General features: G+C 42.7%; 2 protein-coding genes and 1 pseudogene across 4 annotated transcripts in view; 1 reads left to right on the forward strand and 2 right to left on the reverse strand.

Annotated features, from left to right (window-relative positions):
- Positions 1-10,940: 10,940 nt before the first annotated feature.
- Positions 10,941-84,428, reverse strand: ISM1 (isthmin 1). 3 transcript variants are annotated; one of them, XM_059406528.1, is made up of 6 exons: positions 84,353-84,428; positions 36,769-37,008; positions 27,607-27,871; positions 19,893-20,036; positions 15,103-15,192; positions 10,941-11,561 (listed from the first exon to the last, which is right to left on the reverse strand). In XM_059406528.1, exons 2-6 carry the CDS (start codon positions 36,994-36,996, stop codon positions 11,044-11,046), a joined length of 1,245 nt encoding a protein of 414 aa, XP_059262511.1. In that variant the 5' UTR covers positions 36,997-37,008; positions 84,353-84,428; the 3' UTR covers positions 10,941-11,043. The 3 variants fall into 3 exon arrangements, with proteins under 3 accessions (XP_059262511.1, XP_059262508.1, XP_059262509.1); XM_059406525.1 differs by lacking the exon at positions 84,353-84,428 and adding an exon at positions 82,474-82,698; XM_059406526.1 differs by lacking the exon at positions 84,353-84,428 and adding an exon at positions 82,249-82,330.
- Positions 84,429-94,261: 9,833 nt separating this feature from the next.
- LOC132022845 (U4 spliceosomal RNA) lies at positions 94,262-94,332 on the forward strand (annotated as a pseudogene).
- Positions 94,333-127,474: 33,142 nt separating this feature from the next.
- Positions 127,475-144,179, reverse strand: part of SPTLC3 (serine palmitoyltransferase long chain base subunit 3) — a 136,822-nt gene continuing 120,117 nt past the window's right edge. Inside the window, exons 10-12 of the mRNA XM_059406529.1 lie at positions 139,652-139,787; positions 134,585-134,714; positions 127,475-131,119 (exon numbers count right to left, since the gene is read on the reverse strand). Of these exons, the coding sequence (XP_059262512.1) occupies positions 131,006-131,119; positions 134,585-134,714; positions 139,652-139,787 (380 nt within the window). The 3' untranslated portion in view covers positions 127,475-131,005. The remainder of the gene's footprint in view (positions 131,120-134,584; positions 134,715-139,651; positions 139,788-144,179) is intronic.

Below are 144,179 nucleotides of genomic sequence, written 5' to 3' on the forward strand. Positions count from 1 at the left end.
CATATTCTACTATCCTTTCCATGGATTTATCTTAGTTCTGGGAAAATAGACAAGATGCTGTGGTTTTTCCAGGGCCCATGACCCCTCAGCCTTTGCTGAGGGTGTGTGTGTGGGGGGGGAGGTTCTCACTGCAGGGCATGGTTAATGGGGCCAGGGGTCCGAGTTATTGGTCACTTCCCATGGGAAGGGAAGCTCGGGCCCTATGCTCTGCAGCTGCACCTGCGCATGTCTCCCCACCCCCACCCTCTGCCCCTGACTTTGGAGTTCAGGGTCACCCCCTCGAAGCAGGTTAGGCAGATCTTCTAGCCTTCAGTCTATAGGTGGGGTCTTCAGAATTGTCAGGGCTCTCTTCCCTCCCTGCTCACCAGCAGAGTTTGCACAGTTTCTGTGGGCCCTGGGCTGCTCAGAGAGCTCCCTTCCTTTGACCAGACTTCAGACACACCATTGCCAGGTACCCTGAGACAACAAGATGCCATACCCCTCTAGGGGCCTCTGTTGTGTCTGGTGTGTGTGTGTGTGTGTGTGTGTGTGTGTGTGTGTGTGTGATGGGGAGGGGTTACTTTTTTTCCTGTGGCCACAACTTAACCCTGTCATATCTCCAGGTGTCATAGTAATCTTAGAGTTCTGAAAACCAACCCTGTCTTTTTTTTGGACAGATAAATAGGCTAGAGTGTGGGATATTTTTTTCCCCCAGATTTCCATTTCACCATCCTTCTCTTTTCTTCTATCTCTTCTCTAAGCTGTGCCTTGCTGAGTGACTGCACTCTGTTAGGATTAAGCGGGGCTCACTCCTCAACCCTTAGCCCCTGGAGACCCAGACAGGATGTGGGTCAGTGACCCCTGGTCAGTGACCCCTGGTGCATCTGAGCTCTGCCTTCTATAACTTCCAGTTTCTGACTAGAAGCAGAAACACCTGGCATGCCAGGCCCACATCTGGTTCATCCAGCTGAAGCCAGAAGTTGCTCATAGTCTAGCTGTTCTTACTCTGTTTGGTTTTCGGCATTTCAATTTTTCAGGGGAGCGGACAGTGGGAGAATTCCGTGCAGATGAATACTGAGTCATCGGTGACGGCAGTGAGATAGACCCTCTTAGAAGGACCAGTGGGAACAAGAGCCCGACTTCAGTTTGGAAGGTGCTCCGATGAGAATCAAAGCTTACTCCCTCACACCCCTCCCAGATGCTGGTTTCATGTAGGAAAGGTGGGGGCAGAGGGGCCAGAAGTAAGCAGACAAGCTGCCTGCACGTCTGATGTCCAAACAGTGAAAGAGGACATGTGGATTTGAGGACAGCCATCCCCAGGTTTAAATATGGATCTACTACTTGAGTGATCGTGGGCAAGTCTTTCTACTACCTGAGACTTGGGGTCCTCACCTGGGAGATTTTAAAAAAGGTGACTGAGATGATTTCTGGATCCAATGTCTAGCCCAAAGGAGATGCTCAGTAAGCGGGCATTTTAGCCTGAGATGGGAGTTAGTGGCCCCAGAAGGGACAAGTTTTGGGCCGTCTTCAGCTCTTCCCCCAGATCTGGAGGCAGGACCGCAGGGGTGGGTGGCAGGAGCTATGGCTTAACAAGGCTGTGGGATGGGCTTCAGGCCTCCTGTTCAGTAGATGCTGGATTTGGGACCATGTTCCCAGTGCAGGGCTCTGTCTATCCCAAGGGCTCTGTCTTATCCCAAGAAAGAAAGGAAGACTGAATCTGGGGAGAGGCAGCGTGTGTGTTTCTCTTGGGAGAACCAAGGCGGCTGCTAGCTGGAGTGGCTTCACTGCCTGGAAGTTGGTGAATACACATGTCCCACCTTCAGCATTACCATCAACAGCCAATGGAGGCCTGCCCGTCATCCTCTGTGTGTGAACTCATGTATACCCAGGGGCGTCAGACTCATGACCCTGTAGGATGCCATCCAACCTCACTACGTTTATTTTTTCTTTCTGGTTTTTTGAATTTTTAGTCCTTAGTTTAAAATATATCACATATACAGAAAATAAGGTAACAATTGTTCATTACCCAGTGCTCAGATTTAACCAGGATTAATATCTTGTAGTATACTTTGGGTTTCCTTTTTTTAAAAAAAATAAATAACACCTTACTTCTAATGTTTTCCACCTTTTCCACCCACTCACTGTCATCCATCCCCAGAAGTGACAGTGACCTTGAAGTTGGTGGTTAGCCTTCCCGTGCATAATTTAGTACTATTACCTGTGTTGGTGTCCAGACACAATATTCTATTGTTTTGTGAGTTTTTAAATTATTGACAATGTGTAATACTTTACAGATCCATTTGAAATTTACTTTTTTGCATATTACATGTTTATGACACATCTGTGACAGTATGCATAGCTTTGGATCAGATTTTAACACCTGGACGGTATTCTATCTTTTTTTTTTTTTTTTTGACGGTATTCTATCTTATTAACGCATGGTTTATGTGTCCATTCCACTGTTGGTAGACAAGTTGTTTCCAATTTTTGATGATATAAAGAAAGCCATCAGGAGTGAAATTGGTGACTTCTGCTATTGGTGACACAGTATCCACTGTACTAGGTATAGTCAAGTTATCCCCCAAGTTTATATCCCCATAAGCAGTGGCAATAAGAATTTCTGTTTTGGGGGGCACTGGGTGGCTCAGTTGTTAAGTGTCTGCCCTGAGCTCGGGTCATGATCCCAGAGTCCTGGGATTGAGCCCTATTTAGGCTCCTTGCTGGGCAGGAAGCCTGCTTCTCCCTCTCCCCCTCCTCTTGCTTGTGTTGCCTCTTTTGCTGTCTCTCTGTCAAATAAGTAAATAAATAATATTAAAACAAAAGAATTTCTGTTTTTTCACCATCTTGCCAATGCTTGATATATCAGATTTTTTTTCTTCTAAATGAAATGTAGCAACTCTGACTTACTACTTACAACTGCTGTCATTAATCACATCCTCATCTGGTCCCGTGGTACCTATCACATTGTATTATAGCTGTTTGACGTAGTCACCCACTGAGCTATTCATTTATGACAGGGTTCCTGTCTGTTCCTATTTGTGTCTCCAGGATCCAGCATGGTGAATTGTGACAAGCACAGAGTAAGGGCTTGGTGTACCTCTATCGACTTAAATCTAAAGAAGAAGAATATCGAAGAATGGTTAGTGTAGGGGCAGAACCAAGATTGATCAAAGATTCAGAACCTTCAACCACTCCTGGATAGAATGTCAACCAGTATAATTACTTTGGAAAGCTGTTGGGCAGCATCTGCTAAAGCTATTCACGCCCTAGGACCTGTTAATTCCACTTCCAATGGAAATGTTTGCAGACAAGCATGAAAAAATACACCCTGGACCATTCACGGCAGCACTGTTTTTAAAAATTCCAAACAGGCAACCCCTCCAAATTGTAGAAAAGGCAAATAGAGACGTGCAGACTAGACAGTGATGAGAATGAATGACCGATAACTGCACACAGCAGTATGGAAGACTTTCACAATACAATGTAGAACAAAAGATGCCAGACCTCAGGGAGCACATGCGGTAGGATTCCGCCGACGTTCGAAATCAGGAAAAATCAATCTCAGGTCATGACACTGACTACTTTTGGCAAAAAGTGGTTCCGAGCTGGAAGGTGGCGCGGGAGTGACGGGAATGTTTTAGTTATTTTCTGTTGAGGTAACATTTACATATGATGAAATTCAATTTTTTTCCCTAAGGGTCCAATCCAATGGGTTTTGACAAATGCAGCAAGTTGTGGAGCCACCACCATAATCGAGACATAGAACATTTCATACCGGGGAGCTCCCTCCCAAACTTTCTGTTCTCTTTCTTGATGTTGCTCATGAATATGTTCGCTTTGTGAAAATTCACCGAGCCACAAAGATTATGATACATGTACATTTTTCCGATTGTATGCTATGTATCAGTCAAAAGTTTGAAGGGTATTATTTATTTGTTTGTTTGCTTGTTTATTACAGAGTATTAAAAAAAAAAAGGGAAGACTGTCCCCAAAGCCCAGCAGCTGGCTACAAGATGGCTGGTTGTGTGGCAAAAGGAACAAATCAGGAGCAGTGGGGAAGGCGACCAGAATGGCACGGTGTAGAAATCTTGGAGAAGAGAAAACAGAATGAGTTTGCTTTTATCTCAAGCTTTGGTTTAGGGTTGTGGGTCTCTCTGGTCTTCCTCCGTGTAAAGACCTCACCTTAGTTAGGGCGCCTGGGTGGCTTAGTGGGTTAAGCCGCTGCCTTCGGCTCAGGTCATGATCTCAGGGTCCTGGGATTGAGTCCCACGTTAGGCTCCGAGCAGGGAGCCTGCTTCCCTCTCTCTCTCTCTGCCTGCCTCTCCATCTACTTGTGATTTCTCTCTGTCAAATAAATACATAAAATCTTTAAAAAAAAAAAAAAAAAAAAGACCTCACCTTAGTTATATTGACAACAGGGGCAATGAGTTACTTTAGAAGTTCCAAGGAGGATTTTGTCCCGGGAAATCCTGGCTTTTCTCTTTGCCTTCCCCCGCCTCCTTGTGCATTTGCTAAGCTCTCCAAAGATAAAACAAAACCCAACCCAAGCTGGGTGTAGAAGGGAGCGAAGGAGGACAGAGCTAGACAAAGCGAAACCGCATGTCTACTGCTGTGAAACTTGGAAGCGGTGCTTGTTAAGGTCTGTTACTGCTCCCTTTCACTCAGGATTTAAAGGTGTGCTTCATTTAGACCATTCCCTTCCATGGCGAATAAACCTAATATGTAGCCACAACCTTTGTGAAAAATAAACTTAGCTACATAGAAAAAAATTCCTTTTTTCTTTTTTAAAAGTCAGGCTTGAAATTTTTATATCCTTTGAGTCATGTTCTTGAAGCAACTGGCTGGTTAATTCAAGAAATGTTACTTTCCCAATTCAAACATGACATTTTGAAAATCATCCATGAATTACATGCCTCAAGAATGAAAGGCTTTTCTGTGCCATTTAGAAGTTATTTTATTTTATTTTTTATTTTGAGAGCGATCATGAATATCTGTAAGGGCATATTTATTAGTCCCGGAACAGATAGAAAATTAGCAAAGTCATAAAATTCTTACCCAGCTTTGCTTTTGCAGCTGTGTCTCAATCCACCAATACCCCTGCTGCTAAAATGGTTGAGGATGATGTTCTTTTTGCCTTTCCAGGCAAGGTACTGATCTTTGTATGTTGGCTTTCTAACCCCCTACATGGAGATGGAGGTAGGAAAAAATATATATCAAAAACAAAAACCGAAAAACCGAAACTGTCTCTAAGCTTTGTTCTTCCGGTGCAACAAAGAGTTGCTAGTCCTATAAATTTGTTTCCTAAGAAGTCTTACCTTCTGATCCCAGAAAGTGCCCCTCTTCTCCTAATCCCGTATGGTAAACCAACACTAAGCCTCAGAAAAGCAACAGGCTGTAAGCTTTCCGTCTTAATTTATACTACTGTGTTCGGGATCTGTACACATGGATGTATGTTCCTGGGTATACCCACCCAGTAATTACCATGGCAAGCCTTTAATTAGTCTGAAATAGTGCAGGCATAATGGTGACAACCCACACATTTTTCCATTGGAAATTGTAAGTGGATGACAAAGGGAGAACCCCATCCTCTTCCCTCCCCACACATAACTTCCTGTGAAGCTTTTTCATGATTTTGTATGTCAGGTCGGAATCCCTGCTCATGGGGGTACTGATCAGTGTCAGTCGATTAGAACAGGGCTACTCAACGGGTGGGCTGTGGAGCAGTGCTGGTTGGGAGTCAGCAAGGAGATCAATTAAAAAACGAGGAGAAGGTATTCAGCAATTTTTAGAGGGATCTGGCAGGGTCATTCTTCTGTCTGTTGAATCTAATTATAAAAACTGGGGACTTATCACTTTGTTTTGTAAAAGCTTGAAAATCTGGTAGAGTGCCAATCTCTGGTTCGAATGAGATTGGATTTTCTTTCTTGGTAAAGCTATCACCAACAGCAAAACCTCCTCTCCACGAGAGCATGATGAAAATAAGAGTGAGCTTATATTTGAATGGCCACTCACTAAGTATCAAAGCATAAACTTATGTCTTGGTTTGGGACTCCCGTGGAAGAAAATCCAGAGAGAATGATCTGAGTAGATAGCACACTGGAGAGATGATCCCAGTGAGCCACAGAAGGGGAGTGGCGGAAGAAACATGGGGATAGAAAGGAAGCCAATAAATGGCGTGTTAGCAAGCAAGTTACCTCTGTGGGTGCCTGGAGCTCAGCCCCTCTGGGAGCTCCGAGGAAAGTGCAAAATAGGCTTCAGAATTGCCCTAGTGGAGGGTGAGGAGGCTGGGACATTCATCCACACAGCTCCTTTCAGTCAGCTGTTAAATGTTCCTGAGGGGGACTGTGAACTCCCTGGTACTTCACTCTGTTCCTTGTGCAAGCCAAGGGGCCCCACTGCCCAGAGAAAGTGATGAAGCTAAGGCTTGTCGCAACTTCCAGTTGAGAATTGGGCTGGTGGACACAGATGTTTAGGAAGTGTGGTAAGTGCCAAGCGGGGTACGACAATGAGTAGGTAAGACAGGTGGCCTTATCCAGTTGATAGCTAGTAAACCGACGTCTAGTTTAGCACTATAAAACAATGTGGAAGATGGTGAGGGGCTGGGAAACCCCTCTCTTCTTTGGTCACCTACTTTGGGCCCATCCAGAGTCCCTTGCGCTGGCTCTCATAACCAGGTGGTCTACCTCCGTGGCAGACACTGGCTGAGTGCTCACATAGCCTATCTTGGCTTCCCACACCCCCAATCCCTCAACTAAACTCTATTTCCCCATCATCCTCGTAGAAGAGTGTGGCATGGAACAGAGCCCCAGAGAAGGAGTGGACATGATGTATAGTACATCTCTGCTTGACCTAACCTTTATGCTCATCCTGACCGCTCTCAACTCTTTAAGCAGGCTGGAATAGAAATGACTCCCAGGTCGTCTTAGAGAGTCCCAGCTTGAAGGTGGCCATGCCACATCATGGAAGGAGTCTGGACCCCTGGGTCATTACTTAGAGGAGAGACACTTGGCCAGAAACAAATCCTAGGTTTTACAGTGTTAAGTCGCTGTGATTTTGAGAATTATTACAGCAACTAAGTATTGCAACAAATAATGCAACATACGTGTGTGATCAAATAATTTGTTTCTCTTTATATCACTTAAATCATTATCTCAATACTTATTTATTTTTCAGCTGTCTGCCCTCCAACAGGAAGACACGGATTTGTATACTGTCATATCTCCACGTCCGCTTACAGAATGACAGAGCTGTGCAGAATATGTGGAAATAAAGCCAGGCCCTCTGCGCCCAATATGAGACACTGTAAGGGTTGATGTAGGGACATTTGGCAGATCTGAACAATCTGGGTGAGTTAGAGAAAAACAAACAAACAAAAACCAAACTGATCCTGTGAGTGTCGGGAAGACTTGGGAGAAAGGCGTAGAACAAAGAGGAAGGTTACGAATGTTGGCTTGGTGGTTAGAAAGGACTGGCTTCAACCAGCTCTGCCATTTATGGAGCATTATGAGTTTGGGCAAGTTCGTTAACCTTGTTGGGCTTCTTTTTCCTCATCTGTAAAATGAATGTGATGTACTCTGCCTGCCTCCCATGGTGAAGGGAAGAGCACCGAGTCACAAAGTGTGAGCTCAGGAAAGAGTGGCAAGGATAGTACTATTCATTGATCCCTGATGTTAGTGAGGCTGGAGAACTCTAACCTCCTGGCTGCTGAGCTACCCAGGGAGAAACACTGCGAAGACTATAATCATGGTGGACGGTTGTACTGGGGCCAAAGAGAAAGCTCCGTGTGTCCAAGTCCTCTTCCTCAACTTTCCCATGTGCGGCCACTAGAGGGCCTTGGGCATCTCTGTTCTCTCCTATTGGCTCACTCAACGCGGGGGTCCCAAGAGGCCCAGTGCATTACTAGAAAAGGAGCTCTTTTCTTCAGGGAGAATCGAAAGAGCAAAAATTTGATGAGAGGCTTTTGTGGAGTACTTGCTGAGGGGTCATAGGTGCTAAAGGTGAGGGTGCAGGCTCTGCATTCTGCTACAGGCGAAATTGGCCCTTGAGCATGTGATCTATTTGCAAGAAGGGAATTCCTTGGGGTTACCCTGGGCCTGGCTTGAGACCCTGTGCTGAAAATAAGATGAGATTGCATTGTCTTATCAGATACCCAAACAGAGGGGTTCTGGTTTTCTGAGCACCACTCACTGGCTTCAGGACTGAAAGCTAACTTATCCTGATAGAGGCAAACCATAGTTCAGCAAATTTCCAGAGGTGTGGCACTAACCTGGTCAGGTATGGGAGACTAGGGATGTATTCAGTAGGCAAAGAGCCCAGGGGCTCTCCCCTGCCCCCAATCCACCTCATCTTCCAACTTTCATATTACTAGGTCAGCAAGGTTTGAGACGAAAAAGGCAAAGAGCCTGTTGAAAATATTGCTTATATCAGTCATTCTCACTTTAGCAGGAAAGAGCTCTGTTCCTTGATAAATCCTTAATAAAGATACCTTAGATATAACTCCAAAACTTACCAGTCTTATTCCTCTGCTCATCACTTTAAATATACTGGCCTTCAGAAAAACCCAAGCTTATTCTTAGTTCCTTGTTTTTATTCTTACTTTTTTCTAACCCATCCACTTCCCCCTCCTGTTCCCTGCTTTATGAAATACCAATCTTCCATTAGTTCCAATAGGTACTTCCTTGATTCCTGCCTGTTTTCCCATAGTACTTTGCACTTACCCTTAAAAAAACATTTATCAGAGGGTGTTATCGCACATTTTTCCCCCTCTCTCTCATCACTCAATTTATCTTCTCATGTGCTTCATCTCATCACTGCTTGAATATCTGTCCCAACAGGGACTCACCACCTCAAAGGCAATGCAATCTGTTGCAACCAACTATCTTTGCAAAAATAGTTTTCTTATTATTAGTAACCAAATCTGCTTCCCTGATACATAGATGTATTCATTCTCTCCCTATCAGTTCATTTGCTTAAAACCCCTTTAGATGTTGATAAGGCTTCTCATGTCCTAATTGGAAATGTCTTAAATATAGATATTCTGAGAAGGGAAATACAGGGGTAATTCATTCTAAAGTGTAAATGATTGATAAGAACTTTTCCAAAAGAACAGATTTTATTAGGGGAACTTAAGAGTGGGATCAAGAATACCCAAGACACCACCAGGACTTCAACAATTTGATATAGTAGAAAGAGCATTAGGCTAGGAAATGAAAGATAGGTCCAGTGTGATACATTTTTTCCCCTGGGTTTTGGTTTTCTTATCTGGAAAAAGAATAATCTGCATGATGAATAGTTCTGCTTACTTCTATCATTGCACAATTTTGTCTGGAAGCAAAAATCTGGACCGTCCTTTCTTCTTCTTTTTCTTTATTTTATTTTATTTTATTTTTTGAAAGGCATAGATGGGGGGAAGGTAGCGGAGGGGCAGAGAAAGGGGGAGAAAGAGAACCTTAGGCAGGCTTCAAGCCCAGCACGGAGCCTGACATGGGGCTCGATCTCATGACCCTGAGATCACGATCTGCGCCAAAATTGAGTTGGATGCTTAACCAACTGAACCACCCAGACATCCCTCCTCTGGACTGTCTTATGCCTTTGCTCTAGTCTGTTTTTCTTAGTTCTTTCTTAGCTCTGAGTGGGCAAAAACTTACCTGTGTGTCAGTGAGTTCAGCCTCCTGAGGACTGGCCTGACATTCTTGGTGCCAAAGGTGTCGTGAGTTATACCACCCACCATCAAGTCAATCAATGAGCCTTTTATTCCCACCTGGTCTGAACCTCCCTCTCTCCTGCCTCGACGCCCTGGGCTTGTTCTTTACAGTATTTGCATCATAAATATTTTCAGGTAACACATTTATTGAGGGTAACTCATTTTATTATGATTTTATGATATATTCTCTTTTCCTGGAGTTTTGCAAGTAAAGATTGCATAAGAACAAACTCTTTGTTTGTTCTAAGTTCCACACTACATAACCAGGTCATATTACAATTGCTTGATGCACAAGACTCAATGACTCAATAAATACTTTACAAAAATAACGTAGTTTTTTTCCCCTTTCTTAAAACATAAAAAATTAGAAATTTTATAGATTTGATTCCCCCTACTCTTTTTATATGTATTTACTGGTAATATACTGGTGGAGAAAAAAAATTGTTACGACAGTATTAGAATAAAATAGATGAAATGAGGTCCATGTTCTTTTCCCATCTATTTTGCTTTTGTTTTTCCTTCTGCAAAAGTGCTATTACCTATATTTATGTCTGACCTTCCCCCACCTTCTGAACCTCCCACTAAGGCATGAGCAGCACTTCTGCCACTCTGTAGCCTTTTAGTAGAATTAGAGCATTATGCTAACATTGGCCTTTTAGTTTAAAGCCTATTTAAAACCAGTCCTCAGATTTGCCCCTAAAATCCCCATGTGCCCTCCTCCTTCTATCCAATCTTAGGCAAGGATATTCTGGAAGTCAAGACTCCAGCAGGGTGCCTCAGGACTAAAGAACATTTGGTTTAAGGTGGGATTTTCTTGTTTTTCAGACACTTCCGTTGAGTTATTAAGTTTAAAAGAAAAAATTACTCCCAAATCCCCTTCTCTTCCACCTCCTTGAGCCCCTGTCTGAACTCTCACAGAAGTGATTAAACAGTTTCACAACTCCAGCGAAAAGGTTATGCTTAAGTCACATTCATATTAAATAAGTTATATATAAAAACTGCTTATAACGTTTACAACCCCGTCTTTCCCTCTTTGCTCCTCCAGGAAACGCAGGATCTGGGTGTGCACTGAATCCCACCCACGATGGCTTCCAGGTTCTTCTTCTGGCTCCTTTGTCCCCATCCTCCTGCCAACATCACCCCTCGGAGGAATTCCAAGGAGCTCTGTGGGCATTTCGAATGGCAAGGTGGCTTCAGACAGCCGTCACCCGGGGCAGGTGCGCACCCCTAGGGTGATTTATGAAACATACCCTCGTAGTGTATACAAATATCTACGGATGTGGATAAGTCCGGCCCCACCCTGCCCCGGCGGCAGATCCGCGCACTGCGTTTGTGTCACAAATACCGGAGGGGACATCTCCTTAGTACTCCCTGGCCTCTTGGAACTGCTTGATGTAATCTTCGTCTGAGGGGCTCTCAGTGCACTTCTGTCCGTTGTTGGGAGGCCTGGCCTCGTTGTACCTGCTCCAGTCGCCCTTGCAGATAATCCAGGGGAGGACGTCCACCTTGTAGTGGAGCTCGGCTGAGAACTCGGTGCTGATGAGGTTGGGGGTCCCCGCGCCTTTGCCCCTGGTGATGAGCTGCATGTTGTCGCCATAGCAACAGTGCTGGGCGGCCAGCGTGGTGCTCTCCAGGGACAGCATGGAGCGAATGCAGTACCGGGCCGTGGGCTTGTAGATCTCCAGCTTCTCCTTGGGCCCACTGGCGTCCTTCCAGCGGAAGTCCTTGCGCTTGATGCGGTCGAAGATGTCCGCCGTGCTGTAGGCCACCTCGGTGGGGTAGGAGCAGGGGCAGCTGGGCAGGTCGTTGATGACCTTGTGCATGTACTTCTTTAAGAACTCACTTTTGCAGCCCATCCAACGCTCGCAGCTGTCAGTGTCTGAGAAAGACCAGAGAATCCCTCTCACCATATGCAACAGGGGTGGCAGATTCACTGACCTCAACCCCTCCCCTCCCAGGGGGAATCCCTGCGGTCCCCTGGAACCACCAGCCCTCACTTTGGTCATGCTCACCCCTCTTGGCCTTGGGAAATTTATTTGCAAGGCAACCTCCTCCCCATGTATACCATGAAAAATTTCAGACACAGAAAAGTAGAGAGATGAAATTCCAGCAGTGACTCCCTGTCTGCCATCACCTAGATTTAACCATTACAATTGCTCCGTCTGTCTTATTTCTTGAAAATATATGATATGATTGTCCCTGAATTTTAGGAGGCATCTGAGGAAGAAAGGGAGGTTGTGGGATAACTCTGCTAACACCTATAACAAAATGAACACTAATTCAGGGGGCAATTTTGAATCTCCTCTTTAAGTTTCAGGTAACAAGGTGGAAAGTGCCTCAAAGGAGAACTGGTAGTCCCTGGTTTTATTTGTGCCACTCACTGACTGGATTAAGCTAGAGCTGGTGGCCTCATCTCTTAACCACAGGCACCAAAGAGTGACAATCATTGTAAGCAAATTCATATGATGATATGTCTTAAAGAGGAAGGGGAGGTGGCCCCTGCTTTTAGGGAACTTAACAGTAAGGCCCAGAGGCCATTGCCCTCTAGGCTTCCAGCAAGAACCTGCCCCTGGAAGTTGTCGTATTTGGGCTTTGTAGTATTAAAATATGTCGGCTTCATTGTCAATTAATTAATTAATCATTGAACTCATTTAAGACTGAGGTGGTTCTAGTTTGTTAATGTGGATTCCTGGCTTTATTTGGAAAACCAAGATATGTTTGTGTGGGTCCTGCCCTGCCCATGGGAACGACTGGCCCCAGGAACAGGCCACTTGCGTATGCCAAGGTTGAACACAACAAAATTTGCTGGGGTTTTCTGGGACTGGGGAACACGTTTGGTGTCACTGGAACGGAAGCTATAGGGCAGGAAGTCTGTTGGTGTCAGATCGCAGGACTCTTCTGTGCAGTTTAGGCTTGTTCCGAGGGCACTGGGGAACTACTGAAAGTTTTGGAGTGACAGCTACTAGCTGAGTAAGAAGGAAGAGGAAGAAGATCTGAGGAAGAAGATACATTCAGTGCTGCTATCTGTTGCCAGAGTCTGAGTGGGAAAGGACCAAACAGGAGGGATCAAGCGAGCTCAGAGAGTAGGGCCGCTGGGCCTGAGTGGGCTTGAGGGAAAGGAGAGACATTAGGAGTGACTCCCTGCTCCGACCCAGATTCCTGGGAGGCTGGTGGTGCCATAAGAAGGAATCAAGTGGCCAGGATAGGGGCGGGGTTGGGGGCAGGTTGGAGGAGGGCACAGGCTTCTCTCAGTAGAATGAAGAAGAGAGAGAGGGGGCATCTCTCAAGCACTCAGAAAGGCCTGGCCTAAGAGGAAGAGCGTGGGATCTTGTGTTCAGTTGTCTGCGATCAAAATCTAGCTCTACCGTCTACTAGCACACGCCCTTGTGCAGGTATAGTCTCCCTCCCTGTGCCTCAGTATCCTTCACTCCAAACTGGGGATGAAAAGGATGCCCATCTCTTAAGGCAGAGTGAAGATTAAGCTGGAGGAATGCAGGGAGCCTGCAGGCCCAGGGTCCTGCCAGAGGGGATGTGCCAAGGCTCACTTTGGGCCTGAGCTCTAAGATTCCAGCCCTGTGAGCCCCCGACTGAACAGCAGTGAGAGAATGCAGGCTCCCTCCTGGGAAATGTGTGTCTGCAAAGCCAGGGCAGGCCTCCTTCATTGGACAGGGTGTTCAGAAGCAATATTCAGTGAGGCCCTAGAAAATGGCTTGGTTATCATAATTCATGTACCCACAGAACAAACACTGACTTATTTTTATCTGTCAAACTTGGTAGGTGTTCAGTGTGATGGTCATGTTCTAAATGCTCTGCCAATATGAACTCATTTAATTCTACAGTAACTCCATAAGGGGGCCCTGTGACCTCCTACCATTGACAGATCGGCTAACTGAGGTGCTACCAGGTTTGGCAAATGACCTTGTGCAGATAGATCAAGCTGTATCCCACCTCAGTGAGGCATCTTCTGTTTGGTCTTCTCTCTTCCCATTCCATGTTTTCCCTCCCCCTGGAAGGTTGTCCTTGTGGACTCTATCGGTGGACCCCTAGATCCCTGACTGCTCTTTGGGTTGAGCCAAAGCGCGGACCTGGTCAGAGACCAGGGCGAGAGAGGAGAGTGAGACAATGTATTTGTCCCTGTGGTTCCTCCTTCACCGTTGCAGGTTGGCTACACCCTTCTGCGAACCCAGAATGGTGGTGGGTAGTAGCCCTCTGCACACAGCTACCCTTGTCCCTTCAGGCCAAGGGGCGGTTAGGGCCCCCCATTGTTCTGTCCAACCCCTTCTTGGTGTCCAATCTACCCTGCTCATCAGACCCTCATTGAATGCTCCTCAATTACCTGATTCCAGTGTGTCGTGTTTGTTCCTGCCCAGAACCTGACTGACACCCATCCCTACTCATCTCTGTGTGTCTTTAGTCCCACCTCAGGTGTGGCTTTGTCCAACTGGACCTATCCTCCGCAAAAAAGCAAGCAGCTGCCTGTCTGTAGGGTATACAATAGGAAGAGACCCGAGAAGCTCTCTGCCCTCAAGAGACAACTTTTGTTGCTCTACCACTTAGTGTAAATTTCCTGCATTTAGTCTCTAATTTCTTTCAGGGGTGTGTGTGGTGGTGGTGGGGGGGGGGGGGGTAGTAAAAGCATTGTGTTTGCAGAAGGCTCCTGCTAAAGGTAGTTTGTGTGTGTGAAGGACTGAAGTGGAAGCCCTGGGTCACAGAGAATTTCAAACTGCCTCCTGTTTGGCCGAGGTCGACAAAGTTTCGGGTGGCACGCGGTAATGTGGCATTAGGAGTCTCACCTCTCTGCAATACAGAATTGCATCCCGAAGCACATGAAGCTATTTTTAAAAAGGAAGTTTTCGCCTTGCACCTAGCTGTCACTTGTCATTTGGCTTGGTTCATGCAGACTGTGTTTGGCCTAGCGCTTTTGAGCAGATGAGTAGCAGAGTATGCCAAAGGTTTACGAAAAAATACATGTGGTAGAGGGAGGCAGGCATAATACGGAGAAAGCTCCTTTTCTCTCCTTCCTTCCTTTTGCTACAGAACCAAGACCAGCATTTCCTCACTTTTTGGGGACACTCTATGAAGGCTGTCAGAAGGGGCGTGAGGCCCCCCTGGAGACTGAATCCATACTGAGGGGAGAGCTGTCCCACTCCTGTCCCACTTATTGTGGAAGCTGGGCGGCAAGCAAGGCAGACACAGAGGGCGCTCTGTCCGGCCCAGCCTGCCGCAGGAGGCCTGGGACGGCTCTCTCTTGCTTAGAGTATATTTGGTGAGCGAGAAATTCGCTGGGAGTACTGGACCCCTAAGAGGAAAATGAAACACTTAAATGGATCCTAGGACGGGATGGCACTGCAAAAGCAAAAGGAATTTCCAAAATATTAAATCAATATTTGGATAAAAAATGGGGACAAAGGTCTCCTTACCGACTTCAAACAGTTTGGTGGCATTAAACTCCTCGCTTCCCGCCAGCAGACTCACTTCGGTGGCGGCTGTCCTGAAGGTGTCTTCAATTCCTAAACACAGACAGGAGCTCATTTTTCCCTAGTTATATGGAAAAAGTTACCCCCCACCTCCCGAGCAAATCAAGAAACAAATACACCTGAACAAAGCCTTTTTTGTATTCATGACTACTCATGGGCAGGAACTTGCCAGCAGAGGAAAGAGTAAAAAGCAGGTAGTAGAGCATAAAATATATTAAAACCCCAGATACCATTTGCAGCATGAAATCAGATCCAAATGTGCCTGAATGGGTCTTAAGGAACTCATTCACTAGGCCCAGAATGGGGTTTGAGGCAGTAAGGGACACATGTCCATCTGCAAGTCTACCTGTCTGGCGGTGTCTGGGCGACAAACTGGATTAGAAGCAGGGGTTAATATTTTGTCTAGTGGTCCATACCAGTTTTAAGGAATGACTGACAGAGTTCAGATCGTTACTAGCCTGTAACCCTGATCAAGCCACTTAAACCTTCAAGTGCCTCAGCTTTCACATCTGTAAAATGGGGAGATATAAGCACCCTGCCTCATAGAGTTAAATGCACTCAAGGAATCATGTGTAAAGAAAGAACTTACAGAAGTAAGTGGTAAGTGTTAGCTGATAATTTTCCCAGGATTACTTTGAGGATATAGTAGTCCCGATATAAAGAGCAGATATATCTCACCTTCTAGGATGTCCAGCACAGCCCATGATGCTTCAAAGAGAGTAAGCCGGGCTTGTCATTACTGGCTTGGAGGGGCTGAATCCAGTTTGTCTCATACTTCCCAGTTCCCCTTTCCTTCCCCAAACTACCACTCCCATCCAGCCTTCCCTTACAAACAGGCATGCTGTGTTAGCTGAGACATCTGAGGAGGCTGGAACATGGAACATGGTAGTCTATGTTGGTGGAGAGCCTTAGTGGCCTGGGAGGCATGACTTGATTTCTTTAAGAGGCGCTCTCTGGCTTTACATGAAGCTCCTTGAACTTATTTATAGGGTTGACCTAGGGGACAGACTTTTACAGTGTAATCACTGCCAGGCCAGGGACACTGCCTGCTCCATGACTCTTTCCAGTAATGCCGAGAATCAACAAAACAAATAAAGAAAGAGATCCTGTTTTGTTTTGTTTTTTTTTTTTTAAAAAAAAAAAAAAAAAAAAAAGTCCTTCATGTTCAAAGGAGCCCTGAAAAAGACTGGGAGGCCCAGGAACTGAGAGGCAGAAAGGATGGAAGAAGGGCAGGGTCAGAAGAGAAGAAAATGCAGGAGCAGGCCTGCTGGGCACGTTGCTCTAGGTGGTGAGAGAAAACAAGAAGGCAACATTCAAAATGGTGGCAGAGAAATATTCAGAATGGCGGTCGCCAGTGGGTAGACTTGGATCTGGTATCAGTTCAGAAAAAGAAAACAGCAGCAAGCCCCCAAGCCCAGACACTAAATGCTGTCTGTATCCATGAGTGGCTGAACCCCATATCCTTCCTCCTGGTGGCAATGGACCAGATTTTTGTTTTTTGTTTTAAACTTTTTTTTTAAGATTTTATTTATTTATTTGACAGAGAGAGAGATCACAAATAGGCAGAGAGACAGACAAGAGAGAGAGATGAGGAGAAGCAGGCTCCCTGCTGAGCAGAGAGCCCAATGCGGGACTCGATCCCAGGCCCCTGGGATCATGACCTGAGCCGAAGGCAGAGGCTTAACCCACTGAGCCACCCAGGCGCCTCGGTAATGGACCAGTTTAATCATTAAGAATATGGATCTTGGAATCAGACCGCCTGAATTCAGATTTAAGACTGACCTCTTGCTGTTTGTGTGACTCATGCAAGTTAACCCTGTGCCTGTTTCTACAGCTGTCGAGTGGGCACAATAATAAACATCCACTTCATGAGGCTATTGCAGGAACTAAATGAAATAAGGTACATGAAGGCCTCAGAAATCTGCTTGATACTTAAGTCCTCAAAAATATCCTATTCTCCATCATCTTCATTATCATCTTTTCTTCTTCTTCATACTGTCTTTCTCTTCCTTCTTCATTGTTTTCTTGTCTTCTTTCTCATCTCTCATATTATTATTATTTATGGGTTTATTTCCATCTACCTAAATCCTATCACGTCAGACATCCAACTCAACTTCATTACGATTAACATGAGAAAGATCTGGAAAATCATCTTGATGGTTGCTCCACTTCCTGAAATCCACCCACATGGCTGACATAGAGCCAAAATTTAACAAATTTGTTAAATTTTGGCCCCATTTTCTATATATGCTGCTTTGCTAACATATGCATGCCTAATCTGATCCTTCCTCTCTACCCCCAGAAACCCTCTGCTCTTTCACTTTTTTTTTTTTTTTTAAAGATTTCACTTATTTATTTGAGAGAGAGAGCCCAAGAAGGGGAGAGGGTCAGAGGGAGAAGCAGATTCCCCACTGAGCAGGGAGCCCGACGCAGGACTCGATTCTGAGACTCCAGGATCATGATCTGAGCTGAAGGCAGTCACTCAACTGACTGAGCCACCCAGGTGCCCACCTCCACTTCTTTTTTGTTTCAAATATCAGCTTTATGGTCTAACGACTGAGTTGTAGGAGTAGAAAGAGGAAGTCTGGGGGCATCCGGTTGGCTCAGTCTGTTATGCGCCATACTCCTGATTTTGGCTCAGGTCATGATCTGAGGGTTGTGAGATTGAGCCCCTGAATCAGGTTCTGTGTTGAGTGTGGAGCTTCTTGAGATTCTCTTTTTCCCCCTCTGCCACATTCCACTCACTTGTATTCTCTCTCTCAATCTTAAAATAAAATAAAATAAAATAAAATAAAATAAAAAAGTAAAAAAAAAAATAAAAGGAAGTCTGTATCAACCTCAACACCCAAACAACAAATAATCCAAGTCAAGAAATGGGTGGGAGACATGAACAGACACTTCTCCAAAGAAGACATACACATGGCCAACAGACACATGAAAAAATGCTCCATATCACTTGGCATCAGGAAACCACAAATCAAAACCATAATGAGATACCACCTTATACCAGTCAGAATGGCTAAAATTAATAAGACAGGAAACAACAAATGTTGGCAAGGATGTAGAGAAAGGGGAACCTTCTTACATGGTTGGTGGGAATGCAAGCTGGTACAACCACTCTGGAAAGCAGTACAGAGTTTCCTCAAGGAGTTAAAAATAGAGCTACCTTATGACCCAGCAAACGCACTACTGGGTATTTACCCCAAAGATACAGATGTAGTGAAAAGAAGGGGCACCTGCACTCCAATGTTCATAGCAGCACTGTCCACAATAGCCGAACTGTGGAAGGAGCCCAGATGTCCTTCAACAGATGAGTGGATAAAGGAGATGTGGTATATATATATATATATAATGAAACATTACTCAGCCAACTGAGGACTGTTGGAGGGGTGGTGCTGGGGGGATGGGGTAACTGGGTGATGGGCATTAAGGAAGGCACATGAAGTGATGAGCACTGGGTATTATATGCAACTAATGAATGACTAAACACTACATCAGAAACTAATAATGTACTATACGTTGGCTAACTGAATTTAAATTAAAAAAAAGAAAGAAAAAGGAAGTTTGGCCGTGTGGGGATCAAACTTTCTGTCTCTGAACTATCTTTCAGATGAGGCCATTCAGAATGTGCTGTTTGTTAGAAGAATCTGAGATCTTATTTTAAGCTGGTGTTCTACCTGGTAATGGGAACACATGTAAATGCAAAACCACAGGCCAGGAGTTGGTAAATTGCTTTGTAAAGGGTCAGAGAATAAATATTTTAGGCCTTGTGAGTCACATGTGGTTTTGGTTGCATATTTCTTCCCCCTCCTCCTTTGTCTTTTCCTTCTCCTTTTCCATTTTCTTGACCCTCTAAAAATGTGTATGCCATAGAACAACAGGGCACACTTTGCTACCCAATTGCTCCAGACACAATTATTTTTTACCCCTAATACGGCCTCTCACCAAGTTTACAATTAGTTTAGTTTTCAAAACCCTGACAATGCAGTTTATTTTTTTTTATTTCATTTTTTGCTTCTGAATCTCTGGATTTTAATGCATTTGCCCAGAGTAGGCAATGCAGTTTAAAGTAATAATTAACTGGTGGCCCTGGGGGGCTCGAGGTGTTAAGGGATTGACTCTTATTTTCAGTGCCGGTCAGCATCTCAGAGTCCTAGGACTGACCCCAGCAGGGAGTCTGCTTTAGGATTCTCTGTCTCCCTCTGCCCCTCCCTCTCTCTCTCTCTCTCTCTCTCTCTCTCTCAAGTAAATAAATAAATCTTTTAAAAAAAATAAAAGTAATAAGCAACTGCCAAGGGTCCTCGGTTTCCTCCCACAGATCCTTCAGTAACTCTCGCTGACAGAGCTACCTGTGAGGTTTTCCCGTAAGCATCCTGAAGCCTCTCATCCTGGCTTCCTTATCAGACTATGAATGCCTCTCAGCATGTGTCTCTTCAAGGCAAAACAAATCGCGCATCAAAGGCCCAAGTTAACCAGAGTCCCTCCTTGAAATTGCACAAGTATGCTGTGGCACTAAGCTCTACATCATGACTACTGCAATTGTGCCGAAGACTCAGGAAACCCATCCTTTTGCATCCATTCAGCTCATTACTCATCTCTTACTGTTTCAGTCTGGTCAGAATCCTTGTTAGGGAAATGGCTGTCCTTTAAAAAGTGATTTTCTTTAAGGTTTAAATATAAATGAAAAACTCTTGCTTGAACTTAGAGCCACTCCCCTGCATAAATAAACCCACCTGGGCAGTTTGGACGGTCACATGTCCTAGATTCTGTCGCGGTACATGCATAGCCACAAGACCTGGTCCGTTTCTGGTTGCCGTTCCCACAGGTGACACTGCAGACAGACCAGAGACTCCAGTCGCCCTCGCCATCTGTGGAATCTGGAAGGGAGCCAGGGATATGGTCACCAGCCGCTGCCCAAAGAGTCCCCAAATCCCCCTTGTCAAGCAGTCTTCCAGTTGTCTTATTCCATCGTTCTCGCCATTGGAGGGGACCAGATGCCAGCTGGAGTCAAAAGGCTTGCGGCTCCGGAGTTCATTTTAGGGATTAGCTTGGTGAGAGCAGGGACTCTGTCTGAGGTTTTGAGTACCGTGGTGGTCAGCACGTTGCTGGGGCCTGACCCTTAGAAGGTTCCCAGTAAGTGCCTACTGAGAATGCATGCATTTGTAGAGTATGGGATCATGCAATACTATGTTATGTAGTTTCCAAAGATAACCACCATCACTTCCTTCCCTCCCCATACATACATTCATTGAGAGAGCAAGAGTGAGGGAGCGAGCAAGAGAGTCTATTTCCCCTTCCCTAAAATCTGAGCTGACTTCCGCCCTAGGAGCCAGGCAGCTTCCAACATTCACTCTGGGCAATCCGGTCGCTGTGAAAGAAGCTGAGGCTAAACTTGTATATTATGGGTCGCAAGATATTATACATGTGAGTGAAGCCTTGTTGAACCTTCAAGCCCTTTCTAGTAGACAGCTGAATAGATGCATGAGGAGCATAGCAACTGCTTTGTGGGGCCCGATCTCCTGAGCCAAAGAATCATGAGAGATAATAAACTGGTGTTATCTTAAGTCACTGAGTTTTGGGATGGTTTGTTACACAGCAGTAGATAACCACTACATAATGGTAAAGCTAGAAATGACCCTTCAAGGTCATCATTTAATATCTATCCAATGAATATTTATTGGATAGCCCCTATTATATGCCAGGCTTAATTCTAGGTATATGGGAAATACCATTAAATAAAACTTCCAAGATTTTTGTCCTGATGGAACTAATATTTTAGTAAGAAGAGTCACGCAATAATTAAACAAAAAATGAGTAAGTTATACAGTACATTAGAAGCCAATAAATGGTATGGAAAAAAGGAGAAGCAGACCAAGTGAGGCAGGGGGTGGGGGGGCTTGGGAGTGTGAGGGGTGTGAGGAAGGTCGGTATATTATCAAGACTAGTTTCTCTTTTTAAAAGTAAAGAAACTAAGTCCTAGTGTGACTGGTGGTTGGGGGTGGGAGGACTTATCCAACGTAGTAAGGGTAACAGAAAGGAAAGCTGGGGTCCCAGTGCCGAGTCTTTGATCTCTACAGCATGACTGTCTCTGCAGCATCTCTACTCTGTAGTAATTTTCTCCTGGTTTATCCAGATCTTCCTACAGCCTTGAGGCCTCTGCCAGTGCCAAGCTTGGGGCAAGAGGCATGTGCTCTGTTGGAAAGGGGTCCTCTTGGTTTGTAACAGGTCGTGGTGATCCTTATTATGTAAGCCCAGCAGGAATGTAGTCCATACATGTTTCTACCTGCAGTGTGGGCTCTGTGCCAGCCTTCCAGGCTGTTGTTAACATGGCGCTCACTCAGAACACTCCTTAGGCAAACACAGAGCTGCTGAGTCTCCTCAGTCCATTAAACAGAGTTGGTGGGGGGGTAGTGGTTGTTCATGGTTGTGTCCTCAGCCCTAAACCAGAGCAGAGAGTTTGCCCACACCTTGACTGCCCCCAGGGCCCCTGTCCATCTCTTCTCTTTCCCCAGAAGGAATCTTTTTCTATTTTGATCTTCTTTTAAGAAATGGTTTTCCAGCAACACAGCCAAGCCAGATGTTTGAAACGACTGCCTCATGTGAAGGAGTTGGGCCTGTTTGCCCAGTGTGAGTGTCTTCATCTCTCCCATCTCTTAGTAGGCATCAACAGGTAGAACTGGAGAGGCAAGCTACTTCCAGGGGGAGAAGCACTGGGTGCTCCCTCTAAGACCTCTGTGGTCTGGTGCCTCTTGGTCATCTCCCCAAGAATGTCAGAGAGATGCCTGGAACAACTGTGACATCACACTGTCGTCAGGAAGAACATTCAGGTGCAATGGGTAACAGACATACATGAACACACTCAACCACGTCCTACACATACCACCAAGACTAGCTTTGTTGAAGGGAACAGCAACAACAAAAAGTCACAAATAAAGATTGTAATGTCATTAGACTCATAAGGGGGGCGATGGGCCAGTCAGAATATGTTTACCGAGTACATAGGTAGAGTTCCTGTCACTTTTATGGTGGGTACATAATGCAGTGATGCCAAATGGTGTTCCTGTTTGGCTTAGCAGAAGCAATAGGACTGCAACCATTTAGAAATCTCTTGCAACCTTTCCTTCCTGTGGCAGTAATATGGAGAGAGAGTTTTTGGAAATGTCCTTGAATTTTGAGATTTCAGCATTAACCTGCCATGAGGCTTCTACTGGAATCTTTGCACAAAGTAATTTCTTGTCTTGGTTTCTTGGAACTAAATTACTGAATGTTAATAGTGTGTCAGATTACGTGAAAAATGACTTCTATAATTCCTCTCCTCGTATCTACCCTGTGGTTACTGTCCTCTGCTGACCCCAGCCTGGGCCCTGTGACTTGCCATGGCCAATGGAAAAATAGCAAATATGATGCAAACAAGAGGCTGGAAATGTGTTTGTGCATTAGTGTTTGCCCTCTTGCTGTAGAGAACTCATCCAATACTATGGGAAAAGCTGGGGCTGGCTACCTGGAAGGTGAGGGACAGCTGGAGATAGACCCTAGCCAGCCACCTGTCCAGCTGCGGCCCCATTGCTGAGGGAAGCCATCCTAGACCTCCAGCCCCAGTCAGTCCAGCCCAGAGCTGAAGAAAAGTCCAGGAAAATTGCAGATTCTTAAGAGAGAACCCATTTGTTCTTTTAAGCCACTACATTTTGGGGGTGGTTTCTTGAGCAGCAAAAGTTAACTGTTAAAAATATACCATAAAATTCTCCCTAAAATATGCTTTCTAGATGGCTCGTGGACTCTGGAACAATGAAGGGCTTATTATTCCAATAAGTGGCTTTCTTCAGGCTTTTATTTTAAATGCTCCCAAAGCCCTTTATTTTCCAAACTTAAAATGTGGTCCCCCCAAATCAGGCACCAAACAGTTCCGTCACCACGTGGCTGGTCATTTCTGTTAGGCTAGTGACGAAGGGCTAAGCGTGCATGTCAGCTCACCACCCTGAAGGCTCCATACGCATGCCCCAGGAAAGACCCTCCTCTTGGGGAATCTCTATTTGTTTAATGTGTGCGAAGGACAGAAGACTTTGAGGGCAGTGTTCCTTTCTGCTCTAATAAAACAATTCTGTTCTCATTTGCTCACCTGCCAGGGAACATGGCTCAGAGCAGAAAATGAATGTGAGCAGCGGTAATTGCTGAGGTGACAACAACGACAGTAAAAAGCAGTCCTTGTGACATCAAAGAGCTCAGTGAGGGAAGAATACAATGCAGTGTACTGGACTGAGAGCTGGGTTTCAGCCATGTCGTTTGAAATTTTAAGGTAGTGATTAAGCAGTTTGAGCGCACTAGAGACCTGTGGGTCGGTTAGCATCTGGGCAACTGGGGTGATTTGGTCTTGACTGGGTCACGGGCAAGCCTCCACTGCTAATCTTAGAGGAGAATGGCTACCAATTACTGAGGGTCTGCTTTAACCAGCTTCTCTGTCTAAACATAATGATTAAGCTCTGATAATAATCCTGTGGGTAGGTGGAAACATCCTTTTTTCATGGATAAGGAAACTGAGGCTCAGAGAGGTTAAGGGTCTTCCTAACATCACGCAGCTCAGACCTGGCAGAGCTGGGACGAGAGGTGAGGTCTCTCTGCTTCTGCCCTATGCTCCTTTATACCCTGGTACCCCTGCAGCTTTAATTCTGGCCCACATTGGCCTCTCTTTTTTAAGACACCCACTCATGTGGCCATAATTCAACATTACAAAGAAAAAGCCTTGACAAAAATCAGTAGGAACTCTATTAACAGAGGCCTCTGACCAGTCAGAGAATTGTAAGGAACAGAGTCCCAAACCCAGGTTACCGTAAGCAATTGCCTATCTGGTTTCATTTTGCAGGTTATTCAGAACAGTTCTGGGAATAGTATACCGCTATTTGACAGAAAAATATTTCTCTGGACTCTTCCTTTGTCCCTGATGATACCTTAAGTATCTCTACAGAAGGCATTTCAAGTGGAGCATCTCAAATACAGTCCAAAGCAGAGCCATTGTGTTCCCACAGTCAGCAATAGGTCTAACCAGCTTCCGTTGTGTGTTTTATAACATATTCTAAAGATGCCATTCTAGTCTATTTTTTTTTCCTACCTGGTTTTTTTTGAAGTACTCTTTGGCCACCAACATTTAAAGTCTGACTAAAGATGCTACCTTTAAAAATCTGAAATCAACATCCTCCACAAAGACCAGTTCCTGTGGCAGGTTTAGCATGCCTGAGAAAAGCCAGCACACCCTTGCAGTGGGTCTGGAACCCCAGGAAGTTTGCGCTGCCGGAACCCTGCCTTTCCAGGCCTTCTCTCCCTGGATCCTTCACAGCACCAGACCTAGGGACAAATACTTAGAAATTGTTTAATAGTTTCTCATTGATTGCAAAAAAGAGTATTCAGCTTTTCTGATGCTACAGAGAATTCTGGAAACCACATGATCCTTGTGAACCCGTCAGAGAAGCAGCCATTCCTTCACTCACAGGGCCTGCTGCTAAGCATTTGCCACACAGAGTCGTGCTATTCAAAGTGTGGTCCGAAGACCAGCAGTGCCGGCCTCAGCCACTGGATCAGAAGCTACACTAGAAAAGACCTCCAGGTGATTTGCATTCATGTTAAAATCTGAGAAGGATTCCTTTAGGGGTATTATAAGGGACAAGATTTTCTTGATAAAGTAGCTGTCCTGGGATCTACTCCAATGATGAGGGAGTTACTAAGAGATAGTCCCAAACCATAAAAGATGGGAGTTTCTCCATGGCCCTGAGCTGCAGTCAGATCCAGATGCAAGACTTCCACAGGGATTCTAGGCCTAGAAAGTTATGGTAAAGGTAGCTGAGGCAGCCACAGTCATGGTCCCAGTAGAACTGAATTCTATCCTCAAGATAGAAATGGACGATGTTCTTCATGTTCATGAATTCACCAGAGTGTATTCTGTAAGGGCTTTAGATGCAAAAGTTGTTTCTAGTCATGGTCTGCAAACTCTGGTGAGCCTGAGAATCATCAGAGGACGCTGGTTGCAAAAAGAAAGAAACAAAAAAGCAAAGAAAGACCGGCTCCAGGTCTCACTCCTGGACATTCTAGTTCAGCAGAAGGATAGCAGTGTCTCTTAAGCTGGGCTTCACGCCCACTTAAGAGCATACTCACAGAGCTCTTAAAACCTGATGCTTGGGCTGTACCCGCCAGAGATCCCAATTTAACTGAACTGAAGCCTGGGCATTGGGATCTAAAAAATTGCTCAGGTGAGTATAAGGAACGAGCAAGACTGAGGACCGTCACTCTGGAATAGTGGGCTCAGGGCACCAGAGCCCCCTGGAGGGCTTGTTCTAAGACAGATTTGGGGGATCCAGCCCAGAGTGGCTGGTTCAATAGGCCTGGGGTTGGGGCCTGAAAATTTGCATTCCTATCACAGTCTCGGGCCATGTCGATGCGGCTGATTTGGGGTTCACATCTTGAGGACTATTAGTATAAAGGGAAGGGGCTGAGGCCAGGATTGGTAGCTCTTAATTATGTAGTCAGGGATTCTGATGGGGAGGGTCTGAGCTCTAGTCTTCAAAACAATGTCCCCTGTGTTCTGGGCAAATAATTAAGTCAGAAACTTGTGACATGTTGGCCTGGCACCCAGGGATCCTCTGCGTTTCCCTTGCTTAACACCATAGGACTTTCCTCTCATTTCTGTCTTCCCAGTTAAGCATGCATTTCCACAATCACTCTGCTGTCATAAAGGATATGATTATTTTTGTTCCCCAGAGAGGCAGGATAAAAAAGTGGTTAGGAGAACAGACTCTGGGCTCAGACTGCCTGAGAGGTATCAGACTTGCCTCAAGGTCAAGTTGCTTCGCTTCTCTAGGCTTCAGTTTTCCCATCTGTAAAATGGGGTATCTGCCTCAGAGAGCTGATTAAATAAGTTAATATATGTGAGATGCCATGAAGAGGGACTAGTGCTTGGGAAGCGCTATATAAATGTTGGTAATTATCCCTAGTTCTTTTCTCTTGGAAAATAGGTAAACTCTTACTTCTTCTGGAAAAGGGGAGGTTTTACAAGCCTCCTAGCTAGGAGTGTCGGAGTTCCCTTTCTGCTTCCCTAGCCTGTGATGTGTATTTCTACCCTGGCAGTGTTTTCCTCTATCACTCAACTTTTCTCCCTTGTCCATGGACAAGTGAGATCCCCTTTAAGGAAGACCAGTGTCTTTCTAATTTTTGGATTCCCGGAGCCTAGCATGGTGCCAGCCATAAGACATGCTTTTAGAAAAAGGTCTCCCTGTTTTGGAAGTTGCTTAGTATTGTCTATTAGTGGCAGAAATGACTCTCTAGCACAGAGCTGGTCTTTTTACTGAGAGATGGAGGTAAGGGGGAGAGTATAATGGTGCGAGACAGGTCATTCCCGTCATATAACCATTGTTCCTAAGACTGCTGGTGGTGAAGCCACAAGAACACTGTCATGATGGAGGCATACATATGACCTCAAATATTCTTATAACACAAGGCAGGCTTCCCGATTTCCCATGAAGCCTTGCCAGGTTTCTTCCTTCTTGCACAACCAGGATGTGTTTCCCAGCTTCCTTTGCATCTTGGTGGGGGCTATATCACTGGTGCCATCAACAGAGTCTGAGTGGATGTGGTGTGTACCATTTCCAGCCCGAGATGGTTAAGAGCATGTGTGCCTTTTCCAGGCTCTACCTGTCTGTCTCCTTGGCTGCCAACCAGATGTAGAGCATTCAGTGCATAACTCAGGCCCTGGAAGTTGGTGGAACTCTAAGAGGGAAGGAGCCTGGATCCCTGAATGATGGATTGGAGTTGAGTTTCCCCCACTCTGTCTCCCATCCCAACTGAAAAACAGTTTTTATTATTTAACTCACTGATTTGTAAGGTGCTTGTTACCTTCCCTCCCCTCCTCTAAAAACTTGGGAAACTAGAAATCCCAACTTGGCATCTTGAAATTTATTGTCTTGAAGCCTTCCATTGACAGCCTTCCATTAAGCACACGTTCCTGTGGGTTCCCAAGGGCTGCTCTACTGCCCATGTCAAAGTAACATGGGTGCCTGCTCAAAAGAAGGAGCTGGACACCTATCTTTGGACTAAATTGATTTTCAGTATGAATTTTTACACTAAAATACATCAGGAAGTAGATTTGGTGATTTCCTCATTTTTAGAAATAAAACTAAAGCTTCAGGGGGGGTGTGTGAGGCAGAACCTCAAATATCCCTAACTAAAAAAAAAAAATTCTCTCCTAGGATAATTGATATGATTTAAAAATTATAGTCTTTCCAGAAAAATGTGGCTGCTGGTGCCTTCTTGGGGCTTCTGTGGAACAAAGTCTTTATGAGGTATGCCTCATAGAAGACCCAAAACCACGTACTGTAAACTGGGTTTTGCTTGGCTCCATGTCCATTAGATCTCAACATCCTCATTTATTCTCCCCACCAATTTTATATCACTGGGTGGTAAACTCACCATATTCTGGCTGCTCTTTGGTTTCAAAAGTCCGGTGGCCTGGGGCTGGACGGTCCCACCCCCTGGGGGGGTTGAGGAAGTTGCTGTCATCTGAGGTACTCTCGTACTTATAGTCTTGGTCCCCGCTGTTGGCCCTCGTCAAGGACAAGGACCTCTGCCACCAGGCCCTCCAGTCGGGGGATGGGACTGACCAGCTGGGCTTATTCTCTGGATGCTGATCCTTATCTGCTTCAGAGTCAGGACCGTCCACCACCTCTATGGTGACCTGAAGAATTCAGAACAGGCCAGAGTCAATGAGGAGTCTATATCCTCCAAACTAGGTACCCTCGGAAGAAATAGGAGAGCAGAGAAAAATGATGGATGCGTCTCTCATGGAGGAATGCTGAGACTACATGGTGATACAGGATGGAAAAAGCCCAGAGATGGCACAATGGGCCCCATGACCAAATAGGACTGATGTACATGGGCCTCAGGCTGGAAGGATACTGGGGTTCCTGATTTACCAATGATTATGTAGCTGGGAAGTCTTCAATTCAAGCAGTAAACATGTACTATATGTGTCCCTGAAGTAACACAAGAGTAATTATAATAAAACCAAACACTTATTGAGCACTAAGTCTGTACTAGGCACTGTTGTAAATGGTCTACATATATTAATTTATTATATGTATTATATGTATAAAGTTGGTACTGTTAATTGGCCCCTATGGTTGACTCTCTGCAAAGATGGCCCCAGTAATTCATCCCATCCTTGCAGGTGTGTGCTACCTCTCCCATTAAGAAGGGATTTCCTCTCTCTTTCATTCTGGCCCGGTCTTGTGACTTACTTTGTGCAATAGAATATGGTAGGAGTGACACCATGACAAGGCTTATGAGGTCTTACAGCTTCCATTCTCATTCTATGGGAATGTTCCCACCACTAGGGGTAAGGAAGCCTTAAACATAGAGACCAGGTGAACAGAGAGGCCACCTGGTGGAGAACTGAGGTACCTCAGGCAAGTGGCCTGCTCCAGGGCCCGAGTCATGTGAGCTGGGACCACCTTGGATGCTTTAGCCTAGCTGGGTTACCAAAGCTAATACCATGTGGACCAGAGACCAGCTCTACTGGTGGAGCCCTGTTCAAATTCCTAACCTCCACAACCATGAGCAATCCAATGGTCATGGCTTCAAGCTGTTAAGTTTTGGTAGCTGGGCAGCAACAGGTTAGCTTTTCACAGAGAAGTGAACAATCTGCCTAAGGTCACACAGCTGGTAAGTGGCAGATGTGGATGCCTAGCTCCAGAGCCCATGTTCTTAACAACTGCCATACGGCCTCTCAAAAAGCCACAGAAATACCATCCCCTCATGCAAGCAAGGGCCATGAAGGCCACAGGGGCTGACGGGGGCTGGTGCCACCAATGTGTGGAGGTGTGAGCACAAGGTCCTCAAGGTCCACAGCTGTGACTTTCACTCATCCCATATCCGGACCCCATGAGCACACTCCTCAACCGACCCTCAGGGTCAGAACAGAGAATTCCAAAGCCAAGGTTAGAACTTGCTTTCAGATTTACAGAGCTTCGTTTTGAAGTCACGGGGCTGGAAGAGTGCAGTTTCTTGGCTCCGAGAGACAATCAATGCTGAGAAACTTGTTTAAAAAAATATAATACGAGACTCAGTGGGTTCCTTTGGCCATCACATAGCCCTTGCAACACCCCCTGGATGAGTTGTGTGCAAATGAATCAGAAACACGTGCTCTGAGTAATCAGCGCAAGCTGTACTGGGCAGATGCGTTTCCAGTTTTGCCCTAAGCCGACATCTGAGAGAGTTGCTGGGATGCTCTGCCAAGTTGCACCAGGCTGTGCCCATCCCTGAGACCAATAGCCCCTTCCTTGTGGGCTAGGAACAGGGAGACTGGAATTCTCCTTGCTTTGCCCTTCCAAGGAAGTTGCTGGGCCAATGCTGGGCCTGGGCTGTGGCCTTGTGTAGTCCATATGCAAGGTCAAGATACTGCCATCCGTCCCAGAAAGTCCCCGGGCTGCAGCCAGTCACGTGAATCTTTTTTCTGGTGTGGGATGCCTAGTAGGGCATCCCTGGCTTTATTCCCCACCACCACAATTCTCCCCTCTTGTAAGCATCCCTTGCGTATTTATAAATAATCATGGAACTTTTAGTAATCTTTCAAAAAAGAGAAAAAGGAATCATTGGTCTTGATTCACTGCCATTTGTTGGAATGGCTGGTTGCTGGAGAGTGGCTGGGACCCCCACACAGCTCTGGAAGGACAAGTGTTGCAGGAGTGTGCAGCTGGGTGGTGACAGGGCAATACTGAGCCTTTGGAGACATAATCTTTCTCCTCCGCAGTCCGGTCTCCCTCTGCCTACAGATGGAACAACTGAGAGGCAGCAACCATCTGTAAGGCTATTAAGGGTCTCGGAGGCGAGACGCTGCCAAAGCCAGGCAAGCCTGCAATTATGGTAATGAAATCAGTCTCTGGGTAGAAGATAAGGGGAACATGCCCAACAGTTTTGGTATTCCATTTGTATTCAGACTGGAGTCAAAGGGATTGCCTAAGCAAGACGTGCCCTACAATTTCTCCAAGCCGGGAATAAAAACAATTTCATGTTTTAAGCTATTACCGTCAATACGATTTCTTTTTCCAAAACCGTTGCTCGGATCCAAACAAAATAGACTTGTTGCCTGGCCAGGCAAGGAGTAGCAAAATACTAATTTACTCCAAAAACTATATCGATGACTAAATCTCAACAGCTCAGAGGTTTTTTTTTTTCCCCCTTTAATTTCTGGCCACTGCCCCAATTGAATTAAACACAAAACAAAACAAAACCCGCCAAAAACAAAAAAACACACAAACCTTAGAATCCACCTTAATTCCCTACAATTAATAATGTGGAAATCTTATACTGATATCAAAAGAAGAACTCTAATCCTGAACCTGAAGTTTTATAGGCATCCAATTAAAGAAACTTAATGAGCATGATCAGTGGCTTCTTGGAAGGCGGGGATTAGTTTTATAGGTCCTGTTGCTCTCATTCTGTTTACATGTTCGTTAGCATCAAAGAATGGGTTGATAAAGATGCCTTAAACAATAATCGATGTGATGAGCTGAAGGTGTGGGAGTGAATACAGCAGATTTCCAAGCCGATAAAGATGCTAGACCTTACCATCTTTTCTCTTCCTTCATACACATAACTAAGGTGTCTCAGCATATTTATTTCTTCTGGACTTTTCCATACCATGAATCAAGATAGCACAAGCAAAAGAATGCTTTCAAAAGACCCGAGTCCAACTTCTGGCAGGATCTTCTCAGTGCCAAAAAAAAAAAAAAAAAAAAAGAGAGAGAGAGAGAGAGAGAGAGAGCGAGAAAGAGAGTCCAAAATAGGTGCCAATTGGGGGGAATTCTGTCCAAAATTGGAAATGAGAATAAGATCCTATGAAGTGTTACTAGCTTCCTTCCTTCTCTTGATAGTTAAGACATTTCTTAGAAACAAACTCCTTACACTTAATCTGAAAAGTCTACCAGTTAATCAACTAATGACTTAGAGAAAACAGAAGTCTTAACCTTCTCAGCTCAGGAGAATCTTCTAGAATCTTTTAGCTTGGCCCTCTAAGCCTCGAAAGCTATGGTGACTAGGAAGGCATGGGTCAGTATTTCCCAGACAGGAATGTGAGCCCTAAGGTGAAGTGATTTCCTCAGGAGCGCAGAGCACCCAGGGACAAGAAAACAACCTCCAGCGAAAGGCCAAGATTACGCTCCCCCTTCCTTCCTTGACAATTGCTGCAGAAAGATAATCCCCTCCTCTCAGACTCACTGATGCCCCAGAAACAACTATGGCAACCCAGCTGACGGAGGTTAGTGCTCTGGGACTCGCAGCGTGCTGGCCCAGACATTCTTGCTTGTTCTCCACAAGTTATATTTGAAATTTAAGCACAGAAACCGGCGTGGAGAATTTACGTTCCTGAGGTGAAGAGAGCAAGGAAGACACAGAGCTGTCCCAACACAAGTTCTTGTGATTCCCCATTATTTTATACACGTTTCCTCTGTCATCTCAATCCATGGTCATCACCAACCTGCACCTACTTGTTTGGGGAAGCTTCCCATATACCTGTCCCTCTTGCTAGGGGCTTCACATGGATGCTCTTACTTCATCCTCACCACAACCCCCGCTTCTGTTGCTGTATTGTAGGACAGAGGTACTCATGTATAGTATTACCATCCCCATTTTACAGACAAGGAAACTGAGGCATAGAGAGGTCCAGTAACTTGCAGGAAGCTGTCTATCATGGCCAAGCCCTCAGGACATTTGATCCCAAGCATAGGTCAGTGGGCTCTGTTGTTCATATTCTGGACAATATACCCCCGTAAGAATCTCCACCATATAGGCTTGTCCCCAGAGTTGTGTGTGAGGTCATGTTTTGGGCACAAAGACTCCCTGGTTCTTGGTTGGTCACAGTTGCCATTCTGAAAGTATTTTAGAGAGAAAGGAGAAAGGGAATAAAAAGTACAAGCACATACATTTGTAGGCCTGGGGCCAAGCCATCTGATTGTATCTTGTGGCCCTCCAGAGGCTGGTGGCCATGTAAATAAGTCTGTGCAAGGGGAAAAAAAAGATCTCTAGGTGACTATTTTAAGTCTCCCTCAGTGGGAAAAGAAGAAATCGGTATATTGGTTGAAATAAATCCTGATCTCGATCCAGGAAAGAAATAATTGGTTGTGAACAGCTACTGTGGTAAGGAATTGATGGAGAAAGCCTAATAATGAGTTTATTTTAGAGACTTTTGTCTTTGTTATCTGACCATCAGCTGCAGACGGAAAACCCAGCCAACAAGTCTCAAGTTCGAGTCTAACTTTTCCTGGGAGAATTTCCTTTCTTTTCTGAATGACTGATTTATTTATTTTTAATGAAATCCGACTTCTACTATTGTTTCAAATTTAATACGGAGATTGGGTTCAGGACTTTGAGGCTGTGTCTTTCTAACTTGTGCCTTGTCTTTTCCCCACTCGGCTTCCACGGCCCTAAGCGGGTCCTGCCTGGCTTAGAGGGAAGGGGGGTTTAAAAAAGCACCCCCCCAAGCTGGGCTTTTTAAAGCACTTCCCTTCCCCAAAGTTAAGAGGTCTAAGAGGGAGGTGACCCCTTGCCCGGGCTTGGCAGTGTCACGTTGGAAAGGTATGGGTTATTTGGCGGGAGGGACAGCAGACCCCAGACCCAGAGCGTGGGAAACTCTTTCAGACACTGGAGGGGATGGGGTGGGGGTGTTCAGAGAGAACGTATTAAATTCCTGTTCAGCTCCCCAGCTTCAGTGAAGGACAGCTAGGTGGGGGCAAGGGGCAGGTTGCCAAGGGATGGGGGGAGACAAGGCCAGGGGCCCTGGCAGTGGAAGCCCCGTCACCTGTCTTCGCTCTGCTCCCCAGGGAGAGAAAATGCTTTCACGGCCCCGGAGGATCACTGGAGCTGTCTGCTTGGCTGAACCGCCCCGTGTCAAACGAGTGCATTTCAACAAAAGAGCAGTGCTGTAAGGAAGGGGTAAGGGCTGCCAAAACAGAACCCATCACCCCCTTTTAGAAAGCACCTCATCTTTTAAAGGACCACCAGGGAACTGGTTTACTCAAGTGCATTGGTGCATGGGGCTGTGGCGGCCAGTGCTGTGTGTGTGTGTGTGTGTGTGTGTGTGTGCGCTTGTATGTAAGCATGCGTTCTTGTGTACGCACACTCACACACACTCACACACTGGCCTAGGCTGTGGCTCTCAGGGAGAGCAGCTGCTTCCTTCTTTCTCTGAACATCTTTCCAAGTGACTTTTGTGGTCTTGCAGAAAGAGAAGGCCAGAAACACAGCTCAATTTTCTTTTCTTTAGGGCCAACAGATCATAAGATCAATAAAACCTAGGCTGCTCCTGCCCCTCTCAATGGCCTGCGGGAGGCTAAATGGCCATGGGGATTGTGCAGAGCAGGAGTGGAGTGGCTTGTCTAGACAGTGGGCAGAAAGGTGGTCGTACCTTAGACTTCATGGGCTTTGCACGATATTCTGATATTTGCAGCTATGGGGAAACCTAAGCTCTTGGGAGCTATGGGGATCTTTGCTGTCCAAAGGCCAACTCAGGAAAGGAACGAGGACATCCAGGAGCGCCCCTGTTCTCTTCCCGCCCTGTGCTCCAAGGTCTCCCTTTCTGAACCTGTACCTGAAGGTGAACTTTTGGTTCCCGTGCTGGGCAGGTGAGGTGGGGTGGTGGTTAGACAGAGTGAGAACAAAGCACTGACTGTTACTTTGCCCCTGTTGTAAGTCTATGTAAACATGTCTCAGAGGGGACACGGCAAAGAATTTCCACTTGTATCATCTCCGCAGTCATGCCTTACTGACAGTGCACAGGGAAGCTGCCTTCGATAAAAGTCCAAGAGGCTTTGCCAGACTTTCGTGTGGGACCTTCTCATAACTCACCTCCATTTAATTTCTGCCCTTTTGGCTCATTCTAGTTCTCTCCATATCCACCAACTCCAACAGCCCCTTGCTCTCAGGAAGCCAGGTGGAACTGTTCCAGAGCATTCTTTACTTCCCATCCAGCTAAACCACACAGATGAGGATGATTTAAAATGACCTGGAACCCTGGGTGCTCTACTGACCTCATGCACAGATTGATCCATTGTGTGGGCTGTAGAAGGCCCAGACTTTACGGGTGCCCTGCCCTTTTTGGAAAAGGAATCTGGGTTTCTTAGGTCTGAGGATCTCAACCACTGTTCTTTCCTGACATTTAGGTCTATATTTTAAAAAGGCCCAAGTGAGGTCTGGGGATTCCTAGGCTCACAGAATTATCTGGGAGAGAGACAGGGGATTCTGAGAAATTCTGCTCCAAATTTGGTTCTTAGGTAGAGCCCTGTGTACTTAGTAACTTTCCAATGAGAGGACACTCCCTGCAACCTTCAGTTCCCCTGCATCCAGGCATTTTCTTGTAACTTTACATAAGAAATTCCTTTTTTTTTTAAAGGTTGTATTTATTTATTTGACAGTGAGAGAGAGAGAGAGAACACAAGCAGGGGGAGCAACAGGCAGAAGGAGAAGGAGAGGGAAAAGCAGGCTCCCCACAGAGCAGAGAGCCTCATGCGGGACTCGATCCCAGAACCCTGAGATCATGACCTGAGCTGAAGGCAGACGCTTAATGATTGAACCACCCAGGAGTCCCTACATTCTTAAATCTACTACTTTAATAGCTCAATACTCAGCATTAAATCCCACAGTGACATTTCCCACCTGTGGGGGAAAAATGTGAGCCAGAGCAAGCCTAAAATTGCTTTGGACATGGCCTAAGCTCCCTTGGAGTGAAAGTGGCCTGGTCCCAAAACCATATAATCTATAAAGAAGGGGGGAAAAATCACTTCCTGCAGGTAAAGACCCAAGGGGGAGCACTGTCGAGTAACAGTAAGGAGAGGTCTGCACCTTTTTTTGCCAGTCCGCACCTCCCCCAAGTGGATCCTTTGTTCTTTAGCAGAGAGCCATGTAACCACTTCCTGGAGAAAGAACAGTGGAGTGAAAGGCCTGTTTTTCCATTTAATCAATTAGAACAATGCAAGACTCTCTGGAAATGTTAACAGGTGCATGCAGTGATTTCTGCGCAAGGGTCGTCAAAAAGTGACTTCTGGAACATTTTTCATATCTAGATCCTTACCAGTATCCTGTTCTATTTCTTCCTGTCTATTCATACCTGTTCACAATGGAACAGAGCATTTTCCCCTCCTCTGTCTCCATGTTCCCTTTGGCACTGTCTTGGGTGGTAGCCGGGACCTTCATATCTATGTCATTCTTGGATGGAGAAGGTCATACATTTCTTACCTTCTCATAACCCTAACACAGTATTTTATACACAGTAGGGGCTGGTCAACATTCTAACTGGGGCGTATTCTCAGTGACATTTGTTAGCCGCTATGACACTGGCGTGATGAGCAGAACTCTGACCAACAAAATCTGATCTGGAAGGTGTCATGCAGAGAATGTTAGTCTTGAGAGAGGGAGAGTTAACTTAATTAAGGATCAACTGCTCTGAGGTCAGGTTCAGGAACTTTTGGCCTTGTAAGCTAATTGGAATTTGAAGCAGAGAGGAAGAATGAGAAAATGCTGCCCTTCCCCAAATGCAAAGAATGGAGAAGAAAGTTCAAGGTGGACAGGAGCTACCATAGAGATGAGATTGCCTTGTTGACTAGTCCTCTTCCTTGGCTATCATGGGCACCATCTCTGGGAAGACACAGAGGGAAGTACAAGCAAAATTCAAAATCAAGAGTTTGTCTGTGAAACATGGATTGATAGGGTGAGTATTCTCAGGACGACCAGGAGCCTAGATTTGAACTTCAACCACCATTTACTAGCCATGTAACCTTGGGCAAACCAAATAGGAACTTCTTAAGTACCTGCTGCATTACTGATTATGGAAAAAGGATGTGGGCTTCATCTCCTTCATGAGGGTGTTTGGAGTCAAACCAGATCAACATTTGCTTTGTAAAGCATATCTATTTCAGCATAGAGGAGGGCTGTTATTTTTAATCCCAGGTACCCTTTTCCCTAACCACCTATTTCCTTCAGCTTCATTCCAGCCCATCTTAGCGGTACAGACTCATGTCTCCCCCAGCTACTTCTGTTCTCACGTCCCTTCCTCTCACCCAACTTTCTGAATCAGACTTTTACATTTTAGAGCAATGAAGTGTTGTCACCTCCTGAAGGAATTGCTGGTGTCCAGGGCAAGCTAAGTGGGATTTGAGAGTGTGCCTTCCCCAGTACCTCTGAAATCATACTGTACTTTGCCAAGTGAGCTTCCATGTTAAATTGGCCCTTCTCTATAGCTACCCTATTTTGTTAATTTCAGGGCATATAATTTTGTTTTGTGTGGGCATATCAACATCTCTGAGAGTAGGATGTATTGTAATCATTGCATTACATTGCATTACATTGCATTCAGTGTCATACTTGAATTATCAGTGTTTTCTTTCTTTAGTAGTGCATCAAATAATGGTGCATCTCCCAATGAAGGCTGTCACACAGATGCAATAAAACACTCGTCCTACAGAGATAATCTGATTGTCAACCAGAATCATAAGGGGCTAAGAATACAAGTGCGGTAAGGCAGTGGTTGCTTTGACATCAGATCAGGACACAAAGAAATAGGTTCTTTCAACTCTCAAGCATTACCTGGATATTTGGATTCTGCCCATTGATGTCAGCTTTGGAAAGATCTGGAAAGTTTGGGAGATCAAGGAGAAAGGATCTGGGGCCATCTCTTTGCAGTGAAGGGTGCCCAGGCTCTTGCCGGAATCGCTGTCTGGGGAAGGGCTGGTGTGCAGCCTGGTGGTCCAGATGTTCCCCGGCTGCTTCTTTGGAGAAAGGAAAGCTCGTTTCTGATGCAGAGTCACTTTCCATGTGGAGGTTATTCTAAAACAAATAAACAAGCAAAGGAACAAATAAACAGGAGGCACGTGATTTGAGAATACCCCCTCCCTTAACAGTCCATTAAATTCAAGAGCAAAGACAATGCTAGTGGCTGGAATTAAACCAGGATGGTATTCCCAATTCATCTTCATTTCCCTTGGTTTAATTACTCCATCTTCAAAAAGCCAAACCATCAGGGAACTTTTCCCAGCCTGCTGCTCTGGAATTTTCTGAGAGCTAAAGTGTTATGGGATATTTATTAAACATTGAAGCACATCAACACAAAAGTGCTATTTTGAAGGAGAATGGGTATTCATTCAGAACTGGAATCAGAGGATGATTTCCTTTTCATAGCTTCAATTAATTAATCACTCTGGCATTAGTTACAGCCTCAATGTCCAGAGTTTGTTTCTGTGGTGCATGTCATGGAACAAAAGATCTGACCAAACTGGATAAAATGTTCGAGCCAAATCATTGACTATAACCAACCAACCATCCATCCATCCATCCATCCATCCATCCATCGGGTCAACAAGTGTCAACCACATTCTAGGCATAGGAGATAGAGCCACGGACAAGACCTGGGCCCTATTCTCTTAATACTTACAACTAATTGAGGGAACAAAATAATAAATATGACAAAATCAGATCAGAAATTGGTGACCGGTAAGAAGAAAGAACATGATGGAGAATGGCCAGGGACGACCTTAGACAGGTTGCTGGGAAAACCTCTTTGGAAAGGCAAGACCTGAACACCTGCTGCAACCTCGGGAGGAACATTTTCACAGAAGAAACAGCAAGTAAGACAGTCCTGAGCTGGGGATGAATTTGGTCCCTTCATGGGATGGAAAGAAGGCCATTGAGACCGGTATGGAGTGAAGGAGGGAAGATAATATGTGATGAAGGAAAAGACGGGGATAGCCAAAGAAAGAGTGACAAGAAGGCATTTTGAAATTTAATGCCTTTATTCTGAAAAGTTCAAGTCTGTTGTTTTTCCCAGCTAGTAAAAAATGTCTCTATTTAGTTGTCATTCGGGGAAAAATTTTGTAGTGATTGAAGAGTGTAGAAGTTGCTGGACTTCTTTCCCAAACCAGCCCTTCTCCTCCTCTTGTTCTCCCTGGACCTCTCTTTGGAGCTTTCCTCCATCCCTTCAGGGATGGCATTTTCATGTTTACTGGAGAAGGGAGATGTAGAGATAGAATTTCACCAGCGTTTGGGTCAGTGGTTAATGCTCTTGTTATTCTTGGGCATGTTTCAGGGTTTCGGAGTGTATATTCTAGCACACTGTCTCCACATGCACTCCCTGCCCCCACCGCGGTGCCTCTGACCCAGCCAAAGGGTTACATCTAGTATCAAAACACTCCTGACTCCAAGTACCAAAGGTCAAGAATGGCCAGAGAATGAAACACATGCAGTAGATAAATATCTTCTTAGTTAATCTGAAGGCATGGATCTTTCCTATATCCTTTAAACAGAAATGCTGAGGAACAAAAGTGCTGGTGCAGAGACCACCTCCGCTGAAGATGCCAAGAGGGCAAGGGACCACCAGTCTGCACACCAACCCTTCCTCAGCGATTCCAGCAAGAGGCTGGGGCACCCTTCCTGGCAAGTGCAAGACAAAGATAGCCTGTCTGCTCTTTCCTCTTTAAAGCATGCAGTTAGAGAGTTACACGGCGGGGAGAAGCTGAATGTTCGTCATCGTGTTTTTGCTTGCCCTTGGTTTTTGCTAAAGAAATGTGGCCAAGGGCAGTGCCTTTGTTCACCTTTCCAGCCACCTCTCTGCCATGGTTTTTGTCTCCTGGCACATCCTCGTAAAGGGAGTTGCCCTGGCATTCCCTGGGCATTGCTCAACGCAATGAGGGCCAAATGTATTATGCTGAGACTGAGCCCAGCACAGGGAGGGGGGAGGGGAGGAGAGCAGGGGAAGGAGAGAGAGAGAGAAAGGAACATGCTAAATCTTCTCTCAACCTAAGAGTTCTGTCTATCATAGTCCAAGGGGAGAGAACTGAAGGCAATTGCTGTCTTCTTCTTCTTGCTGGATCCCCAACTTTAAAACATCTCCAGCAGCATTAGTGAGCATAGTTGGATTCTCATGGAGAACTTCTTGCAGAGAAATTTGTGAGTGCAACTCTCGGAAGGGGACCAAGGCTTGCTTGCCAATTGCTTCAGGGATTTCCTGCAAATCCAACCCTAACTTCGTTGTAGTAACTGGGACACAATGCTTAACTGGGTTAAAATGGAGTTCTCCTTCCTTTACCTGTGGTGACATAAACTTTCTACTCTTAAAACTCACATTTTAGGAGAAGAGATAGGAAATGTTATTTGGCATTTTGTTTAGATGGCTGAAAAACCAAAGACAATCTGATTGGTTTCTTGGTCTGACTCTGGAATTTCTCAGTAGGAGATTGACCACCACGGAGTGATCCTGGCTTAGCCATGAACCAAGAAAACCCATTAAACTCTCTGTGGCTCAACAATCCTCCATGTGAAACAGCAGATAATAAGGAGAGTCCCATGTTGTCCCAGCAGGATGGTCAAGACAACTCAGTTGGGTTATCTCTACACATAAAAAAAAGAGAGAGAGAGAGAGAGAGAGAGAGAAGTGTAGAGTTAGGGCAATCAGCTGGTCAGCTCAGGCCACAAGCTGCTCTGCCGGGAATAGACTGGGGCTAAAGTATGTTTTGGCTTGAGTTCTGCACACAATTGTGGCATTTCTCCATCTTTTCCCAATCCCCCCCACCCATGTCCCAAACAAGCTTTGGGTTCACAAAGCATTTGGAAGATGGGAAGTAATAAAGAAACACTAATCACAATCTCTGAATATCTGAATTCCTCTTGCATCTTTATCAAAACATATTTAACTGGAAACCTTGGCTCCCTGCAGTGGCATGGCCCCAAATTTCCAGAAACTGGACACCCTAGGATAGGGGAAGGATGTCTTACAACATCTCATATAAAATGAAACTCCACTTTATTCAACCAATAACAAGATCTGGGAGTAGCCATTATTTTGAAATCTCGATTTTACATCTTGGGTGATAGGCAGCAGACAGGATCTGCTAACAATGAAGGAGAAAGCCTTTTCTTAATCTTTCTCTCGGAGCACACGGCTCATCTTCCTTGCAGAGAATCCCCCTCACCCCCCCCACCCCAGGTCTTGGTTGATGGCCATCCCTCCATCTAGATCAACGAGTTCACCCGCCGAGTGTCCTATTTAAGTTATGCTACCAGAGTGAAGATTCTCAGGAAGGGTGGGTCGCAAAACGAAGATCTTCCAATAGTTTGCGTTTTGTTCAGAAAAGTAAATGCCCCTTCTGGAAGGCACTCTTTTGGGAAAGTCCAGGAGCTGAAGACAGGAAACCTCACCATATTTTCTGAGGTGCTGCACAATTCATTTTGTCTCAATTCACATGACATGAGGAGGTCGGCTTAGCTTGAGAAAGCATTTCTTCACCCACCATGTGTGTTTGAGGGGATCATCAATCAGTGCTGCAGCTCTGGCCGCACTGTTCTCTCTGGAGTTGGGATTACCAATAAAAAGAGGAGCCGAAGCACTAACACTGTTCTATGGTTTACATACAAACTCTGCTCAACAGCTGAGGCAGGCATCTACAGTGGCCGAATGATTGAGCTACTGCTTAACACTCCCCATCCTTGTGCGTACAGCCTGTCCCGTCCCTCTGTTATTTTACTACTGTTTTTATCTAAAATGGGGGGGGGGAGGTAATAATAAAATGTTAGCAACAATGATAAGATAGTAAAATGGGATGGGGCACCTGGGTGGCTCAGGTCATGATCTCAGGGTCCTACGATGGAGCCCCGCACTGGGCTCTCTGCCTACTTGGGATCTCTCTTTCTCTGTCAAATAAATAAATAAAATCTTTTAAAAAAATAATAAAGTGGGAACCGTGTATTTTGCCTTAGATGGGAGTATTGTGGCAGATATTGCAAATATGCCTACCCAAAATGCAAAAATGCCTACCCAATTCTATTCCCCTATTTTATTTAATTATTTTTACTCGGTATTTGTTTCAGGTGGCAAGGTAGTGGGCTAAAACTACATTTCCCAGCATCCACTGCAGCTGGGAGCGACCACGTGATGCAGTTCCACCCAATGAGATGCACGTAGACGATGCTGGATGGGACCCCTGAGTGGGAGGTGGTCAGTTTACCTTTTGGCCTTTCTCTCTCCTACTTTCTCTCACCTGGAGTACAGATACCAGGGCTTCAAGTGAAACGAGGCTGCTGGCATGCGTGAGGTTGAAGGCTAGTCTCTAAAGCTGACTGAACGGAAGGATAGGGGAGCCTGGGTCTGGGATGGCATGGTAGAGCCGTCATAGGAATCCTGGACGGGTGACCTCAGAACTTCTTTTACCGAAACCCCAAGTATTAATGTTACCGTTGACAACGCTGCAGCACGAGTGGCAATATTCCCTGTTGTGACTCTAATATTAGAGCTGTGACTACCAATGGAAAGGGAAACGCCCTGTTCAGTGAAGTGACTCAAAGCTGGGCGCTCTGTTCTGGGCAATGAACACAACCCACAGGGCAGGGCAGTTAGTGAGTCAATCATGGCAGACTCGACAGCGGCAGTCAGGTTACATATGCAGCTCTGCCATCTCTGCCCACCCCCAGACCTTTACAGAGTCTTCTCATTGTTTCAGCATCTATGTATTATATTTCTCAAATGTATTACTCCCTGTATAATGTAACATTCCTTTTATTTGTTTAAAACGCTATCATTAAATTTCAAGGAGTTTGCTCTCACTCAAGGAAACCAGAGCTCCTTGGACAAATGGCCGGCTGACTGCAGAGCTTGGGCAGGGAAGTAAGTATACGTGAGTTTGGGATACTTTGATGCACTGGAAGATGGGGACGCTTTAGTGGTGAATGGTGTCCTCTGAAAAGAACACAGGAGCCAGCATGAAGGGTCCTCACTGCACAAAGATTAAACAATTTGGGTGTCAAAACAAAGTTTGTCATTCACAATGCACATAGAATCTATGTAAATCCATGAACTTAGGATGATACTCACAAAAGAAAGCACGAAAAACTATTACAACCATTTGAGGTAGAGATTATAAAACTCCTTACTTGAAACCTTGGTGTTAAAGAAAAAGTTTGCCTGAAGAAATGATGTTTGAGCCGAGACTGTAGAGGCAAGCAAAAGTGAAGTGGGTGAAGCAGGTGCAGAGCACAGAGCAGAGGGGGAGGTGGGTTAGCAGACACCGCAATCCTGGCAAAGCAAATGGGTACAGACTCCCCGGCGCGTGGAGGGGCCTGGCAGAGAGACCCAAAGGGCATCCAAGCTGCCAAGGGACCACTCTACAGTCTCAGTAAGACATTGCGGAATTAAAGAATATAAATGTCAGGTCCAGCACAGAGATCTCAACCCCTTAGCCTTTGGTCTGAAAGCTTTCTGTTATAGTGCTGTGATTTTCCGCCAGGCCACCACTTCCCTGGTGGCATTTTCTGGGTCATTTGGAGGCTTCTGAAGCTATGTGGTGCCGGGATCTGCTCCCTCCTCCCAACTCTCAGCAGCTGGTCCTGAATGCCCCTGGGAAAGTTCTACCAACATGAACGGAGAAGAAAAAATGTCTCTCATCTGTAGACTGGGGACAGTTTCTAAGATGATAAGCCCAGATGCTTTATCATTTGTGTCCTTTCTTCCCAGGACATCACTCCCCCAACCACTGCCTCTGGCCATGGCATGGCAGGAGCCGCTCATTCTGGCCATCCTCGTGATGAACAAGGCTTGTCACAGCCACAACAAGGTCAAAGTGGTCACAACATTCAGAGTTTCCAGCTGGCTATTTGGCACAGGCAGAGGGAGAGGGACACAGAGCAAATGAGGGTGTTCAGCTCAAGGGGAGGCAATCAAGGAGTGGAAATGGGGGATGGGTCCACCTTTGGGAAAAGCCTGCTAAGCATTATTGTCCCAGTCTGTAAATAGGCACCTGCCCTATCCTGCAAACATCTCCCAAAGGCTGGTATGTGGGAGGAAAAATGGCTTATCTGACCATTTCCAGAACTTCCAGAAGAGGCACAAATTGGTGGCTGGCTAGGAGAGTTTTAGTGCTTTTTTTTTTTTTTTCCCTCCTTTAAAAGGCTGTGGTAACCATTCCCAGATTAACACAACCAGGCAGACTTCTTGGAGGCAGACGGGATGGCAAATTTCTGGAGGGCAAAGCACACGCATATCTGCGATCTCAAAGCCCACACCCTCCAATTCCACAAGCTCAGGGGGCACCCAATAAGTACCAGTTGATGATAATGATGGCTACGGGCCTAGTTAGATTTCATTTTAATTAGGCTCAGGCTACAGGCCTCATTACCCCTACTGTGGCTTTTATGTGGGATTCTGAAGAAAAAAACAATCTAGGCATCGTCTATTGAAGATATTAAAGAAGATATTATTAGCAATGCTTTTGGTCTCATAGACTTTGAACAACAAACAACAGAGATTATAATTAATGTCGCTGCAGCCTCTCTCCTGAAAACATACTAACAATATAGCTAATTAGCAATATGTCCTCATTTGGGGCTGGACATCTGCATATTATTATCGACAATGCTTGTTTCCTTTTTCCAGATTAAAGGAAGCCATACTGCACCCAGGCACATGGCCATGCTCCTTTCACATGAAAACACTCCGTTTTTCTTCTACCCACGATAAACATACTCAGAGCTTTATCTGCACTAGGCATCGATTTTTGTCTGGAACGCTTCCACGCATCTAAAAATAAGTTCAAGAATGCCACTGGTGGTATTTCAAAGGGAAGAGCAAAAGTTCCCTGTTTGGGGAGATAAAAGAAAAAAAAAGGGCACCGTGATTATCGTTACACATGATTGGGGAGCAAGCGCTTCTAGGAAGAGAAAACCAGAATAAGCAGAACGAGTTTCAGGCAGCGAAGTAGGCTTTCTCAGGGGGGTGCACGTGCTCTTAGGGCTCGGGCAGACCATTGTAGGGGTGGCAGGAGGGGGTGATGGAGGGTCATTCTGTGAAGCACCGGGAAAAAGTCAGCAGGACCCACGGGTAAAGATGCAGATGACCAGGCTGACCACCTTTCTGCTCTCTCTCTGTTCGGGTGTGATGGTCATCGCTCCCCTTCAGGCAGCAGGAGCAGAGACAACATCAGTGGCTTTCTTTAACAGCAAGCATGAAAAGGGAACTTCCTGGCAAAGGGGAAAGGGCCAGCAGTCTGCTTCATTCTTGGCTGTGGCAGCCTGCAGATGACCCTGGGAGCGAGTGACACAGGTACACCACGTTTCAAGAATGCAGGGGTATAGCATCTCGGTTGGGAATGGAGCCTTCTGTTGAAAGCCTGACGAATGGCTGAGGAATCTTACGTTACAGGGGCAGAATGTATCGCAAGAATGTTTATTTTAGGGCTTGGGAATGACCCCGCCGATGATTTCAGGCGAGGCTTTAGAAAGCATGAAGAACAGTCAACTAGTTGCATTTGAGCAATGGTTCCACGGGGGATGGGGCCAGCCACCCACCCCTGTGCTTCTTCCTTAATGGAAGGCTCTTGGGGCTGGCTGGTAAAATGGATGTCAACACCCCACTGGCTTGTCTCCGATACTTGTATAAACAGCTTTGATCTTGGAAATGTGTGTGTTATTTGTGATTTTTCAAGTTGTGTTTTCTCCATTGCTGGCCAAGAAAACAGAGTGGGAACTATCCAGGACCCATTCCCTTTATGTCCTGTGAGGCTAAAGAATGAATAGAAGTGAAACACAAATTATTCTTTCAAGTCTAAGAAAACATGTAAGAAGTAGAGCTCAAGGATTTGAAGCCAATTTGCCCAAAAGAAACCTACACCCATCATCTAAAACATCTCTGCGAATGTAGGGGATGGAGAAACTATATTTTCCAGAACCTTCCTCAGAGGGAATGGTGGAACTATGTAGAAGGCCCACTTTGATGAGTCCCTTTTGGTGTGAGACAAAACCTACTTAAGGCTAAGATAACGGGAGGTTTTATCTGCTGAGAGAGCTGTCGCAATTTGAGGGCAGAGCTAACCTTCTCAGAGCTGCAGAGAACAGGCCAAAGGTGGCCACCAGGGGGCCCTTTGGCCACGTGGGGGCTTAGCTTCCCCTCTGTGTCAAATTTTGAGCAAATTTTTCATAAGTCTGGATTACTGAGGGGTTTTCAAGTTGTGATTTCTCCATTTGTAGCAAAGAAAACAGAGTGGGAAGTGTCCAGGGCCCATGTCCCAGCACCCTATTTGAAGAGGCACCAAATTATTAACGTGCCTAAATGGCCCAACTATCTAAGTCGTCCCTTGACCAAAGTGGGAGGTTGTCAACCAGGACAAGAAGATGCGTGGAACGGGGAGCTTCCAAGGCCCAGGTCAAGGCTGGTGTTCTGCTGTTGAGAGACAGAACCAATGTTAAGAAGCCAGCCTGGGGTTGGAGTGACCCTGGGGACCCTTGCTAGATTATTATTTTAAGCAAGATGGGTTTCTTTTAACACCCAAAGTCAAGACCCTTCGCTGAACCCTACCATAGATCTCTGCTCCAAGTACCTCCAAAATAGGTTTTAAAGGGAATTGGAACTTTACCTCAAAATCCTGGAAAAGGGTTCATGGTATTATGGGAGGAGCCTGGGCCTGGAGGTACGAAGCCTGGTTCTGTGTCCTAGCATTGCCTCTATCTGGTTTTGTAAGCTTAGGCAGGTCACTGTACCTTTGTGCCTGTGGTTTGCAAAAATGTCTGCAAATACTTTCTTAATATCCAGGCCTTGGGTAGCTGCTTCCCACACTGTTGTTGTGCGTGGCCACGTGATTTACTTTGGCCAATGAAAAGTGCTTGTGTATTGGGGCTTGTCTATTTTTGTTACTCTTTGTAATCCCAAAACCACCGTGTGAAGAGGCCTGGGCTAAACTGATGATGAGATACATGTGGAATGGAGACAATCCACCCCAATCAGCCAGCCAATGACCAGCCACTCAGATGGAGACTATCCTAGACCACCCAGCCCTAGGTGAGTCAACCCACAGACTCATGAAAAAGCATCACTGTTTGCAGTTTTAGGCTAATGAATTCAGAGTGGCTTGTTATACAGCAAAAGCTAATAATTTAGGGCCTCAGTTATTTCTTCAACAAAGTGGGCATGGTAAGGTAGGGTGGAAACTCCAACAAAACAAAACAAAACAAAACAAAACCAAAACAAAAAACACAATCCTCCGTCTATCCAGTTCTGACATCGTTGGAATGGAACCCTCAAGAGACACTAGTTCTGGAGAAAAGAATTTTCCAACAATGTAAAACAAACAAACAAACAAACAAACATGTTATACCAAGTGCTTGAAAACATCAAATTGACATGGGCAGATGAAACAAAAACCTGATGGTTTCAAATATCTAAAATGTAACTACTATCTCCAGTTGCTAGAACACCTTCACCTTCTCCACCTGCTGAAGCCAAGCCTGGTGAAATCTGTTGGAAAACAACCCCCTGCCTACTGCTTCCGTCAATTACGTGTGCGGCTTTGTTAACGGGCCTAATGCCAGTTTTTCAAAGATTTGGACCTGAGATTTAACAGTTCTCCCCTCTCACTTTCATGATGCACCTGTATAGCTCTGTGGGCTGCCAGAAACTAGCAAATGTCCATTTATTAGGGAACCCCTACTGACACTATAAAACAATTACAGAGCTATCATAGACCAACTGCAGCCTGAGGTGCAGAGAAAGCTGCACGCCATCAGGACTGGCTCCCTTTCCCACCTGCCCATACAGATTGTTCTTATTTGGGCTGCTGGTCTGTTCTCCCAGGGAAACTGTTTGATCCCTAGGCGGAGAGCTGGCAGACCAGGCGATTGTGGTCCCTCGGCTTAGCTTGGCTAAACTTTCTCTATAAATGGTTGGGGTGTTTGTTCCTTTCGTGGATTTGCTCAAGAACACTTGCTGGGCACCTACTTTGTGCCCGGTACTCTTTGGGCGGTGAGGCAATTCAGTAGCCCATCGCTTGTGAAGGACAAATTATCCAAAGCTTGGAAATAAAGCAAGAGGATGTCTGCAGGTCTCTTGGTTCCTATCAGGGCTCAGTAAGAAGATCTAATTCTCTAGGCCAAGGTAGCTTTGTTTCACCTATTATTTACTACTGACTAGGGCCCAGACTGAATATTACATGGTAACTTGTACATTTTCACCCTGTAGAAATACAAATAGGTATTTTTGTTTGTTTGTTTGGGGTTTTTTTTTTTTTTTTTGGCCCGGTAGAAAGAACTCATTAAAAATTCTCATCATGGGGTGCCTGGGTGGCTGAGTGGGTTAGACCACTGCCTTCAGCTCAGGTTGTGATCTTAGGTCCTGGGATTGAGCCCCACATTGGGCTCTCTGCTCAGCAGGGAGCCTGCTTCCCTTCCTCTCTCTGTCTGCCTCTCTGCCTACTTGTGATCTCTGTCTGTCAAATAAATAAGTGAAATCTTCAAAAAAAAAAAAAAGTTCTCATCATAAGAAAAAAAACTATAACTATGTGAGGTGACGGATATTAACCAAACTTATTGTGGTGATCATTTCACAATATAACCATATATCAAATCATTGTGTTGTGCACTTTCAACTTATGCAATGTTATATGGCAATTGTGTATAAATAAGACTAGCAAAAAAAAAAAAGGAAACAATAACTGAAAGCTGAAAGCTTATTGATTTATTGCCCTATGGGACATTAACCAGTTTTATTTCTAATTTACAAATTTACATCCTTATGATTTTCTTAAGGAATGTTTTAAATATGTTTTCCTCAAGTCCTCTGACCTGGCCTTAGCAACTGACTTCCCTTATTAATTAGTTAAATTAATTTTTGACATGTATTCCTTTCATATTTGTATTGGACTCATGTTTTTAACATTATAAAAACCATATTCAGACAGTCTTATTTCTTCAAGGACTCTAGACTCTATTGGGGAAGTTAAGAAATGCTTATGCACACGCACGGAAATGCAAAGTGGAAGTGGAAAATTCCTTAGGAGTGGAAGCTTTCAATGTGAGGAAGTAAAAGGATCCAGACTCTTACTAAACACTTCAACTCACCATGTATTGACCCTTTTACATCACCATATTATGTTCTTTTACTATCTCTGAAAGACCCATACGGGTCCCATGCAGCAGGAAGCTGAAATGAGTATGGAGAAGCATGGTTTGTGACCAGGACTTCTCTTGGGATTTCTCCTCTGAGGAAGGGCCAGGGACAGAGCGGAGGTGGGGGTGGAGGGTTGGGAGGTGGAGGGGGGTGGGGAGATGGGGATGGGGTGGGGGTGGAAGTTCACGTGCCAATGGGCACCCACACTAATTTCAACCATTTTATTACCTCCCTGCACCCATAAAATTTCCTACTCTGACCCTAGAGAAAGAAGGCAACACCCAATATTGTTCTTGATAAAGACAATTCTCTCAGTAGAATTCACTCAGGGAGGTGAGGTTCAGGAAAAGAGGACAGCAAGGTTCTCAGCTTTCTTTCAGGGGACAGTCATGAAGGGGGCGGTTTGCAACAGAGAACATGCTTCCAGGTTTACTGCCCTCTCCAGTATAAACACCATGATGTATCAGTCTGAATCTGGGCAGGAAATGGATGGCACTGAGATACTGGGTGGCCAGGGAGAGCTTAATATAGGAACAATTTACAGATGTCTGATCAAAGACACTGGAAACCGCCAATGATACTGCAGTACCCAGGGCCAGTAAACCCAGGGTGATCTTATAGCCTCAGGCCTGAAGAGGTGAGGAAAGAGAGAGGTCACCATTATCCAAAGTAGGAGGAAGAGCGTTGTGTGTGGGTGTGTGGGGGCCGACGGGGCTTGCTAAATACGGCCATTTCCCTCTCCTCTTCCCCTCATCCGCTGCCCCAGAGCAAGGGAGCCTGTTGCTGTAATACACGCAGCTCAAGGACCCGAGGCCTAAATTGGGATGGAGGAGGGCAAACCTGGGTCTACAGATAGACGAGAACATATAGGGCACACGGGACATGTCTGGGAAAACCAGGTGATCACTTGTACCAGGCATTGGATGTTAAACTGAATCTTCACAACATCCATTTGAAGTAGCCATGAGTACCCGAATTCCAGAGATGAGGAAGGGGAGTCAGAAAGGTCCCTAGCTGGTAAGTAGGTTCCACAGCCCTGTCCCTCCCACTGACGTTCTGCTGTCCTAATTCTGCAACCCCCTTCCCCAGAAGGTGCTCTGGAGACTAAGAGGCTCTGCAGCCCCTTGAAGTCCCCATCCCCCCCCACTGAGGCTTGTCCAGGGGTAACGAGGGGTAGGGGTTCCCAGGGGGCTGGCTCACAGATGACCTACAGCACACTATTGATTTCATCCTCAACTCGGCTCCCCCACTTTGTTTGGTGGGGTGTCCTGGACTCCTTTTCTTAGGAAAACTCATACTAGCCCATTGCTCTTTGACTTGGGCAGTCTGATTTTATACATTAAGAGATATGTAATATATACTTATAAATATATATTATGTATAACTTGTATTTCTAAACATGTTAAATATTACATATAAAATTTATATTTATAAATTAAAAATATATTTATAAATATATACATTGATATATAAATAATATTTTATGTATAATATAAACATAATATTTATATTTATATATAATATATTTATATATTTATAAAATAAGATTTATATTTATAAAGAAATATACATATAAATACACACACACATATATACATACACATACACTGCACAAGTTGAGAAAGAATGGGCTAGTATGAGTTTTCCTAGGAAAATAAGTCCAGGACTCCCCCTACTAAACAAAGTATATATTTAAATATGTATATATATTCATATATAAAATTATATGTATATATATATATATATATATAGAGAGAGAGAGAGAGAGAGAGAGAGAGAGGAGATAAAGTAAGAATGGAAGGCACATGGGGCTCCTGGGTGTCTCAGTCGGTGAAGCATCTGACTCTTGGTTTTGGCTCAGGTCACCACTTCAGGGTTGTGGGATCTGCCTCCCATGTCAGGTTGTGCACTCAGTGGATAGTCAACTTAAGGTTCTCTCACTCTCCCTCCGACCCTCCCCCTTTGCTCTCCTCTCTAAAAAAAAAAAAAAAAAAAAGAGAGAGAGAGAGAGAGAATGGAATGTGCATGGTACTTTATGCAAACATTGTGGCAGCTCTTAAGGGGGCCAGATGAAGCAAAGAACAGACAAAACAGGTCACCAAGAGCCCAGCCTCAAACATGTGTTGCATTGGATATTAGTGTCTGGTGCCACTGTATTCTTCCTCCTGCCTGCTAAACATTTAGGATGAACTTTGAACGTGGCAGGGGCCCCATGACTGGCCATCCACAGTAGAACGTCTAAGGAAAATGCAGGCATAAAACAGTCACAGAACGAAACACGACAGAAGCAAGAAGAATGAACCGAGTACAGCCATACCTAAGAACATGGATGAAGCTCACAAACATGGTAGCAAGCAAGTCAGATACCAAATACACAAAGCATACGATTGTACTTATAGAAAGCTAAAATGCAGGCAGAATGGACTGGTGCTGTTAGAAGTTAGGACAGCTAGTGACCAGAAGGGAGTCCATGCTTTTTGGGGGGATGGGCTATGCTCTACTTCTTGGTCTGGGAGTTGGTCACGCAGTATGTTCACTTTGTGAAAATTGATTGAGATGTGCTCCCGATGTGTGATCTGTGCTCCCTCTGGTGTGTAGGTGACTTAGATGCAAAACTTACATAACCACCAAAAAGCCAAAAGAAAAGAAGACAGAGAAGGAATCATGGGAGAAATTGCCATTGGCAAGATCAAGGATATTTTTTAAAGATGCAGCGCTTCTGTATTATTGCTATTTTCTGAATAATAAAGGGTACAGGAAAATCCAGCTTTTGCAAAAAGAGGGACTTTGCCTTGCCAGCAAAGTCTTCCTCTTAACACTTCCCTGTGGCTCAGTTTTCTCACCTGTGAAATGGGGAGCATCTCTGTGGTAAACACGGGTCTTTTCTCCCCTTCGTGACTCCTTTTCCTCATTAACCTTTCTAGTATCACAGGTATCTATCTTTTCTCTCGATGGTTCCTGCTCAGGCTCAGCTCCTATCTTCCCTAGTTGTAAGCACTCCTCCTCCTCTGCCGCCTTTTCAGCAATGCCTTCTCTGTGCTAGCCTTGTCCAAACAGTCAACTCAGGGCCTCCCAAAGCTCCCCACCAGCTGGGTACAAGCTTTCTGCCTCAACTGTATGGATGAGAAAATGGAGTGGAGAATGTCACCAAAGTCACTTGGCTCATAAAGGGTCCAGCTGGGGCTTACGCACCTGTGAACCCAGCTGAAGGTGTTAATGCTGGATGGTGGACACAGGAGATGGCAGCCTGCTGTTGGCTGAAGCCACGGGGAAGGACATTAACCACCCCGGTGCATAAGGAGACGGATCAGGACACGGAGAGAGAACCTAGAACCTAGAACCAGGCTGCAGCCTCTCCAAAGATGCCTACCCTTCAGAAACAAGGGAGTGGTCTGTCCTTTAGTCTTTTGAATTTTAAAGCCATTTTATCTCCCCAAGCCCCTCTTAACACAGTCTGTCCTGAGAATCATCACACCAGACCTTCCTGGCAAGAGTGGGGCACAAGACAGGTCTGGGGATTTGGCTCCCTGTGTTGATGGAACATGATCCTGGGGATCCTTGGGGAGGAGGTGGCATGTAAAAGGGCTTCTAGCCTGGGCCTAGCGTATGGGATTTCAAACTCCCAGCCTGGGGCTCTTCCTATTCAATTGGCTGCTTCTGTGGCATTGCTCTTGTCCAACACAGTTTTCCATGACAGAATCACAAAAAGTTAGCCTTTTCCTTTAAAACTGCCGTCTTACCAAAAAAATCTGGAAAGAGCCTCTGAATAAGTGGATGGAGGGGTTAGATGGACGGATGAATGAACAGGATGGATTTCAAAGCCCCATAGGCGTGGGCATAGCTGAATCACCCTACCTCCTTGAGAATATGTTATGGTCCTGGGATGTTGGGGGAATGAACAGAGGCTCTGGCAGAGGTGGGGAAAGTTTTCCCTGCCTCAGTTCCTGATTTGGTCTCCACTTGCGAGGCGACCCCGAGTTCTGCCCAACATGACACGGCAGAGGCCCATGCCTCCCAGTGACATCACGAGGAGTGCCTGGCTTTACTCTCTGCCCCAAAAGAGAATCTAGACACGGCACTGGAGGGACCAAGGGGGACAGCCACCTGGGCATGACAGAGCCACCATGCAATACCCAGTGAGTGTAGCAAGCAACGTGGGGCAGGAGGGGCTTGGGAAACAGGGATAGAAAGAAGACTGAAGGAGTCTTCAGAGGGGTAGGAGCCCAAGTATTTTGTTCTCCCGCATTCAGTTCTGATTCTGGACAATTTCAGAATCTACTTGCTTCTCTTCAATGTCAAATAAGAAGATGATACATAAGTATGTCTACATATGCACTGATTTGCAGATATACATATTTATTTTTTTAATATTTAATTTTTTAAAGATTTTATTTATTTATTTATTTGACAGACAGAGATCACAAGTAGGCAGAGAGGCAGGCAGAGAGAGAGGGGCTCGATCCCAGGACCCTGAGATCATGACCTGAGACGATGGCAGAGGCTTAACCCACTGATCTACCCAGGCGCCCCAGATACACATATTTATAAGTACGGTTACGTAAGCATATACACGTGTTCACCAAGCTCACGGAAAGCCGATAATAAGCTGAGTTATCACTTTAACTTACTTGTTCTCAAAGTGTGGTCCCAGGGTTAGCATTACTCATTAACATGAAAAATGCTGAGTCTCAGGCGCCACCCTGCAGAATCAGCCTCTGGTGGGCTGGGGGGTGGGTAGCAGCTTATGTTTTAACTGGCCCTTCCAGTAATTTGGACGCAGGCTGACATCTGAGATCCTTGGCTCTCACCAGGAGAATATGAGGAACAGGTGGCTGAGTAGTAGTTATGGAACTATTATGCTGACGGTCACTTTAGCAAAGGAAAGACTCTCAGGAAATGAAGGCCTCTCAAATGGCTGGTGTATTTTTCCTGGGGAAATGTAATCAGGTGAATAGCCAATGAGCCCCAAGGCACCCAGTCCAGCTTGGGGAGACCCTCTGAGCTGTCACCCACTCTTCAGGGTTTTGTCCCCCAAACCCCCAGGGATGACACCCAGTGCAGAGCTCCTCACTCTCCTGGTCGCTGGGTCTCCTGGGTCGGTGAAGAAGCTGCTGTTGAGTCAGGTGACATTAGAAGCCAATACAGGGGTGAAAAGATAGGACCTTGAGGGTGGAGAGTGTCCTGGAAGATTTGACTCGCTTCCCACATATCCCCAGCATCAGTATGTTCTAGCCTTGTCCTGCTTGCTTAGGTAGCACATGTCCCGAATGGGGCAGCACAGGGTTTCTAACGGACATCCTCTTCACTGCGTCTTTATCTCTGAATAAGCTATACGGGTCCATGGGGAGGGACAGGCTTGGGCCCTGACTGGCTACTAGATCAACTTTTCCAGCTCAGAGGGCTGGCAGACTCAACAAGGCCCATGAAGGGGCCCTCAGGAAGGCCAAAGAGAAATTATCCATCAGTATATGAAAGATGAGGGAAGACAGAGGAAAGAATTAGATCAAGAATTTCCTTCAGGTGCCCCAAATGCCAAGGGCCTATTACCGTGGTTTGGGGGTGGCCCCTCTTCAAACCAGAGAGCTCCCCTTTGCCCTAAAAGGGTCACACAACACACCCAACAGCTCGGATAAATCCCAAACTGTCCGACAGCTAACCTGCGATTTTCCAGGAAATTGCAGAAGGACTCAGGTATGAAGTTGGAGAAGCAAATCTATCTGTTCCCATCCTATCCTCAGGAGTCACCATGAAAACCCAAAGTGCCCCATTTCAAAGGGAATCACCCCTGAGGAGCATTCCTTTACCAGCAACCCTGCACACTTAAGGATATTAAGGAATAAGGATATTCCTCCAGGGAGACCTTCTGGAACATAGAAGCCTGATGGATAAATCCAACCCAAGAGGACGCTGTCTTCAGACAACCTCCACAGGCCCCCACCAGAAAGGGCTCATGCAGCAACAAGAGATTTGCTCTCCTCCAGCAAATTTTAACCTCATTCTGTGAAAATGCCATTTGTTGGCTTCAGCTCGGACTCTCACCTTCACTCTCCAAGTCTGCAGATGGAAAGACTGGTTTTTAGGTAGAGCAAAATCCATTTTTAACCAAGTTGTGAGTAGTCAGTCACTAAAAGGCCCACATGCTCGCCCTCCCCAGCAGTCAAAAGAAAAGGCAGACAGTACACAGAAACTTGTCCCACAACTTCTGAATGACTTTCAACACCTGACTTTTGAAAGCAGACCCTAGAAGGTCAGAAGATAGACTTTGTGACAAGTGGATCTGTTCATAATCTGACCAAAGGAAATCAGTTTCTTGCTTTTCAGAAGACAAAGAAAGCATCTTATGACCCCTCTCTCCCGCACACCACGGCTGGTTCCCTCACTCCCTGGCTGGGATCTCGGGTCTCAAGCCCAGCTAACAGAAGATCCCGTTCCCTGGAATTCCTGCCCCTCCCCGAGGGAACTGCTTCTGTCCCAGGTCTTGAACAAAGATTCCACGACGCATGTTTGATCTGTTCACGCTCCATTTTCATTAGTCCTTCACACTCTCCATCACTTGGAAAAATACAAACAGCATGGTTCAGTTTTAAGGTTAAGAACTGACAGTCTCCATAAACATTTTTACAATGGAAGCTGACTTATCCACTGCCAGGATTCGGTGTCTGCGGGAGGGGGTGAGGTGGGATGAAGGCACAGTGGGTAGTAGAAGCCTTCAGCGTCCGAACGAGAGAACAAGAACTGTGCATTAAGTGGGTGAAAGGGGCCCTTGTGAATTTGCTGGCAAAGAACTGGGTTATCCATCTCTGCATCATTAAGGCATCTTGGGGAGGGACGGGGAAACCCGAGGTGCAGGATACCCCAGGTATACATTCCTGACTTCCAGAAAATACAAAGCAATCAGCAGTCTTGAGTTGGGACACTATCATGCCATGAATATTAAAAGTGACCTAGGAAGAGCTTCTAAAATCATTCTCAGGATGTCTGAAGAAGAGAGACAGGGGATAATATAGACGGAGGCGAGGAAGACCCAGAACTTAATCCACTCTCCACCCTAAACCACCTCAAGTACTTAAGAGCTGAAATCGTCTGATGAGAGCTGGAATTCACTTCAAATGGCATGTAGGCAGATGAACTTCAGGACTTTTATTCATTTACTCACTCAACATGTAATTATTGAGAGCCAATGACTCGATCCCAAGCACTGGGAATACAATGATGAAAAGACAGACACCATTCTTGCTTTCAGGGAGTTTCCAGTTTCTAGCAGGGTTCCCAAACTTTGCTGCACCTCCCAGTGCCCAGGTCATACCCCAAACCGTTTAAATCAGGGTGTCAGGAATGGGACTCGGGTACCTGTACTTTTCAAAGATCTTGGGGTTTCCGTGGTGTCACCAAATTTGGGAATCACTTAGGATTCTTAGCTGTGCTGCCACGATTTGCCTGATCTACGAACACCAAAACGTTGACTATCTCTCGTTCCAGCAGCCCCTGCTCTGCTTTCTGAAGCTCCATGTGTCCACAGGACTTCATCCTAATAATGTCTTCCAAACAAGTGCAAAATTCTGTGTCGCTCCCAGGGGAGTTTCTGGACTTCAAGTACAGCCACATTTTTAAACACTGGTAGGAATACCTCCTATTCCAAACCCTAAATCAGAACACATTAGCCAGTACCTAATCTGATAATGGTATACAGTATATGAGACCCAGGCCATCCCAGAAACTCTAAGTCTCCGGCTGCCATATCTACAAGGTCATTTCATGGCATAAATCCTGGGAGTAGATTCCCAGCAGGTTTAAATCACCCGATGTCTTTGTTAAGGTAGAAAAGGAGAACTTGCTTGATAAGCCCTTACCCTCTGTTCTCTCTGAGCTTTTTTATATCCAGTTCCCCTTCAAACGATCAATGGAAATCCATTATAGACTTTCTTGGACCTGCTCCTGGATTTTCATCAATTTAGAAAGGAAACATTACATTAAGTCTTTTTCTGGAAGGCCCCAGGAATGTTCAAAAATGAGAATAAAAGAAAAGAAAAAGGAAAAAGGAGCCTGCTTTGAAGTTGCAATGAATGTGCCAGAAGAAACAAAACAAAACAAAACCAAACTACAAAACAAGACACAAAACACCCAAAACCCAAACGATGGATCCTGAGAAAAATGTTGCAGAAGAAGGACTTCCCCTGCTTCCCGTTGTGCATTCTTAAGGGTGAAGTGGTCCCCACTCCAACCGCCAGAGCCTGCCAGTTGGCCAATGCAGCGGCATTCCACTAGAGAGATTAAAACCAACTTTATGATTGTGGTGCAAATAATAAACAGCCTGGCAGGGTTTCCTTCCAAAATGAAAGCTCATTTATTTTCCGAGGTGTATAATTTGGTTGTAAATGTTTCCTTTGGGCCAAAACATCCCAGATTGGGTTTTTGCCTGGAACGCATCACTGCTTTGCTGGAGAAGAATGGACTCCGTGTGGTCCTAACTCATCCCTCCACTCAGGGCATGAAGGGGCTCAAGTTGGCCTGCTCATGCTTCCCGTCTGGAGGCAGCAGTCTACTGGGCAGAACCAGAGGTGAGGAGGCAGGAGGCCCCGGGGCCCGGACTGGCTGCCCCACCTCTGAAGTCCTGGTCCACCTGTGAGGTGGACAGCTTCGCTGCTGGCTGTCACTCATGCCTGTTTCTGCACCTCTGGATGGTGGCAAGAATGGAAGATTAGGAGCCCTGTTCCCCACAAGTGTTGGCTTTTCTTCCAGGTCTTTGTGTCCTCATTTTATTTATCTTTTCAAAAATCATCCTACAAAAATCCACCCAGCAATGACTAATATTTGGAGAAAGGCAAAGTCAGATTCTTTCCAGGGCTCGTGGGCTGACCACACGTACTTGGGGCCAGAATTTGGCTCGTGGTGCATAGCCAGTTGCACCCAAATGCAAACAGCTTTCTCTTCCTATATAAGCAGCTTCAGAAATAACAGCCTCTTTCTACCAGTTTCGTGCTATCACCTCTCTTCCTTACATCATCTACTTTCACCCTGTCTCCCGGTCGTATCTTCTTAGAAAATTCAAAGCCAGTGCTATGCTTTGTAGATAAAAAGATATTTACTGCACTTCCCCCACCACTGTCCCAAACATCTTGTGGGATCAGAGGAAAGGCATCAAAGCCATCATACGACATAAATTCCTTCAGGATCTCTGAAGTTGTCACTCTCACACAGGGTTCGGAGTACAGGAAGGGGGAAGACGTGTGCTGAAAAGAGCAACAAAATTAGTGCAGTTTGTCCTAGGGGACATGAGAGGAACGCGGTAGAAATTCGTGTTAAGGAACCTGGCTCAAGTGGCGAAGTTCAGTGGTCTCACGTATTATGAAGTCACCTGCTGGGAAATGATGAAGCAAGCTTTGGCTAAACCTAAGACCCTTCTGAGACTGACCCTGAAGCACGATGTCAGGCAAAATGTTACATAAAAAGAGCTTCCTACGAAGTGCAGACACCTCACTGCTAAGATGAATGGCCCACCAACTTGGCAAAATTATATCAAATTTTCTAGTAGAACCTGGCCTGAGTCAGATCATGCACACCAGCCACAGGCAGGTCACACTCAGCTTTTTGGATAATCACCTGCTGCTGGACATCAGGCTGCTAATTCAAGTGGAGAAACAAGAAATGTTTTTAAAGGAGAATCAAGGGATTAAGTGCTAGCCTTCTGACAATCCAAGCACAAAGAAACATAGTAATATGAATGGGGCATGACAGTTTTAGCCTCCAGGAACCCTGTAGCTAATTCCTTCAGCACTTTTTGCTGCTGCCAGCAACTGCATGGCCCACCTGGCACCTGGGAAATCAGGTTCATATGGTCTTTGGAAACCATAATACTGATGCGGTATGGACAAGCCATAGAGAAAATTCTGTCTTTCCTCTGTATCAGACTCACCAAAGCAAGGGATTCCGAAAGGACTGCTGCATGAACGTCACGTTTGCACTGTGGTTAGAGGGGCTTTATTCTACGACACATGCATCATACAGAGACAAAGGAGAAACCAAGATCTGACTTTTTGAAAACTCTAATTCTTTCCTACTTCCCTACCTTATGTCAATACATCTGAGCCTCTGGGGCTATAAGTCACTTCCTGTCATGGTCAAGTTACATCTCCTTTATGAAGCTTTCAAGACTTTTCACAGTTCCCAGGTGCAAACATGACTTGTCTGAAAATCATTTTGAATTCAGAATATTGCCTACAGAGGCCTGGACAGTGGGTTTTGAGAGATAATTACCCTTCATGCCTGAGTCTCTCTTTTACGTCACTCTTCCTCTTCTGAGGTTCACGCGCGCGCGCGCACACACACACACACACACACACACACCATATACAACACTTTCCTGACAGAAATGCCCCTGGTTCCAATGAAGGCATCTGGTGAAAGTGTCCTGGGTCACTAGAAACCTCTTGACCTGCGAGGCTACAAGCTCCATGATAACTTACTTCATCAGATGGTTAGAAGTGAGTCAGGGGACAGCAACACACAGACACAAGGTAACATTTAATAGCAGGATGTTTCCTGATGCTACTTTTTTTGGGTAAGCTGGAAAGGTTAATTCACAAAGGAACAGAAAACTGCAGATTCAGGCCCCCCTTCTGCCCCCGACGGTCTTTTATTTATTTATTTAAAAAAAAAAAATCTCTGTATCTCTGTTCTACTCCCTTTTTTACCCTGGGATGGTTAAAAAAAAAAAAAAAAAGATCAAAAGAGTGGAACATTTATTACAATGCAGGGGTTGTTGAGTGACTATGAATCACTCCACTAGAAAATCAGGTTAAGTTCAGCAGGTTTACATTTAAAAGAAAAATACAAGGTATGAGTGGAGAAGCCCAAATTAGTCACTCCCTAGTCAGGGTGTTGGAACTCGAGAAACTAATGGGGGCTCTGTCATTGTCAGCTGTCGGCCAGGAGGTCAATTTTCTGGACTCCGTTTTCAAATCTCTACAATGAATGAAGGAATAGCCACTCGTCTTCCCAGGTCTAGTGAAGGCATTTTGGGAAGCACTAACTAACGGAGCACATTTCACTGAGCATGCGCCGTATATATGCAGGGCTTTACACCACATGTACCATGGGGTATAAAAGAGAAGCGCTACCATCTCTGCTCCCAAAACCCTTTCGCTGTTTTGGCAGGCGGGCGGGGGAGGGGGTAGTGGGGATGTCTCACACCCTCCGATAATTATGTATGAGGAACGATGGAATCCTCACTTAGTGGATGCACAATGCTACGAGGGTTCAGAAATGGCCCGTTTCCACCTTGACAGTTCATAGGAAAAAACAGTTTCATGATTCGTCCAGAATTTTCGCAGATGGAAAATGGGAGCAAGGCAGTATTAGCCAAGTGAATGGTCTGAGCAGAGACGCAAAAGAGCATGGGGAGGGCACGAGGAGGAATAGGAGTCCAATTTGGCTGCAAATACAGACTATAAAGCAAAGGGCGAGAAAAGTTGATTAGTTCCAGATACCTCCAGATTCCTCGATACCTGTTCTGAGACAAGTAATAGGAAGGGACTCTGGAGGTTCTTAAGCAAGACAGGACAATCATTTTTAAGGAACTTAATGTATTCTATTTTGAATAGACAAGAGAAACCGGAATTAAAAGTAAGGCTAGAGATCTAGGGAAGTGAGGACCCAGTTCACCATGCCTGACAGGGAAGGGGAATGGTCCCCCAGGACAAATCAGAATGGGCAGGGACCCATTTACACGTGGAGCCAAGTACAGAAGGCAGCTTCAGAAGGGTCCTCAATGGTCGCTCTCCTGCAATTCACACTTTCTTGCAATCCCCTTCCTTTGAGTGTGGGATGGAGGAAGGAACTTGCTTCTAACAAACAAGATATGACCAAAGTGACGGGACGTCACAGAGATTAGGTTACAAAGACCATGGATTTCGTCTTGCTCACGCTCTCTTCCTGGCTTTACTCATTTGCTTACTCTGAGGAAGCGAGTTGCCATATTTGAGCTGCCCGATGGACAGGCCCCCATGGCAAGGAGTGCTGGGCGCCCTCTGCTAACAGGCCCGAAGAACCCGAATCTTGCCAGGAAGAAAGCCAGAAACCTGGAAGCCAGTCCTCCCCCAGCCATGCCTTGATATTGTCCTGTCTGATAAACTCGATTGCAACCCAAGCTGTATCCAAATCTCTGACCCACAGAAAATGTGAGATAATAAATTGTCCTTTTTAAAGCCACTAAGTTTTGGAACAAGAGATAACTTGTTATGATATATAATACATCTGTCACATACATATAATATGTACATATTATAGTGTATAATACAGGGAGCAAGATACTTAACTGGCATGGAAATGGTGGGGACAACTGCTCTTTGAGATTAAAATCCCAGCCTCATGGCCCAAAGTTGTGCATACTCTTTTTTTCTAGGCTTTGTTGATTTTAAAACTTTTCATAAAAAGAAACCTCTCCACCACCCCCTTCTTTCACTGTTTCCTAGAGCTGATTAAAGAAACATGACTTGATTTTCAATTTCAAGCAACTCAGGGGGGCATTCCAATAGAAAAACCGGCAGGAAATTAATGCCATACACTCCAGACAAGGCAGATGCTTCTAAATCTGACATTTAGGTAAAACACACCTTTCCTTTTGCCTTCTTTTGATTTTGCACTGGTAGTTTTTTTTTTTTTTTTAGGAGCCTGGGAAGGGGAAATTATTCTCTCAATATAAAAGGCTGTCACCGCACAAATGCATTAGTGCCACCAAAACACTCAAATGATAGTTCACAAAAAACTCGGCCAAGGGATGTTGAAGAAACCGAATTATTCCCTCGCTTATGTTTGAATTACTGTAGTATCTGACAAAGCGAATATCATTCCTGTGAACTATGTAATAAACTTCCATGTTAGACCTTCTAAATGTGTGTGTGTGTGTGTTTATGAAATGTGATTACTTGTAATTAAATTCTTTTCACTGGTGTTCTTGTGAGAAAAACAAATTATAAAACTGCCTTACCACAAAGCTTGCAGGACATAAGGACATAAAATGTCCAAACAAGTAACCACATTCTGTTTTTATTAGTTAAGGCTGTATGCTCCTCCCCCCCCCCCCCCCCCCGCCAATAATGACATCTTCCAGAGTAGTGGGAAACAGAGACTCTGTACTTGAACTTGACACCTTGGTGAGACCTGTGGTCATCACAGTGGTGAGGGACTGCTACTTGCAAATTGGTTCTAGATGAGCTGTTCTGAGTCAGTTCTCCTGCTCATGCACACTTTTCATTCAAAAACAAAACAAAACAAAACAAACCCCAAAACCAAAACAAACAAACAAAAATACTATGAGTTCTGCATTTAGTACAAGATTGAGGTATATTTTCTTTCTGTGTCAGTTTACTTCTCCTGTCCGTATGTGAAGGGGCAGACAGCATGCAGTGTGGGTTTGTCCATGGCTGTGACCTTTCTCTTTCTCTCTCTGTCTCTCTCTCTTTCTCTCCCCTACAGGTGGGTCAGCACCTTCTCCACTGCAGCTGGGTAACAAAGGAACATTCCCTTCTGCAAATATCATGAGCACTGAGGCTCATCTCCATTCCACTAAAGGAAACACATTATCTGAAAAAGTAAACACATCATCTGTGAAAGTAAGTCCATCTTCCTTTCAAACATCGATTCCAGGGAAACAGTACCTGCTACTCTAACTGCAGAAATACTGTGAATTCTAAGTCCTGTATTCCTAAACAATGGGTTATAGCAACTTCTACCCAAACTATGTTTTGCTGATTGGTAGCCAGATACATATTCATGGTGCAAAGAGATGCTTAGAGGTGATGAATATGGCTTGAAACTGGGGGCATCCTTTATTTCTTCCTTAGGTTTTGGTGCTGGGGAAGGACTCAGTTTTTTCTTGACTACATGTCCTACATTCTGTGAAGTGATGGGTTTCATGAATTAATGATCAGTTGTCAGTCATGCAATGAGACACAGCTAAAGAGGAGGCAGGAAGAAGACAAAAAGCTGAGAGCACAGGCTCAAGTGTGGTACCCAGAAGTGGATACCGGTAGTCCTGGAAGCAAAAGTAATTTCTATCCCTCATCTGATGCCCTTACATCAAATTAATCAGAGGAACAAGAGCCCAGAGGCCACCATTGAGATTAGAGTGTCACCTCCAGTAAAGAGAAGCTCAAAACCATTCCCATCATGGTTTCTCTAGGTTATCCATGACCATAGGCTCTCCATCCCACACTGCTTTGAAGATCTCTTAAATGGACTCAACCTGACCCTGCCACCCTTCCAAGCCCTCCTTCTAGGACTTTCATTCTATGATAAACCATCTCTTCTAATTTTCAACTTCTTCTCTGACTATTCCTTCAACCTTCTCCTAGATCTTCATGGTTCCCATAGCTGCTTCCTGACCATTTTTCCCCCTGCTTTCTGAAAAAACAAAACCAAAAATGCATAAGCATTTCAAGATGATGACTATCCCAGCTGCTATGTGGTGCCTCTAATCATTCTTCATTTGTTGAAAATGTAACCTTCCGGCTCAGTCTTCTTCACCAATCTCATCTGTCATCCTATTTGGTAATTTCAACATCTATGTAAATGGCTGTCCCAGCTCCTTGACTTCCCACCATCAATACTTTCCTCTACTGCATCTCAGCTCCACTCTGCCCTAGACCTTCTGTCAGCAAATCTACACAAAGATGCTTTCTGTCCTATTAGCTCATTTCCCTAGATTAACTCACTGAGATCTCTGGTCCTCTGCCATTATCTCACCATCCTGTAGCTTTCTCTTTAATTTTCCTTCTTATTTAGCACATGTTCCTTCGTATAACCATTTCTTTGTAACTCCCCTCAACACTCCTTGCCTCCTTCTCTCCCTATGATCTATTTTACCGGCAAAACTTCCGTTCTGATTGAATCCAGTGATCCAACTTGTCTATGTTAGAAGCCAAGCAGATGGACAATGTGAAAAATAAAATAGCCCAACCTGAAAACCTACTCTGTTTTCCATGTTCTTAAACCTCAAATAAGTACTCAGCACTGTTCCAAAATCAATGGCCCTTCCCTCACAATCTTGTCTTCTCTGGCATCCAAGACGATTATTTCACATCTGCTCCATCCAAATCTCCTACTCTTCCTCATTGTTCTCACTGCATATTGCATTGAAGGAAGAGGAGCCATCCATGGTTAATTCTTCATGACAGTTGTATAGTTGACGTTTGTATTCTCACACTAGTTCTATACTCCCATCTGCATAGCTCCTCCTTCTTCTCAACTATTGCATGGAATGGTCATCCCTGCTTCTATCAAAGGCCAATTTCCACACATGTATTCTTGCTTTCTTGATCAATTTACCTCTCAGCTCTCCCCTCTCAATCTGTCATTGTTAATTTTCTCCTTTCTATTGGCTTGATCTCAGCATCAGTGATACCATGGTACCTCTGATCTCAAAACAAATGAACCAAATACTCGCCCTCGACCCCTTGTCCACATGTTTCCCCTTCATATTAAAGCTTCTCTAAGACTTACTTCTTCACCTTCTGTTTGTTACTTCACCCAGCAGAGGTTGTCATCTGTTCCCATAATGCCTCTTAAACTGAATTCAGTATTAAGAATTTCAGCAATGGCCATGCTGCCCAGTTGAATGGGCACTTCTCTGTCTTCATCTTCTTTGCTCTGACAGTAATATTCAAAAGGACTCTTGCCTTAAGGTAGTCTCCTCCCTTGGTGTCCATGACATAACTCTTGGCTCTCCTTCTACCACTTTGATCATGACATCTTAGTCTCAATTCCCAGTGCATTTAACCATTTCCTTGCTCAAAATCTTCACTTGGATGTCCCAATAGGCATCTCAAATTCCATATGTCCAATATAGATCCACTGATATGTATGCCTCCCCCCCCCCCACATAAAACTGGAAGTTATCTCTGACTTGTCGATTTTTCCACTCTGAAATATGATCCATCAGCCCGTCCTATTGGCTCTGTGTCTGCATGGTGTCTTGCAACCATCTACTCCTCCCCACTCTGGTCTATGTCTCTTCTTCTGCTGGATTATTTTATTATAGAAGCTCCTAACATGTTTGCACCCCTCCAGCCCATTCTCCACAAACCAGACAGAGTTATCATCCAAAATCTCTTTAATGGTTCCTTCCTTGCTGATCTCAGAACAGCTACACCCTTTATCACGACCTAGAAGGCTCCACCCTCTTCTGCAAGTTCTCAAACCAGTTTCTCCATTATACTCACTCCTTTTCTCCAGTCTCTTTTCTATCCCTTAGTCAAGCCAAAGTTTCCCACCTCAAGGCTTTGGTGCTCATGATTACATTTGTCTGAATGGCTCTCTCCAACTAGTTTTTGCAAAGATAGCCCTGTCTTATTCTTCAGTTCCAGTCTTCAGTGCCACTTTTCCAGCAAGTCCTTCCCTGGCCATACCCTTTTAGTAGGTATCCCCAGGTATTCTCTATCTTTGCTTCCTGTCCATGTCCATTATAATCCATAATAATTACTTTACTTATTAATTAATTATTTGCAAAACCCTTTTCCAGAGCAGAAGCTTGTACTCTTGAATCTCCAGCATCTAGCACAGTGCCTGCACATAATAGGCAATATGTGTTAAATAAATGAATGTGTAAGTGTTAAATAAATGAATGGGACCATGGAATGCTTACTGTATAGTTGGGCCATGCTCTATAGTATATGTACATCATGTCCTTTACCTGACTGCAACCTGGTCTCTGAAATAAAACAGCCATAATTCATGGTTATTTAATTTCCTTTCAGTTCTCATAACAACCTAAAAGTAACTGTACTATCAGAGCCTGGGAATTTTAGATGTGCATTTGCTCCAATTCTCTCCAGTAAAACAAAACCATGTTAAGGATGTCCAGGAATGGGAGGCTGTGTGGCTTCACAAAAGAGGACTGGCTTGGGAGTCAGCCAACCTAGAATGAGCAGTCTGGTCTTGAGAGAGTTCTTTCATTTCTCTGGGTTTGGGATTCCTCATGTAAGAAATGAGAAGTTGAGACTCAGTTTTCCAGGTGTCTTGCCAACAACAAAATTCTAGGGTTTGGTGAAAGCCTGTGACCCACCTTCTAAGTAGAGCACCTCATCTTGGTTGGGGAGTGTGTCCGTGTGTGTGTGGTGTGTGGCACAGAGCTTGGAAGAAGGGCAGGGACCTTGCCTGCACTGGGTGCATATGCAAGCACCAGTCATTTGCCCATGGATCTTGCAGCACAAAAAGCACTTCACTTAGATTGTTAGAACCAAGACACAGAACGTTCTGGGGGCATAGCCAGAGCAATTCTCCTGCCAGCATTCACCTTTCCTTGAATCTCAAGGGGAGTCCACAGATGGCTCCCTGACATTGCTCCAGGCTGAACAGTTGGGATTTTGTAGGTGCTGAGTTTTTCTTTTAAAGGGAGTCTATGTGGCCAACAGACAGCCCTGGTCACTTTGGCAAGCTCCATCTCTGGCAAATTTCCATGGCACTTCCACTTCCACTGTAACCTAAGTGGCAGGAAGAACCCCAACCCCAAGAGTAGTAGACACACACAGAAGCCTTCAAAGTAAAGCAAGTTGAGTTAATGGCTTAAGCTTTCTTGGAGCAACAAGCATTCAGAGACCCAGAGAAGAGCTGCAGGTAGGCTCCTTGATAAGAGGGTAGCTCTTGAAAGCTGTGATTCTGTCTCTTAGTTTTCCCTGTTTTTGCATCCCTGTCCTTCGTTCACTTTAGGAAGGTGGGAACGGTGCTCTTCTTGGCTCCACAACACACACTGGCTTATTTGGGGCCATATCTTTCTGTACTTGAGTTTTCTGGATCTAGGCAGGCCCTCTTCCCTTTTCTTCTTCCCTCCTTTCCCCATTTATGAACACATTAGCGCCAAGGACACTGATGTTCATTTTTGGGTTATCCCAGAGCTTTGCATGGGTCCAGGCCTCGGAGAAAAAGCAGTGGGAGAGGCATGGTGGGCCACAGACACCACACTGGACTGTACTTCAGGGCGACAAGGCCAGTGGCAAGAACTTGGAACAGAAAGGTCACAGGTGCCTTCTGAAAGCCTGGCTCTCATTATTTCCACCTGCGGCTCAACAGTTAGAGTCACTCTCCTTAGGGATGCCATGGCCTTTCCAAATATTTCCAGTTCCTTCCCTCTGATGTTTATTCTTATTTCAGGTGAGATTTACCTCATTTCATAGGTGTCTTGTGAATTGTTTTGCCTCAAAATCTCCCCGGGAAAACTGCAACTGTTTCACATGGTCAGTGTGTCTTCCTGAAGGATGCCAGTAAGCAGAGCAGAAAGAAAGGACCTAGTCAGGAGTTAGCCTTTTTCTAGCCAAGTGTGGCCTGCTGAACCTTTTCAAGAGTAATGCATTAAACAGAAGTGGAAGCTTCAAGCCAGGGGCACTTGGTCACTCCTGAAAATGTGTTATCCCTTCTGGAAAGTTTCACTGCTGTAATAAGTGATCGCAGATTGAAAGGATCGTTCTGGATTGTTTGGTTTTGAGCGAGCTGGCAATTGTGACTGCAGAAGCCTCTTCCTCCACCACTGGAGTCAGACCCCAAGTAATGCCGAAGACATCCTGTACGTTGTCAGTAATTTTACTTGCATACTGGAGAACCGATTTCCCTCTTAGAAAGGTTCTCGTAGTCATAAGAACAACTCTGTTCTTTTCTCACTCAGTTCTAGTATCTGTAGATGCTATTAAGCCCTAAGGGATTTCCACACTTAGGGCTGTGTGAAGGAATGCTGTCCACGTGGGTCCTGGAGGGCTGCACAGAACCGACCCAGGCTAATTCTTAAACAAATGTGTACTCCACAAAGGGAAACTTCAAATAAGTTAATGAGTAATGGGATATGGACTTTGCCATTTTGCCTGATTTTGGTGAGGTGGCCCTCTGGTTCAAAGTTGGTCACCCCTCATTAAGGACTTTCCCAAGACCTTGCAGAGCCTAGGGAAAGGGCTGGAGCATAAAAATATAACCCAATTAGTCAAAAAAAAAAAGTCACCACGTTGAATAGAAGGCTGTCAGACCCATGACTAGACTTTTAGGAGTGTTTGGGCACACGTAACCACAGTGATGGAATGTTCATCTCACATGGCTCTCAAAGGTATTCTTTTTCTAAAATTTTAAGTTATTGCTTCTCTTTATTGTACACAGTGTCCTATAAAGAAGATATATGCCCACAATTGAGCTTTGAAAGAGGACCATGGGGCCAGTTCCTTTTAAAGGGAATGAAGTCAAGCAGTAAATTTGCTGGTCATTCTTTTCATATGGACTGTATCTTAGCCAGCAGTTGGTCTTTGATGTCCTAACAATAGCGTGGGGCCATGGAAGCAGGAGAGGATCCCCATTACACCGAAATGCATCCACACTCATTACAATTTGGAGACCAGTCTGCAGGGTACGGCCCATCAGGGAACACAGGGAGTGAGCACTGGGGCTTGTGGGCTGCCCTTCCCATTGAAAAACGGCCATCTCTTCGGTACTGTCCACCTCGCCTGTTGCATTCTTCACTGTATTTTTCACTGAAGTATGATACACATACAGAAAAACGCACACAGATAATGATAGAGCTCTGTGAGATTCCATAAACCGAATGGGTCTGTGTAAACAGCACTCACATTATGAAACAGAACATTAGCAGCACCCAGACAGCCCCTGGTGCCCCCTTCTAGTCATTTCCTTGATCAAGGCAACCAGGGTCCTCTCTTCTGCCAGCACAGATTTGTGTTTCCTGGTTGTTTTCCATAAACAGCATCAGCCAGCACTCTCTGTGCCCGGCTTCTTTGAGTCAGCATTACGTGTGTGAAGCTGTACGGCTTCTGTTTGTGCGCTCTCAGTGTGTGCACTTACTGATGATCTGCTCTACTGATGATGGGCATTTCGCTGGTTCCAGTTTGGAGCTATTTAAATAGTACTGCTCTTGGGATGCCTGGGTGGCTCAAGTCGGTTAACCGTCTTGACTTTGGCTCAGGTCATGATCTCAGGGTCCTGGCATCGAGCCCCGCGTCAGGCTCCCTGCTCACCGGGAGTCTGCTTCTCCCTTTGTCCTTCATTCAACTTGTGCTCTCTCTTTCTCTCTCTCAAATAAATAAATAAATCTTAAAAAAAAAAATAGTGCTGCTCTGAGCATTCTTTCTCAGATCTTTGAGAGCACGGATGAATACATTTCTGTGGGGTATATATCCAGGCTAGGACAGGTGGGCCAGGGAGTACATACATATTAGTTCAGCAGTTTGGAAAGCCAATTTTCCAAAGTGTTTGTATTAGTTCATATTCCCTATAGATGCTCTCCATTCTTGCCAACATTTGGTGTCATCAGTTGATTGTTTGTTTCCTTTTAGCCTTTCTGGTGGGATAGTATAGTGATTTCATATCATAGTGATTTCGTATTTTCAGTAGTCATGTATTTTTTTTTTTACCATTAAGCTGTATACCCAATGTTCAATTCTGTGATGATCAACAAATTAATAAACTATTAAGATAGTTGAAAGGAGATTTATCCCAATTCAACATTTGGGATGCAAAGGGAGAAGAAAGAGGTCACTGCAGAACATACTGGACATATGAGAAACAGCCTACCAAAACCAAAACAAAACAGAGGGTAAAGTAAATATACTGGGAATTCAGGGCAGTAAGGGGCTTGCGAGAAACAACCGAAAAAGATCTGGAACCAGAGTGGCCCACAAACTGACTAGATATTAACAATGTAATACCATAGCTAAAAAAGGGAATCTGATATTACTGTCAACTATGGGAAACATTTTAAAAACTGACTACTTGTTCTTCAGAAGACCTTGAGGAAACGGAATTTGTGACACACTGAAGAGAGGGAAAACTGGATTAGTTGCAAGGAAGAAATTCTTCTGGCCAGCCATAATCACTTAAAAGCAGAATATATAGCTCATGGAGCCTGTGGAAATTCTGTCCTCCAGGCACATCCCGTTTCTCTTGTTATGTCTGGGAAAGGAAGGTAGGAAAGGGTGTCCCTTCTTCAGGGAAGTGGTTGCAGGCTTAAATGGTTAAGGCTCTGTGAGTGATGAAGAACATATTTGCGGGCACGGTTCCATCCCTACCATGGAGCACACGATTTTTAAGCAATGAGACTGCACAAGGAAGGGCATTCAGAAGGAAGGCAGAAAGAGATGGACGTGCGTTGCTTGACTCAGAAACAACCTTTGGTGGGCGGAATCCTGTGCTGACAGAAATCCACAGCCTTTTCCAGTTCTAATTTCTCAGAGGCAGGCTCCTTCGGGCCTGAGGCTGGCCCAGAGCCAGGCTGAGCTGCTCCACGCACACAGCCCTAGCTGATGGCTGGGTCCCACTGGAGATGCTCATCACATCCCTCCGGCATCTGCTTTGGGACGTGGCCGCGTGGTGGGTCGGGTGGGGAGGGGGCCTCCGTTGAAGCAGGAGGCCAGCTGTGTTCCCAGTCTCTTCTCTCAAGCTGTCCCTGCTCTTGCTTTCCCTTCCTGTTCCCACATGGGAGAAGAAGCCGAGAATAGCCTTTTCAGAAGCATCACTGATTGGCATGAGGTAGAATGTGTCGGCCACATGGAACGGCCTGGACTGCCTCAGTTCTGTGCGACCTTGCTCTCCACAGGAGGCGCTCTGAGCAACCAGATGTCACACCTTGATTTCCTCACAGCGCTTTGCCTCCGCTTCTTCAGCTGCAAAATAGAAATAGTCCCCATTGGGCCACTTTGCGAATTGAAGGGGTAAAGATATAGTCCTGATGGCAGTGCCTGGCACAGAGGAGAGGCTTCCGGTTAGCTTTTGTATCAACATCACCTGTCCTGAAGATGAAGTCCCGAAGTTAGAATGATCCCATGAGGATGTCTATTCGTTGATAAAGCAAATGAAATGCAGAGAACTAAAGCAACTTACCCTAAATCACACAGCTCTATCATACCAATACGCATGAGTTAAACCATTCTGGGACATCCAGCATGGTCCATGCAACATGATGAGGTCCTAGTGATGGAGCTATTACTATTATCCCATTTTACTGAACAGGATGTGGAGGCATGGGGAAGAGCACAACTTCTGCCTATGGATGCGTATGTTAGTGAAAAGCAGAAGTGGACCTGAAACACATCCAAAGCCTGTGACTTGGGTCACTCTGTCGGGCCTGGTGACGAGTTTGTGCTGAAGGAATGGTGAGGCCCCAACAAGGGCTGAAGCGTGCTTGTTGTCTCTGCCTTACCGAGCATCTTCATCATGAGAGGACAGTGGCAGGTAGGCGGCTGGTTGTAGGAGTATGGGAGACACGTGGAAGACACCCAAACCCAGTCCACAGCTTGGCTCCTGGCCTGCCTAGATCTACTGAGCCCCAGAAGAACTGCAGGGCTGTGAACATGAGAATACATGCTTATTGTCGCAGCCACTGAGTTTGTGGGTGGGGGTCCTCTGTCATGCAACGTAATTGGGAAAGAGCTGAATAATGCCTAACCTGTATTCAATGTTTTCTGGGACTTGCAATTTGCAAGATAAGCTTCTAAAATGGTGCTTCTGGGGTGCCTGGGTGGCTCAGTGGGTTAAAGCCTCAGCCTTTGGCTCAGGTCATGATCCCAGGGTCCGGGGATCAAGCCCCACATCAGCTCTCTGTTCCATGGAGAGCCTGCTTCCTCCTCTCTCTCTCTGCCTGCCTCTCTGCCTACTTGTGATCTCTGTCTGCCAAATAAATAAATAAATAAAATCTTTTTTAAAAAAAAATGGTGCTTCTTAAACTGTACTGTGTGTATGATTAGCATGGGGCTCTTATTAAAACGGAGGTCCTAACTCTGTTGTTTTGGGGGCGGGCTGAGATTTTTAGTTCCCCGAGGAGATCCCAGGAGATACCACAGCTGTTCTAACACTCTGGGTGCAAAGGCAGAGCCGTCATCCCAAGCCTCTGCTCTGTCTCTGAGCCACAGCTGTGCCTGGTGAACATCAGGGCAGCGGATGGGTGAGGGAGGGCCAGTCCCTGTCCTCCAATGAGCACTCTAAGTGGGTTTCTAACCCTGAGCCCTCGCTCCTAACGTTTAGCATAGCCAGGAGGCCAGCTCATGTTAACATTTCCTTCAGCCCGCTTCATGGGTTAGGGATTAGAATCTCCTAATGAGATCTCCCCTTTTTTACTTTTTGCCCTTTCTACTTCCTGGAATCTGAAGGTTCCCAGCAATAAAACTGGCTTCCAATTCATTTGGGGCTCATAACCAATACCAGATTTCCAAGTCACAATGTAATTGAGTCCCCAGGCAAGAGATAGAAAATCTATTTCTGGTTGTCTTAATTTCTAGTCAGGGAGGGCAAGGGGACAGGAAGATGAAGGGAGCAATGGACAGCAGCTTCCAGAGGAAGACAAGCCTTTTGCTGGGACATCTCGGCAACCTGTTTTTTTGTTTTTGTTTTTGGTTTTTTTTTTTTGTCTAGTACCTAACTCTTCTTTCTACCACCATTATCTGGAGAATTGAGCCCTGTGAAATTTTTGTCCTTTGGGCATCCTGGAAAAATAGAAGAGTTCTCTCCAAGGAGACAATATCTTCTCTCCTTTCTTCAACTTTCATCGTGTAGTTGACTCTTGAACAACTGGGGTCCAAACTGCATGGGTCCACTTAACATGGATTTTCCTTGATTTTATTGATAAATACAGTATGATGCTGTAAATGTATTTTCTCTTCCTTAAGATTTTCTTAATGACATTATCTTTTCTCTAGCTTACTTGATTGTAAGGATACAGTATACATTATGTATAACAGACAAAACATGTGTTAATCAACTGCTTATGTTTGCAGTAAGGCTTCTGGTCAACAGCAGGCTATTGGTAGTTAAGTTTCTGGGAAGTCAAAAGTGATACGACTGTGTGGAGAGGGGGGTGGATGTCCCTAACCCCTGCATTGCTTAAGCCTTAACAGTATATTGTAGATCACAATCTACAAATGTTTTAACTATAGGAAGATCTCATCCTGAGACTCAACTTCCCAATATTCTGAAGGTTTCCAGTAGTGTCTCTGGATTGTTATAGATCTTAAACATGTTTTATGAGTGCCTTAGAAAGATTGCCACAATTTCCTAATTAAGCTAAAGATACACCTATCATGTGACCAACCTGTTTGGCTCCTAAGTATTCACAGGAGAAATGAAAGCATATGTTCATGCAAAGACTTATACCTGAATATTCATAGCATCTTTACTTTAAGAGGCCCAGATTGGAAACAGCCTAAATGTCCTTCAGTGAATGAATGGATAAGCCTATTGTATGCAGACAGTGGAATACTAATTGGCAATAAAAAGGATCAAATGCTTTTGCATAAAACAACATGGATGAGTCTCAAAATCATTTTGGTAAGCAAAGAAGCTTGCTGCATTGTACATCCTGTATGATTCTACTTATATAAAAATCTAGGAAACGTAAAAACCAATCTCTGGTGACAGAAGGCAGCTCAGTAGTCTGGAGACTGCTGGAGAACGCGGGAGGACTCACAAAGGAGCACAAAGAAACTCTTGGAGATGACAGACTTACTCATTATCTTGATGGTTTCACAGGTGTCAAAACTCATCGGATTGTTCCCTTTAAATATGCATGGTTCACTGTACATCTATTACACCTCAATAAAGCTGTATTTTAAAAAATAATAACACAGTTGCCATTCCTCCCCACTCCCCTTCCCCCCATTTTCTCTCCATCCCTATCTCTGAGAGGTAGTTGGGAGCCAAGACATGTTTTTCATTTGTTTTATTGGCACTGGCATGAATATTTTATCTAGATGCCCGTGGGAGTAAGTTAACACCTGGGTGGCCTATGACATCATTTCCAGCTTCCCTGGATCCTTCATATAGATTCTGTCCACATCTTGTTATTTTTGAAAATAGAGATGTGGTGTCCGGGGAGAAGTGGCCTATTGCCTTCACAGTCTGTTTTCCGTGTTCCAGGTCACTTATGTGAACATCTGGGGATTAGGGTGCCCCAAACTGTGAGTCTGGCAGCCCGGGGCCCCAAACATGAAGCCAGAAACTCTCCTTCCTATTCTGTTGGCCCCGCAGCACTGTCCCTGCCAGGGGGTCGGGGGATATCACTCTCTTACAGGGGTATATCAGTCACAGACAGGGCTCTATGCAAGTTGACTTGGTTTACTCAAATGTGCACAGGTCAGGCCAACAGGAAGAAGGAGTAGTTAACCTACTGTTTTTACTTCTACTCAGTTTACAGAAACAACTTTCAGTGATGCATGCTGGTCGGCACTTGGGGAGTTGATGAGCAGCTGCATTTATCAAGGCCCTTGGCATCTGCCTTTTTTAGGCATTAGATGACAATCCTGTGCACCTCTGAGGACTTTCTACCACCGCTTATCCTCCTACCTACAATCGCAACCAAGCAGGGAATCAGGCTCTGAGAAAAAAGACCAATTATCTCTTTAAACGCTAGCAGTCTGAGGGTTCACCTGGCCCTGATCTTCCTCATTCCTACTATTTTGGAATTCCCCTCCTCCCAGCTGCTCTGGGAGCACATGGCGTAGCCAGATTCTGTTGCTGCCCACAGCATGCGCCTTTCTGAGACTAACAGGCTTCAGCTTTGTTAATGACAGCAAGAAGCAGCAAGTGCCTCATGGAAACTTCCCTGTACACTTCTTATACCATCACTACCGTCCCCATGGCCCAGTGCACGAGTAGTGTTTTGTTTAGTTTGGGTTCTCCCACAAGGAAACTCTGAAACGAAGAGCAAGTAGTATATTTGGGAGATGACCCCAGGAAGCTTTGGTGGGGGAAGAGGAAAGAAGGCAGAGAAGGAAAGAAGCCATAAGGTTACGTGATCAAGCCAGTGATCACAGTGGGCAGTGAGTGGAACACTGGGCACTAGCATGTTGACTTTATTAGCATTGTATTCCATCTAACCTCTGGACTCATCAGCCACAGAAAGAAGTTAAGTTTTATCTTTTATGTTCACAGCCTCTTATGAAGCTTCTATGGAGTACAGAAATGATTTAAATAAAATCCAAAATGAGATCTGTTTCTTAATAGCACACTCCTTTGCAATTTCTTAAACTCACTGGGTATCATCCTGGGTATTCAATCGACACCGCATCGCATCCCCCGAAGAATCTTCTGTCTTTTAGGAAGCGAATACAGACAAAGGAACACTCTTAGCTGTCACCGAATAAAGAGGCTTCCTCACCATTTCTTTTTTTAAAAATCAAAAAGTCCTGAGCCAAGGGTTGCAGAAGAAAGATGTTCTCTGAAGATGAGAGAGAAATAAGAGGACCACAGAAACCATTAAACACTATAAACTAAGACCAATGCAGATAATTGAATCTGGAGAAGATAGAGAAACTATTAAAATAACAGTCTTCAAGGGGCGCCTGGGTGGCTCAGTGGGTTAAAGCCTCTGCCTTCGCTCAGGTCATGATCCCAGGGTCCTGGGATCGAGCCCCGCATTGGGCTCTCTGCTCAGCAGGGAGCCAGCTTCCTCCTCTCTCTCTGCCTGCCTCTCTGCCTACTTGTGATCTCTGTCTGTCAAATAAATAAAATCTTTAAAAAAAATAATAGTCTTCAAGTCCTGCATGAGACACTTTTTTGAAAAGTGAGTGAATGGTGGTAAAAAAAATAGCAAACACAAAACTAAGATGTAGCATAAAAGATTTAAAGGACACATCAGATGGACAATATTATAACATTGAAGGTTGTTAAAAGAAATACTTGTATGACATATGGAAGATTGTGGGATTCTTTCTTTTGGAGGCTTTAAAACCAAAATAGACTCTTCTTTACTGAGTGGGTAGTTCTCATGAACTGCACAGGGTATGGTTCCATCTGTATGAAGATCTAGAGTGGACAAACTGATCTATGATGACAGGAGTGAGACACTGGTTGCCTTCAGCAGGAGTGAATTGCCTATGAATATTCACTAGAAGACTTTCTGGGATGATGAAGACATTCTATATCATAATCTTGATGGTGGCTAAATGGGCATATACAATTGTCAAAAATGGAACTGAACTTTTAAGACTCATTTATTTTATTGTATATAAATTATATTCATTATTAAAAAACTAAAAATGCTGAGAGAGAAAAAAGAGAGTGAAGAGGAAGAGGAGGGGAGGAGGAGAGAGGGAGAAGGGAAGAAGAAAAAGAAGGGAAAGGAGAGAAGAGGCAAGGCTATAGAAGCTAGGAGAAAAAGGTGAGAAAAAAACTGATTAAAGAGTGAATAAGCAAGAAATTACTCAACAAGAATTCTTAAGATGAAGAGAAGCATGGAGCTTCAGATTAAAAGTGTCCAGTGGTGCTAACCAGAACTACCTAACTAAAGCCTTAAATCTAAACACAACATGATGACATTTCTGAAAGTTATGAATAAAGTGAAAAATCCTAAAAGCTTCTAGTTAAAACAAAAAAAGTCATCTACAAAGACATAGTATCATGTTTTTGAGTGAAACATGAATAAAATGGGATTTTATCTTCAAAATTCTGAGGAAAAACAACATGGAACACAGCCAACTACCAAATTAACATTTAAGTATGAGAACCAAATAAAGATATGTTAAAGCATTTAGGATCTCAGTGAGTTTAGCCTTTGATAAAACCCTCTCTAAAATAAATTTCTGAGAATGTTTTCTAGCAAAATAAAAGATGAAATATGAGATTTGAGTAGCAGCAACAACAGATGAAGAAATAAGTAAATTTTACAGTTATATCTAAATAATTATTGGGAACATAAATGAAACTCCTAAGAAATTATTCCTAAGACAGTTATAATGAAAAAGAAAGAAAGAAAGAAAAAAGAAACAGAAAGAAAGAGGAATAATCGGGATTAAATATTCATATAATGTGATTAAAAGTTGAGAGATACATAGAAAGAGAAAAGGCATGCCAGATTCTTATGTGGGGGGGGGAGATTTAGTTATAAATACGGATTGATTTTCAGCACTGATAGAAAAGTGTAAATTCAAATCTGTTAAAATGTTAAGAGTAACAGCAACAGGATATTTTCAAAACTTGAGGAAAAATGAACATGGTAAATAATATTTAAATACTTATTGAATGTTCATGTGCTAATAAAGTACTTAACATGCATTCAGTGATTTAATTTTTACAACAGCACTAGGAAATAGTTATATATCTAATTTCCAGAGGAGGAAATTAGGATATAGGCTAACTCTCTTGCCAAAGGTGACACAGAAAATTGGAAGGTAAAAGGCAAAATGAGAAAAATTATGGAAATTTGAGAATACTACATAAAATGGGAAAAATATCTTCAAATCTACCCATAATCACAGTAAATATAAATGAGTTAAATTTATTGATGTATTGCATGGAAAAAGAAATTTAGCTATTGGTTATTAATAAGAGAGATATTTAAAAGACACTCAACAAATCCCAGGAGGAAAAAAAAAAAAGGAAAACAAAAAAGGTATTCAAGACAAAAACTAGTAAAATGATAAATAAGGAATTTCATCTTGATAAAATATAACCACCAGAAAGGATATTTTATGTCCCAACATCATGGATTCTAAACAAGTAAAGCAAAAATTAATGGGATTATGAGAAATAGACAAATCCACAACAGTAGGATAAAAATGAAATTAATTTCCTTGAGGAATCAGTAGATAAGTAAAAAATAAATAAATCAAGAGTTGGAGGTTTTTCATAATATAATTAACAATCTTAATCTGATAGGTCTTACAAAGAGATGTAAGATTGTACAGCATAAAAATATACAGTCATGAAATATTTGCAAAATATTTCTATGTACAATATACATAGAAAGCTAGGAGAAATATATTTGTACAATATAATATGTACAAAATATTACTATGTACAAACTTTAAACTGAGAAAGTCTAATTTATCAGTATGTAAAAATATATGATATTCTGGAAAATGTAATTTATCAAAATTGATTAAAGAAAAGTTACATTATTTGAATAGACTACTGACCATGGAATAACATGGAATGTTAATCAGAGATCTCAAGCAAAGAGGTACCAAGGCCAAAAGGGTTTTATGAATAAATTTTAACCATCTCATAATCTTATTTAAAGTGCCAGGTGAAAAAAAATGAAGATTTTCAACTCATCCCATGATGAATATTGATGAGTATTGAAATAGATACTTCTAGTTTTCATGCACACACCAGGAAAACTAAGTATATACTTTTATAGCTTTCCTAGATTCCAGAACTAACAAATTAGAAACTATAACAATAAGAAATAAAACCTTATCAAAATAGCAATCAAACCTAGGTATGATAGGACAAGTAGTGGCTATTCATTTGGACAAAAAACAGAGTTATATCTTGCTATATCTTTATCTTAAACCTTAAACCCACAATAAATAAGTAAATGGACCTTAAACCCACAAATAACACCAAAGTAAATTGTAGTTCTAAACAACAGCAGCATCGACAACAATGAAAACTATAGAACTGTTAGAACAAAATCTGTTTAAAGATTTTGACAATCTCTATTTGAGGAACTCTTTCTTAAGTAAGGCAAGAAAACCAAAAGTCATAGGGGAGATGATTCAGAGTTGTTTATATTTAAAACAGAAAGTTTTTGCATGGCCAAAGGCAGTGGAAACAATATTAAAAGATGAGTGCAAGATTGGTCTAAACATTTACAAACCCTATGAGACAAAAGATCAATATGGTAGAGATTTTGCAAAAGATGGCCACAATAATTCCTCCCAGCCCCATACACGTGCTCCTTTACAATGTTATTTTGTTGGTCTTCCAGTTAAGAAGAGTCTATTTCCCGTCCCCTAGACTCTGAACTAACCCATTGATTTGTTTGGCCAACAGAATGTAGATGAAGTTGTACAAGTTCATCAAGAGGTCTTGTAATTTCTGCTTTTACTCTCTTGTGGCCACCATGTAAAGCCATGAAAGCTAGCTTCCTTGAAGATGAAAGACCTGAGAGAGAGCCTAGGTGACAGCCAGCATCAACCATCAGACATATGAGTGACATCATCTTGGACTATCAAGCTCATGTCAAGCCAACACAAGGCTACAGCCACAGCTATAATTCTGGGTAAGTTCAGTAGAACTACCCTGCTGAGCCCAGAGCAAGTTGCTGACACACAAACCGATGAAAATAATGCTCGTTTTTAGCCACTAAACATTGGGGTGGTTTGTTATGTATAATAGCTAAGTGGGACAGTCATCCATAGTTTATAAAGAATTCCAGGGATAAGAGCAAATACCCTGGTTGGAATATGGGCAGGCAAGTCACAAAACAAGAAAGACAATGCTTGTTGACCTGAATCAGAGCTGGGAGTCCTGCTGAGGAACTGGAAAAGGAACGTGGGCTCCACAATCCACCTGCCTGCGTCTGAATCCTGGCCCTGTTCACCACAGCTGCGTGGCCTTGGGCAAGTTACACAAATCTCTCCAGGCCTCAATTTCCTCACCTATGAAAAGGCTATAGAAAAACTGTCAATCCCACAGAACCATTGCAAGGAAACTTACTTGTATTAAGTACAAATAAATGTGCCTTTTGCTTCTACTGCTATAAATAGCTCAGGTGACCTCTTGCATCAGAAGCAGTGAGTATAGGGATGCCTGGTGCCTCAGAGGGTTAAAAGCCTCTGACTTTGGCTCGGGCCCTGATCCCAGGGAAGCAGGGAGCCTGCTTCTCTCCCTCTCTCTGCCTGCCTCTCTGCCTACTTGTGATCTCTGTCAAATAAATAAATAAAATCTTTAAAAAAAAAAAAGCAGTGAGAAGCTAAGCTGTTTTATTGAAGGCAAGTAGAGGGATAAAGGAAGAAAGCTCTTAAAGATGGTAGTTAGGATGCAGAGAACAAAGACATTGAATTACATTTCAGAGCTTGGTTTGCCATTATGATATTATAAAAATATCAATTTTGTGGTTTATAATACTTGCTTCTATCTCACTGTCTTAACAAATTCTAGCTTTATTATTTAAAATTGGCAGAAATTCATGGTTTTAAATTTGACTGAGATTAGTAGAGAGGCAGCCATAAAAGAGGTATAATAATAATATTATATTATTATTTTATTTTATTATATTATAATTATTATTATATTATAGTAATAATTATTATTGTTGTGGATTCTATATTTTAGAATGCTCTATCTTCCAGACTGCTTTCATTATATGTAATTGTTTTATTACTATTATCAATTAAAGACATGAAAGAACTAATCTGAGTTTCTGATTAACATGACACACTCATTTCAATGGAGATAAGATTTTATTCAAAAGTGAAAAAAGTTAAAGTTTTTTGTGCATTTTTATGCAGCTGTTGCAGACAACTGGACAATTTCTTATAAGATATTTTCAAATACTGAAAGCAGTACGCAGACTGACATTGTTTTCATGAGCCACATTATGGCATGCTCAAAGCATTTTACTGCCACCTCCTAACAGCGTACCTACAGTATGGGGATAGTCACAGAGCTAAAAAAAAGAATGTATCCTCTAGTATGTTGAAACTACCCCCCAGATCGTGTTAGATCATGTTTATATATGTGTGTGAGTATGTATATATAATGTTATCAATGTATGTGTATATATATATAAATATGTATATTCCTATTTAACACAATAAGACTGTCAAGATGTGTTTGAAAATTTAAATTGTTAAAAGGCCTTCTCTGTCTTACAGCCAGCATGACGACTTTGCTAAGAACTTGGAATACAAATATCTTCAAAGATTTTTCACTATAAAGTAACAAAAACAAATTAAGCAGCTTCTAGCTGTGCACCCCTGGACAAGTTACCTAACATCAATGTTTTCATTTGAATCTGGGATAGCGATAGTGCCCGATTCACAAGACTTTTGTTGATATACGTAAAGTGTTAAGAACAGTGCCTGACACATAAAAGACACTTGAGAAATCTTAGCTATTATTGTTGTTATTCTTACTACTATTTTATTGGGTGTCCTTGATATGTCCAAACCACCAGATCTTAAATAAGGGAGTATCTCTTTTAAAAGATCCCAAATACCCTACTGTTGGGTAAATAAACCAACCATTGTGCATTTCTAACTGCAACCTTGTATTTTAGAATATTTTAAGCGGTAATAACAAATAAATAAGGTAGTATAAGGATTGGTTAACTTCCAGGCTACAAAAAATGAGTTTAGCAACTCAAAATATCACAGAGCCAAAATAAAATAAAATAAAAATTAAATAAAATATCCCAGAGCCAACAAACTCAAATGGGACTTAATATGGGTTAAAAATGCCCAATAAACAGGAAGAATATAGTGTCCCCGGTTTTGTTTTTAAATGCACCTGCTAGTAGTGAATTACATTTCCAGGGCTGAAAACAACATACTAATAAATGTCTTTTGCAGACCTTCTCACTTGGTGGAACATACTCTCTTTCTCCATTTGAATCGTAATATCTTTAGAGAGCCAAAGAAATAACTTTAGTCAGGAAGAATATAAAACTTTTATAATAACAAATTACAAAAGAGAATAAAGTTATGAACCAAACTGTTAAACTCATCATTCTGCCTGGATCAGTGCATAGAGTAGACCAAATAACCAAACACTATTACAAGATAAGCTGAAACGGGGGATTAGCAGCTCCTTGGGACCCAAGATATTCCTAGGACCATTACTCCTTCTAGATCCCCCATTTCTTTTGCCCTCTTGGGGAAGTTCTTCAGCCAAAGGCCCTTTTGAGAATTTAATCCACTTCCCCTTTGCAGTTGCCACTTCCACCAGCTGCTTCTCTCATTACCTTACTGTTCAGGCAGAAAAGGCCAACCCCAGGTTATTCTAATGATAGCAAACACCTCATAAAGAAATCTGCCAAATTTACTTTTCCATAGAACACCATTTTTACAGCTTTTCATGAGCCCATGAGGAAAGAAAGCATCATGTATAAAATATGACTTCCAGAAATCTTGAAAATATTAAGAATGATGTCTACAGTGTTAGACTGCTAGATGTACCATAGTCTAAAGAATGGGCATCTCTTCTCTTCAGTTTCCCCAGAGGAATCCTATCAGCCTGTCATTGTTCCTGTTGGCCCATGGGAATTGACATTTTCAGAAATGTCCCCAATTTTTAAAAGAACTGCAAGCTCTGGGGTGTATGTTTTTCCACTCCTGGTTTGGCATTTGCGTGCAAGGATCACCTTGCTTTAGTCTATGACACCCTGGCAGAGAGAAAACTTGGTATAATTTAATCAAGAATTTGGAGTGTATGAATGTTGGCAAATTTCCTAATCTCTTTTGTGCCTCAGTTTTTGCATCTGCAAAGGGGGCATATTTACAGGATAGAACTTCATTAAATCATTGAAATTCTATAAAGCGCTTAATGCAGTGGCACACAGTAAGCACTATGGAACTATTTAAGTGAATTCTCTCTTTAACAGAACTCTTCACAAAAATTACACAAAACGTAAAAAAAAAGGAATTAGTTGGGGCAATGACTGTAAAGCCCTTGGGAACAATGAATAATACTTATCTGGACATTGCAGAGTAAAGAGTTTTGGAGAGGCTGGTTTGAGGAAGAGATTTTAGGAGTCAGAAAATTCCCACTGCTTCTTGGGAAAATCCTTTTTGATTTCTACCCATGTCCCAAGTTGACAACTGCTAACACCCTTAGACTCAAGGAAAAGCGTCTTCCAAGACAGCGGCAGGAAATTCCTACCTGAGCAATCCTTCATTCGGAAGCGATAATTGACCTTGTGTCTGAAGCCCCTTCTCCCCTCCCTAAAGGCGACCCCCACCTCCTCCACGGTCGCCCTTCCTTGGAGCTGAACGGATCATCAGAATCCCGTTCCTAAAGCGACCCTCAACAGGAGCAGAACGCTGGAAGGCTTTACTAGACATCTGAAAGCCCCAGGTGACCCGGCCCCAAGCACGACAGGTGGCTTGACTCCGCGCCCTCTGAAAGGCTGGGGACGTACACGGGAGGCACGTGGACTGCCTGAACAGACAGAGGGTGTCTGGCCATTCTCCTCGGGAAATTAGTTCCTGATCTTTGGCGTTACTTTCCCAAAGGGCGGACTCACTGAGGTTCTTCCTCTCAAACCTACGTTGGGGATATTACCCTTAGTTAAGCCTCTCCAACCCTGTTGTCCCCTCTCCCCCAGAGTAACATTAATCAGCCTCTAAAGGGCAACCAGAGACTGGCAGCCCCCTAACGCCAAAACACACACACTCCACACCTCCTCTGCGCATCCCAAGCCTCGCCTCCCAGGTACCCGACCTGTGACAGACCTGAAGGAGAGCGTCTGCCAGACCTCGACGCAGGGTTCAGCCTCCAGGCACTTACCCCCGCTCTGCCTCTGCCTGAGACAGGTTGCCCCCGCCCGGCTGCTGCCCAAACATTTGCTCTTTGGTGAGGCGGGGGACCCGCCTCCACGCATGCAGCGGGTGCTAACTCAGCACCCCGCCACCCTGGGCCCCGCAGCCACGCGCGCCCCTCTCTGGCGGCGCACTCACCTGCAGCTGGGTCCGGCTGGCGTTGCCCGCGGCCGCGTCCGGCCCGTCAGCGGCTCCCGAACCGCGCAGCACAGTGATGTGCAGCGTGAGCAGCAGCAGCCCCAGCAGCAGCAGCAGCTCCGCTGCCAGGCGCACCATCCTCTTAAGACGCGCGGCTTTAGGACCCGGCGCGGCGGGCGGCGGCGGCGGCGGCGGCGCCGGGGGAGGAGGAGTTGGAGCCCGGGAGCCCGGCAGCGCGGCTCCCGCCTCGGCCCCTGCCGGGGCCCCGCTCCCCGGGCCCGCGGGGCTGGCGCTAGGCTCAGCGGGGCGCGCCGGGCCGGGGGAGCAGGAGCCACCGCCACCGCCGCCGCCGCCGCCGCCGCCGCACCACGGCGGAGCCACCGCGGGGCCGGGGGCGTCCAAGCCGGCTGCGGAGCAAACCCCGGCGCTCCCCGGTGGCGGCGGCGACGGCGGCGGCGGGGACGGGGGGCAGCCCGGGACCCGGGCTGGGCCGGGGACCACCCTGCGAGCAGGGGGCAGCGGGGGCAGCGGGGGCGGCGGCGGGGCGGGCGCAGCCGAGCCCCCGAGCGCACATGGGCGCCCCAGATGTGGCCGCGGCGCCGCAGCTGGAGCGGGAGCGGCCGCCAGAGGAGCGCGGGGAGGAGGAGGAGGAGGAGAAGGAGGAGGAGGAGGAGAATGAGGAGGAGGGCTTCAGTGGCGGCCCGGAGTTACCTCCACGCTTGGCTCCCCCGCCCTTGCCGCCCGGAGCCACTCACCCGACGAGCCACCTCCCCTCCTCCCCGCGCTCCTTCGGGCCGCGGGCCACGCCGCCCAGCCGCCGAGTCCTAGGGTGAGCCGACTCCAGATAGGGGCCCCGCGTGCACAGGGGCTGTCACTGTTTGGAGGTGACCCGGGTGCCCCTCCGGGGTCGGCGTCCGCCTGCCGGGCTGCGCCAAGTGCGCGCACTGCTGCCGAGGTCGCTGTAGCGGGCGAGGGCAGACCTTGTGCGTACTGAGGCTCGGGGCTGTGGGTGGGTGGGGTGCCTGGGCGAGTTTGGAAATCTTTATTGACAAAGTGGAGTTAGGAGTTGTGGTGATGGAGAACCGAGAGGGTGAAGGACAAGCCAGGTGTCTGCCACTGTGCGCCCCTTGCCGAGAAACTGCCGTGCGTGTGTACGAGGGGAATAATAAAGTGTCGTTCCAGAAGGGTCTTGACACTTGGTCCTGGACTGGGGGCCGCAACTCCCTGAGCAGCTCTTCACGCGCCCGCGGCGCCGGGTAGAGCTTGGGAAGTGAGACGTGGGTGTGGGTCCGGTCGAGCGCGCAGGTGGCTCGGCTGGAAGCTTCTGGAGCCAGGAACGCGCGGCTCAGGCGCGCAGGACGTAGTTGGGGCACTAGGGGTCAATCTCAGCTCAGGCAGTCACGCGTCGAGGGGCTCATCCCGGAGGCGCTGCTCCCGGAGGGGACCTAGGGGCTGCTGTCGCACAGCCGCAGCTCCCGGGCCACCGCCTCATGACCGCGCTGCAGCCTCGGGCTCCCGCGCGCCGTTCATGCCTTGCTGGGGGCCTTGGGCGAGTGGAAGGGCTCCAGGGTTGAGCAGAGGGCGCGGAGTCCTAGCCTCGGATGCGAGATCGAAGTGGGTCCGGTGGCAGGCTCGGATAACCGCAGTGGCAGCGCGCTTTTCCCTCCCTTTCGATCAGGATCTGGCTCCCGCCTTCCCGAGTGGCTCAGCGTGGTGAGCGCAATGCACGGCTGGGGCCTTTTATATCCCGCTTCCCCCGCCTCCTACCGGGTTTCCTCCTTCCCTCCTTCCCTGTGCCCGCCCAGCCGGTCCCTCCCAGTGTGTGGAGCCCTCCGCCTAGGCGTTCGCACACGTACGTTTTGCAAATTTCCAAACCTACCTCGCTTCTGAGGCTCCGGTTCCCTGGGGCTGATCCTCCCGAGTCTAGCTTAGGTGACCAAAATTAAATAAACCTTTTTCGCCCGCACGCCTTTCTCTCCGCCCTACAACCTTAAGATTCTAAAGTCAACTACCTTCCGACTTCACATCTTTACGCAAGGCACGTCAGCGGAGTCTTACCCAAATTAAGACAAGAAACCCTTCATCAGTCCAAAAAGTTCCTCAGGTCACCGTGACATTTTGCAGAATTTAAATAGCAGTGGTCAAGATAGGGTGTAATGGTTGCGTTTTCATCTGTGTCCGGGAAAGGAAGGGCTGAGGCTAGTTGCCGCTTAGGAGATGCTGTGAGCATTTTCAAAATTCTAACCAGCCCTAACATTTTATTAATGAATTGGCAGCTGTTTATAAAGCACTCGGTATCTTTCCCTTTTCTGTACTTTGGGGAAGGGTTGCAGGGGGAGAAAGGGGAGATGTTTGGAGGGAGTGCTTGCTTTGGATTTTTAGGCGACCAGTCCCGTCAGGCATCTCATTGAAATCTCTGGGCTCTGAAATGTCAAATAATTGTCAGCCAGAGCGCTGGGGGAGAATTTGAAACAATAGACCGTCCGCAGTTCAGATGGGAGATCAAAGAGGGGATCCCAGCAGTTTTCAGACCCCACAAGGATCCTCCTGTGTGTTTTCTAATTAGAGTCACTTGGAAAGGGGTGGAGGGCGGGAGAATCAGCACAATGATGAAATATATAAATTAAGATGGCAAACTAGAATCCTGAAGGCAAAGAGAGTTTAAGCCTGGCTCTAAACCCCAGTTGTGCCATATTATATGATGTGGGTGCACAGGGACAAATGACTTTCCTATTGCCTGAGGCAGGCTGGTCTAAATTAGAATCCAGGCTGCTGTGTCCTGTATTTCCATCACATACAGTCCCCACATGTGAGCCTCAATTGCCTCTCCTCTCGTCTAAAATTAACATTTTTGGATCCTAAGGAAAAATAACTTTAAAAAAAATTCTGGAAAGAAATCCTTGCAGTGAGTGTACATTCTTGTAAATTTGTAAAGGGCGAGTTGGAGATCAAAGCCTTTGTGAAATGTTGTAAAAATTGTAAATTGAATTTTGGGGACAGAAGTCTTTATAAAATGTTGAACAAATGTATGAATGAATCCTATTAAAATCCTTTCACGCTGTGAGATCCAAATTCCAGGTGAGTTTATGTTCTAGTAATGGCACATAATCAGTATTGATGAAAGTCCATACTCTGTGACTAAAGTTGCCAAGCCAGGCTGCATTTTAGGGGTTAGGGAAAACTGGATTATAATTTTTGTGGAAAAGGAATTAGAAATTTAATAGCCAAAACAAATTTGGTTGCAAGCACTTTTATGGAATTGGACCAATTGCTAATGAAAGTTTTTAAAAATCCTACCTCCTTTTTCAGAGAACAATTTATTCATATCTTGTTGTTATTATTATTATTACTATTATAATAGATTTTCTTTATTTGAGAGAGAGAAAGAGAGTGTGAGTGGGGGGAAGGACAGATGGAGAGGGAGAGAGAATCTGAAGCAGACTGCGCTGAACAAGAGCCCAACTCGTGGCCTCATCTCACAACCCTGAGATCATGACCTGAGCCAAAATCAGGAGTTGGCTGCTTAACCGACCAAGATACCCCATACCTTTATTATCGATCTACTTTGCCCTAGTAGAATGTGTCTGTTTGCATATCTGCTTTCTCACCAGACCTGGATCACCATCTTTAGTAGAACATTTCAGAGCACATGTCCCCTCCCCACTTCCAGCATACAGTTCTCTTTCTGGGTTCACAGAGAACATGTTCAAGCGACATTGGGTCCAGGTGGGCTGTGAAGAGCTCTGGTATTTCCAGGTCTGGCCCTAGAATGTCTATACACACTCTATTTTTCCTTTCTACATAAAAAAAGGACTCTAGGTGGAAGGAGCCCAAATCTCTGAGTTACTGTTCAAAAGGGAGGTATGGGACCAAAGGTGTCTGCATTTAACTGTGCATAATGAGAAGTAAAACTTTGTTGTTCAAAACCATTGTGACTTAGGGATGTTTGCTATAGCAACTTATATTAGCTGCAAGACAGGGACATCTGTCTCATGATCATTATATTTCCAGACCTGAGCATAATGCTTTGCATGGAGTAGTTGCTCCACCAGTGTTCGTTTAATGACTGTAATAAATGTGGTCTTTATATAGACTTTACTTAATAAGTTCACTCTCCTTAAAGTATTCCTACTATAGGCGGCTGACCTATAAATATGAACTCTTCTGTCTTTTGATTGTACTACTTTCTCATAGATTTCATCTTGTATTCTTGGTCTGTTTCTTTTGCAGACAAGCTTATTTGACTGGAATATTTGGAGAAGATAAGAGAAATCAACAACAAGCCAGAACACCTTGCAAATATTGTTGAAGAGAATCTTGTGGTTTATTGTGACAGGATTTTATTGTTGTTCCTTTTTTTTTTTCCTTACTGAAAACTGTTGCAAGACAGTAAAGAAATGTATTAGTAATTTTTTTAAAAAGAGCTATTTATTTATTTGACAGAGAGAGAGAGAGAGACAGCGAGAGAGGGAACACAAGCTGGGGGGTGTGGGAGAGGGAGAAGCAGGCTTCCCACAGAGCAGGGAACCCAATTTGGGGCTCGATCCCAGGACCCTGGGATCATGACCGGAGCCGAAGGCAGACACTTAACGATTGAGCCACCCAGGCGCCTCTTGTATTAGTAATCTTAAAAATAATGTTTTTCTTAGGGAAAAACTTAAATATATACAAGAGTAAAGAGAATAATACAATGAATCCTTGCATACCCAGAACCCCACTTCAACAAAACTCATGGCCAATCTTATTTCATTTTATATTTTCATGTACTTCGTCCCTCTCAGATTATTCTGAAGCAAATCCATGACACCGTATCATTTCACTGGCACTTTACATCTTTCAGTTTGTAGCTCAGAAAGGTAAGGGCTCACTTAAAAAGAAATGAAGCACATGCATACTGAGAGAAGTCAAAACCAGAGACTTACTGGGTGTAAGAATGATTAGCATTTAGGGATTGCAGTGGAAGCTATTAGGTGTTTACCAAAATTGTTTCTTTTCAAATATACCAGTAGACTACATTTCCCACTATCCTCTGGACTCAGATTCAGTCACATGACTGAATTCTGGCCAATAGAATGTGGAAGTGATGTGTGAGCTTCTTCCATGTTTAGCCCATAAAAGTCTCCTATGCAAGATCCTGTCTCTTTTTCCTGGCCTGCTGGCTGAATGTGTCTGCCCAGGATGATCTTAGAATAATGATCAGCCTGGATCCCTGGAGCAGAGCCCTTACCCCACCCCTGACTATGCCCAGAACACCCTGGCTAGGCTTTTATGTGACTGAAAAATAAAATTGAAAAAATGTGTTAAACCACTAAAATATGGGGATTTGTTACAGGAGTTTTTACTATCTTCACTAATAAAGGGGTGGGGGAAAATCATTCCTTTCAAGGGCTAGATAACAAACTTTGTAGGCTATACGATTTCTGTTGCAACTACTCAAACCTCCTGTTGTAGTAGGAGAGCAGCCAAAGAAAGTCCATGAACAAATGGGTGTGGCTGTGTTTTCGTGAAACTTGGTGCACACAACAGACAGCTGGACCACATGACTTGGTTTGCCAATCCCTGTTATGAGAGATTGGAACATCGCACCACCTCCTCTCAGGTGCTGTTGATGAAGGAATCACAGCAAGGTGGGGCAGATGGATTCTTCTAGCCGTGTAACCTCTTGGGCAAGTTATTATACTTCCCTGAGTCTCAGTTTCCCTCATCTGTAATTTGGAGCTGAGAATGGCTGCTCTAGGGATGTTGCGAAGTTCAACGATCACTTCCACAGCAGGGCAGGGTGAATAGTCCCAGGTCTCTCTCTCTCCTAGATGAAGGACAGCATATTATGTCCATAAGAGCAGAGAGCTTCTCTGTGTCACTCACTTCCCAATTTACATCACAGATGCTCCATAAATATTTGTTCAATGGATGTAGCTTTTAGAAAACTGCTGAAATTTGTAACTAGCTGAAAGGCTCTGAGGTAAACCCTAAGCTCTCAAGGAAACACAAACAAACGAAAAGTGCAAAGTGTTGTTCCATTAGAGTCCTTTGAACTATGAGGGGGTCACAGTGCTCAAAAGTGAGAAAATCACCACCCTCAGAGGCTCAGAGGGACCCCCAGGGCCTCCACTCCCTGAAGCAACAGCTAGGCTTATGGGACACCTGGACCTCTGGCAACATTCTGCTTCCTGATGCTCCAACACACACACAAGCACGCAAAACATGTCAAGACTGAGGGTATTCTTGTGGCGCTCTCTACTTCACCCCAAGAGCCCCTAAATGTACAAAGAACCTGAGACTACTGAGTGCATGACCTTTTGAGGAAGCCCAGAAACTGCATTCCCGAGTGAGGGCTGTCATTCCCAGGCATGAGCTAGAGCAGTGGGGAGATTGGATTGGCTTTTTGAAAAGGTTTATGATGGTTCTTCCTTATGTGGCAGGGTCAGTCCTTTATTGCATTCCTAGTGTGCTACTAAAGTATGACATCTTCCGCAAAATAGTGAGCCCTTGTAGCTCTCATCTGTGTTTTTAAAAGACCCATTTATTGCCTTTGCTTTGCTATAATTATTTCTGTGCAAATTCTGGGAGGCAAAATAAAATCTCAGGGACATGCTATACCTGGAAGAGAAAAGGGCTTCAGTATTATAAGGAGGGGTGTGTGTGTGTGTGTGTGTGTGTGTGTATTTAATATTTATATCTAATATATACATTATATGTTATATAATATCATATATAATAATATATTTAATAATTTAATATATATTAAATAAATGTTTATTTAAATAAATGTATATTAAATTTATATAATATATATTATATATAAGTTAAATAATATTTAACATATATTATATACAATATATTATTTATTTATAATATATAATATAATATATTTAATAATTTAATATATATTAAACAAATATTTGTTTATAAACATTATTTATATAAATATTATGATTTATTATTATTTAAAAAATAATATTTTTAAATAAATATTTATTTAATATATATTAAATCATTATATTATACTTATAAGTATATACTTATATACTTATAATATATATTAAATTTATATATAATTTATTAATATCTATTATAAATTATATATAAATTTAATATATATTATATTACGTATATCATACATATATTACATATATTATATTACATATAATATATATTAAACACATATATTATATATTTAAATATATATAAATTAAATAAGTATATATTAAATAAATAAAAAATAAATAATATAAATAAATAATATAAATAAATAATATAAATATATTTAAATATATTTTTAAATATATATATATATATATATATTTAAACTTCTGACAATATCTGAGCAGGAAGTGAGTGATTCAGAGCTGAATCTCAGAGTCTGGATGTTGGAAGGGGAGCTTAGAATTCAGTATCCAGCTTCCTTTTCTAGATGAGGAAACTGAGGTCCAGAGAATTAAGTAGACATTGTCAATACTGCAAAGAGACTTGGTGGCAGAATTAGGGTCCATGGCCCTAAGACCAATGTTCTGTTTTTCAAAGGAAACTTTAAAAAATGAAAGTATGACATACACATAGAAGAGAGTACATATCCTAAGTGTATAGCTCAGGGGAATTATTACTACCCAGATCAAGAAACAGTCGATTACCAACACCCCAGAGGCTGATTACCCAAATGTTACCAGTGTTCTGACTTTTATCACCATACATTTGAATTGCCTTTGAAACATTAATACAAATTGAATTTTACAACATATTTTCTTTGGGATCTGGCTTCTTGTGCTATCTTCTATCCCTCTCCTCAACTTTTTATTTTGAAAAATTTCAAACGTCTAGAAAAGTTTACATGTATAATTGAATGAACACCAGACATCCGTGTGGTAAATTGCACAGATGATCAGTTTTTCCTTCACCGTACCCAGGCCCTTCACAATACGACTTTGTAGCTTCTCCCATCACAATGTGGAGACATCTTCCCTCCACCATGCTGGCCCTGTGATTGGCGTTGAGTAACTAGCAGCTACTGGGGGTGGCGGGGGGGGGAGTACGGGGTGGAGGGGTGGTGACAGGTGTTGTGCTAGGTCTCTGGTTGGACCTCAAGAAGACTCATATGCTTCCTCTCTCTTGGTGTCTGTCTTGGAGCTTTGTCACTGCCATGTGAAAAAAAAAGGATTAGGCTGCTGGAGGAAAAGAGAAAGGGTCCTAGTCACCCCACCCAACACCCAGCATATCCCCAGAAGCAGAGCCACGTAACTGACCTGTCACTGATCGTACACACACGTAAGGGGACCCAATGAAGATAACAGGAAGCATGCATCTGAGCCCAGCCTAAACAGAATAATGAGCTAAATAAATAGTTGCTGTTGTGTGGCAGTTTTGTAATATAGAAAAAGCTGTCGGACATAATCCTTCACCCTAAACATGTCAGCATATATCTCCTAAAAATGAAGAGATTTTCTGCTACATCATCACAGTATAATTTTGCTTAGGACATTTACCGCTGATACAATCATCTTATCTAATTTGCAATCCTTATTCAACATTTTCTTACTGTCCCTACCATATCATTTATACGTTTTTTTTTTTTTTTTTTTTTTTTTTGATCCAGGATTCAGGTGAGAATTGCTCACTGCATTTCATTGCCATTGTCATGTCTCTTTACATCTGTCTTGAACAGTCCCCAGTCCCCTTTTCTTTTGGTCTTTCGGGTCATTAACACATTTAAAAAGGCTAGGCCAATTGACTTTACCAAATGACCTTCAGTTTATACTTGCCTGATTGGTTTTCAAATATTAATTTTAGATTATGCACTTTGGGCAGGAAAACTTACCTGCATGGTGTGTTCTTAGCACATTACACCACAGGGCCCATAAAGACCATGAAGCCCATGAAGTGCATTTGCCTAGTTGTTTGGGAATCTCTTCCAAGGTGCAAAGATCTTGAAACAGTTTTGTGAGGTTAAGTGAGATTAATTCTTGACTGAGGATATGTTGGTGGGTTCTATTTTTTTTAATGTGGAAAGAGAGAAAATATACAAATTTATCTGATCTCCCAGGAACCTATGGCATTTGTTCTAAGTTGTTTGTCAGCCTTGTCCAGTCACCACCGGGCAGTGGGCTGCGAACATATTAGAGGGTGACTTTCTTGTATGAATCAGTTCTTTTTTTGTTTGGGCTTATCAGAAGTCATTATCAATTCATTTGTAAACGTTTCACTTCAATCTCTTTTGGGGGGAGGGGTGTAGCAAGCCAGACCTGGTGTAAGACAAAAGCAAAATACATTTTTATTACTCACAACTGATTTCAGTGATTTAAAAATAATAAATACATTAACTTTTGTGTCACATTTTTTTTCAAATGCAAAGAGAGGTTAAAAAGAGCTCAGTCATATGAAGAAAAAACCCAACAGGCTAGAAATATACTCTCTCTCTTTTTTTTTTAAACAATTGAGGAGTTTTGGAAATAATCTTTTCAACAATCCCCGGTGAAGTTATACCTGAAAGAAAGTTAAAACTGGTAAATTTTCATTTAGAAAGGAATGAGACAGCTGGTCCTCAGCAGAGAAAGAGCAGACTGACAGCTTTAAGATGCCACATCAGAGATGTCTCCATGCAAAACAGCTTTAAGACCGACTGCTTCTCACATCTTTACTAATAAACACAAGATCTCATCACCAAGGCTTATGGCAAGGATTTCACAATATTTGGGGGTGTGGTGCCTCATTTGTGAGCCAGATGTGTCTAAGCTGAAATCTGAAGATTCTCATTTGGTAAACTCTAAACAGGATGATGAAAGTTAGATGAGAAATAGCCCCTTGGAAGAATAAGCATGAAAGAGCTTGTTTATATATTTCTGGAGCTCAAATTTGGGATGACTGTTATTTTACAAAGGTCGGGATTTTCCTTTATTTACCTGGTGTCTAACTTAGTTCTGAAACTGTAGTTGTCTTATCCACGAGTGATGAACAGAAAGTAGTGTTTGGGAATAAAGATTTTATTTGTTGGGGATGTGACAATCAAATAATACTTTAAAGGGATGTTTTGATTACTCACAAAGCCTGAAGGATAAACTGTTCTCACTCTTTCATGTGTGTGTGTGTGCATGTGCGTGTTTGTAAACAATATGCGATGGTGATATCTGGCACAACAATATTGAAAAATTTCCTATAGATGTATTAGTCAGGGCAAGTAACACCAGCTCCTATAACAAACATTCCCTTCCCTGAAGTTCAGTGACTTAACACAAAAAAAGTGATTGCTTACTTAAACCACAACACTTTGGTATTAAAGAGCAAACTTCCTTTGAGTAAGGGGGTCAGACACCTTCTGTTCAGTGGCTATGCATTTTCTAGAACCTTTATCCAGTGAAAAGAGAAAAGAAAAAATTTATATGGAACTTTGCTCAGAAAGCCATTGGCCAGAGCTCATTCCGGGCCCTACCCAACTGCAAAACAGCTGGGAAATAGAGAACTCCTAGTTTAAAAGGAAAACAAAATGGGTATGTTGAGGATTTAGTGCTGTTTTCACATAGAATTATCTTTGCCAAAATACCACTTGTTTTCAGTAGTATGTAAACAAAAACTTATGGTGTCACAGATGGGCTAGAAAGAGCAGGTATCAATACATTTTTCTATAAAGGGTTAGAGAGTAAATATTTTTCAGCTTTGTGGGACAAGAAGAAAAATTAAGGACATTACATATATACTTTTTTTTAAAAAAAGATTTTATTTATTTATTTGACAGAGAGAGATCACAAGTAGATGGAGAGGCAGGCAGAGAGAGAAAGAGAGAGAAGGAAGCAGGCTCCCTGCTGAGCAGAGAGCCCGATGCTGGACTCGATCCCAGGGACCTGAGATCATGACCTGAGCCGAAGGCAGCAGCTTAACCCACTGAGCCACCCAGGCACCCCAATGTATGTACTTTTAAAATTATTTAAAGTATACCTGTTTAAAAATGTAAAAACCATTCTTAGTTCAGGGAACATACAAAAAAAGAGAAAGTAGACCAGCCTGGCTGTAATTTGCTAACCCTTGGACTAGAGAGATTTTAAAAGGAAATATTTGGAGCTGAAGGATTTTCTGTTTCTTGGATTCCTTTTTTGCTTGAGATTTTTCAGATGATTTCTTGTGCCAAATTACATGAGAATGTAGGTTTAATTGAGGTCATGAAGATCTTTCTGAATAAGACATTTACATTCTTAGAAGGTAATATTTAAAATAAAAAATATTTACTGTAAGTCGAATAGTAAATAAATATTAGGTCATATTTTGAAACATAGTAAACCTATATGTCATTATAAAAGAGTTCATTTCTGCAACATAATGCACAATTACAACATGATAAATTATAATATTAATTTTCTAGGTACTTTATAATGATTTATTTATTAAGATTCATCTGGTACTTCTAGTATATCAATGAAGCCCTAAGATATTGCCTTCTCCTTGCTCTTCTTTCTCTCTTGTGTTAGAATGGTTGCTCTTCCTGGTTATTGTACAATTAGATAATAATATTAATGAGAAGCTGGATTCATGGGATAGTCTAGGCAGAATCACATAGGAGGATGTTGGCTTGGCCTGACCATACCAATCCCAACTCATTAGCAGTAGTGGTAGGGGTAAGATTTTATATATCATTTAGGTTAAGTAAATATATTAATTTTTTGAAAGTATTGCAAAAAATGTAATATAAGATTTATATTCTAAGATTTTACTAATGAGTAGATTTGTTACTTTCAATTTTTTATTAATCACTTTTGTAATTTGAAGAGTCATATATTTTCGCTGTTGAAAATGTGGAAAATTATATAGCTTTGCGCAGTGGCAGTATCGTAGCCAATGAGGTTTATCCGAGGCGCGATTATTGCTAATTGAAAATGTGGAAAATTATAAAAAAGGAAAATCAATTATATACACTTCTATACACTAAATCAATTATATACACTTCTATCACCTAAAAATCACTGTTTGCCTTCTGATACAGTTCTTTCCTGTTTATACACACCAAACACATACATATATATGTACATGCAAACACACATAGCCTACATACCTATTTAGATGCTTTTATATAGTTTGGAGACATAATTGAAACCATGTTTAATATGTCCATTAAAACTCATCTAAAAGAAAACTTTTAATGACTGCAGTGTATTATCTTGTATGATTCTATCAGAATGCACTCAGCCAACCTCTATTCTTGAATACTTATATCACAGAAATACTACTTGAAATATCACTAAGAGAGATACATGCAATAGAATCACAGAAAAACATATGTGTGAGGATAGTCATAGCAGCTTTATTCCTAATAGTCCACAGCTGGGAACAATCCAAATGTCTATCAGTTTTAGAATGGGTAAACAGTATTTGAAATAGGCACACAATGGAATATTAATCATCAATAGAAAAGAGCTGATGGCTGCCTGCTGTATGTAACAATAGAGAAACTTTTCACAGACATAATGTTTAATGGAAAAATAGATACCAAAGAGCACGTTCTCTATGATTCTATTCATATGAAACTCAAGAAGAGGTACAACAAATCCAAGGGTCTGGGATGTCAGAATCGTGCCTTGGACAGGGTGTAGACAGGGATGGGGCATGAGGAGAACACCAGCATACTGGAGGTGGTCGATATTTTGGTCTGGTAATTGCATACGACATTAATATGTAAAAATTACTTGAGCTGTATGTTTCATATTTGTGCACTCTGTAAGTTACCCTAATCAGTAAAAATAAGAATAAAAAAATAGTCTGTAGATACAGCTTAGAAAAGGTTTTGACTAGATTTCTTATAAATTCCTCAGTATAATCTTATATGCTCTAAAAAGATGTTATTTTGAACTAAAGAGCATATTATTTTGTAAAAACCTAGGATCTCTTTTCTATTACAGCACTCTCATAAGCTAGACAAAGGACAGCATTTTTTTCAGATAATGCTACTAGTGCTCAGATTTGCCAAAGAGTACTAATAAATCAGTTGGTGGAATTAGGACTAGAACCCTTCTTTAGACTTCATGTAAATCTCAATTTAATCCAGCACTGAATATAAGAAATCTGAATTCAGGAGCACCTCGCTGTCTCAGTTGGAAGACCATGCAATTCTTGATCTTGGGATCATGAGTTCAAGCCCCACACTGGGTGTAGAGATGACTAAAAAACCAATAAATACACTTTAAAAAAACACAAAATCTAAATTCAAAAGTCAGTTTAATTAAAGATGTTGCTCCATGAACTGCATTTTACAAAAAGAATTCAAAATAGGATTCTTTGTCTTGTAAAATTTCCTAGTACTATCCAGTTAGTATATAACTAATAAACAACTGTTTTATGTTTTCAAGGATGTTGCTATTTCATAGAGTAAGATCATAGGTATCCTAGAGTATAATAACTTAGTAACAAATATTTTAATTTACACTGACAAATCTGCAGGTCAGCTGTGGTTTCACTGATCATGGCTGGTCCAGGATGGAGTATTGGTTTTGAGTGAGTTTCTCTCTCTCTTTCTTTCTTTCTTCCTTCCTTCCTTCCCTTTCTTTCTGATTTTATTTATTTGACAGAGAGAGAGAGAGAGAGAGTATGTGTGTGTGTGTGTGTGTGTACAAGCAGGGGGAGCAGCAAGCAGAGGGAGAGGCAGACTCCCCGCTGAGCAGGGAGCCCAATGTGGGACTGAGATCATGACCTGAGCCAAAGGCAGGTCAGGCTGCCTTAACTGGCTGAGCCACACAGGTGCATTCCTTTTTTTTTTTTTTTCTTTTTTAAAGATTTTATTGATTTGACAGAGAGAGAGAGAGCACAAGCAGGGGGACCAGGAGTGGGTGAGGAGAAGCAGACTGCCTGCCAAGCAGGGAGCCCGATGTGGGGCTCGATCCCAGGAACCTGGGATCATAACCTGAACCCAAGGCAGAGGCTTAACCAACTGAGCCACCCACGTGCCCCTGAGTCAGTTTCAAGTCTGTTCCCTACGCCTGTATTCCAGGACTCAAGCCAAAGGAACAAGAAAGTCCTGGCCCTTACATCCACTTACATTCCATTAAACAAGGCACCATGGCCAAGTCCAACATCAGGTATTGGGGAAGGGGAAACACTGGGTTGACTACCGTCCATCTGTATCAGTAAATACTGCTGCCTTGTTAACAACTTCCAAATTCAGTGCCTTAAAAGAACGATTTATTATTTCTCAACAGTCAATGAATTGGTTGAGGTGTTTTTGGTAAGCTGGCGGCTCTCATGCATCGGTGGGCTGAGGACTGGTCCCTCCACGGTCGCCTCAGCAGGGGTAACACAGCTCTCTTCCATGTGGTATCTCATACTTAGCCAGCCTGCTGGAATTTGTTCTTTTAATGTTGACAGGGTCCGAGAAAGAATGGAAGATTCCAAGGCTAGCTCAGCCTTTGGAACTTGTATGGCATCATTTCTGCTGTATTCTGTTATCTACAGTAAGTAACAAGATGGTACAGATTCAGAGTGTGAACAAATAGACTCCAATATCTGATGGGAAGAGCTGCAAAGGCACATTGTGCGGTGTTCTTTTCTCTAACAGAGATGCCACATGAGGGGAAAAAAACCCCACACTGGCTTGCTGATCTTGAGATCCTACTGGGTGCTGTCCAGACCCATGAAGACATCACCAGGTAATGGATATTTTTTTCTCCGCAAAGGGCTTGAGGCTCCCAGAGACCTTGAGGAAGCTGTTTATTAGCACCTTATGAAAGGAGAGGAAGGGGACATATTATATTTGGTCTAATTTGACTCTCTATATGTTCAGCATTTATCATTCGATTAACTGCAGTAAGAAACTACATGATCAGAGGAACTGATAACAGACTAAATTTGGGTAATGAGTAAAATTATGCAAATAAGCTGTGAATTTTATTCTCATCCTCCCCTTCTTTTCTCCCCAGGATCTCTCATTCCTCCTATGGATATCATTGTGGGGACCCGTGGTGGATTGTACTATTTTTTCCATTTCTTCAGTGGAGTGTATTTTCCTGCCCCATTGATATGAGGCTTAAACATGTGACTTGGTTTGGGGCCTGTGGGTAGAGGCAATGGGATGTCAGTTCTGAAGCTGCATCTTACAAGACACCATTTCTTCTTATGTGTTTTGCTTCTATCCTGGGGCAACTACAGTTCTAAGGAAGATGTGAGATGTACGGAGCACACCTGGACCTAGTCCACAGCCTCGGCCAAGGCCAACTGAGCCCAGATGAGGTCATCTGACCCCACCTCCTCTGCAGACAGGTGGATAAATGATTATCATTTTAAGCTAATGAGTTTTAGGGTGATTGTGACTTTAGGGTGACTTATAGCATTATTGCAGAATTAGCTAACTGGTTCCTAAAATTCCCAGGGAAATGAGCCAAATCATCTATGTCTAAGGTTCACATTTCACATTTATCCACACAAAACTTGAACAAATTCTTTATAAAATTGTATAGTTGGAAGACACATCCTACATCTGTAATTTGCCACATCTGCACAACTCCTCCCCTATCGTGAACCCAATCTTTCTTTGACTTAATTTGAAATCAGTCATTTAAATCAACATTTCCACCCCTATGCAAGCAATAATATCCATGAAATCAAAAGTCTGGTGTGTTGTTGTATTTTTCCCATCCATCTCTGTATCTCTGTGTATCTGTAGGCACATACGTACCGTGGTAGTGATCATTCTATGTGTGCATCACCAAGCCTCATTTGCTATTTTCCTGGGCACATAGAAAGATCACCTTTCCAAGTTAGGTGGGACCATGTGGCCACATTCTGGACAAGACTGGTTAGATCAAGAATGGTCAGAATCAGTGTAATGATTTACTCATTTCTAGATCTGGTTCCTGAAATCTCCTGTGCTATCTATCCCCCTCTCTCTTTCCTTGTCTACTGGCTAGAGGCAAAGAACACAGTTTAGGACTCCAGGTTCTTTGAAAGTGGCAGAGTCAGTTGAGGGAAGGAGCCTTGATATTTAAATTATCTTATATATCAGAGGTCTGTCCCCATCGCCCTTCACCCTCCTTGCCATTCCCACCAGCCCCCACTGTCCAGTCCAGATCCATTGATGGAAAAATCAATGCTTACTGTATCAAGCTACTGAGAATTCAGGAGATATTGGATTTAGCAGTCAGAGTTACCTGTCTGATAAAAAATGCATCATCCTTAAAACTAGAGGATATCCAACCATTTATTACATAAGCTTCCCTCTACACCACCTGTGGTCCTTATTCCATACTTTGGAAACGCTGCTATGATCCATCTCCCCATATTACTGTCAAAAAATCAGCCCTGGAGAGGGAAGGTGCCACCCAGGTGTGCACAGTGAGTTAGAGCAGGAGCTGGGGCTCAAATTCAAGATGTCCAAGTCCCAGACTGATCCTAGTTCAGGAATGCCGGGCATCTATTTAATCCCCTCAGGATTACACAATAGTTTGTTGTCCACACTGCCTACATCTCCTGTTATCTTGGCACTGCTGACAGATGCCAAGGACTTCCATCGCTGCTCCCCAGAAACTTTGCCTGAGACTCTTCCCTGGCCACAGAGGTGCATCCTGCCTGCATGCCATGATGAGTGCCCTGGGCTGCCCTCCATCAGGGAGGACACAGGAGGTGGTGGGCAAATACTCCCATTTCTTTCCTGGGAAGCCTGTCCTACACAGTCTCTCAGCGGGGTTTTAGAGGGACTGAGCCCCTCCTTACCCACCTACACCCCCTCTCTTGACTCCTTCCCTTTTCCTCTCATTTCCTCCCTCATGAGAGGAGGCAGAGAACTTGAGAGAAGACATCTCTGAGGAGCTGGCCTCTAAAGAGAGACCTGAATGTCCTGTGGGGACATGCTAGGACAGTTTCAAGTGAAAAATCACCATTTAAAACATCTCTGGAGGTGGGAGAGGGCTTGACACGTCCAAGGCATAAAAATGAAGCTTGCGTGGCTGCTGCAAGGGGGTGAAGGGCATGTGTGTGTGGCTGGGGTTGGGGGGAGGGCTCTTAGAGAGGTGATCATGGGCCAGCTAAGGATTTTTTTTTTTAAGATTTTATGTATTTATTTAAGAGAGGGAGAGAGAGCATGCATGAGAGCATGAGATGGGGGAGGGTCAGAGGGAGAAGCAGACTCCCTGCTGCACAAAGAACCCCATGTAGGACTTAATCCTGGGACTCCAGGATCATGACCTGAGCCAAAGGCAGTTGCCTAACCAACTGAGACACCCAGGCGCCCCAGGCAAAGGGTCTTAAGCAGAGGAGCCATTCAATCAGATTTGTTTCTGGAGTTCAAGTAACAGACTTTCCCAAGAAAATTCAGGGACTAAGGCATTGGTGCTTTTTGGCAAGAGACAGTATACGTGCTCAATGAGGTTCAGCTGTGAGCTCCATCTTGGAGGGGAGGCCAGGCCTGGTGGAGTCCAGTGTCTCTGTGCATAGTGACCAACGCCTGCCCTCTGCTTTCCCTTTTCACCATGATCTGTTCTGTCGGTTCTTCCTTCCAGTCAGAAAGGTCAGGTAGAGGTGGCCCTGAGCAGAGTGTGTGTGTGTGTGTGTGTGTGTGTGTGTGTGTGTGTGTGAAGATACCCCCACTGCTTTCTAAACTGACATCTTGGGCCCTAGTCTGTCTTCAGCCCTTAAACTACAAGCTACCTCATGCTAAATTCAGAGTGGAGTTAATTCAGCTGGCACGATTAAACAGGCGTTTCCTCCTGCACTTTGCCCCGTGCGGAATAAACATCTTTTTGTACCACAGCCTGTTAAAATTATTAAAGGAGGCTCCAACAATATTTCCATGCCCAGGGGAAGAATTCTATTACAGTGCTGGGCAAACTGGGCCCTTGAAAACTCCAACAAGGGATTCTGGAAATGGCGGGGAAGATTGGGAGCTGTAGATGTAAAGTAAAGGACTAAAAATGGCCCAGACAGGCAGAACAACTCAGCCCGCTGAGGGGAGTCTCTGTCATCCTGTTTCCCTCCAAGGTGGGGAAGTTTGTTGTGAAGGCTAATTAGGTTGTTTGAGACTTGGTACTGAGGGGTCTCAAAATTAAAATAAAACTACGAAAATCCAAAACCAATCAATGCTCAAAAGACTGATTAAGTCTGTCTTTAAACGTATAGAGGCTTGACTAATATTATTTGAGTTATTATATTCATGAGGATTCTGAGAACCCTTACAGTGTTATTAAGTTTTATGCGAAAGAAAGGATTTTGCTAATCTGTTTTTGGTGGGAACCAAGGTGACAAGCACTTGGATAAACAGTTTTTTTCCTCGGAGAGGCACATGTTTTAAAATGGATTTAAAGAGTTGGGTCAGAAATTGTTTTAAAAGGTGAGTTTATCCTCGAGGGTTTTACATTTCTTAGTCTGAAGCCCCCAGGCCCCAGCTCCATTCTGAAGTTTAAAAAAATGATTTGATAGTACAAATTACTTTCTTTCTTTGTTTTCCATCTGTAACACAGTTTGTATTTTTTAATAGGCATATATACTATTTTTATAATTTAAATCTCTACAAAACGGGGCAAGAAGAGAAGTAGTCAAGGACTATAAAAATGTGTGATAAGTCACTGCTAATTAAAAATGCAAGTATTGACCATGTTAACTGAGTCAAGTAATTGTTGTTGTTTTTTTTTAATACTATCACTTAACTTAATTCTCTTTTTTATCCATAAAGGCTCATCTTATTAAAATAGACTGTTGGGGCGTCTGGGTGGCTCAGTGGGTTAAAGCCTCTGCCTTCAGCTCGGATCATGAGCCCAGGGTCCTGGGATAGAGCCCCACATCGGGCTCTCTGGTCAGCAGGGAGCCTGCTTCCCCTCCCCCCCCACCTGCCTCTCTGCCTGCTTGTCATCTCTGTCAAATAAATAAATGCAATTCCTATCAAAGTACCATCCATCTTTTTCAAAGAAATGGAACAAATAATTCTAAAATTTATATGGAACCAGAAAAGACCTCGAATAGCCAAAGGGATATTGAAAAAGAAAGCCAACGTTGGTGGCATCACAATTCCGGACTTCAAGCTCTATTACAAAGCTGTCATCATCAAGACAGCATGGTACTGGCACAAAAACAGACCCATAGATCAATGGAACAGAATAGAGAGCCCAGAAATAGACCCTCAACTCTACAGTCAACTAATCTTCGACAAAGCAGGAAAGAATGTCCAATGGAAAAAAGACAGCCTCTTCAATAAATGGTGCTGGGAAAATTGGACAGCCACATGCAGAAAAATGAAATTGGACCATTTCCTTACACCACACACAAAAATAGACTCAAAATGGATGAAGGACCTCAATGTGCGAAAGGGATCCATCAAAATCCTTGAGGAGAACACAGGCAGCAACCTCTTCGACCTCAGCCGCAGCAACATCTTCCTAGGAACAACGCCAAAGGCAAGGGAAGCAAGGGCAAAAATGAACTATTGGGATTTCATCAAGATCAAAAGCTTTTGCACAGCAAAGGAAACAGTTAACAAAATCAAAAGACAACTGACAGACTGGGAGAAGTTATTTGCAAACGACATATCAGATAAAGGACTAGTGTCCAGAATCTATAAAGAACTTAGCAAACTCAACACCCAAAGAACAAATAATCCAATCAAGAAATGGGCAGAGGACATGAACAGACATTTCTGCAAAGAAGACATCCAGATGGCGAACAGACACATGAAAAAGTGCTCCATATCACTCAGCATCAGGGAAATACAAATCAAAACCACAATGAGATATCACCTCACACCAGTCAGAATGGCTAAAATCAACAAGTCAGGAAATGACAGATGCTGGCGAGGATGCGGAGAAAGGGGAACCCTCCTACACTGTTGGTGGGAATGCAAGCTGGTGCAGCCACTCTGGAAAACAGCATGGAGGTTCCTCAAAATGTTGAAAATAGAACTGCCCTATGACCCAGCAATTGCACTATTGGGTATTTACCCTAAAGATACAAATGTAGTGATCCAAAGGGACACATGCACCCGAATGTTTATAGCAGCAATGTCCACAATAGCCAAACTATGGAAAGAACCTAGATGTCCATCAACAGATGAATGGATCAAGAAGATGTGGTATATATACACAATGGAATACTATGCAGCCATCAAAAGAAATGAAATCTTGCCATTTGCGACAACATGGATGGAACTAGAGCGTATCATGCTTAGCGAAATAAGTCAAGCAGAGAAAGACAACTATCATATGATCTCCCTGATATGAGGAAGTGGTGATGCAACATGGGGGCTTAAGTGGGTAGGAGAAGAATAAATGAAACAAGATGGGATTGGGAGGGAGACAAACCATAAGTGACTCTTAATCTCACAAAACAAACTGAGGGTTGCTGGGGGGAGGGGGTTTGGGAGAAGGGGGTGGGATTATGGACATTGGGGAGGGTATGTGTTTTGGTGAGTGCTGTGAAGTGTGTAAACCTGGTGATTCACAGACCTGTACCCCTGGGGATAAAAATATATGTTTATAAAAAATAAAAAATTAAAAAAAATCTTAAAAAAATAATAAAATAAAATAGACTGTTATCTCAAGTGCCTGGGGGTCCTTAAAAATACAAAAAACACTTCCAGTACCTGAACAAGATATGAAAGTTTGACCTGTGGACATAAAGTTGAGTATTTGCAGATGAAAAAGATGCATATTCACATGGCTCTTCCTGGGATTGCTGAAGGAGAGATTTGACTTCATTGTTCCCTCTTTAACTTTAGAGAGAGGGTTCAAATCATTACCTTATCAATCTGCCCACTCTCTGTGCACCAATATTTCTCCAGAAATAGGAATAATAATACGAACTACTTGTAGGGCTATTGCAGGTATTAATTCCATTAATAAAGATTCTAGGACAGTGACTGGTGCACAGTAACTTTCCGTACATGATATTTCTTTCCCCTAGTCCCTAGCACCCAGTTATTGAGCATGTAGATAATGCTTAGCAACTACTTCCTAATGAGTATTCTGGTGAGGGAGACCTTTTCTAGAATTGGATTGATAGGACAGATATTCCCATTCGCTCAGGGAGGCCAGTGAAGCTCACTGATCTTCCATCACGAGCCCATATCCTGTGCTACATGGAACCATCAGTGGTGTGCTGAAGAAAGGCAGACAGGCTTGTGAGAGCCAAATGTTAAATTTCCGGGAATTCTGTAAGCTGCTTTTAAACATGACCATTAATAAGAATTAAATGACGTAAATGTGCACGTAAATAAATTATACCAAAAGCAAGGTAATACTCAAAATTTAACATTTCCTCATGATTTTCCATTTTACGATGACCTCTACTCTTGAATTTATTCATATCTGTCATAGTTATGCGGTGGGAAAACTGTATAATGCTGTGTTTTTACACATCTCCTCCCGACTCTGTGTTCAGTGATGGTACTTCACGTTTGTAGATTGAAATCAGGCACAGAGTGAATATTTATACCATAGAAACCAGCAAATGCTACAAATCAGGGCTCCCCTACTTCCCAAGTGCCCCCTTCCCCCACCCCAAGCTACTCTTTATCAGCACACCTCTGACTTTGCTCAGCCTGGAGTGGGGGATGGGGTTGGGGGTGGCAGAGATTAGAAGGGATGGAGATCTTCAAAAAGTTTATCATTTGACAAAACTTACAATTTTTTGCTGCTTCATCCCCAATTTTTCTTCATGTTAAGGTTTTCATGGGTCATTATATCAGAGTGAAAATCTGCATTTTCCTCTTCTCATTTTCTTTCTTTGCACATAAGCATTTAGATAAGTAACTTTTGGTAGCATAGAAGTAGCAGTTTATGCTACTGCTGGCTCTGTACCCCCAAAATACATTTGGAGTTCACCAAGCTGTCACCCCCAGATCCAGCCATTCAGCCAGGCTTTCTTCAGGCGCCAAGGCCCCTCCAACAGCCTTGACCTTCTCATTGTCACTCTGGTCTTTCAATCTGTTTTTCCACATAGCACTAGCGAGGATTCCCCGCCCCCCCAGAATACATTAACTTTACATTTCCCCATTCTTTAAAAAAAAAAAAAAATCACTTTATTGGGGTATGCTTGACATACAAAAAGCTGTCTATATTTAATGTATACAAGTTGATGAGTTTGGAGATAACTATACATTTGTGAACCCATTAGCATAATCTATGCCATTAACATACCCATAACCTCCAGAAGTTTTCTCCCGTTCTTTTCATTATTGTTATGATTATTATTATCATTTTTGTGATAGGAAAACTCTTGTGATCTAGGATTTTAGCAAATTTTCAAGTCTATGGTATAATTTAACTGACTATAGGCACTGTTATATAGTAGATCTCTAGGATTTAGTCATAGGAATAATCCATGAGACATGTGAGCCAGGTCATGTCACTCCCATCTGAAAACCTATCCAGAGTTGTGCTCTGCACTTAGGATAAGATGCAAACTCCTTGTCACAGCCCGTAAGCATCTACAAGATCTGGTCTTTGCCTGTTTGCTCACTTTGTCTTCTCATTGTTTCTCTGTCAGTGCCTGGATCATACCCATTTTTTTTTTTTTTTCTGTGTCTGGGTCTTTGCACAATGGCTCTGCTGTCTGGACCATCCCCGTACTTCCCTGTTCCCTAAAGTCTAGCTGCTTTTTGTCTTTCAGGTTTGAGCTGAAGTGTCACCTCTCAGCGAGGTCTTCTTTGGTCTTACTATATAAAATACAGTAAGACCTCCTCTTATATCTATCTTCACCATGGGTCTGTATCTCTTTCATTTATTGCGTTTTTCATCATTTGTAAATGTGTATTATTAGTTTACTTGCTCTTCTTTTGGCTGGTTCCCCAACAAGACAGGGAGGTTTAAGAACTAGGGCCTGGGTCTGTCTTGTTTCATCAGAGCATGACCAAAGCCTAGCACAGTGTCAGACACAGTTACATTTAATGAATAAAAGATATGAAGATAATCTTACAGCCCAGAGTTAACATTTTGCTACAGCTACTAGTTTCAAATGAAAATAGCACTCATGGGGTGCCTGGGTGCCTCAGTCAGTTAAGAGTCTGCCTTTGGCTCTGGTCATAATCCTGGGGTCCTGGGATTGAGCCACATGTTGGGCTCCCTGCTCAGTGAGGAGTCTGCTTCTCCCTCTCCCTTTGCCCCTCCCCCTGACTTGTTCTCTCCTCTCTCACTCTCAAATAAATAAAAATCTTAAGAAAAAATAGCACTCATTTTGCTTTTTTCTCTTTTGATAGGATAACAAAAAAGTTGTTTCTTAACACTCTTGTGTATTTCTTCTCGCTTTTCTGCCTTTACTTGTCTGTTCCCCCTGCCCCCCATACCTGCTGCCCCTCCGTCCCTTGTTGTCCTTGAGGTCTCATCTCAAAGGCTACTCCCCCAGAGCTTTCCTCTGCTCTTCTTGGATATGCCCTTTATTCAACCTTCTTCCTTCCCTCTTGTGCCTTCCTAAAGGCTCTTACCTTGCTGAATGTCACTGTAAAGGAGACTATAAACTTTTCCAGAACCCATACAAATGCATATCCCCGAGGAACCTAACAGCATGCTTTATAGACAACGCTGTCCTCAGTAAAAGTTGCTCAATTAGTTTATGATGAAAATCAAAAAAAAAAAAAAAAAAAGGAGTTAATTACCCAAATGTTTCCAAATAGGAAAAAAGAAAACTTTGACTGATTAAACGTCTTCTTTTTCATCTCTGTGGTTTAGAATTGTTTAAACGCAATCCCATGGTTTGTTTCTTATCAGCTAAGGCATGTTCTCTCCTTTGCTCCAATAGTGCAAATTTGCCTTCGCCTAGTGCTTCCTCTTTAGAAAAAAAAATCTTAAAAAACTTGGAGTTTCCTCTTTAAGGAAAGGCTGAGAAACACTAAAAATACTAATATAGGATAATAAATATCATGAGGTGAAATTCCTTTGTGCATTTTGTAGGAAAAGCCAAGGCAGACCTGCTCAAAGTCCTGGCAGTCCCTCTTGCCTGGGATCAAAGGGCAAGTGACCTAGATTCTAGCCTGATGTTTGCAGCATAATGTGTTTGCAGCTTTGCCTCCAAATTCCAAAGAAGGTCACAGTGAAATGGGTGGGGCTGATGGTGACTCCATTTTCTGAACTTAAGAGGCTTAAGAAAGTAATGTGCCACTCATTTGCAAAGTTAATGAAGATCTTATTTCTACTGTGACCTTGTCCAGATTTATTTTATAACCTAGCTACACAAAATGGAGGATGTGGACTTTCTGGGTGATGTCAATGATCTCTATCTTTATAGGGGTGTGGATTACCCAGGAGCATTTTTGTTAGAATTCCTAGTACCAAGCATTTAAGGCTTGTGTCTTTCTCCCTGTAGATATTAGACCACAATTTTAAAAGGAAAAAGTAAAACGTAAGACATGGGCATTGAAAAACAATCCAAGTAGTACAGAATTGGATAAAGAAAAAGATTCACAATAAAAAAACGACCCAGGCAATCACGACACAATGTGGTTGATGGCCAGCAGTATCCTTCAGCGTCACCTGAGACCTTGTTTAGAAGTGAAGACCCTCAGATGTCACCAGGGCCCTCAGTCAAGGCCCATAGTTTAGCCAGGTGGCCTAGGCCAGTTGTTTCCAGTTAAAGCTTGGGAACCTCTGCCTTGAAAAAAGCTCTTGTGTCTGGGGGCACAGTTATCTTCTCCCCATCAAGGTCCCTTTTACCATCTATGCGGTACTGTTAGCCGGTTTCTTTGATTAAAATCTAGCCATTTCTTACTTTCCCCCACTTTACAGAATCCCCCCCTTTCCTTCCTGTGCCCCCTGCCCCTGCCTGTGCCCGGCAGTGGAGGCTGTCATCCCGATTTTGTTGTTCCTAGCCACACAGTGATTGGGTGAACTGAGCCTAGTGGAAACCACTTAACTTCCCGCATGTCTGTTTATGCTTCTTTACAAAAGACATAATGGCCCTGGACTACTCAGAGCTTAAATTAATTAATGTTTATAGAGCACTTCAAGCCTTGGGGATAAAAGCCTCTTTGAAAGTGTGTGTAATTATTATTATGGCTAATGAAGCTGGCTGCTAGCCCCTCCCCCTCACTGGGGAGGGGTGAGGTGAGGGGAGCTGCTCTGGGTAACAAAATCCAGAGAAGGTGGAAATTTAACTCAAGTGTCATTTTCCTTCTTTGCTTACTCTATTGGTATTTTTAGGGTCTTTCTTTCTTTCTTTCTTTCTTTCTCCTTTCTTTCTTCATACTGCATTGCGTGTAGATGAATTAAGTCAAGTGGGTTTATGATAAAATAAGCAAAACACATTCTAAATATAGCGCTTTTCTCCGGCCTCATACACTGCACTCTTCTTGTTCCCTTGGTAGGGAAGTGAGATCCAAAAAGCCTCAGAGAGAGAGAAGATTTTTACTAGAAGGTGCCTTAGAGTTTATAGTGATGTTTCTCAAGATGTTGAGGTTTATTATTTAGTCTTGGGATTAACCAACTTCTAGGAACATAAAATTTAATGCTAATTGCAGTAATACGAAGACATTCTGCATAGGTCTCTGCTCTAGGAAAATGACAGTTTAAAGTACCAATGCATCTCCAAGAGGAAAATGCAGAGCCCACAGTGTTCCAAGGGAGACCTGTTTACCCAACTCAGATCGTTGTACAAAGGGCATTTGGCTTTGACAATCTCAACTTACTCTTCATTCATTTCTGTGGTGTAAGTCTCAGATTGTCTCTGTTGGCTTGATTTCAGAGATTATGAAAGAAGTAAATGCAAAAAGTCAATAAAGTTGCCCCAGTGCCTTTTGGGACCTCATTGTACAATGATCTATTATTTGATTTTTAGGAAATCAACTCATATGTATATGTACTATGAGTACATAGTACTTTATCTATTTGGAATCATTTTGAAGCGAGAAACTTCAGTATGAAACAATCTTTTAAAGATAAATTCACATGTTTGTTAACTGGGTTTTATCGCAGCTAGATAAAGGTATCCAAGTAAGAGTTCCTGCATCAGTCCTCACAACTGGTCTTGCAGGAGTGAAGTCAACACTGTTGGTTGAGGGAGTTGATCTATAGGAGGGGCCACCATTGGAAGGGGAAGTATCACTGAAACTGAAGTTTAAGCAAAGGCTTGACAGGACTGTCTAGATATGGGTGCCATCTTGGCAGCTTTTTCAGGACAGCCTCCACTCCCTTCACTTCTTTTATATTCTCCACATTCCCCCCCCCCCCCCCGCCACCCCAAAGGTTTAAGACCCTGATTGGGAGATGGTGGACAACTATTTACTGAAAACTTGAGTCTGAGTCCTATAGGCAAATACACCAAGTCAGTTATGAACATAAATATCAAATTCACTTAGGGGACAGCAGTCAATTAAGAGGCATTCCTGGGAATCTCCTTTGCCCTACAATGTGAAAAGTGTTTCCTGCCTTCAAGGGGCTCGTGAGATACCTATAGAGACAAGCGAAACAGATTTGTATTTGTCTCTTCCTCTGGAGGAGCTTTATGAGGGCTGGACCCGGGTCTGTTTTACTCACTGTTTAAGTTTTGGTTCATAGTAGAAAAGCAATACATGTGTGTGCTTTTTTAAAGGTTTATTTATTTATTCAAGAGAGAGAGAGAAGAGGGACGGGCAGAAGGAGAGTGAGAAAATCTTCACGCAGACTGCACTGAGCACGGAGCCCTACCACAGGTTCCATCTCCAGACCCTGAGAGCATGACCTGAGTGGAAATCTAGAGTAGGAGACTTGCTGACTGAGACTCACAGGTGTCCCCCGCCCCCATAGATGATTTTTAAATGCATGGAAGGAGAAGGATGGAAGAAAGGAAGGATGAAATGTAGGAAAGAAGTGAAATAAACTATGCATGTTGCTTATTATTCAAATAGAAGTCAATTACTATGTACAAGTTTCAGGGAGGAGGAAGGCATTGAACAGGGATCCAATCGTAGTAAGGGCTTGGAGAAACATGTGGGAAAAGGAAGACGTTCCAGTGGAGGCAAAGAATGAGAGCAAGGATGAAAATGAGTATATCTGTGGCTTGAGGTGAGAATTAATAGTTTTAAAAAAAAAGGATGAATGGAGAGAGTGGAGACAGCTTATAGGCATTTAGGTATAAGTTAGAAAGACAAAGTTGCTCTTTACCAGGTGATGTGCCCATGATAATGAAAATTGATTAAAAGTAAAAAGTTTAGTTAATAATCCAGGAATTTCCTGAATAAATAACTGAACATTTGTGTTATCTGGAAAAGAGTATTGAAATATGAATTAGGTTTACATTTTCCAGGCTTTTGACAAAGACCAGTAAAGAATCCCAGAAAGACTTTGTTATTTATATATTAATGCTGATGATAAGTTTTTGATTATTTTGGAATAATTTGTGTCTTAGAAAAGGCAAAATTATAATAGTAAATGCATGAAAATGAAGCCTTTCTCTTTTTTTAATGGAAACTAAATTATTTCCCAGACGTATCCAAAATCAGGAAACAGAACAGAAAGGGATTGAAAATTTGTTTAAAACCTTTCTAAATAATTGGCCAGGATACAACTTGAACCCTAGGCTCTCTGGACGTGAGTTGAAAATGACATACTTACTTCGTTCTTTGAAGATAGAGTTTTCTATTCTAAAATAATAAGGGGGGAAAAATACAATTTTTCACATAACTTACAAAGCACCATGATTGCTTAAGCCTAGACTCTTGACATTTTAGACAGAATTGAGCCAATTCAGTGAGTAAAGTATAACTGTGTTTTGACTTGGTCTGGACAAAGTCTTTGAGTGTTCAGACAGGCAAATCTAAGAATAATAGTAATGAGTGGAGTGTGAACTTTCCCATTCATCTTAATGGGGTTGTCAACTATGAAGTTTAATTATATCACTGTTAGCCATTTGATGGCAGTTTTGAGACTCAGAGGCCAGCAATTAGTGGTGACTTCTAGCCCAACGAAGTACCTCCACTTTCTTGATTGTTGTAATGAATGTCCACTAAGGAGAAGGTCAGTTACAGTCTTTTTGATCCCAGTCAATCACCTTAGTTACTGAGTCATTAGCTGCCTAATAACTGGCAAATCCTTCTGGTCAGCTAGATCTGTCTTAGGTGTGTTGGTCATTCTTGCCAGATGAACCAAATTGTCTTTCATTTCTGATTATGATTTCCTAAAGAAAACCACAAAATATAATTAAGAAATGGCCAGTGAGCAAGTTCTATTTCTTTTGTGTGACTGCCCCTGCTGTCCCTCTAGGGGGATCTAGTCCACCTCATTAACCTGTTGAATACTCAGTGTGGTTGAGTTACAATTGACAGGGGGAGCCTACAAGGAGAAAGAGCTCATGGTCTGTTCATTCCTATACTCTTCTATTTATTCATTTCGTGAAGTATGTTTTCAACTCTACTATGTGCCAGACACTGGTTTAGAGTAAGCTTGGACAACAAGATCTGTAGGGCTTATGGTATACTAGAAAACATTTTGGAATTGACTTGTGTAATTCCAGTACATAGTAAATAGATTAGAATTTATTTTAAGAGTGATAAAGTGCTATGAAGACAAGAAAGCAGGGTGCTGCGGGTCATGTGGACATTGCTCTAGATCAGCACTGAACAATAGAAATACCATGTGAGCCAAAATATGAGCAACATATGTCATTTTAAATTTTCCTATAATCACATTAAGAAAAATTTTAAAAAGCATAATTTTAATATGTTTTTTAACTCAATATATCCAAAATAAAATTTCAACATGTAATCAATATAAAAATGATTGAGATGTTTTACATTCTGTTTTTCCCATGCTAAATCTTTGAACTTTAGTGTATATTTTACATATGGAGTACCTCTGAAACGTTCAACACCCACATATGTCTAGTAACTACTATACTGGACAGCACAGCACAGTTTGAGATAGTGGATGGAGAAGGAATTTCCACTACTCTAATAGTGAAAAAGAACCTCCATTGTGAGATATGCCTTCCAGACACAGGGACTGCTAAGTGCAAAGGCACTGAGGCAGGTTAAGTTTTTAACCAAGTTTGAGTTCAACTGTAAAATTAGAAAACAAATATAACTTGACATTCAATTTATAATACTCATATGTAGCCCTGCTAAATGGTCAAAACCAAATTATCTTTTCAAGGTGCTCATATAATCCAACAGGTCATAGTTTCTTATGAGCTTAAATGAAATGACCTGTTCAGCTCAGTTTAATAGCTTGGTTGTAAGAGAAAGAAGTCTGGGTAAAACAAAACTTTTAAAAAAGATAATGGCTAAGTGAAGGCATCTTGAACATATTTTTTTTTCCTTTTGTCTTTGAACATGCAAATTCATCACAGTCTAATGTGTATTTTACTGATAAATATGCTAATTGTAGATTTTGGGTTCTAATAGCGTTATCTATCTTCAGGACAGGACTTTGTGAAAAATACATCTGTGTACCATTGCTTGTGTTTTATCTTTCTCTAGAGGCAGGCCGTGTTTGACCCCTCCGTTAGCCCAGCAACATAATGAATTAATTAAAAACAAAGGTTTGCTACATAGAAAATGAGAACTCACACAGAAATCACCCAAAAAGAGTCATGAATGTATTTTAAAAATAAAACGTCTGGAATAAGGTTTTCATGTCAAATAAGCATTCTCATATTTGCCTATTAGTTTGATGTATGTCTTCATTTGGATTCCTTCAGAACTGACCCCAAGAGAAGGATATGAATATAAGGACTTTATCTGAGGGGCAATTCAGGATGCAGGGGTAGGCACGGGGAATGAGACAGGGAAGCCAAAACAAGACACATTCAGAAGCCAGGCACCATGGTGGGAGATACTGGAGCCTACTCAAGCAACACTACTCTGAAATTCATGTAGAACATGCTCCAGTATTATTTCCCTTTCGGGCTAATACATTTATTTCCCAACTCTGTCTCCAGGGTTGGGGGAGGAGGACATGAAATCCCTTGTAACCTGACTCCCACGCTCATGGAGAGAGCTCCAGTGCCCAGGGAAAAATCTCAGCGGAGGGATATGGGTGTCAGCAATTAGACGTTGGGAAAGGCCAAGTGAATCTGGTAGATCATGGATGGTAGCCAGCCCATGTGTATAATGGAAGTTCATCCAGAAGTTTACCTTTAGCACTTAATAACTTAAATGTACCTTATTTCATCCAGCACTTTACAGTTTTCAAAGGACCTTCATTTACATGATCTTACTCAGTCCTCACAGGGACCCTGAAGGGTGTGTTGAACAGGGTTTACTTCTCATATGTCGGAGAGGATGGATTCATGGGACCTTAACCATCCCAGATGGTTAAGGAGGAATGCAAGGATTTGGCTTTTGTGGAAATCCTGTTGCCTCCCCATCACCCTCATCTATTGTCTCTCTCCCCTATGCAACTATACTTGGCCCTTGGCACTGGGCATGAGATTGACCCCATCCCCACCTACAGGAATTGGCCTCGATTGGCCAATCAGATCTGTGTGTTCTTACCAATAAGGTGATTGGTGCAGTTCAGTCTGAGCAGAGTGAAGGACTGTACTAGACTGTACTAAACTATAAAAGAAAGATATATTTTTATCTCTTTTTTTATTTACAAGTGTATGTGTATGAGACAACAGGTAGCCCTGTAGTTGTTGGCAGTCTTCATGAAAGTGTGAGACAACCCAGTCTTAGGAGGAAGCCAGTGTCACTGATGGCAGAAAAGACAGATGAAGAAAACACACACAAAAAAAACCCCAAAACCAAAAACAGGGTCCTTTGTAATATTGTTGACCCACTGGATAAAATCCTGCTGAAGCTGAGAAAACCCTTTGAATTTTTATGCAAACCATCTGGGGTAGGATTTTCAAATACTTGCAGTTGAGAATATTTTATCTGACTCCTGACTTGGTGCTTATAACAAATGCCCCACATCCTCCAAGAATGAAGTAACTTGAAGCTCCTATATGCAAAATTTAGAGGATTTTATATGTCATCTCTATGACATGTTCACATAAATTCTATCTTATCATTTGAAGTGTGTGTCAAAATCCATGTGAGCATACAGTCCCGGTTATAGCTTGGAGACCAGCTCCATGTCAGGAATGGCAGCAAAGGTGTTAAGTAGACAAAGAAGAAAGACTTGCTTCAGTTTTAAGTGGACTTGTGGCTAATATAGAGAATATTCTATGAAAAAAATATTTTTTTTGAGAAATCGTAAATTTAGACAACAAAGGAAGAATAGGTAAAACAAATGATATCTGGAAAATCAGATTGTCTCTTTTTGGGGGTGGGGTATACAACTGTTGCCACTATAAGGGGTTTGTCTACTTTCTTCTCCCTCACCTACCTCACTTCTATAGATTAGAAAAGTGAAATACTCATTTTCTTAGCCCTATCTTGTTGCAGTTATGAATGGCTAAGGAATATAGTTCCAGCCAATAAGATTCAAACAGGTCGTGATCTGGGGAAATTTCAGGGAAAGAATTTGTTTTCCTGATAAAATGGGACATATAATACTATTATGCCTCTTTCTTCTTTCCTTGGTTTGAATGATGATGTGAAGCCCAGAACTACTGTGGGCATTTTGAGGTAATGAGGAGACAGATGGAGTGAAAAAACAGAAATAATCTGGCTGGCCCTGCTGAGCAGTGGAACTCATGCTTCAAACAGATGTCTCTGACCTTTCCTAACTGGTATATGCAACAACCTTAACAGCTTTTTGAATATTTAAGGTTATTTTAGATTTTTGCTTTATTTAGTTTTTTTGTTGTTGTTTTGTTTTGTTTTTAGGTTTTGATGGTTGTAACTTAATTCAGGAGATATTCATATGTCAAACATGTAAGTGACTAAGTCTTTTTAAAAAAAATTATTTAATAAAGGAAACACCCACTTGCTCTGGTAAAGCAGGAGGAGCCTCTATTATGGTTTCAGATAGTTTGGGGAGCATGTCTGAGTTCTTCCCACTAAACACCTCTTTGATTTTTCATCTACTTGGGCAATTTCTCTCATAACTGGTTTGTTTAGGCCTTTCATATTAAAAATGATTATTGATATAATTAGATTATAATTAATCTGCTTGTCTCTCTCCCTCTTCCTCTGCACCTTCCCCAGCTCATGCTCTTTTTCTCTCTCTCAAATAAATAAATAAATTCTTTTAAAAAGAAGTGAATCTAAGTCCATCTTCAAATAACATTATAATACTTTATATGAAGTTTAGGTATCTTTTGGGAATATATTCCCAATTCATCTCTCTTACCCCTTGTGACATTAATGTCCTTTTTTCACTTATCCATATGTATACTCACTGCAATATATTATTAATTATTCTTTTGTAAGTTACCATATAAGCTGAAAATAATAAAAATAAAATATTTTGTTTTACCTCTACTTATTCCTTCTCTGGTACTTTTTTTGTTCTTTATGTAGATCAAAGTTTCTGACCTGTATTATTTTTCTTCTGCTTGAAGAACTTCTTTTATCTTCTTGCAGAACAGGTCTACTTGTGATGAATTCCCTCAGTTTTTGTTTGTCAGAGGAAGTCTTTATTTCTCTTTCAACTTTTTAAAAAGATTTTATTGTTCAGTCATCTCTACGCCCACCATGGGGCTTGAACTCACAACCCTAAGATCAAGAGTTGCATGCTTCACTGAATAAGCCAGCCAGGTGCCTCTCTCTTTCCATTTTGAAGGATTATTTCATTGGATATAGAATTCTAGGTTGATGGTTTTTTCTTTAACACTTCAAATATTTTACTTCATTCTCCTTTTACTGGCAGTTTCTGATGAGAAGTCCACTGTAATCCTTTTTCTTATTCTTTAGGGAGGGTGTTATTTCCCTGTGGCTTCTTTCAAGATTTTCTTTTTGTCTTTTTCTGCAGTTTGAATATGATATGTCTAGGGTTTCTGGTTTTCGTTTGTTTGTTTGTTTATCCTTTTAGGGTTCCCTGAGCCTCCTGGATCTACGATGTTTTCGTACTCATCAGTAGTTTTGGAAAGGTCTCAGCCATTATTACTTCAAACATTTCTTCTGCTTCATCATTTCTTTCTTCTTCTGGTACTCCAATTACTTTTATGTTACACCTTTCAAAATTGACTACAGTTCTTGGATCTTCTGCTCTGGGAAGTTTCTATAGCTTGAAGATAGCTTAAACCTGTCTTTTAGCTATCTCTCCTCTGTCATGTCAAATCTACTGATAAGCCCATCAAAGGAATTCTTCATTTGAATTACAGTGTTTTTTAAATTTTTAACATCCCCTTTTGATTCTTAGAGTTTTTATCTCTCTACTTAACCCCATGTTTTTGCATGTTGTCTACACTTTCCATTAGTTGATTGATATATTAATTATAGTTATCTTAAATTCCTTGTCTTATAATTCAAACTTCAGTTTCATATCTGAGTCAGGTCCTGATGATTGCTTTGTGTCTTCAGACTATATATACTTTTTCTGCTGTATATTGTATGTTGTATTAGGTAATAAGCACTGGGGTAAATAGAATTTATGTTTGTCTGGTTAAGAGTATGCCTTTGTTTTTAACACTTGCTGCAGCTATGGGGGCAGGAATTTAGAATTCCTTAGTGTCCTTGTTTTTTTTTACTTTGGACTTCCCTATGTATTCCTTATCAGGAAGAATCTGGTCAGCATTTTTAGCTATGGTCCCCTATTGTTATACTGGAGTACTGTTAGTATTATGATAAGATGATGGGGACGGAGTATGCTCTATAGACTTTCAATTAAATCTCTGTTTTGTAAGCCTGTGTCTTTGGGCTGTGACCTTCAGAAGTGGTTCACTGGTAGTTTATAGCTATTTTCTCTTCTGCTCCCTACTTCCTGTCCTGGCTGCAGTGTTCCCAATCTATTTCCTTGGAACCTTGTCCCATGTTGACTGTAGTCCCCAATCCCTTCCTCATTAGATGAAACAAGAAGGCTAGAGTGGACTGAACTGGATTGCATGCCCCTTTCCCTGGTGAGATAAGGCTCGGGTAATGTTTTTTTCTTTGGAGAGTATGTATTTCTTATGGAAATATTCTAAACATATTTTTATAAGGTGTACTCCCCTCCTGATCAGGGGCCTCTTCACCATGAGAACTTGATGGATTTCCTGGAGGTAAACCCCATGAGAATTTGCTCCCCACCCCTCTTCCAAGCCCAAGGCCCTAAGGAGTTTCTTACTGTCATGCTAGTTCACACTTAGCTTCCAGAAATTCATCAGAATTATCTTTGAGTGCCCCTATTACTTTATGGCTCTAGCAGCTTCTGTTCTAGGTAAGCAGTCATGACTGTCACTTTTGGATGGCCAAGTATCTCCAAATTTCTAAGCAGTTTTTTGCACACCTCAGTTTTTTGATGGGTCTAAGAAAGTAATTGATTTTTAGTTTGTTTAGTAATTTCTTGCTGTAAGGATGGGAGTGGCACTTTCAAGCTCTTTACACATTAGAACTAAACCCAAAGTCCCCTTACCTCCCCTTTGTCTCTCTCTTTCCTTACCCATAAAAATGCTATTGCATAGCACAAAAATGCAATAGCATAAAAATGCTATTGGCATTATTTTATGAGGCAATAATCTGTGAAAAAGTAATCTAATACCAATAGCAGGTGGTAAATGAAATGCAATTCTATATTTACATTTTACAGGGAATTCCATTATAAAGAAGGGAAGTAGATTTGAATTTGATACATTTACATTGCATGAAATCAAGTTGATGTGCTCAAAACAAAAATTAATAGAGAGAAAATGATTTATTTATTTATTTTAAAGATTTTATTTTATTTATTTATTTGACACAGAGAGATCACAAGTAGGCAGAGAGGCAGGTAGAGAGAGAGAGGAGGAAGCAGGCTCCCTGCTGAGCAGAGAGCCCCATGCGGGACTCAATCCCAGGACCCCTGAGATCATGATCTGAGCCGAAGGCAGCGGCTTAACCCACTGAGCCACCCAGGCGCCCCGAGAGAAAATGAGTAGCTCTTCCTGTCAATCCATAGTAAAGTTATGTCAATTAGCAGAAAAGAGCAGTAAAAAGTTGGGGAGTGGGGCTGAGGAGGAGAAGGAATAAAAACTTCCAAGCAGGAGGAACAATGAATGGAAAGTGCCTGGGTCAGGAAGAAGCTAAGAACATTTAAGAAATGTGGGAGTGGAAGAACACCAGAGTGGTGTAGTCAGTTAAGTGTCTGACTCTTGGTTTCAGCTCAGGTCCTGATCTCAGGATCATGAGATCAAGCCTCACAAAAGACTCCAGCACAGCACAGTGTCTGCTTGAGATTCTATCTCCCTCTGTCTCCCCCACCATGCTCTATCTCTCTAAAATAAATAAATAAATATTTTAAAAAAGAGAAATATGAGAGGGGAACTGAAGGGGAAGAGAGGTGGAGATAATGCTGGAGGGGAGGCCTAGTGATCATTGCAGAGTGCTTGGACTCTGTTTTAAGAGTACTGGATTCATTTCTCCAAAACTCAGTTTCTATCATTCATTTATTTAATAGGTAGAAAATTAGAAATGGTGCCTTACTATGGATTTATTTTGTATTTCTTTCTATTGCTATCTGAAGTCAATATTCTTCTTTATGTATTTATGTGAAATTTCATGTCTTATTTATATTTAAATTTATTTTTAATTATTATTGGTTCTTTTACTGTTAAAAATTATAAAATATTATTTTTTAAATCTTTCATATTTGGGGGAAAATAATATCCCCAAACTTTTGTTTTTCTTTTATTTTAGTTATTGCCACCTTAAAACATATGGTTCTTCCCATCTGTTAATGTGATATTTCAGTGGCTTATAATGATAACCATTTATTTCTCACTCATGTGTCTGTAGGTTAGCTGAAATTCAGCAGCACTAGACTGGGCCCTATCTACATAGCTGGCGATTTTGTTTTTGTTTTTGTTTGTTTGTTTATTTGCAGGATGATTTTATAAATATATCAATGTTTGGTTTCTTGGAGCAGGTTACAAGAATGCTATAGTTGGGCAAGTTCTTGTGACTCCATTGACTAGAGGCCTCAAGGTTAGATGTTTGTAGGTGAAAGGGAAAGGTGTCTTTTTGCTTGGGTTTAACCAATAGCGGAGCCAGGTATAAGGATTTGGGTGCCAGAAATTAGTATATTTGGGAGATGAGTCCAGAAGCATAGTGAGAGAGTGAGAAAAGGAGACAAGAAATAAAAAACAGTCAGTAAATTGTTCATTGATGAGCAGGTTACCACCATGGGCAGCTGGAGCCCTAACTTGATGAGGACACTTTGAGAAACTACTTAGAACATACCTTCAAATTATACTCCCCAACTTCAAAGAGGTGCACCCACCTGCCAACTTCCATCATTCACTGGGGAGGGCTGCTCCTGGATAGCAATTTTTGCTTTGTGTGAACAGGGGGTTACTAAGTACAGAGAAAACCCTTAGGGTGCAGGAAAATGTCCACCAGGCTGCAGGTAGCCTCCAGGGTGGGCCAAGAGGACATAGGCAGAACATCTGCCAAAAGAAGGTACTGGAATGCAGAGACCAAAATAAGCCTTAGGATCTCGTGCCTTTTTCCATTAATTACTACTGCAAACTCAGCTGGCCTTCAGTAAACACTTGTTATATTTAACTAGACCATTGGGTTCATTTACCAGAATGTGAACACCTTGCATGTAGGGACAGAGTGGTTGTCTTCCTTTCCCAACATCTAATTCAGAGCCTGAAATACCATTACTCAACAAATGATGGTGTAGGGAGGCAGTTTAGGAGAGTAGAGGGAGCTTGACCTTTGGGGCTAGACAGAGAGTGTAGGCTCTTGTGGCTTGATGATTTATGTCATTGTATTCCAGTGGGCAAGCTACTTGCTTCTCTTATTCTCTTTCTGCATTTTCAACATTGAAATAATGATACTGGAGTCAAATATTATTGCAAGAAGCAAATGAGTTAAAAGTTCACAGCAGGGGCTGCTCTAGAATTTTTCTAATAGGGGAATTTAGAGCAGACAGCAATCTAGAGGGAAGGGAAAACAGGGCTAGGTACTTTGTAGAAGATTGAGAATATATCATCAGCTGGGCAAGAACTCCATCCAAACACCTGCTTGGTGCTGTCACAGTGTTTGTCAGGTCCTTAGATGAGAGCTTAGCAGGTTACAGGCATTTAACTTAATGAAGATGTTACTATCAGGCTATTGTGCATAAGATTGTCCTTGTTTGGAAATGTTGTTGTGTTGGGAGTATATTGATAGTGTTGATATCTTGTGATACATAACTGTTATTACAATATAATGATGTGACCCCTGAAGTGGAAGCTTATAGTTCAAGGTAGAGGGTATTCTTGAAATTGTCACTTTTTCCTTAGATTTCTCTTGTGTGAGTATCTGAGTCCATGTGAGTGACTGTCCATCTCAGGACAGGTCAGGGTCCATACCCTGAATATTGAGAATGGCCAACTCTTCCCCAAAGAGTATAAACTATGTAGCATAGGGAGCCTTAGTGGGTGGTGATGTTGGGGAAATCAACAAATTCATCCTATACAACAGGATGGGGTCCAACTCTGTCATTTTGCTTACCGTGTTTGCTAGGTAGGCAGTGGGTGGGTATCTTGAAAAACTTGTAATAGGCTCCTCAGAGTACGTGACTATGGGGGATAAGGGCCATGGTGGCTAGAAGTTGACTCCGAGTGATGAATTCCATATCTGAGATCTAGGTTTCACTCTGCATGGATCCTAAGAGACCTCTCCATTCTTTTGTCTCTGAATGCAGAGCCATAAACCTGTAAGCAGCCTTGACTAGTATCTTGAGGGCCTAGTACCCACAGCAGGGACTTCAAATCAAGATAGGAAAAAAAAAAAAAAAAAAAAAAAGAATTGTTAACCCAAAGAGTAATGTTCTGAGCTATTCTAGTATATTGGTACTTTTCCACTAAATTCAGTGTTTTTATTTTCTAATTGTAGAAGATCACACTCCCCCCCATCAAACACTCCTAATCTTTATCCACAGAAAATGGCGTATAGTCTTCCAGATCTTTTCTTAATGCCTTATATAAATACGTTTCAAATGTTTGACTAGTTTTATAAAAAATTTATGCTTCCAATATCAATGGATACATTTTTTCAGTATCATTTAACCTTGAGTTCATTAAACTTAAGTAAATCTTAAAAAAATCTTTAGAAAATTTAATAAATCTCCTATTTATGGACAGTTATGTTATTTCCAACATTTAGATGTTATAAACAATACTTTGATCCTTGTTGCTAAATATTTGTGACATACTTAATTTGTTCTTAAGCTCTCTTTCATATTTATATGTGTGTATATATATACTTATTATTATTTTTTAAATATTTTATTTATTTATTTGACAGAGAGAGAGAGAGATCACAAGTAGGCAGAGAGGCAGGCAGAGAGACAGGGGGGAAGCAGGCTCCCTGCTGAGCAGAGAGCCCGATGCGGGACTCGATCCCAGGACCCTGAGATCATGACCCAAACCGAAGGCAGAGGCTTAACCCACTGAGCCACCCAGGCTCCCCTACTTATTACTTTTTTAATCTCAATCTTGCTGGGTCACATTCTGAAAAGTTTTCTTGCTTACAGTTTATTAATACAGTCTCTTAACCCTTGTCTATTTAACCCTACTATTGAGATTTTATTTTCAATTGTATTTTGACATTCCTAAAAGTTCCTTTTTCCAAATCTGTCCCCTCCTTCTGACATTTTCTGTTCATTTTTCAAAACTGTCTTTCTTTAATCATTTAAACATGATTTTTGGGGGCACCTGGGTGGCTCAGCAGGTTAGGCCTTTGCCTTAGGCTCAAGTCATAGTGGCAGGGTCCTGGGATTGAGATCCGCATTGAGCTTTCTGCTCGGTGGGGAACCTGCTTCTCCCTCTCTCTGCCTGTATCTCTGCCTACTTGTGATATCTCTCTCTGTCAAATAAATAAATAAATAATTCTTTTAAAAAAACATGATTTTTTTTTTTAATGGAGTCTCCTGTCTTTGTTTCTGATATCAACTTCTTGTGCTCTTTTTTATAGTGGATGTTTTCCCCATGAGTTTTGCAGTTTTGGGCCATGAGCTCATCTTCTGTGGGACCTCATTATGAATCCTGGTGTAAGACTATGTCCCTTGAGAGAGATTTTACTCTGGTAGCTTCTGCCAGGCACGCAATGGATATTAGAAACTCAGAACATGTTTTATGTTAAGTTATAGACATGAGAATTCTAGTGTAAATCTGAATGCCAAGTCCATGAAGCTGATCAGACCTATGATTATGAATTCTCAAAGTAGACCATTTCTTTTCCTCTATCTAGATCCTAGACAGCAAAACATCATTGTCATCTCTCTCTGCCTTTGGGTGGATTGTTCTAGTTCAACTTCTCACCTCTCACTGATCAGAGTCCTTATCTGTGTTCCCTGCATGGTCCCTGCTTGTGTTTTAAACACAAGCCTTGACGTTATGAGACCAGAAAACGCCCATAGAACTTCTAGAGTTTTAGCTTAGGTGTTACAGCTTAATATCCCAGATTCCTCTTCTTCTTTTTTTCTTTTATGCCAAATGACTTCCTTAACTTCCCTGCAAGGCTCAGATCTGCATCTAAAAGGATTTTACATTTTCCCTGGTATTTCCACATTGTAGTGACAGAGTTTCTGGTTGTTTAGACTGAAATGTTACCAGAAACTAAAGGTCTTCAGTATTTCTGCAGTCTAAATTCTCAGAGGAAGAATTTCAAATTTAAGAGGCATGCACATTTTAAATGTATCTTATACAGTAACATTTGATAAATAATACACAATGCGGAAAACAATTTGACATTGGAATATCTTATGAGTATAACTCAAGAGCACAACGATGAACATGGGACAGCTTTAAAATAAGTTCTTAGCTCTTTCATTAATTCAATCTGTCACCTTGTTTCTCTTTCATGTTAAGCATCAAAACTTTATTTATTTTCAAGAAGCAAAAAAAGCAAGTGGCCACGTGTGAAACTCTTAGATTTTTTATTTCTTGTACTTTTCCCCTTTAGTAGAACATTTGTCTCATCATGAACTTTGGAAATAGAAATCCTAAATGCCTGAACAGGAATGCTCATGGAATTCTGATGAACAAAAAGCATGTCCCCAGATTCTTATTTCTGCAAGGTGAAGACCTCCTATATATAAATTCTGTGTTCACATCAGTTACATCTATATATAAGGTTGGATGGTTAAAACAGAGGAAGACACTACATAGGGAAGGGGCAGGAATGAATTAGTGCACAAGCCGTTATTTTTAGTGGCTACCTTGCCTAGTCCTTAAACTGTCACTGAAGAGTAGCTTTGAACAAGCTGCACACCCCCTAAAGGTCATAACCCAGGAGAGGAGAGACTCTAGGAACGTGCACCAGGGAAGATGCAGATGGATAAACAAGCCATAAAGTGCACCATATTTTCTCTTTCCCAACATTCACTGAAGAGTTGACCTCAGGCTATTACCCTGTGAAAGTGGAATTTTAAGAGTCAACCCCAAACAAACCTGTACCAATCCCTGGGTGGCTGGCTTTCCCCATCGCTAATGAAACCCAGGAGGGTCCCGAAGGAAGGTGTGACAATTTGAGAGGCAGAGTGAAGATCACAGAAGTGAGAAAACTATCACCTCGTTTTCCCCATCCTGAGGAGCATACGGGCCAGACTCAGCATGCCCGAAGTTCTTGTGGCCTGGACAAAGGTCTCCCTGCCTGAGAGCTGCATGGGAATGGACACCCACCCTGAGATAGCCTCTCCTCTAGCTGGCTCAGCTCAGCCTTCTCAAAGGTGCCTTAGCTGAGGAGGGCATTCAGATGTGACAGCCCCTGCGCATGTCATTTTTGAGGAACCAGGTGAATGCATTCACATGGAAGGAGGTGATGAGAATAAAAAATGGTGTAAATGACTGCTTGACCTGTAGGCCAGCTGGCTGTGGGGTCATGACTCTGGCCTCCATCACAGGAGGAGGGATAGAGCTTGTAAGTTCCCATCTATCTGACAGAGGAAAATAGGATGGTGTTGGAGCAGCTGGGTCTCCAGGAGGTGGGGAGGAGGCTGGGTCTATAGGAACTGAGATACCAGGGTGTTATCTGCCTCAAATCTTCTTATTGATCTCCCGATTACTCCCTTGGGTGGTAGAATCAGGCTCCGCCACACTCCTCAGAAGGTGTTGGAAGAGTCAGAGTTAAGTCACTCATCAGACAGTAATAAGAGGTGGGCTTCCTCCACACTCATTTTTCCTTTCTCACTTGTGGAAATCTAGAGCCTCAACCACACATGAAATTATTATCTATGAAATGATTATATCTTAAGACTTTATTGAGCCACAGGTGGTAAAATAGCCTGGGTCCTTGAAACACTGTGTGGAGGAATGTGCTTGCCAACCCCAGACATTAATTTTGACTTATATCTATATGAGCAAAAAAAAAAAAGGAAAAGAAAAGAAAGAAAAAGAAACTCATCACCTCGTGTTAGGAAAGTTTAATGTACTTTAACAAATAAATTATCATTCTGAGACTTCTTTGCATGGTACTCCTAGATAAATTCTGATCTTTTCTGGATGCCATGTCTTCCTCTAGTTTGGAGGTATTTATTTTTGAGGATTAGTCAAATAATTTTTTAAAGAAAGATTACTGAGGAAATAATCTTTCTGGATTTTGGCCTTTCTTAATTAGGTAGATTTTTTTTTAGATATAGAATTGTAGATTTAAAGCTATTTTCCCTCTAAATCTGAAGGCATTGCTTCATTGTCTTTTTGAGTCCAGTAATGCTAATAAGACTTCATAATAGAAAAAGTATCAGGGGGTACAAACAACATATGGACAAAAGACCAACATAAATAGCCAATCCACACACAAACTAGAATGAATTACTAGTAAATAGGAATCAGACATTAATGAGAATCCATTTTCTTCCATCAAATTGACAAAGATTATAAAAATGGTAATACTCAGCATGGGCACAGATTAGAAAAATGAGTATTTGTGTACACTACTGATGGATCTGATACTGGAACAAAATTTCTGGAGAACACATTTATTTTTTTATCTTGTTTTTATTTTTTGAAAGAGTGAGAGATAGAGAGAGAGAATGAGCGCTGGAGGTGAGGGGTGGGGTAGAGAGAGGAGTAGAAGGAGAGAGAGAATCCCAAACAGGCTTCACTCCCAGCACAGAGCCTGATGCAGGACTGATCTCATGAACCTGAAATCATGACCTGAGCCAAAATCAAGAGTGGGATGTCCAACTGACTGAGCCACCCAGGCTCCCTGGAGGGCACATTTATAATACTCAGAAATAAAATCATTACTTTTACCTTTGTAGGTGAGGGCTTTATTTTTGTTGTTTTTTGTTTTTGTTTTTTTGTTTTTGTTTGTTTTCAGCTGGAAACTTTTTAGTTCTTCTCTTTTATCTTTGGGGTAGCAAAGTTTCATAAACATGTGTTTAGGTGAAAAGCTATTTTTATTTAGCAGCTCAACACTTACTGGGCCATTTCTACCTTTTGTTTTGTTTCAGGCTCAGGGAAATAGTTCTTTTATTTCTTTGAATTTTTTCCCCCCTGCCTTTCATTTTCCTGATTTTTTTCTTTCTCAAGTTATTATTAGATGGATATTTCTCCTCTCATATGGGTCTATTATAGCTTTTAAATTTTGCCTCATGTCATTTTTTGTCCTTTGCTTTGTATTCTTTTTTACCCTCTCTCTCTCTCTCTCTTTTTTTTTTTTTTTTGCAGGGGCTGAGGTGGGATGCCTGGTCACTCAGTCACTTAAGCATCTGTCTTTGGCTCAGGTCATGATCCCAGGGACCTGGGATCAAGCCCCACATTGGGATCCCTGCTTCCTGGAGAGTCTGCTTCTCCCTCTCCCCCTTCCCCTGTTTGTGTTCCGTCTCTATCTGTGTTTCTGTCAAATAAATAAGTAAAAACTTTTAAAAAAAAGTATATGAAATTGGTATGGACATTATTAAGATAGCTGCATGACTTAACTACAATTATTTACAAAATAGACACATTATGGGAAAAACCATGTATTCTTGGCAAAAAAGATTATTTTTCTTTTTAAAAATACTCCTAGGCTGATTGGCTACATCATTCTGGTAAAAAATTTTCATTCAAAAGATGCCAAGATCTTTTTCCATGATCTCACATTGCTACCCATTCACTTTTCACACACGGAGCCTTGTTCCTGCTGGGGCTCACAGTTAAATTGTAGGCTACATTGATCTCATCACAGTGAAGCCATTACACTTCTGGTCTTCCTTACACATTTGCTCCATGCATGCTTAAAATCTGGGAAAAACATACTCATGGGCTGGTGAAACAAAGAAGCAGCAATTTCCTTGCCTTATTCCTTGGCTTGTGATGAAGTAGAGAGCATGATGTGGTGATTGGAGCCAGACCTAACCCTGACCATGGGCATTGCAGCCGACCCAAACCTAATTAAGAAAGATCCTGAATAAACTTGGGTGAGAGCCAAAATCACTAGCCTCTTCAATCAATATTTTTGATATAAAAATTAGCATCGGGGCTGAGTAAAAGGGAGCACTGTTTCATGTCACAGCAGGAAAAACAAAAAAAAAAAACAAAAAAAAAAACCTCTCCTGCTTCTACCCTGACTTCCTGATGTTGGCTATTTGATTGATTTGTGTCTGTGATAATTTTCAGAGCAGGTGACTTACTCATGTCAAGTTCTGTCCTAAGCTATGTCACAGGAATCAGCCATTTCCAAACAGGTAAGTTGGTCTCACTTGTTCTCTTATTCCTGGAAAGAAATTCCTGGAAAAGAATACAGTATTCTCAGAAAAATAAAGCCAGGCCTTGTTGGAGCTTTGGAAGTCCTCTTTACACACCGCTAATCCCCTTTAACACACTGGCCTTCCAAGATGAGTCTACTCTTAATCTCTACAAGAGTGTCCAGAGGATAATGTATGTCGGAGTTCTTAGTAGAGTGTCTGGCGCATGATAAGTGTCCAAAAAATGATTGACTTGCTGTCATTCAAGACACCACATACCTGCTTTAGAAATAATTCCTAGTCTTGATCCAGGAAATTTGCAGATAGAGTATGAGATAACGAACAAAAAGATTAATATTTGACTCATGTCCATGCCTTTGTTATCCTAAAGACTACTCTTAATGAGGTTGAGACAAATTCAAGGGACCATTGAAGACATATCTACCTTTTAGAGAGATTCAGTGAAATATTTCCCAATAAAATCCAAGATTTCTGGGGCTTACTTTGAAATAAACTCTGAGTGGGGGAAATAGATGAAAATGACTAGCCATGGACAGATAATGTTTGAAGCTAGGTGACAGATGCAATTGGGTTCATTATACTATTTTCTCCTTCTTACTCTATGTTTACAATTTTCCGTTTTAAAACCTTTTTAATGGAGATGGATTAGGAATAGTTATTTTTAAGTGGATGGACTGCTATCAGTTCATAGCTGAGTCCCTCCCCCAAGAAGGGCCTTTGGCTGAATGGAATTGTCTTGGCAAGGTAATGCCCTCCCCCACGCTTCTACCTTGGTAACCTGTATCGCATGATTAGTTGATAGCAAAAAGGACATAGAAACCTGACTCCATTGCTTCACTGAGATAATTCTAAAGGGCCTGACTCCATTGCTTCACTTTGAGATAATTCTAAAGGGCCATCTCCCCATGGAGATGACTAAGACCTTTCTATGATGAAATCATAGTTAGGCTTCTTCCTTTTCTAATCCTGTCTCATCACTCTATCTTACCTCTGGTTCCATTGTGTGTGGTCTCAGTGGTGTGCTGGTAAAGGTTTAACAGATGGCTCTTCAGATCCTGAATGTGTAGGGTTTGCCAATATCTGTGGTGTAAATGCTTCCAGCATGGCCAATTTCAAGCTACCAAAGTGATGTTACAGAAGGAGGAGTTGGGAACAGATGAACACAATTGGTTCTTGTGACCGAGTTCAAGCCAGTGCCAGCCACCCTTGCCCATTTTCCTTAATGAAATTCTTAAATCCAAATCTCTGAGTCTCTATTTAGGGTAATCCAAACTAACACAGAGCCATCAATTATTTTTTATATTATCTATTTTGGTGATTTGACTATTAAAGAAACTAATATTTCACAGAAAAAATGAAATGAAATTGGTCACCTCAAATGTTTCAGTGAAACACAGACACACACACACACACACACACACACACAATACTTGTAAGACAATGTCCCATAATAATTGCTTAGATACATTTTAAAATACAGTCGCCTTTTAATTTCCAAATATTACACAGCTGCATAAAGTGTTCTGAGAAAATAGACTTCAAATATGTTGTTTATATGGAGACCAGGAAAAATGGCCATGAAATCACTAGAGAAGTTTAGAGTATAATTGTTATTACTGCCGTAAATCCAAATACAGGAAAGTTAAGGTTTTCTCATCAAAAATTTTAAGTCAGAGTAAGCCATTTGTACTATTTGCTATCTCTGAAGAAAATACAGAGGAGCACTGCATGTGTGAAGAACCGTTAAGACTTTCACCCTATTTGAGAGCTGTTGTTGGAATAAGTAAACAATCACAGATTATTCTTAATATTCTATTTTGTAAAAAGAGAAGGTACCTTGAAAATGGGAAGAAAATATCCCACTGAGGAGAAAAGGTTGGAATAATTCTCTTTAAGCAATTAAATTAATTATCAACAGAGAATGAGCACAAAATTTCTGTTATGCTACTAGAGACAATTGAGCTATGCAAATAAAAGCTCCAACAGTGGTTCTCAAATTAGGACATGGATTAGAAGCACCTGAGGAGGCTGTTGAAATGTAAATTTCTAGGCACAACAGCTATTCTTACTCAGTGGAAGTCTGGCTGCAGTCCCCAGGGACCTGCATTTTGATAAGCTTCTAGCAAATTCTCAAAGCCCATGGTGTCTGTCAAACCAAAACAGCTGAAAGGCAATATAACCGAACATCCACGATAACACAATTCATAATGGGATTAGGGACATAACTCGCCATTTCCCTGTTAAGCAAATATATCCTCCCTACGAATATTAGTCTGAATCCTTTATCTTCTGTTTCACTGAAGGCCACTTTTAAAACATCTCCCATCTAGCTGTTAACCAGCCAGAGTCTCACCTGTGTATCTTTACATTCTTGCTTGCTCTTAAAGGAAGGGTAAAGTGTGTATATGTGTGTGTGTGCACGCGTGTGCATATGTGCTTGTGCGTGAATGAGGGGAGGGTTGGGGAACATAACAGAGTTTTCTTAGGAAATTCTCTTAACAGAACCCACCGAAGAGACATTTTGAACTGTGGTATATTTATTGAGACTCAATAATCCCTATTGATTTAAAATTGTGGTTTTATAACCTAGCAGTAGGTGTTTTCTTATAAAAAGTAAAAATTCTCATGATTACCCTCTTAAACAACCTCATTCTATATATGACATATACTCTTCTATTACTAGCCCTATGAGATCTGGGTCTCTCCTAATGTTCTCAGGAAGCATTGCATTTGGTTTATAGTTGTTCTCCTAAGTGATTCCCTCTGACAGAGATAGTTTTTCATTTTTTTTTTCATTAAATCTTGCACATGAGAATGTAATAAATTGTTCTAAGACTCTGGGATCTTGATGAAGCAGTAGTAATGCCCCCCCCTTGTTCTTCAGGCCAGGTGGATAAATAAATATTTTCCTATCATGAGTTAGACTCAGGATCCCCCATAAAAGTCATAAAGATGGACGAATATAGCAGCTCACAAAGACACCCCTCTAAATGCTTAAAATTGAAAGGGTAGTTGTGAAGGGGTATATGAAGATCATGGACATCTAGAACGGAAGGGGAGGTTTTTTTGCTTGCTATACCTCAGTAAGGTCCTCTTTGTCTACTGTTCCTTTTATAGGACTGAAGACATTTATGCATTTTTGGACAACTAACTAGAATCAATTTCATTTAAATGCACATTTTCAAGAGAAAAGACCTTTTTGGGGACATGGATACCACATGTATTTTCTTTGCATAGTTACTGGTGCACCGATGCATTGGAAAGAATTAGAATTTAGTTACCAGAATTAGTCGCTGGAGGGGGAAACTGCATAGTGAGAACTCACTTCCTCTCCTCTTCCATGGATAGTGATCCTTACAAATGTGTGTAAGAAACCTTATTGTTGTGATCTACTTTTAAACTGATATACCTAATAGGGGTTATACTCTCCCTATAAACAGCTTTCCACACTGCTCGCCTTTATCCTTTAATCAGTTGTGAGCATCAGGCATGTTGCTCTCTTCAACACCAGTGTGCCTGGCTGGGCTTCTGTCTCCGGGTACGGCATGAAAGCTTGGGTCCATCTGTGTCACAAGTCAAGCCTTTCTTGAAATGATTTGTTTATACTGTCATTTGATGGAGTGGAATGTTCTGTAACTCATTCGAACTAGTATAGAAGCTTTGCTAAAAGGTCACCACTGCTCTTTAGAGTTTCCAAATCTGGGAACCATATGGGAGCTTGTTAAAGATAAGGTTTTCCACTGGCTTTTTCCATACCAACCAGAGCCAATTAGCAAAAAGGCACTATTCCAGATAAATTTGTGTTCACATTTAGAAAGACAGACAGACAGACAGAGGAAGAGAGAGAGACAGAGAGAACTCAAGGAAATTACAGTTCTTTGCTCAATAGTGTGTAAGCCCATTTTATACCAAAATTGGATTGCGTGTGCCAGCAGACAGTAAGGACTATTTGATAGGCCTGAATGGGGGTGTCAGTCTTGAACAAGTTGAATAGAATTTGCTTTTAATGTCATTTTTGGATCAATACGTTCAAGTATAGTCTTGCGAGTCAACTCTAAAGGAAACTACATCTCACCATTTACTCAAAATTTAATAGGAAAATGACAACTCATTCTTTAAAGTAATAAGGGTTATGTATGCAAGCTAATCATTCACTCACATGGCACCAACAACCTTCCAGTTGTCATAACATTACAGTTTGAATCTAAGCCTACAATTGGCTTGTGTTTGCTTTCTGCCCCCTTCCTTATGAAACAAAAGTCTTGAGTTTTCCAAACCTCAAAAGCTCAGCTGTAAAACTGTAGGAGACCAGCAAGAGGAAAAGGAAAGTTTCCTTCAAAGACGTCTGGAGTCACTGCTGGCCAGTCCTGCTCTCTCCCTCCAAACATTAACTATGGCTTTTGACACTCGTCCTTGGAAAAGGTCCAAATGTGGCAAATGGTAGAAGCAACATTTCTTTACCCTCCTGCCTGGAGCTCCCCACGATACGGAAGAGTTCTAGCGGGGGCATTCATGGGTGAAACAAGGAGGTCAGCTACTGTCTACCACGCTTACTCACGTCTGCAGATGAAATAAATACACCCATAATGAGATCTACTGAATTAAAAATCAAAACCCTCTCATTTGGTTGGAATGCCTGAAAGAGTCTGGACCAGAGAGTCTGCACAGTAGCAGTGAAAACACAGGCTCATTGCCATTAAAAATGTTCTAGGAAGTGTGTGTGTGTGTGTGTGTGTGTGTGTGTGATGTATTTGTAGCAGGATACTGGGAAAGGAGAAAATTTTTTAAATATGGAACCATATTTTTGTCTCTGCCGTCCCAAGCTGGAGACATTAAAAACACAACATTTCCAACATTTCCTTCAGTTCAATTACGCTGGTTTGGAAACCAAAATTGTCCTTAGAAAAGGGGGAGAAATCCATTTATATTCCTTTTGAGGCAAAAAGGGGGGGTTTTCTGGCAAAGTCTTTAGGTACAATTCAGGATCAGGAAACTTAATCATCCAGTTCAAAGCTTGTCTCATCATAGAGTTCGGGGCGCGCTGACTTCCTGTGCCGAGAATACTTCAGTTGTAGGAGATCACCCATTTCATCCAGGTTTTCCAAAACCTGCAAAAAAATTGCCTTCCATCAGTTATTCTTTAAACCCCCTACACCCCACGGAGATATAATCTTCTATTGCCAACTTCCTTGATTTTAAAGAAAAGGAGAAGATCCAAATCACTAAGGTGTGGCTTATAAACCAGCCCTCGAGGAATGTTATATGCTAATTCATTTTATTTCATATCCTTTAATAGTCTACCCCACATTACAAATATTTAACTTATTTTTGGGGTGTGAGGAGAGGAATAAAAGCATTGGACCCATGCTTACCCTTTCAGGCTTTATTTTAAAGTTTAATGACTTACATATATGTTTTAAAAGATTTTCTTTATTTATTTGATAGAGAGAGAGGGAGAGAGAGACAGTGAGAGAGGGAACCCAAGCAGGGGGGAGTGGGAGAGAAATGGGTTTCCCACAGAGCAGGGATCCTGATGTGGGGCTCAATCCCAGGACCCTGGGATCATGACCTGAGCCCAAGGCAGGCGCTTAACGACTGAGCCACCCAGGTATTCTTAATGACTTATATTTAAACTTGTGGAAGAAAGAGGTAAGGTTGCAGATTATATTTGGGTTTATGTCCTCATGACACAGCAAATCAGTCTGGTCAGGGGCAAAATGGAACATTGCAGCAGCTGGTTAGTGTCCTCTTTTCCCTCCGATACTGACCCAACCCCAGCGCTTAAACACTCATCTCTATGTTCCATCGAATTGTAGGACTTAAAACCATAAGGGACCGAGAACTCTTCTGTTTCAGTTTTCTCCATTCAGACAGATAAATGTATCCCCAATTTTCCAAAGCAACTACTGAGATGGAGAATAGACAAATGTTATTTTCCCATCTAGTATATCACTGATCTTATGGTATTAGGCATGCCTTTTAAAACGTGTTAGGCCATCTTGACCTGTCAGATGAGGAGGACAACATTAGGACTTAATGTTTTGAAAAAGGTGCAGATGTCTGTTAATTCTGGAATGAATGACTAGTGGGACTAGTGAGCTTTCCTCTTTGGGAAGTCTTTCAAATGTATCAAGTTTGATATCCACCAACATATGAAGAGTCTTTTCTTTCTGGGTGGTAGCATTATAGGTGGTTAAAATGTTCTTTTACTTCAATGTACTTCTTAACTTTTTACATCAAATCTAAGCACTAAGACAAAGTAACAAAAGTTATATTTAAATTACATCAAACTAGGATAGTGTCTATTGCTCTTGGCTGAAGGTGGGGATGGAGTAGCTCAGAGTGGGGCATCTGCACGCTTGGAGGAGATGAGAGACAACTCATGAAGGTGTGGGAGAACATAGGATTTCTAGTCGTTTTAATTTGTCTTTTTAACTTCCATTTTGGTATTTGCTATAAAATGTACACAATATCTTGACAGTGTTTATACAACTTATAAGTGGATTTATGTTGAAGCCCACTGATCAGATGACCCAGAGGACACCTGTACTCAAAAAAGGCAGGCATGAATTACAGAAGAAGCATCTTAGTAAGAGGGAGCTGGGAAGGGCTTCTTCCCACATTTGAGCTTGTGCTCGAGATGACTTTAAGGAAGCAGGGACCAGTCGGGGTTGATGTTGTTCTGAGTGGGTGAAGTTCAGAGATTGGTCCTATGCAGAATTCTTATGGGGCAGGTGGGATGACTAAGATGAGGTCATTTGTAAAGGAGCAGCCATCACTCATGTTAGAAGAAGGAAATTCTAAGCCATTTTGTGTATGTAGAGTGGCCTCATCTCTGCCTTGGTCCAAACATGGTTATAGAAGGAACTTGTCTACTATATGCATTTTCTGTGAGTGTTATGTTCAGTTAGCTACTTCAACGTCTTGTTTATTCAAGGGTCATCTTACACTTACCCATATGTGCATATTAAGGAATATGCTCACAATTTTTTATTGATATAGGTGCCTGATTTCAAAAGTTTTGAGGCATCTGTCTAGATGATGTCTCCGTGCTCCTTCCTAGCCAACCATTCAACAGGATTAAGAACGTTTGAAGAAAATCCTGAGGTCTGATGTCTCCCGAACTGGGTATCCATGAATACCTCAATGCTGTTGGGGTCACAAAAAATATAAACTCCCCACTGCTGTCTACCCCCTCTTGTCATCTCTGGGAGCATGCTCCCGGTCATGTCCTTTCCTCTCCTATGCCTACTGTCTCTCATTACTTTTTCCTCTCTTCATGTGTAAACATGCCCAGGTCTTTCAAGGGCTTTTATAAACCTATTTTTCTTTCTTTTGAGGTCAAGCTTCTTGAAATATCTGTCTACTTTTTTTTTTTTTTAAAGAAACAACTTGTTAAAACTAATTACTAGAAATATATACACATTTTGGAGAACCTAGACAACATAGAAAGCTATAAGGAACCATGCAACAAAGTTCACCCATCATCTCAAAATCTAGAATTAACTCAGTTATTAGTATGTCATGCAAGAAGTTGTTATTATGTATGCACTTTGTAGTGGACACTGGTTTAAGTCCTAAGAATGTAATGGTGAAGCAGAAAGAAAATACACTGTGTATATAATTTATTATTTGAACTCGAAGTATTCACTTTTTTATTCTTTGTATTACTATCTCCTAGTGTATGTATATATACATATATACTACATATACACGCACATACAACAATCCATAATACATGTTATATGTGCATGTATATTACACATATACACATAATTCATTCCATCTTCATGTAGAATAACTCAGTCATATATAATGAATGACTTCATACAATCCCATATATAATTCCCACCTTCATGTTCCACAGTTGTCTATATTTCTTTTCCAAAATGAATTTATATTATCTGTTATCACTAGTCACTTATTTATTAGTATCTCCTCTTAAGAGTTTTTGCCCCTGGGTTTTGCACAATAGTAGACACTCAATATGTTTGCTGAATTGCTTGACACTAGGAGACAGTTCCATTGACTCCAAACTGACTGAGATGACTTAGTTGTCTTCTCTCACTCATTTCCATAAAGATCAAAACCAAAGGACAATGAAATGTGGTTTTGAAATCATTAAAACCCAGTGTACGTCTGGATGATATGATGGACCTGTCTTTGCCAATATGTTGGTTAGTTGGGTCGTATTTTCATACGATGGGCTTGGTGGCTCTAAAAGTGTCAGTTTGTGAGTGATTGCGGCTAAAATAGCACATCAGATTAGCTTTTGCATTTAAGATCAAGTAAATAGCACAACATATGGCTACTCAGTCAGTCTTTTTTATGAAATCAAAACACTGCCTTGAGTCAAGTTCTGCACTAACCTCATTTTTCTTTCCTATCCACTGAGTTGATCACATTGTTGGGCATTGTTGGCAACCCTTTGTTTTTCCGCAGTGAGTTTTATGAGTGTTGTTTTTCTAAACCACCAATAGAAACTCAGGGAGCCCCAAGCTAGCTCAATAAAAGAACCTGCTCACAATGCAAAGTGCCAGTACCAGAGGTTCTGTTGGCCTGTGGGTACTCACTGTGTCTAGCATCTCCCGGGTATGTGCTGCTGAAACACAAAACCGAGCCCGAGCTTCTGCGAGGGGAGTAGCTGGAAATCCAACGACCACCACCCCGATTTTTCTATTTAATAGATGCCTTGCAAAAGCCCTACGGGAAAGGTAAAAGAGAAGGTTAGCTGAGAGATGACAAAATTATGTGGCAGGAAAAAGAGTGTGGTTAATCGACTTTTCTGATAACAACAAATAGAAGATGATTGAAATTACTAAACTTCTGTTACGTGTAATTAATTGACAAGGAAATGGGGACAGTGTCTTGATGGCACCCAGAGCTGAGGGTGCATATGATAGGGCCTGGCACACCCATTAGAGCATTGTGAGTACTGAGTCTTTGACACTGAGCAGAAAATGCTGATGTACACGACCCTGGTATAAGGAGTCAGCACTGATATACAAATTCTTTGTCTGCAGGGTTCCTAGGAACAGAAGCCCCAAAGCTAACCAAATGCAATTGCATAAAGAAAGAACGTATAATAAGTGCAAACTTGTATGTTTTAAAAATCCAATACCAATAACAGAGTATGAAAATTTCAAGAAGCCTATACTTAGTGACTCTTATTTAAGTACCAGGATCTGAGGGTCTGCCAGGAGATAGTCCCGAGCTGTATTATCACTCCAGAGCCATATTTTTCCCCCATTAAACCAGAGGTGAAAAATAGTAAGGGTCTCCTCATTTTTTATTGTGTGACTAAATCCACCCCCGTATGTTCAAGGATGATAAACCCATTGACTGAGTTAAAGGGGGAACAGGTAAGAGGGATTCAGGGAAGAAATGTGTACACACAGAGAGGCTGGCCCGTGGATGCAAACTGTAGAATGTAGGTCATAACTATAAAGCTTTCTGATACAGGGTGGTACAGATTAGAGGGTGTAATGTTTCTCCGTGGCGATTCCTTCCCTTTATCTTCTTCTAGACTTTTTCTTATTCAGAGCTAATCTCAGTAACGGTTCTGGACTATCAAACTCTCAAAAGTCTAGATTTTTTTTGTGCTAAGAGCCAAGGTCAGACAAAAAGGCATGTGCCCCTACGTGAATCTTGCCCCACTTTATGCTCTGTTGCTCTCTGCAGGAAACCTTGCTTACTAAATGTCTCTGCCCATAAGCAAGGTAAATGCCTCAGATCTGTCCTTAGCATTAAGAGGCTCCGGGTGTCCTTTTTAAGGCTGGAAGATGAAAGCAGCACCACAGAAACCTTCCAGTCGTAACTTAGGAAGAATTCTTGAACCAGACATGGAGAACTAGCCTGTCCATTTATTTATTCCTCTTGCCATGGAGCTGTCTGTCTTTTTGGTTGCCTCACGGAGAATGCATGTTATCAATGGAGTGGTGGAGATTGCAAGGTCTAGGGAACACAGTGTATCTGGCCCTGTGGCCCAGCTAAGGCAAGAGTCACCTTTGATTTGGACAGGGAAGATTAACAAGAAGATGAAGCTTTCTGAGAAAGTTAGAAAAACAGAGGCTGTGCTTTTTCTTGTTCACCGTATGGAAGGCTGCCCATGGAAGGGCACACGATGAGAGCTCATAATTATCTGAGAAACAAGGCAAGTGCTTTTATTGCTAGACTACAAACCACCTGACCCATGATCTCAAGCTAATTTTCGGGACTCCCCAAAGACCATTTTCGCTGTCTGCATGTTTCTCTTTGTACCAGAGGAAGTGAGTTTTGCCAAAGAATGTAGAGCAAAATATAGGACTGTTGATTCATTAGGCTAATCTGAGGCCTCCCTGGAGCACTTTCAGCCTTAAAATTTACACTACTAATCCTGGCCTCCTTCGGTTAATGTGTCTGATTGCCCTGATCATTTTATATAATGAGCCTCTGGATTTGTACTCCCCAAAACAAACGAGAGCCTGTAGTGTGAGCTGAAAGAAGCTGGGCTACATAGATAATAATAATAATAATAATAATAATAATAATAAGTGGTTAGCAATGCATTACGGGCATCATCATTGTACTGCATATCCTATCATCCTGAAAGAGTATGACGAAGCCCATGGAAGGAGAATGTAAACTCTGTATCAGAGACTAAATATAATATATTCCTGATTATTCAAATGAATGTTTTATGGGTGAAATCACATGATACCAAATGTTGCAGAAGATTCCAGTGGTTGAGTCGCAATGAAACTTTGCTCTAAAAGATACCTTGCTGGAGAGGATATTTCATTTTGCAGTAGACGGACAGGTGGAGAGATCAATATCAAAGGGTTGAAAATAAGCAAACGAAGGAAGTGCTCATACACTGACTTATACAATTAACTCCTTGTCTCAAAAGCTTTTCTCCATATAAACTTTCTGTTGAAGGAATATCTGAGAAGAAAACAAGGCCAGGGGGCAAAGAAACTTTTGGCAGCAACTCCTGCCAACCAGAGAGGACATTACCTTTGCTCACTGACCTATTCTAAGTTTCCTTAGACAACTCAAGCAACTAGAGTGTTTTGTTTTGTTTTTCCCATTCACTGGGTTTGAGGCCTTTTGATTCATCAAAGATGACATTGAGAGTTAAACTCATACTGTGTGTTTGCCTTAATGAGATGTGTTTCCCCCTGCTGTGGACAAAAGCTTCAGAGGCTGTGCTATGCACTGAGAAGAACTCTGGTTCAGGAGGCAAGCAGAACTGGCTCTGAATTCTGGGCTTTGCTGCCTATAAGCTGAGTGACCCTCAGTAAGCAATTTCACTTTTGTGGGTCTTGGTGTCTTTGTTTATAAATTAAGGCCAAGCATCCACCTTTGGTGGGTGATCACTGGATTGGACAGTCTTCCTTAGCATAGAATCAGCATTTAGCCACATCCACTCCTCCTTAAATAACATCATCATTGGAAGGCAATAGATGGTTTGACATATCATCTAGGCTCTAACATGGCATATTTGATTCACACAATAGCAGGATCTCCACCTACTATTTTCCTGAAAGTTCTATTTTTATTAATGCAACCAAAGATTGCAATAATTATTTTTGGAGAGCCATGCAACCACGGTGACTCAATCTTACACTCAGTTGAAACTAATAATAATAATCATTGTACTAGTAGAAGTCCTAGTAGTAGTAATAATAACTACCACTGCTGAAGTACTGATAGTATACCAAGTACTATGTTAAGTGCCTTATATACATTAACAATTAAAACTACTAATAATAACAGATCCCACCTAGTAGCTCCTATATGAGACAACAGGCTGCATGCGGACAGACCTCATCTTGTTTAACTGAAAGAACTATGAAATAGGTCTTATTGCATCCTGTCGTAAAAATGAGAAAACTGAGGCTTTAGAAAATTGGGCAACTTGTCAAAGATCTCCCAGCTAGCAAGAGACAGAGTCAAATTCTTCTTCATTCCGAACTCCTCACTACACCAAGGAGCACAATTCTTACACATAACAGTCTCTGATCTCATTTTTTCACATTAGCTTTTGTCCAGTTAGGACTCCCAGCATTTAAAGGAGCAGAAGTACTCCCTCTCTCTTTCTGGTATTGCAAAGGTAAATTCCTGAATTTAAATGCGTTTGTTTTAACTCTTCATGTACTCTTCCCACGGCATGGATTCATACTACTATTCTAGTTCCAGCCTCCCCCACCAAAGTCAGAACTATCCGGCACGCTCCCCACGACCACCCTCCAGCATTGTGCACTTTAGATGATCAATAATAAGACAAATTTATTGTTGATGTCTTCATGTGAGCTAATGATAACATATGAGATGGACATGGGTTAAGTGTGGAATATTTCTTCCAGAACATACCATTTTGCTAACCATTCTGAACAAATGTAGGTTTTCATTTTGCCTCCCCAAATCAGATGTTTAGGATCATATGCTACTTTGAATCCCTGTTGCCAACCCTCCCTGCCCTAAGTACCGAGCAGCATCCTGTGGGACCTTTCTGTAGCTCAGTATCCTCTTGACCATTCCATACACTGTTAGCCTGACCCAGTTTTGTGAACAAAGGGCCCACTGGTGGTAATGGTATGGCCTGCAAATTAACTCCTGTGTGGTTTTAACTGCTTGTTATTTTGCTGTGGTGAAATGATAGAAGAATGTACTCTGAAGAATTAATCAGTTCTATCCACCATGAGTTCTCAACTGATAATCCCAGAATCTCTTCTCTACTCTTGAAATACTCTACCAATCTTTTCACTCTTCGAGAGTCAAGCAGAAATTTCCAACAATGGAGTTATGTTGCAGGAGAGTTAGGACTTCTAGAATCTTATAAATATGTATTAACTATTACTTTCTACTGTGCACATGGTCAGACACCCAAATAAACATTTTATATTTATAAAGGACTCTAATTAACTTCTTTTTAATAACAGAGGTAGTTAGTCTGTGGCAGGTTGGAGAATGGCTCATGTATCAAACTGTCTATGCCATATTGAGGAAAAGTCACTTTCTTTTTATGTAGTTGTTCTCATGCTTAATTTCAGAATTGCAGTCAATGGGAAACAACTCCACATAGGTTTATAGGAGAGGCATTAAAATTTAGTGTTAAGATTGTGAGCCTAAGTTTGGGTTTGCCTCTTGATAGTCTCTTGATTTTATTACTGCTCAACTTGTACGACTTTGGGCAACTATTTAATTGTCTGCAGCCTCAGTTTCCTCCACACTTGAAATAAGGCTGCCTTCTTCTGAGGATGAGCATGAAAGTCAGTGGAGAAAGCACAGAGTCTGGTAATGTTGTTTTCAAATGTTGAGAGATATGGTCTCCAGAAGTTCTCCCGGAAAGAGGCTGTGGGACAGAAGTAGGCATGGATCCTCCTTAATTTACAGTTGAAACCTAGACGGTGACACCCAAATTCAAAGGGCTTGTAAGTGGTGGACACTTGATTCTCTTCTTAGAGGGCCTGTGAAAAGGCCCAGCTGATGGGCTGGCAGGTGGCTTCCAAGAAGCTGTGCAAGCGAATTCTGAACTCGGCACCCCATTCCAACTACATAAGCATTGCCTATGCAGAAAGAGAGTTGTAGAGTCAGAAGCACTGTCTTAGATCACCCTGGGGCTTCGGGGTTATTCTGAAAGCCCATTGAATACTCACGCTACTTTAGCAGGCATGTAAAGGAGCAGAGGGATGACGGGAGACTCCTCATTGCCATAGATAATGAATCCCATTTCATTCAGTCTCTGTCTGAAGTATCTTGTGTTTTTTGCAAGTTGCCGTACTCTCTGCAACCCTGAAAGGAGACAGACATGAAATACATCAATTCCCACCAGGAAGAGAGAAGCAAAGGTCAAACTGACTTAGCAAGTACCTATGTCTTTCTGCAGGCCTGCATCATTAGCTGGGAGGGGGTCAAAATAGGGTGGGGAAATACCTCTTGGTGAGCAGGTATGGGCACTGATGTCTGAGAGCTGTTCTGAGTCTGGAAGCCAGGATCCAGCGGGGTATGGTGCTGTTAGGTTCTGCTAGCAAGTAAGGGCAGGCTAGCCTATGGGGTGGGGTGGGCAGAGAGTGTGTCTAGTGAGAAGGAAGGAGACAAGCTATCATTTACTAGGTACCTGCTGTGTATGGATCTGTGATAGGTGCTTTATTTTATTTATTTGTCATTCTTTTAATTTTAATTTTTATTATTTTTAAAATTAACATATAGTATGTTATTTGTTTCAGAGGTGTGTTAAGTACTTTAAAGACATTAACCCAGGGGAAGGGAGTGTGACAAGGAGAGACACACACTCAGACACAGACACACAGACACAGACACAGACACACACCACACCTGTTGTTGGTAGAAGCTTTTCAGCCACACTGGGCTGGCCCTTTAAGTTGGTTCTCATCCAAGTCTCTAATCGAAGAGCACTTCACCTAACCTGAGTTTGAAGAGGAAACACATCCCTGGACAAAGATAGGGCCTGCTGAGACCAGAACTGTTTTGTGAGGCATTTGGTAGTGGTACAGTAATAGAGGGAAAGGAATCGAGTGAATGGAAGAAGGGGACCTCTGTTTTCCCCAAGCTCGAAAAATGACAGCATGGGCTCCAAACAGAAGGTCAAAGAAGGTAACATGTGTCCCTTTCCAGGTTATTGTTGCTTCAGCTCAAAAGCTTACAAAAGCTTAGCCTCTGTCCTCCCTGTATGTCCTGGAGGTAGGTTACACATACGTGATGGCAAAGACAATTAAAGAGTGGAAAGAGTTCTGAAGACATCTGTCTACTCCATTACCATCTCCAGTGAGGCAAGTGAGCAAACCAGCCAAATCCAGAGTGTGTGTGCTTGGTACAGAAGATTTAACAGAATTGGATGTTTAAGTCCCCTAGAAATCAGTCCAACATTTGCATCTAATGCAAAGTGGCTGTTGAGCAGGAACAGCTGCTATAGCTGACTTCCATTATGATTGGTTGGGGTTTTATTCAAACTGATTAGTCTTTGCTTTACTGGTTTTTCAATATTCAGAACATCACTCCTGGGTGTCTGCAACTCTGCAGATGGAAAATGGTTAACATGTCAGTAAATATGTCAATCACAGTTCTCCAGTTCCTTCTTGGAGAAATGGCCTCAGATTGTGTCTTGACAGAGGGTTGAACAGTGGACATTTCCCGCTCAACATCCTTCCTCCAGGGGGCCATGATGTTCAGACAGAGTTGGACATGACTTTCCTCTTTTCTACAAGGTTATCATATGACCAAGGCCTAGCCAATTGGAATAATCCATCCCTGTAATTATTGGTTCAATAATGATGAACTATAACGTGGGCTTATCAGAGTCTTTCCGATCTGTTGAAGAAGTATATAAGTGAGGTGATCTGAAGCTACATGTTTGTCGTCATATGGAGGAAACCTGCTTGAGAATGATGTTAATGCAGAAAGCCAAGGTATAAGACAGTAAGAGTCCTGATGGCATCATTGTAACCTAAGGCCTAGCCATGCCTAAATGAGACTGTTTTTTGGACTATCCCAGTATGTTTCTTTTTCTTAAGCTATTCTGAGTTGCATTATACAACCTATAACCAAATGTGTTCTGAGTAACACAGGTGGCCACTTTATTGAATGAGGTTACCTCTAAAGGACAATGCTAATATCAACCACAATAGTACTTGCAACTCACATAATATCACATAAAGCACTTGACAATAATTTATTTAGCCTTCGCAACAACTGTGTTGAACTAGATGCTATATTCTCATTTACACATGAAAAGAAGTCAAGTGACTCACCCAAGTTCACATAGTTGGTAGGTAGCAGAGTCTGAATTTGAATCCAGGTAATTGAGTTCTAGAATCTGTGCCATTTACCTCTACATTATGCCCAAGAGTAGCAATGGATGATGTCTATCCAGGTAATGGATGATAGCCAACTCTTTACTAGAGACTCAATAAAATGTATCTCTTCCAGCTGTTAGAATCATTGTTATACCAAGTTTTTCTCGTAGAGGCAGTTCAGATGTTAAGGACTGAGCAGTCTTTCAACAGCCTCATGTTGTAGAGAAAAGGAGTAGGACATCAAGGACTAGAGGCCTGCCCCAGGGGAAGACTAGCGAACTCCCTTCACTTTAGTTGGGGGGCCTGATGGGCTACTCCTGAAAAGTAAGGGTGAATCAGAAGTAGATAGGTCCCCAAAGGGCACATTCTTCATCCAATCATTTGACATTTTTCAGTAGGCTCTATCACTCCCAAAACACTTCAGCTCTTCCCTGAGAGTTTTGCTTACCAGACCCAAATCTACTTGACTTCTCTGGCATCTTAAATGTGTTAACAATATTTGCAAAAGAACAGAAATTTAGTTGAGGAGAACACCAACCAAGAAGGAGGGGTGTTGAATGATCCAGTTGCCTCTGCTTGTTTTCTGTTACTATACTTCACTTAAGCCCGGTTTTCAAGGAAGACTCCTCTCTGACTCTGCCAGCAGGTTATGATGGAGAAACCATCTGGATTTCCCTTCAGGAAAGCTGATGTCTCAATTCTACCATGCTGGCCACAGCTAATGGATGCGCAACACTTTTGATTGAAGGCCAGTCTACTTGGGTGTTGGCCAGAGAGCCATGAATTGGTCTATCATGAAAACTTTACCAAATAGATAATAAATATGAATTAAACCAATAAGGTCCTCTTGCTGGTAGAGGAAGAATGTGAAAAATTTAGAGAAAACCAACAATTGGCATTAAGACCTGAAATGGAGAGACACAGAGAGAAAAGCTTATAATCAGAATCTATAAGACACAGGAAGCCGCTGGTCAGTGGCTGTGATGATAAATCATAAAAAAAAGAAGTGGGCAGTGCAAGGTTAGTCAGTAGCAACTGGAAGATAAACAGAAATAGGGAAGAGCATTTAATCTAGTGGGCAGACAGATATGACATCTACAAATGGATGGAAAATTGCAACTCTAATGAGTGCTGTGAAGAATACTATATGACTAGAAGTCAGTACATGTTTAGTGAGTTGAGATTGGAAGGGTAGACAGATGTTAACAGGCAAAAAACCAGAGGGGAACATTTCAGGTATAGGAAACAGGAGCAGTGGTGTGTGGAAGAAAAGAGTGGTTGAAAACAAGGTAAGATGTGGTTAAATGTGGGGCAAGAAATAGGCTGGAATGATGGGTAGATTTTCTTAAAAAAAAAAAAAAAAGAGGACAGGGATAGAAGAATTCAACATTTTGTGGCTGGGAAGAGAAAGAACTTACAAGGGAGACAAACAGAGCAATCAGTGAGGAAGAAGACAAATCAGGAGATAAAATAGTGTTTACTGAGTTTATCAACATGGCAGTCATTGATAACCTTTATTTTGGGGTCCCTGGTTGGGACTTTGGTTTTCAAGAAACAGGTAGCTGCAAATATGATTTAGTTTAATGCATATATGCTTTTATTTTCCTGCCCACCTCCTTCAAAAAGGGAAAGATAAGCCCTCAATCCCCAAATTCCAGATTTATATAAATGTTGCTGCATAGAAAAACCTCCTGGGGGCTTAAAAATGAATTGCTTTGTAACATGCCGAAGTGATCCTTGGAAACTTGTATATGTACAGAAAGCACCTCTTTGAAGGCCAGAACTAGAGACAAGGAGGAGAATATTTGTTTTTACTTAAAAAGAAAAAATTTCATCTATACCCCGAAATAAAGAAAATTTCATCTATACCCCGAAACTAGGGGAGTATAAGGAGTAGGGGGAGATTGTGGAAGAAGAAGGAAAAGAAGAAGAGGGCTGGAGTAAGACTTGTTTTAAAGGTGATTCAAATGAAGTCACAGATCTACATCCCAGCCACCAAAATGTATTCCATATGTCCTGTCGCCTTGTACGTTTAGTTCTTTTGTTGATCGTTAGCTGCACAATGAATAGATGACTTCATCAGGCTTGGTGTGATGATTCCTAAATGATCCCCCTCAAAGACTAGAAGGATTTCCTGGCCCGGAACTGCATGAATGACTTAAATTGTTTTCCCAGTGGCATTATCTTTGCACTTGCCCATAATGACTCATCTATCATTGGGCTGCCCAGCTACTTAATTGGCCCCGTCTGTCCCCTTTGCCTTGATTAACCCAAGTAACTGGATCATCAGCTAATGCCATTACTTTACTGCTTGTAGATTCTTTGGAGAGTTGACCAAATAGATCAGAATATGGATCCCAAGGGTAGCTGA

The sequence above is a fragment of the Mustela nigripes genome, chromosome 7, assembly GCF_022355385.1.
Source record: "Mustela nigripes isolate SB6536 chromosome 7, MUSNIG.SB6536, whole genome shotgun sequence".
Classification (NCBI taxonomy): Eukaryota; Metazoa; Chordata; class Mammalia; order Carnivora; family Mustelidae; genus Mustela; species Mustela nigripes.

Bases quoted from the DNA above. Each gene is read 5' to 3' on its own strand.
- ISM1 (XM_059406525.1), bottom strand. From the start codon at position 82,611: ATGGTGCGCCTGGCAGCGGAGCTGCTGCTGCTGCTGGGGCTGCTGCTG. The intron at 27,872-36,768 runs GTAATGCTTGAG...TGAATTCTTCAG, and splicing joins GGCAGAATCCAAATATCCAG to GTCACCATAGAGGTGGTGGA. The intron at 15,193-19,892 runs GTGGGTTTATTT...GTCTGTGTTTAG, and splicing joins TGACCGTCCAAACTGCCCAG to GAATTGAAGACACCTTCAGG.